This window comes from Triticum urartu, chromosome 1 (assembly GCF_003073215.2).
Source record: "Triticum urartu cultivar G1812 chromosome 1, Tu2.1, whole genome shotgun sequence".
Lineage (NCBI taxonomy): Eukaryota > Viridiplantae > Streptophyta > Magnoliopsida > Poales > Poaceae > Triticum > Triticum urartu.
The window spans coordinates 420,402,622-420,546,800 of NC_053022.1; positions in this window are offsets into that span (position 1 = coordinate 420,402,622).

The window sequence follows — 144,179 nt, forward strand, 5'->3', positions numbered from 1 at the left end:
TGCATACCGGGCATGCGTTCAGATCCTTGTATGCACCGCGGTAGAGGATGCAGTCATTAGGGCATGCATGTATCTTCTGCACCTCCAATCCTAGAGGGCATACGACCTTCTTTGTTGTGTATGTACTATCGGGCAATTCGTTATACTTTGGAAGCTTCTTCTTCAATATTTTCAGTAGCTTCTCAAATCCTTTGTCAGGAGCAACATTCTCTGCCTTCCACTGCCGCAATTCCAATATGGTACCGAGCTTTGTGTTGCCATCTTCGCAATTGGGGTACAACCCTTTTTTGTGATCCTCTAACATGCGATCGAACTTCAGCTTCTCCTGTTGACTTTCGCATTGCGTCCTTGCATCGACAATGACCCGGCGGAGATCATCATCATCGGGCACATCGTCTGGTTCCTCATGATCTTCAGCAGCTTCCCCTGTTGCCGCATCATTGGGCACATCATATGGTTCCTCTTGATCTTCAGCAGCTTCCCCCGTTGCAGCATCACTGTATTCAGGGGGCACATAGTTGTCATCGTCCTCTTCTTCTTCGCCGTCTTCCATCATAACCCCTATTTCTCCGTGCCTCGTCCAAACATTATAGTGTGGCATGAAACCATTGTAAAGCAGGTGGGTGTGAAGGATTTTCCGGTCAGAGTAAGACTTCGTATTCCCACATTTAGGGCATGGACAACACATAAAACCATTCTGCTTGTTTGCCTCAGCCACTTCGAGAAAATCATGCATGCCCTTAATGTACTCGGAGGTGTGTCTGTCACCGTACATCCATTGCCGGTTCATCTGCATGCATTATATATAATTAAGTGTGTCAAAAACCATTACAGAACATCATGAATAGGTAATTATGTGACCAAATTAATAGAAGTTCATCATCACATTAAAACCAAAGTATATACATAGTTCTAATCTAACAACATATAGCACTCCAGAGCATCTAATTAATTAAACCATACATTGAAACTATGTAAAACATTTCAATGCGAAAACAAATGTGATCATAATCGCAACCAAGGTAACAATTGATCCAACGGCATAATGATACCAAGCCTCGGTATGAATGGCATATTTTCTAATCTTTCTCATCTTCAACCGCATTGCATCCATCTTGATCTTGTGATCATAGATGACATCCGCAACATGCAACCCCAATATCATCTTCTCCTCCTCAATTTTTTTTATTTTTCCTTCAAGTAATTGTTTTCTTCCTCAACTAAATTTAACCTCTCGACAATAGGTCGGTTGGAATTTCCGGTTCAACTACCTCCTACATAAATAAAATCTATGTCACGTTGGTCGGCATAATGGTCATAAACAATAAAGGAACCAAATAGTTATAAAAAGCTAATATATACCACATCCAAATCATAGCCAGGACGAGGGCCGACGGGGGCGGATACCAAAACCATCGCACTATATAATAACAAGCAATAATAAAAGTAAGAAAATTAGACAAGTATCTATCTAAAGTAAGAATTTTTTCTTTCAGAAAGAAGATAAGAACAAGAGGCTCCCAACGGTGGTGTCGGCGACGAGATCGACGCGGGCGATCGACGGCGGTGAAGACGGGAATGGGACGTGACGGGCCGCTAAACCTAGACAAATCTCGAGGAAAATTGAGCTTTGAGGTCGAGCTTCGAGAGGAGAAAGCTTAACTAGTGTGGCTCAGGCATTTCATCGAACACCTCATGTGCATAGGAGGTGAGCTAGAGCACCACAAAGCCCTCCCCTCGCCGGCCAGAGAAAAACAGAGCACTGGAGTGCTCTGCCCGCAGGCGAGGGGTATATATAGGCACCTCATTGGTCCCGGTTCATGCCATGAACCGGGACTAAAGGGAAGCCTGTGGTCCCGGTTCAAGCCACCAACCGGGACCAATGGTGGTGGGCCAGGAGCGAGGCCCATTGGTCCCGGTTCGTCCCACCAACCGGGACCAAAGGGGCCTGACGAACCAGGACGAATGCCCCCACGAGGCCCGGCAGGCCCCTGGCCTCACGAACCAGGACCAATGCCCCCATGGGTCCCGGTTCTGGACTGAACCGGGACTAATGGGCTGACCCGGCCTGAACCAAAGCCCTCTTTTCTACTAGTGGACCCTATGTGTTTATTTTACTTCACATGTTAGATTTGTCTCGGTTCAATAAAAAGCAGAGTTGGTGATGATGGTGTGCCTGTCATCCTGCAATATAGGCCGTCTGATCTATATCTAATGGATAGGAAGGAAACTATGACAATTTACCCGCACTCCTCTCCACATTTGCAGATAAGGCTTTCCCTCGTCCATCTTTTTCTCCCACAAGATCTTGATCTTCCGTGCAACGCACGGGCATCTTGCTAGTACCCCTACAATATGTATATTATTGTGAAAGTTCATATACACCGGCCGAGATTAATGCAAACACGGAAGATTTTCATTACATTTCAAACTTTTATAGGATAGAAAAATAAAAGAAACCTGACCCTAAACCTATTCTATGGTGGCGAACGGCGTCCTCCATCTACAATCTCTATGTACGGGGGCGGGGTTCAAGACCCGTGAAGTGAAGGTGCGGTCTTAGGCGGGGAAGAGTAGAACATGGGATACGGACCGGCCAGTTGGCACACCATGCCCTGCCGCCTCCAATGCCCTACTCATCCTCGGAGGAGTCCCCGACCTCGGCGGTGCCGAACGTTGGACAGCTGCAAGTAGGACGCGTGGCTGACGGTGCTCCTGTCGTCGGCCGCCAACGTGGCCACCGCTTGTGCGGTCGCTTCCGCGTCCAGCTACGCCGCTATTGTGTCGCGAGAGGCGACTTGAGCGAGGGCGGCGAGCTCGAGCTTCATCCCCGAAGACAAGCTCTCCCGCAGAGCGTTCGCACTTGTGTTCATGGCGGATGTGGTGCCAGGTAGGTGGACGATGCGCTATAGTGTGGAGGTTAGCTGGGTGTTGCCACTTTAAGTAGCGCATTCCAGTGAGGCAAAGCGTCCAGGTGCGTCATTAAGTCGCCGGAGTTGGTTCCTCGGGCACCGAGCCTCTTAACGACGACATACGAATGGACGGGATGAATTCGGGCAGCTGGCGCCGGCTGGGAATGCACCGCGCGACGACGCGACAGACGAGGGTTTTGGTGTGCCAGGGTAGTCAGCCGCGGTCGTGGCAACGTTGGCGATGCCCTTTGCTCACATGTGATCCCCGCATGTCATTGAAAAAGCAAGACGACCCGGCATGGTCTCAGGTCCAGAGGATGCAGTTGGCCGTGCTACACCACTCCATGGATGCGTCGCGGCGCCCCGTGCATCCTCGACGAGCCGGGTGTTGGGGTGTGTTTGGATTGTGTCCAAAGTGGACCTTACCAAAAAGTTTGGTCATGACCGAAAGATTGGTCTTTGTTTGGATGGTTGCCATTTTTTTGGCATGCCAATAAACTCTAGCCAACTCTAGTTCATTTTTCTTGCCAATGTCGGCCAAATCATGGGCAACCAATACCTCAACCAAAATTTTGGTCATGACCCAAAGATTGGTCTTTGTTTGTATGGTTGCCATTTCTTTGGCATGCCAATGAACTCTAGCCAACTCTAGTTCATTTTTCTTGCCAATGTCGGCCAAATCATGGGCAACCAATACCTCAACCAAAATTTTGGCTACCCAATGCTTTGATGGGGCAACCTTGGGCACAAACCAAACATACTGTTGGTCATGCCACAGCACTAACGCCACCCTCGGCACACTGAAACCGACCGTGTCTAGCAACGATATGAGCGTGTCGCTCACCGCAGTCGCCGTGTCCAGAGGCGGTGCTGGAGCTGCGCCCCGTTGTTGGCCCCAACGACCCACATGAACGGTTGTCAGTGGCGAGGAGGTCATGGGCCAACTCCTCCATTGGACTAGTCTGCGCTACGTCGTCCTGACGGGTGTGCCCATATGTCGGTTTCCCAATTTTCCCGGCCATATTCGAGCGTCAGTGCTCCGCGTTGCGCATTAGGCCTTTCACTATGTAGGCCAAGCGAGACAACTTATTGTTTATTTGATCCGTTCAAGTATAATCATGTGGCGTTTGCTTATTTCTCATTCCTCTCCAACCCTCTTCTCCATCGATCATGTCGCCCTCCAGTCGAGTCCATCCTCCCGCATGCCTCATTTGAACATTCTGCCGAGTATCATTCGCATGTACCCACCCTAGTCCTCTTTCCATAGATCTCCGGACCCTGAGATGAAATCGAGAGGGAACGAGTTGGGGCATGTGATACCTAAGGCGGATTCAAAATTTTGAACCGGTGATCATAGCATCCGCAAATCATATATAAAGGGCATTCAATGTTTGTTTTGTTTTTGAACTTACAATATACTCCCTCCTATCCTTTCTAGTTTACATATAAGTTTTATGTGTAGTCAAAGTATCTCTACTTTGATCAAAAAGGTATAAACATTCAACAACGCCCAATCAATATTGGTAGATTCGTACATACTCCTAGATTTGTACTCAAGATGGTTTTCAATTTGACTATTTACAAGATTAATAGTACATGAGATGTATAATGTGAAAATTATATCATTGGAAACTCCTTTCACATACGAATTTGACCGTATGCTTTGTGTAAGTTGCATGCCATATATTATTACTCTAACATTTGGTCAAAGTTAGCCTCAAAAAATGCATTAGACCCTGTATGCTTTGTATAAGTTGCATGTCATATATTATTACTCTAACATTTGTGTAAGTTGCATTTCATATATTATTACTCTAACATTTGGTCAAAGTAGTATAGTGGAAGTGGATCCTCTGACATAGGTATCCTTGCCTTACCCTCCCTTTTGGCCACTTACTGGCGGACCCCATGCTTACTAGGCCCCGCATGTCAGTTACTCAATGGGTTTGGCCACGTCAGGGGATCCTCATCCGTAGTATACTCCCTCTGTATTTATTTACTCAGCATAAAATGGAGGGAGTGGTGGTATAATAAATGATGCGGGCGGGGGAGGGGGAGGGACGTAGGTTTGCTCACAACTGCGGTCCCACAAGCGAGCAAAAACGCAAGACAAAGCGCGTTCCATTCGGTGAGCGACATGGAGGGTCCAGCGTGCCAGGCTGCAACGCGAACATGACAAGAGCGATGCACAGTCAAAACCGATTGACCGGTTGTCACCGGAACCACTATTCACACCAGAACCTTAGCTGCTCGGCCTACTCCTGCCACTAACCTAAAACCACACCAAATCTCTAGCTCATTCCCCCACCTTTTGATCCCCTAGCCCGAATCAAGCATCCCCTAGTTCGCTGGAAAGCCATGGTGCGCCACAAGGTCACTTACTACAAGATGTTGACGCCGAAGCGCCGCGCAGAAATCGCAGCGGCGGTCCGCGCCACAGACCTCCGTTCCCAAGCTCGCTTTGCGGCGGGCCAATCCCCAAGTTCTCTGGAGCCAAGCTACGAGGAGGAGGAAGCCGATCCAATGTTCATGGCGGAGGTCGCGGCGCAGAAGGCCCCCGATGGGTATGAGACGATGGACGTCGACTTCGTGCCGGCGTCCGAGTCCCCCATGGTGCAGGCGGACCAGCGGTTCAACATGGCGATACTAAAGGAGGACCGGGAGGCAGAGGCTCAACTCGACGCGGAGCGTGCGCATGCCACTGCCATCGAGGCTCTCCTGCTGGCGGAACCGGATGTCGTGGATGTGAACCAGGCGGCGGAGGCTCAACTTGAGGCGGAGCGCATTGATGCCGCTGCCATCGAGGCCCTCCTGTAGGCGGAACCGGACGTCTTGGACTTGAACCGGGCGACAGAGGCTCGACTCGACGCAGAGTGCGCGGATGCCGCTCTCATCGACGCCCTCCTTCAGGAGGAACTGGACATCCTGGACTTGAACCGGGCGACGGAGGCCCGACTCGACGCGGAGCGCGCGGATGCCGCTGCCATCGAGGCCCTCCTACAGGCGGAACCGGATGTCCTCGACTTGAACCGGGCTGTGCTCTCGTCCATGCAGAGCACCCGCATGCTCTGCTTGAACGAGTAGCTGGAGGCCGAGGACAACCACGGTGCGGAGACACACGTCGGTAGCGACAGCTGGTTCGCGCCAGCAGCCAACCACGGTGCGGAGACACACGTCGGCAGTGATAGTTTTTCTTTATGTTGTTGTTTTTATGGATCTTTTGATGTGTAAAAACATATATTTGTTATGCAAGTTGCCTGACTTGGGTCAGTCTACCATTTCAGGCGGTTGGATGAATATCCTACGTCTACTAACCCTTCTTTCCTTCTTCCTCACCTCTTCTTCTTCCCCAACAGGCCACCGCACGGGCCGTACAGATACTCCCCAACATGCGGTTGGATAAACATACTCTACGAACGAAAATTATGTGTCAGTGATAGGATGGCTGAGTTTGGTTTGTTCACATGCGACAACACGTGTTAGTGAGGGTGCGTTCCCTTGGTTGGGTTTGCGGCGTGCAGGAGCGACTGTGTGAGGGTGCGGTGTGACCGCGGCATGCAGGAGCGATCGTCTGAGGGTGCGGTGCGACCGCGACAGCCGTGCGCAAGTGTACCTCCTTCTCATTTTGAAAACTTTAGGCAAGCTTGGCAAAAATGTGTGGCAAAGTTTGGCAATGCAAGGCCTAGACCCAAACAGGATAAGTACGTATGTACTAGGAGTACCAGTGTTAAAAAAGAAAGGCGGGGTTTTCCTTCGCGGGATTTAATCGATAAAAATCATCGTTTCACGTGTCAATTAATGCGAATTTTTTTCCCCAAAGACCAAATAGCTAACCATCTCACTCGTCATCGCTTGATTAATGCAGCGCCATGCAAACCAACCTTCTCACTTCCGCATGCATGCAGGGGATATTAATGTCCTTGGTTGCTAATCCCATCAATTTTGCCTCGATTAGTATTAGTTGCCCTTTGCGAATTGTAATTTTGATATACTGGCCTTGTGTACAAAAAAATGGAGGTAGTAACTATATTTGAATTCCTTCCCCATTGCGGTGATGTTGACGATATGTTTTTTTGGTGGTTTGGCGAAGTGCGTTCAACGAACACCATTGAGGGAGACCACGGTAAGTCGTTCGCAAGTGCCGCCTGCAAGCCGAGACAACCGCCTTATTTGCATCCAGGAAGTCCTTTACTAGTACTACTAGGAGTACTAGTGCGGTGAGATAGTTTCTCAAAGAAGACGATGGAGAAGTGGAGTCAGCGAAGAGTGAAATGATGGTTGCTTCGGCCGTGCTTTTGTGATTTGATGCCTCACTGCTTTGCGATTTGTGATAGAAGGGACGGGGGAGTAGACTCTGTGCTCTATACTGTACTACATGCGTCCAAGCATGGGAGAAAGAGGAGAGACATTGCATTTTTCTATTCCTTCAATCAATCAATCAGGGATCTTCGGTTCCATCTTTTTGGCTTTGGCAACACCGTCCACAATGGTTCCGACGATGCCAAAAGCTATTTTTCACATTTGGCTACACATTGTGGATGCCCTTAACCATACCACTTGGTTTTGCTTCTGTGTGCTATCTATACAAATCTCAATTATATTGATCTAAAAAATTATAGAATCAAGATTAGTAAAAAGGAGGTGATTTTGCCGCGCGGATGGCGGGGGAGGTTTCTTATTTGAGCAATGCTACATCCACGTAATGGTTTACGTAAAGTTACGAACTGATGTGATGTGGGACTATTTGATTGGATTAAAGGAGAGCATTAGGCCCACCCCACCTTAAAATCAGGGGGGTATATATAGATTAGATGGAAAGTATACGTAGCAGCTATGTAGCCCTTTGTAAGTCTAGGATTAGGCTTCTTATTTTCGGAGGACATTGTCCTGGCGGTTTGCTAACATGCGGTCCCACGTGTCAGTGCTTTACCAAGCCGATCCGCGTCCCACATGAAGCAGAACAACGGCAGAAGCAACACGTGGTTAAGTTGAAGAAGATGAGGGAGAAGCAGATTTAGCAACGAGTGAAATAATGGTTGCTTCGTCCCTCCAACTTAACTGCGGGAAAGGTGCAGCTTTGTGATTTGACGCCTCATTGCTCATTACTACGCTGGCGCCATGACTGGGGTGCTTCACCCCGGCTGCTCTGCATTGTATTCCGGTATGGCACGTGGACCCGGTAGCTTGATGTCCCACATGTCGGCGGAAGGGACTAGAAGATTTATGAAAGCGAGCGCTCCACTCTTACGACGGAGGAGTAGACGACACGACGACCCAGTGAACTGTCACTTGTACTGTATAGTACTATAGTTTTGCTGTTTCGCACGATCCATCGATCCAAACCCGATTAAATAGGAAAGGGCGGGATTTTTCTCGCGCGGTAGATGATACTGGTCATACATTTCAAAGTAAATTTTAATGTATGCAAACTGAATAATTATAAGTAACAATATGATATCTAGTAAAACTAAAAACACATATGATTTTTTGTTTTAGAGTGTAGTAGTAGTGATGTATTGCATAGTTGTTAGATGTAACATGCGAGAACGTGTAGAGATGTATTTTTGGAGGGCCTACAGAGAGAAAAGCGTAATACGGTCACCGAACTTCAGATTAAGCTGATTACGGTCACTATATACGTTTTGCGGTGATTATACGGTCACTTGCTCACAGTTCAGCATCGGATTGCACTCTGTTGACCGGCCAAATAGTCTGCGTGGGGCCATGTTGACTAGTTAAATTGACCATGTTCCTTGTGGGTCCCACCTGTCAGTTTGCAGAGGCAAAAGGTCAGATAAACACAAATTTACACAGGCACAATAAGGCTCCAACCCGTGCGCGAGAATCACCTGGTTGTGTATGTGTCTGTCAGGGCGTGATGTGTGCGCATGCACGTGTAGGTTGAGCACTTGAGCGTGAGAGTGTGTGTTGGTCGTGTGGTGTACTGGTGCATGCATGCATGCGTGCGTGTGTGCGTGTGAGTGTTGCATGCGTGCGTGTGAGTGTTGCGTGCGTGCATGGCTGCGTGTGTACGTGTGAGTGTTGCGTGCGTGCGTGGGTGCATGTGTTTGTGTGAGTGTTGCGTGGATGCAGTTCGTGTGCATGCGTGCGTGTGTGTATAATCACCACACCAGCTCCTGTGTGTTAAAACAGACGGCTCAGCATACCAATACAAGGCCACCTTGTCCGCTGTGCCCGCGGTCATGACTTCGAACCACCGTCCAAATATTTTTTTGTCGTTTGTTTTCATTCTTACTAGAAAGATGCCCGTGCGTTGCACGTAAAATCAAGATGCATTTGTATGACTTGTTTATCTTGCGAGAGAAAAGGATGAATGAGGGAAGGCCTTATTTGCAAATGTGGAGAGGTGTGTGGGTACCTTTTTGCAAAATTGCCATAGTTTCTTTCCTATCCGTCAGATATAAAACGGATGGCCTATACTGCGGGATGGCAGGCACACCATCATCACCAACTCTGTTTTTATAAGAGTGTATTTTATGTATTTTATAAGAGTGTAGATGTAGAGTAGATACAAGTCGACAAGTGGGCACGATGGTAGTGAGATAATGTGATGCAACACTAGAGGTGCCACGTGGAGCGTTTAACTGGTCAACTAGTCATGTCATGAGCAAATACAGAGTTGTACGGTGAGCCCGTGACTGTATAATAACCACTAAACATAAATGGTGACCGTAATGAGTGGATTCTGAAGTCCAATGTACGTATCGTGCTTTCGCTTCAAATACAATGATCGTCATTGCATATATCGCGAGAGAAAGATGAAACATGCGTGAATTTTCTGGGGGATTACTTTTAGAGGACCTGGAGATAGTTTTGTGTGCATACGTGAAAGGGGCGTACAGGGGGGTATGCGATGGAGAGAGAGATGCTCTTTGTTTCTCTTTATTATGACTAACTTTGTATATAGTATAAAAATATACAAATTCATAGTGCGGAATAAATATCATTGTGGGCAACATGCAATGCAAATTACCGTTCGTACTCCTCCATAAAACTTTGTAATGTTGTATATATGTATAAACTCTAAAATAATTTTTTGGCCACACTTTATTCAAAAGGAATGTTGTATGCGAAATAAACGTGAAGAGAGGGCTTTTTAGATCAATGGGGTACGTGATGTAACATGTGTGAATGTGTAGTTGATGTATTTGGCGGGGCCTAGAGAGGTATGTGTGTGTATTACGTATTCGAGAGAGGCATGGATAGAGGGGCCGATAGGGGTGGGCATGGGAGAGATAGCATGAGAAATGAGAGTGGTCTAGAGAGAGAGACGAATATGACGTCACGACAAGAGATTCCATTCCCTTGAGTGTGTATATGCAAGGGGGAGGGAATAGAGGCACCAAGAGAAATTTTTTGTGTGTGGTGTTTGTGTTGGTATGTGTGGGTGTGAGAAGATAATGAGACGTGGGGGCAGAGGGTGTGTCACCGCGTGAGGTCCAGTGGGTCGAGGTGAGGCCCTTCGTTCGGTTCCGTCCTGCGCCACATTGGTCGGCCCATGACGCATTTAGGAAGACCCATGGATGACTAGTCATACAAGACAAAGATAGAAGAATTGTGAAGGACTCTGTGTCCACTGAAAAAGCCGGCTACGATTTGTATCCGTAGGTTCTCGGACTAAGGTTACCCCTTTATCTCTGATATTACTATTCATCCAACCTAACTTTGAGGGGCATCCTACAGAATGCTCTGCTAGAATCATACTTGTCGATTAGGAAGAGAGGTGTGAGACAATGCGTGAGAGACATGCGTAAAGATAATGTGCATACATGAGACACTTAGGCAGGTCCATGTATATAGAAAGGGTCGATGAGGATTGTGCATGTGTAGGCTTGCGAGAGGAAGAGTGCTTGTGATAAAGGTTAGTGAAAAAAGTTGTAAATGGTTACGAGAGGGAGGGAGAGTTATATCTAGAGCATGTGTGCGAGAAAGACACCTCGGGAGAGAGTGTGTGAGCATGTGTGAGAGACCACCGATGGAGAGTGAAACTACACGTAAAAAACTACTCTACACATTGATTAAAGATATAAATTGTATCCAAATATTAGGACGGGATCATGATATTTGCTATTCGCGTAAGGAGCGGTCATTGATCCAAAGGTCTAAACTGGGGTAGGTTTGTAGCTTCATCTAGACGCCACGCAACCGCATCCGAAAAACATTCATACACAATGGCTGCCTAAGCACACATGCGCGCGACCGAAATCGCTCCCGCCCACTATTTGGGACACCTGGGATTACCATCCTACCCCCGACCTGCAGTAGGTCCGAAATTTAAGAGGGGGGCAAAGTTTGTACTTTCCCCAAATTTCAAACAAGCGCGTCCCATCTTCTGTGCAAAAAAGCCAAAAACAAGCGTGTCCCAGACCGAAACATGGTCCCCCCACCCGTCCGATTCCCCATTCGTACTCCGTGGGTGCCAAAACTACCTCTCCACCAGCCGCGAAACCCCGGCGTCCTCCGTCCACCACCCCATCCCACCCATCAACCGCCGCCCTCCTCCATCACGCCGGAGCTGATACCCCGACGTCGTCGTCCACCGCAACCTCAACCGCAATGCCCTCCACGGCTAGTAGTTGAAGCCGAGGCCGAGCCATCCGTACCCGAGCCAGTTCAACCACGCCGTCCTACGCCTCTTCGCTACCGCTCCAACTTCGCCACCCTCCACCGCACCGGAGCTGTTCCTGCTACGCCGTCCTTCGCCGCCTCGGATCTGCTTCCCCTCCGCCGACATACGGCCATGACAACATAGTCAACAATTTGGCCATGGTTTCGTCCAAGCCTGCACCCTCCAGAACATCGGTTTCCCTGGTAAAAAGAAGAAGATCAGCGCGACATGTGGAGGTGACCACACCGGCAATCGAAAAAGGTACTCATCTTCCCTTATTTGTGCAAATCTTACGTCTCTGCTTGCACGGTATTCATCCCACAGAAGACACTAGTTGACCGCTTCTTCTTGATACTAGATGTTCCTAGTAACTCGCGATGCAGAAGGTTTCTCCTCATATACTATTTCACCTCAGATAGAGGTCCGTCGCCCCCTGAATTTCAATTCCTGGCCAATTGATTCCCAATTAATGGAAGCATTCCCCGGCATAACAGGCGCTAGTACGCCTATTACGCTGGGGAAGCAGCGCCTAGGTGTTTATTGATACGTCTCCAACGTATCTATAATTTTTGATTGCTCCATGCTATATTATCTACTGTTTAGGACTATATTGGGCTTTATTTTCCACTTTTATATTATTTTTGGGACTAACCTATTAACCGAAGGCCCAGCCCAGAATTGATGTTTTTTTTGCCTATTTTAGTGTTTTGGATAAATGGAATATCAAACGGAGTCCAAACGGAATAAAATCTTCGGAAACGTGATTTTCTAACCGAACGTGATCCAGGAGACTTGGACCCTACTGCAAGGGATCAAAGAGGTGGTCACGAGGGTGGGGGGCGCCCCCCCTAGGGCGCGCCCCCCTGCCTCGTGGGCCCCTTGGTGCTCCACTGACGTACTCCTTCCTCCTATATATACACACGTACCCCCAAACGATCAGAACAGGAGCCAAAAACCTAATTCCACCACCGCAACTTTCTGTATCCACGAGATCCCATCTTGGGGCATGTTCCGGAGCTCCACCGGAAGAGGGCCGTCATCACGGGGGGCTTCTACATCATCCTAGCCCCTCCGATGAAGTGTGAGTAGTTTACCTCAGACCTTCGGGTCCATAGTTAGTAGCTAGATGGCTTCTTCTCTCTCTTTGAATCTCAATACAAAGTTCTCCCCCTCTCTGGTGGAGATCTATTCGATGTAATCTTCTTTTTGCGGTGTGTTTATTGAGACCGATGAATTGTGGGTTTATGATAAAGTCTATCTATGAATAATATTTGAATCTTCTCTCAATTCTTTTTTGCATGATTGGTTATCTTTGCAAGTCTCTTCGAATTATCCGTTTGGTTTGGCCAACTAGATTGGTAGTTCTTGCCATGGGAGAAGTGCTTAGCTTTGGGTTCGATCTTGCGGTGTCCTTACCCAGTGACAGAAGGGGCATCAAGGCACATATTGTATCGTTGCCATCAAGGATAACAAGATGGGCTTTATTTCATATTGCATGAATTTATCTCTCTACATCATGTCATCTTGCTTAAGGCGTTACTCTGTTTTTAACTTAATACTCTAGATGCATGTTGGATAGCGGTCGATGAGTGGAGTAATAGTAGTAGATGCAGAATCGTTTCAATCTGCTTGTCACGGACGTGATGCCTATATACATGATCATGCCTAGATATTCTCATAATTATGCTCAATTCTATCAATTGCTCAACAGTAATTTGTTCACCCACCGTATAATACTTATGCTCTTGAGAGATGCCACTAGTGAAACCAATGGCCCCCGGGTCTATTCTCATCATATCAATCTCCATCACTTTTATATTGTTTTGCTATTTACTTTGCTTTTACTTTTTACTTTGCATCTTTATATCAAAAATACCAAAAATATTCTATCTATCAGATCTCACTCTCGTAAGTGACCGTGAAGGGCTTGACAACCCCTAATCGCGTTGGTTGCGAGTAGCTATCGCTTTGTGTAGGTACGAGGGACTTGAGAGTGGGCTCCTACTGGATTGATACCTTGGTTCTCAAAAACTGAGGGAAATACTTATGCTACTCAACTGCATCATCCCTTCCTCTTCGGGGAAAACCAACGCAAACTCAAGACATAGCAAGAAGGATTTCTGGCGCCGTTGCCGGGGAGTCTACGCAAAAAGTCATATACCAGGTACCCATCACAATCCCTATCTCTCGCATTACATTATTTGCCATTTGCCTCTCGTTTTCCTCTCCCCCCAATTCACCCTTGCCGTTTTATTTGCCCTCTCTCTCTATCCTCCCTCTCTATTTGCCTCTTTTGTCCGCTTGCTTTTTGTTTGCTCGTGTGTTAGATTGCTTGTTTGTCACGATGGCTCAAGATACTACTAAATTGTGTGACTTCACCAATACCAATAATAATGATTTCCTTAGCACTCCGATTGCTCCTCTTACCGATGCTGAATCTTGTGAAATTAATACTGCTTTATTGAATCTTGTTATGAAAGATCAATTCGCCGGCCTTCCTAGTGAAGATGCCGCTACTCATCTGAATAGCTTCGTTGATTTATGTGATATGCAAAAGAAAAAAGATGTCAATAATGATGTCGTTAAATTGAAGCTATTTCCTTTTTCGCTTAGAGATCGTGCTAAAGCTTGGTTTTCGTCTTTGCCTAAGAATAGTATAGATTCATGGAACAAGTGCAAAGATGCTTTTATCTCTAAGTATTTTCCTCCCGCTAAGATCATCTCTCTTAGAAATGATATAATGAACATGTTGCACAAGCTTGGGAGAGAATTAAATTAATGATACGTAATTGCCCTACTCATGGTTTGAATTTGTGGATGATTATACAAAACTTTTATGCCGGATTGAATTTTGCTTCTAGAAATCTTTTAGATTCGGCCGCGGGAGGCACTTTTATGGAAATCACTTTAGGAGATTCTACTAAACTCCTAGATAATATTATGGTTAATTAGTCTCAATGGCATACTAAAAGAACTTCTAATAAAAAAGTGCATGCGATAGAAGAAATTAATGTGTTGAGTGGAAAGATGGATGAACTTATGAAATTATTTGCTACTAAGAGTGTTTCTTCTGATCCTAATGATATGCCTTTGTCTACTTTGATTGAGAATAATAATGAATCTATGGATGTGAATTTTGTTGGTAGGAATAATTTGGGTAACAACGCTTATAGAGGGAATTTTAATCCTAGGACATATCCTAGCAATCCTTCTAATAATTATGGGAATTCCTACAACAACTCTTATGTAAATTATAATAAGATGCCCTCTGATTTTGAATCTAATATTAAATAATTTATTTCTTCACAAAAGAAATTTAATGCTATGATTGAAGAAAAATTGCTTCAGATTGATGATTTGGCTAGAAACGTTGCTAGAATTGCTCTTGATGTTGATGCTTTGAAACTTAGATCTATTCCACCTAAGCATGATATTAATGAGTCTCTAAAAGCCATGAGAATTTCAATTGATGAGTGTAAGGAAAGAATCGCTAGGATGCGTGCTTCCAAAGATGCCTTTGTTAAAGCGTGTTCTTCCAATTCCTATGAAAATCAAGATGAAGATCTAAAAGTTATTGATGTGTCTCCAATTAAATCTTTATTTTGCAGTATGAATCTTGATGAAACTGAATATGATCTTCCTTTACCTAGAAGGTGTTCTAAAAATTCGGAGTATTTAGATTTTAATGATGAAATTGATGAAAGTGTGATTGAAAGAAATAAAAATCTAGATGTTGCTAAACCCACTATATTGGATTTCAAGGAATTTAATTATGAAATTTGCTCTTTGATTGATTGTATTTCCTTGTTGCAATCCGTGCTAAATTCTCCACATGCTTATAATCGAAATAAAGCCTTCACCGAACATATTGTTGATGCCTTGATGCAATCTTATGAAGAAAAACTTGAATTGAAAGTTTCTATGACTAGAAAACTCTATGATGAGTGGGAACCAACTATTAAAATTAAAATTAAAGATCATGAGTTTTATGCTTTGTGTGATTTGGGTGCTAGTGTCTCTACTATTCCCAAGACTTTGTGTGATTTACTAGATTTTCGTAACTTTGATGATTGCTCTGTAAACTTGCATCTTGCGGATTCCACTATTAAGAAACCTGTGGGAAGGATTAATGATGTTCTTATTGTTGCAAATAGGAACTATGTGCCCGTAGATTTCATTATTCTTGATATAGATTGCAATCCTTCTTGCCCTATTATTCTTGGTAGACCTTTCCTTAGAACGGTTGGTGCGATTATTGATATGAAGGAAGGGAATATTAGATTTAAATTTCCATTAAAAAAGGGCATGAACACTTTCCAAGAAATAAAATAAAATTACCATATGAAACTATCATGATAGCCACTTATGGATTGCCTACCAAAGATGGCAATAGCTAGATCTATTCTTGCTCGTTATGCCTAGCTAGGGGCGTTAAACGATAGCGCTTGTTGGGAGGCAACCCAATTTTATTTTTATTCCTTGCTTTTTTCTCCTTATTAGTAATAAATAAATTATTTATCCTCTGTTTTGGTTGTGTTTTTTGTGTTTAATTAGTGTTTGTGCCAAGTAGAACCGTTGGGAAGACTTGGGGAAAGTCTTGTTGAACTTGCTGTAAAAAACAGAAAATTTAGCACTCACGAGAACTGCTGTAATTTTTATTTGAAGAGTGCTATTTAGTTAATTATTTTTCAAGATAATTAATAGATAAATTCCTCACGTCCAGCAATTTATTTTAGAATATTTGGGGTTCCAGATCTTGCGCTAGCTACAGATTACTACAGACTGTTCTGTTTTTGACAGATTCAGTTTTTCGTGTGTTGTTTGCTTATTTTGATGAATCTATGGCTAGTAAAATAGTTTATAATCCATAGATAAGTTGGAATACAGTAGGTTTAACACCAATATAACTAAAGAATGAGTTTATTACAGTACCTTGAAGTGGTCTTTTGTTTTCCTTCGCTAACGGAGCTCACGAGTTTTCTATTTTGAGTTTTGTGTTGTGAAGTTTTCAAGTTTTGGGTGAATTCTTTTGATGGATCATGGAACAAGGAGTGGCAAGAGCCTAAGCTTAGGGATGCCCATGGAACCCCCAAGATAATCCAAGGACACCAAAAAGTCAAAGCTTGGGGATGCCCCCGGAAGGCATCCCCTCTTTCGTCCACTTCCATCGGTAATTTACTTGGAGCTATATTTTTATTCACCAACATGATATGTGTTTTGCTTGGAGCGTCTTGTATTATTTGTGTCTTTGTTTGTTATTATGCCACAATCATCCTTGCTTTACACACCTTTTGAGAGAGCCATACATGAATTAAAATTTGATAGAATACTCTATGTGCTTCACTTATATCCTTTGTGCTAAGTAGTTTTGCTCTATGTGCTTCACTTATATCCTTTGAGCTAGATAATTTTGCTCTATGTGCTTCACATATATCTTTTGAGTGTTATAATTTTGCTCTATGTTCTTCACTTAGATCTTTTAGAGCACGGTGGTGGATATGTTTTAAAGAAACTATTGATCTCTCATGCTTCACTTAAATTAATTTGAGAGTTTCTTAATAGCATGGTAATTTGCCTAATAATAATATGCTTGGTATTAAAGATTTGTGAAACTCTCTTTTGAGTGTGTTGAATACTAAGAAAAGATTGAAGCATGATAATTTTTTTGAGTTATGGAGGTGATAATATTAAAGTCATGCTAGTTGAGTAGTTGTGAATTTAAAGAATACTTGTGTTAAAGTTTGTGATTCCCGTAGCATGCACGTATGGTGAACCGTTATGTGATGAAGTTGGAGCATGATTTATTTATTGATTGTCTTCCTTATGAGTGGCGGTCAGGGATGAGCGATGGTCTTTTCCTACCAATCTATCCCCCTAGGAGCATGCGCGTAATACTTTGCTTTGATAACTTCTAGATTTTTGCAATAAGTATATGAGTTCTTTATGACTAATGTTGAGTCCATGGATTATACGCACTCTCACCCTTCCACCTTTACTAGCCTCTCTAATACCGCGCAACTTTCGCCGGTATCATACACCTACCATATACCTTCCTCAAAACAGCCACCATACCTACCTATTATGGCATTTCCATAGCCATTCCGAGATATATTGCCATGCAACTTTCCACCATCTAGTTCATCATGACACACTTCATCATTGTCATATTGCATATCCCGGCACACCGCTGGATGCATTCACATAGAGTCATATTTTGTTCTAAGTATCGAGTTGTAATTGTTGAGTTATAAGAAAAATAAAAGTGTGTTGATCATCATTATTAGAGCATTGTCCCAGTGAGGAAAGAATGATGGAGACTATGATTCCCCCATAAGTTGGGATGAGACTCCGGACGAAAAAAAGAGGCCATAAAAAAAAGAGAAAAGGCCCAAACAAAAAAATGATGATGAGAGAAAAAGAGAGAAGGGACAATGTTACTATCCTTTTACCACACTTGTGCTTCAAAGTAGCACCATGATCTTCATAGTAGAGAGTCTCTCATGTTATCACTTTCATATACTAGTGGGAATTTTTCATTATAGAACTTGGCTTGTATATTCCAATGATGGGCTTCCTCAAATTCCCCTAGGTCTTCATGAGCAAGCAAGTTGGATGCACACCCACTTAGTTTCTTTTTGAGATTTCATATACTTATAGCTCTAGTGCATCTGTTGCGTGGCAATCCCTACTCACTCACATTGATATCTATTGATGGGCATCTCCATAGCCCGTTGATACGCCTAGTTGATGTGAGACTATCTTCTCCTTTTTTTCTTCTCCACAACCACCATTCTATTCCACCTATAGTGCTATATCCATGGCTCACGCTCATGTATTGCGTGAAGATTGAAAAAGTTTTGAAAAAGTTAGAGTATGAAACAATTGCTTGGCTTGTCATCGGGGTTGTACATGATTTAAATACTTTGTGTGGGGAAGATGGAGCATAGCCAGACTATATGATTTTGTAGGGATAACTTTCTTTGGCCATGTTATTTTGAGAAGACATAATTGCTTTGTTAGTATGCTTGAAGTATTATTATTTTCTATGTCAATATGAACTTTTATCTTGAATCTTTCTAATCTGAATATTCATACCACAATTAAGAAGATTTGCATTGAAATTATGCCAAGTAGCACTCCGCATCAAAAATTCTCTTTTTGTCATTTACCTACTCGAGGACGAGAAGGACTTAAGCTTGGGGATGCCTGATACGTCTCCAACGTATCTATAATTTTTGATTCCTCCATGCTATATTATCTACTGTTTTGGACTATATTGGGCTTTATTTTCCACTTCTATATTATTTTTGGGACTAACCTATTTCAGTGTTTCGGATAAACGGAATCTGAAACGGAGTCCAAACGGAATAAAATCTTCGGAAACGTGATTTTCTCACCGAACGTGATCCAGGAGAGTTGGACCCTACTGCAAAGGATCAAAGAGGTGGTCACGAGGGTGGGGGCACGCCCCCTCCCCCTAAGGCGCGCCCCCTGCGTCGTGGGCCCCTCGATGCTCCACCGACATACTCCTTCCTCCTATATATACACACTTACCCCCAAACAATCAGAACAGGAGCCAAAAACCTAATTCCACTGCCGCAACTTTCTGTATCCACGAGATCCCATCTTGGGGCCTGTTCCGGAGCTCCGCCGAAAGAGGGTCGTCATCCCGGGGGGCTTCTACATCACCCTAGCCCCTCCGATGAAGTGTGAGTAGTTTACCTCAGACCTTCGGGTCCATAGTTAGTAGCTAGATGGCTTCTTCTCTCTCTTTGAATCTCAATACAAAGTTCTCCCCCTCTCTCGTGGAGATCTATTCGACGTAATCTTCTTTTTGCGGTGTGTTTGTTGAGACCGATGAATTGTGGGTTTATGATCAAGTCTATCTATGAATAATATTTGAATCTTCTCTCAATTCTTTTATGCATGATTGGTTATCTTTGCAAGTCTCTTCGAATTATCCGTTTGGTTTGGCCAACTAGATTGGTAGTTCTTGCCTTGGGAGAAGTGCTTAGCTTTGGGTTCGATCTTGCGGTGTCCTTACCCAGTGACAGAAGGGGCAGCAAGGCACGTATTGTATCGTTGCCATCGAGGATAACAAGATGGGCTTTATTTCATATTGCATGAATTTATCTCTCTACATCATGTCATCTTTCTTAAGGCGTTACTCTGTTTTTAACTTAATACTCTAGATGCATGCTGCATAGCGGTCAATGAGTGGAGTAATAGTAGTAGATGCAGAATCGTTTCGATCTACTTGTCACGGACGTGATGCCTATATACATGATCATGCCTAGATATTCTCATAATTATGCTTAGTTCTATCAATTGCTCAACAGTAATTTGTTCACCCACCATAGAATACTTATGCTCTTGAGAGAAGCCACTCGTGAAACCTATGGCCCCCGGGTCTATTCTCATCATATCAATCTCCATCACTTTTATATTGTTTTTCTATTTACTTTGCTTTTAATTTTTATTTTGCATCTTTATATCAAAAATACCAAAAATATTCTATGTATCAGATCTCACTCTCATAAGTGACCGTGAAGGGCTTGACAACCCCTAATCGCGTTGGTTGCGAGTAGCTATCACTTTGTGCATGTACGAGGGACTTGAGCGTGGGCTCCTACTGGATTGATACCTCGGTTCTCAAAAAACTGAGGGAAATACTTATGCTACTCTACTGCATCGTCCCTTCCTCTTCGGGGAAAACCAACGCAAGCTCAATATGTAGGATTTATCTTAGGGGCGTGTGCGGCCTAGAGCTACTAGCGCCCGATCTGGAGGTCGGCTGGGACTAAAGGGATGGCTTGGAGGCGCTGCCAAGCACGGCGGTGGTGTGAGGTCTATGGGAGGGAGGGGAGGCAGAGTCAGGGGTCTAGGCTGGTGGTTGCTGGCGGTTCAAGAAAGATCGTCAACAGTGACTGGCGGGAGGTAGACGAAGGCCATCTACTCGTTCCTTATAGATCGGACGGTTCATTAAAAAAATCGACTGACCTATTTATTTTTAGTCGACTGTTATCTTAGATATGACCACATGTGGTGGTGTGCTGGAGGAGTACCTGCATTTCTTGTGCTCATATATTACAAAATCATACGGAGTAGAATCTAATTTTGTTTGCCATGCAATGTTGTAGAGCTACCGTATGTCTCCTGTCATTTATTTTTCAGCTATCTGCCACTTTTACAGTGCACTAGTTCTGCACACACTTCACCCTTACTCTCACTATTGTGTTTTTATGCAAGGGTATTTCAGACTCTGCTGCCATGAGAGAAGCCAAAAAGAAAAGAGAGAAGTCTCTCCAGCTTCGTATGCGGGTAGGCAAGACCCGTTACAGTGCTATAAAGGGTGCAGTGTCAGCAGATGGAGACGGTAAACATATCTCTGGAGTTGATGACCTCGCTCGCAATGAACCACCATCCCAGGTGCTTACTTTAACTTGGCGGTGTCATATGTGGTTGCATGTTCCATATGGTGTCTAGCTTGTATTCGAAAGGCCGAAGTCGGTAAGATAAGGAAAGATATTTTATTTACATGAACCACCATCTCGTGAGCACTAGAAGACAAATAGCTAGTCAGGGCACTGGCCGAGCCAGTGACAAGCCCAGCAAAGATAGGCATCACCTAGAAGCCAACTAAAAAGCTGCGATGGTAGCAAAGCAGCCCGCCTCCCACCAGGCTCTCAGGTCCTAGATGATCATGCTCACCACTCCAGCCGGATATCTAGCTTGTATTGCTTCCAATTTGGTTAAATTGCATCTGCCTAGCTTACACATTATATGTATGAATATGACATGCCTTTCTGTTTGGTACATACTAGTACATCTGTGTATTAACCATGTTCTTATATCAAACTAATGTTCTTGTGTATCCCTCATCAATCACTTATGACGAGGCAGGCAGGCAAGGGGACTACTCCTCATTTAAAGAATGCAACGTCAGCCTCCTGACATGATTCTCAAGAAACAGAAATGCTAGATGAAGATAGTGAACGTAGCTCTATAGTTGATTACAACATTTCCCCTACACTAGCATCGCAGGTGCTTGCTCTAACTTGGCAGCGTGATATGTGGTTGCATGTTGCATATGGTGTCTAGATTCTAATTCTTCCAATCTGGTTAAACTGCATGCTAGTCTGCTTAGCTTATACATTATAGCTGTTAATGTGACATGCCTTCCTGTATTTAGTACATAGTACATCTGCCTATTAAGCATGTCCTTACATACCACTATTGTTTTTTTGTATCCCGCGTCAATCAACATGACGAGACACCTTTAGTATATGCAGTGCGATATTAGTTGCATCTTTCATATGATTTATAGCATGCACTGCTTCTAATTTGTTAAAATTCCATTTATGATGGGACGCTTTTAACTTGGCAGAGTCATATTGGTTGCATCTTTCATGTGGTGTCCAGCTTGCATTGCTTCTTATTTGCTGGAATGGTTTCTGCTTAGTTTACACAAACAGTTGTGAACATGCCATGCCGTCCTGTTTTTCGTACATATTCCATCCTGGTATCATGTGTTTGCCTTACATCAAAGCAGTGATTGTCAGTATCATGCATGAATGAGTTCTGGAGAGAGAATTTTATTGCTTTTTCTTGTCGGTTTTACTTGACAATTCAAAATCAATAAAGCGGAAGGAAGTTAGCAAGGCAGTGGATAAAGGTGCTCCTTCTGAACGGAGGGCATCTACAGTTTCTACTCCTCCACACCCCCAAGATGATTTCCAAGACAACACATGCATAGACACTCAACAAAGTTGTGTTTATGTTGAGCACGTCTCCCCTAGTGCAGCATCACTGGTGCTCCCTCTAACTTGGCACTGTTATATGTGGTTGCATGTTATGTGTGATGTCTAGGATGTATTGCTTCTAATTTTGTTGAATTCCATCTGCTTACTTTACACATTATACTTGAATAAGACACGCGTTCCTGTTTCTAGAACATACAATATCTGTCTATCACACCATGTTCTTACATCAAATTACTACTATTGTGTAACCTGCAACAATCACTTATCATAAGACACGTTTGACTTCGGAGTGTGATATAGGTTACATCTCACATTCTTTTCTAGCTTGTACTACTAATTTGTTGAAATGGCACTTATGACGAGACAGTTTTAACTTGGTAGATTGATATTCGTTGCATCTTTCATATGATGTCTAGCTTTCATTGCTTCTAATTTGTTGAAATGCCTTCTCCTTAGTTTACACATCATAAGTGGTGAATATGCAATGTTGTGAATATGCAATGGCACTAATGACAAGAGACCTCTAACATGGTAGTGTGATGTTGTTTGCATCTTGCATATCATTTATTTCTTGTACTGCTTCACATTTGTTTAAACGCCATTTATGATGAGACACTGTTAACTTGGCAGAGCGATATTTGTAGCATCTTTCATATGGTGTCTACCTTCCATTGCATTGCTTCTAATTTGGTAAAATGTCTTCTTCTTAGTTTACACATCATAGTTCTGGTTATCTCTTCCGTCCTGTTTTTCATACATATTACATCCTCCTATCATGTGGTTGTCTAACATCAAAGTTCAGTTCGTCTGCATCACACATCAATTTGTTCTTAAGAACTAAATTGTTATTCGTTTTTCTTGTCGGCTTGACTTAACATGGCACAGAGAAAGAGGAAGAAACACTGAATGGCGGGGAAGGAGAAGCGGATGAATCCTGCAGATTCTTCTGGTACAGATGGTGCAATAGAAGGTCAAAGTCCAGCAGAAAATTCTACAAACACGACATCCCATGCTACACGAGTTGCAGAAAAAGCCAAACAGAAACAAATAGCTGTCACCAAACAAGCAGAGACAACCCTAGTTCTTGCAACACCTACCACAGTACTACCAGCTGCACGACTTACTCGTGCGTCAACTGAGCTAGCAGCACATTCCCAAGCTCCCTTGCCACCTGACACTACTTCCCAAGCACTCTTGACACAAGACGAGTTGGCAATATCAGATGAACCTTGTGAGCTTCAACAGTAAGAAGGTAGTTCAGGAGTCAAGTTATAGTTGCATGCTTCTTTATATGTAGTCTCACAGTTTGATGTACACTAACACTTCCTATGTTCGTTGTTGGACTAGCACCTAGGCGCAAGAGGAAACAAACATCAGGGATAATGCTCGATAGGTTAACTGAATCTAGAGGAGGAAGAATGGAGATCCGTTTTGAGGCAGGTTTAAAATGGCCATGTGATGCTACAGAATCAGCCAAGTTAGTATCAGAGGCAGCGGTTGCCGTTAGGTGTCATGTACGTATCTTCGAACATGGATTCAGTACAGGAATGACAAATACGAAACCCAGTTCAACACCTTCCTCGACCATTTATCTGTAAGTATGGTTATGTATGGAAACTAGTAATATCGTCTTGCTCTGTCCCATACTTTGTAGGTTGCTGATAATGAGACTCCCATAATTTTCAACAGATGAGGTTCAAGTTGGATAGCCAAGATGATGCAACCAGACAAGCTTACACCCATGTTTTCAAGTCTGCTCTGCGACAGTATCAGTATAACTTGAGGAAAACTCACTTTGAAGGCAAGGCTAACAGTGAACTTTCCCAAACATCTCCCGTGGAAAATATATCGGATGAAGACTGGAGGTGCCTTCTTAAACACTGATCTGATCCGAAGTATCAGGTACATTATATATATGTGATCAGATCACATGTTGAAGTCCTATTTACGCATGTGCCACACAAATCTATCTTCTTGTAGGTGAAATGTTCAAAGAACAAGGCCAACCGCATGAAAGTGAAATTCCAACAGACGACAGGATCTCATAGCTATATTGCACACTGCGAGGCTCTTGTAATTAGCTGTCGTTTCACTCTTTTCGCTGTACCATATTATCAGATCTATATTGACTTGTTCGAAATGCAGAGGAAAGCCCGCAAGGACCAAAAAGTACCTGAACCAAATGTTGTGGAAATCTTCAAGGACTGTCACACAAGCAAGAAGAAGGGCATGACTACACCAGTCAAAGCCGCTGTTGTAATGTGACGCCCCGAGACCGATGTGCCAGGTGTCCGCCAGTTATTCGCTATTGTTTCCTTGTCATTTGCTTGCGTGTTGCATCTTATCATGTCATCATGTGCATTGCATCATCATGTTTTAAAACTTGCATTCGTCCGGGTTCTCCGAGTTCTCTCTGTTGTTCGTTCTGAGTCCAACCACACTTGCACGCGCCCGCGGCATGTCTGAAATATTATTTTATAAGTGGCCGGAAAATGTTCTCGGAATGGGATGAAAGTTGGCATGCGGTGTTTTTATGTTGTAGGTAGGCCACCTGCCAAGTTTCATCGCGTTCGGAGTCCGTTTGACGCCCCAACGGATAACTATAGCGGCAGTATAGCCGGTCTAACGTAGGACGTTTTCGGTCTCCGGAAATCGTGCCGGGCTGCTTCTCTCCCCTCTTCTGTCAGACCAACCCGCTCTACACAATCCACCTAGGCCCATGCCTACCCCTCTTTGCTCAGTGCATTGACCCCTCGCCTCGCTGTCCAAAACTATCTCGGACCCGACCCGAGCAGTCGTGACCGATGGGTCCAGAACATCCCCAAACATCTACCAAACATCACCCTTTTCTTATTTGGACTCCCTACCTATTTTATTCTCGTGCGTCGGATTTCGATCCAATGATCCAAATCCCTCTCCTTTAATACTTTTGCTATATATATCAGACAAACCTTAAAAACTAGGTCGCTTGTCCCCCTCAGCCGCCACCCACTCCAAATTCCCCTCGGGATCCATCCCCTCAGTAGCCGCCGCATCTTCCTCGTATCTGCAGCGAACCAACCAGAAACCCCCACCTCTCCCTCTCAGATCGACCCCGCGCTCGATCCCAATTGGGTCGAGGCCTCTCCTCCTCCCTCGTCTCAGCAGGTGCCCACGGCCTACCTTGCCCGCACTGGCCCTCCTCGACCAGCAGCAACCAGGAGCTCGAGCTCCTTCTCCCACGCCCGATGGCCTCCGCCCGTGCCGGTGCTTGCTGTCGGTGACAGCAGCAGCAACACCTGATCCCCTGCCTCTCTTTCTCCTGTTTTCTCTCCTTCCTCCGCGTGCTCCTCGCTAATACCCCGGTCTCTCTCGCAGGAACACCCGTGCCTCCAGATGATGCTCCCGAGCTCCGCCGGCCCTCAAGCTCGTTGCTTCCCCGCGCCACCATTCGGGTACTGCCGGAGACCGCCGCGCCCGTTCCCTACCTCCACGAACATCTCCAGCCTCCTCTGCATCCGCATTGCGCCCGAGCCACTCGAAGCTCCAAGCTCCCTTGCCGGTGCATCCCGCATCCATTCCAGCGCCGAGAATGGAACCCCCACCGTCGGATCCGCACCCGCGCCCTGTTCCTGGTCGCCTCCACCTGGATCAGCCCCATCCTCGTCGCCGGGAGATGCCAACGCCAGGTCCTCCGCTGCCTGCGTCCTCTGCTTCCAGGGCGAGAGCAGCGCGCCTCGTCCCGCCCGCGTTGACCTTTCCCCGAGCGCCAAGGCCCAGCGTGCCCTGCCAGGCCGGCCTGCTTCCCCTCCGAATTGGGCCCGACCCATGAGTGAGGCCGCCCCCCGAGCGCCCTCCTTTTTTTTCTTTGTCTGTTTGGCCAGCCAATTTTGGCCCAGATCATTTTTTTTCCTACCTGTGATTTTAGCCTTTATTCCAGAGACGACTATTTTACAGAAACCCCCCTGTTGTTCATCCATATTTTATCTCTCAAACGGTGCATCATATTAAAACAATTTATATATGAAACTTGCTTAGAATTTTGTCTAGATTCATAATTTCCAACTTTCATCTATGTTTGAAATGTTTAATACGTTGTTTGACTAAATTTGCTTAAATAACTTGCTAAAATGCTTTATTTCATAACTTAATAACCGTAGCTCCAAACCTAACAAACTTTATATGTAAATGGGGTAGAATTTTGCATAGTTTAACTTGGTGGCAATAACTTTGCATGTTTAACAACTACAAAATATGGTTTAGGGCAAAACAGTACCAAACCAAATATATGCATGAGGGTTTTCCGGACTTGTTGTTTGTTGTTCCGGCCTCATTTAAACTTGCCTAGATAGGTAGTTTTCATTTACTTCACCCTCTTGCCATTTTTAACAACATTTAATATTGTTGGGTACATAAACAAGATCGAACTAAATAAACGAATGTGGTGCTTCGTCAATATGCAACTCGTTGCATATTGAGCTCCACTTAATCTGTAGGACTTCTTGTGTACTTTGCCATGCCATGCCTCATTAAACCGGACATGCATCATACTTGTTTTGCGCATCATGCCATGTTTATGTGTTGGTTGTTTACTATGTTGTGTGCTTCTTTCCGGTGTTGCTTCTTCGGGTTGGGTCCGATAACGTTGCGTTTGTGAGGATCCGTTCGACTACGTCCATTTGTCTTCTTCATGGACTCGTTCTTCTTCCTTGCGGGATTTCAGGCAAGATGACCATACCCTCGAAATCACTTCTATCTTTGCTTGCTAGATGCTCGCTCTTTTGCTATGCCTATGCCGCGACACCTACCACTTGTTTATCATGCCTCCCATATTGTTGAACCAAGCCTCTAACCCACCTTGTCCTAGCAAACCGTTGATTGGCTATGTTACCGCTTTGATCATCCCCTCTTATAGCGTTGTTAGTTGTAGGTGAAGATTGAAGTTTGTTCCTTATTGGAACATGGAGATGTTGTTCCTTGTTGGAACATGTTTACTTGTTGGGATATCACAATATATCTTATTTAATTAATGCATCTATATACTTGGTAAAGGGTGGAAGGCTCGGCCTTATGCCTGGTGTTTTGTTCCACTCTTGCCGCCGTAGTTTCCGTCATATCGGTGTTATGTTCCCAGATTTTGCGTTCCTGACGCGGTTGGATTATAATAGGAACCCCTTGACAGTTCGCTTTGAATAAAACTCCTCCAGCAAGGCCCAACATTGGTTTTACCATTTGCCACCTAGCCTTTTCTTTCCCTTGGGTCGGCCAGCCCAAGGGTCATCTTTATTAAAAACCCCGGGCCAGTGCTTGTCTAAGTGTTGGTCCAACCCAGATCACCGTGCGGGGCCGTCCCTTGGCAACTTGGGTTATGTTGGCTCCTGTACGCTTAGCTTATCCGGTGTGCCCTGAGAACGAGATATGTGCAGCTCCTATCGGGATTGTCGGCACAGCGGGTGGTCTTGCTGGACTTGTTTTACCATTGTCGAGGATGTCTTGTAACTGGGATTTCGAGTCTGATCGGGTCTTCCCGCTAGAAGGAATATCCTTCGTTGACCGTGAGAACTTGTGATGGGCTAAGTTGGGACACCCCTGCAGGATTTTGAACTTTCGAAAGCCGTGCCCACGGTTATGGGCAGATGGGAATTTGTTAATGTCCGATTGTAGAAAACTTGAAGTTGACCTTAATTAAAATACATCAACCGCGTGCGTAACCGTGATGGTCTCTTCTCGGCGGAGTCCGGGAAGTGAACACGGTGTTGGAGTAATGCTTGACGTAGGTTGTTCTAGGATCACTTCTTGATCATAGTTGTTCGATCGTGCTTTTGCCTTCTCTTCTCGCACTCATTTGCATATGTTTAGCCACCATATATGCTAGTCGCTTGCTACAGCTCCACCTCATACCTTTACCTTACCTATAAGCTTAAATAGTCTTGATCGCGAGGGTGTGAGATTGCTGAGTCCCCGTGACTCATAGATACTTTCAAAACCAGCTTGCAGGTGCCGTTGAATCGTGCAGATGACGCAACCAAGCTCAAGGAGGAGCTCGATGAAGATCTTTTCCTTTGTGTTGTTTCGTTCTAGTTGATCAGTAGTGGAGCCCAGTTGGGGTCGATCGGGGATCTGTGTAGCATTTGGGGTAATCTTCTTTTATTTTGGGTTCCGTAGTCGGACCTTGATTGTATATGATTGATGTAATGCTTTATTCATGTAATTGTGTGGAGTGGCGATTGTAAGCCAACTATGTATCTATTTCCCTTATGTATTACATGGGTTGTGTGAAGATTACCTCACTTGTGACATTGCTTTCAATGCGGTTATGCCTCTAATTCGTGCTTCGACACGTGGGAGATATAGCCGCATCGAGGGCGTTACAAGTTGGTAATCAGAGCCTTCCCTGACCTTAGGAGCCCCCTGCTTGATCGAATAGCTGACGTTGTTGAGTCTAGAAAAATGTTTTGAGTCCTTTAGGATTATATATATCAGAGAGCTAGGAATTCTTTTTACTCCTCAGTCCCTTCGTCGCTCTAGTGAGGCATCCTGACGTAGAGTGTTGACTCTTCTCTTCTCAAATTTCACTAAAAATATTTTTAGGATCACGCGAGTATCTTGGAATCGTTCCGATGGTTTTGTGACGAGAACTTTGTTCTTAGTGCCTCCTGACATTTAGTGGTTGTGGCAGTGTCCCGGGGAGTTGAGCTCCGAGGTGTTGTCGTCACAATTTTATCGTTGCAGTTCTGGAATACCTGAGTTTAGTTTCGCCGACATCGAAAATCTCTTTTATGCAGTTGTTGGTGAGATAACCTCGATGCCACCAAGTACTGGGGCGGGAGTTCGGGAGTATTGCCATAACTTGTATAACGGATGCTTTTCAAAGGTTGAGGTAGACGATTTCCGAAGGTTTCTTGGTTATGTGTTGAAGGATGGATACAGCTGGATGTAGGATTTGCTAGTTTTGGGCGAGATATTATGCTTCCCCTGTATCCCCAACACCTGATTGCATAACCGGAAAATTTTGGGCGTTTATAAGTGGGAATTCAAGTAGCTCTTAGGATATCTTTCCGACGAATGTATGATATGAAATTGGGGTTCGACGTCTAGTGGTCCGCCTATCCACGGTTGGTTTTACAGTGGTCTCGTTGTGTCTTAAAGAGTCCTTGGCTATGCCGACTCGGGGACGCTTCGTATGTCATGTGCACTGACTTGTACATGATGGTGTTGTACGATCAAGCCCGTGTAGGCCCCACCACGAAAACTTCAGACAAAATCTCTATCATATGTTTGTTCCGGCTTATTTTGCAAGCCAATCCTTGTTTTATTTTGAGTTGTGGTATTCGAGTTGCTTCAATGTCAAGTGTTGATTCCATACCTTTCTTAAACAGTGTTCTCATATTCCTATGTGAATACCAAACCCCTTCATATTAATCGAGATTGTCATGCCAATCCTTTTCACCAGTGTGTTTCTCTTCAAGTGGATCCGATCACTTCAACATTCGCAAGATCAATTATCAGTTCTTCTCAACGGTGTTTGTTTCATCCGTCTCCAAGTTACCTTTGTTTTTCCGCCCACCCACCCTTTTTCCTCAAGGACTCAAATTCTTAATCAAGTATCCATCTTTTGGTTATGAAGTCTCTCCATTCTTTTCCATCAATATTCTTATCCGGTGATTCTCATGAAGATTCTAACGGAGATTCAAGTTCATCATTCTTCGTGCTTTTTCTTCTCCGGTGGATTTCAATTCAAGCCATGTTGATCATATCCTTTTTCCTTGTTTCAAATACCTTCTCATGCCGGTACACCTCTTCATCATCCACTTCTCGCTATTCAATTGTTCCGGAGTGTTCAAGATATCTCGAAGATTCGTGTTTCCACTCTGCTTTCGTTCCAGCTCTTTCGAGGATGTTATCTCATTCTAGCCATTTAATTCAACCGGTGCTTTCTCTCTTTTGAATCGTTCGACGGTGTATCTTTTCAGTGGGCCCTAACCCACAGGTCTTTTTCCAGGATCTTACCTGACTCTTCTTATTCTCCCGGAGTTATTCTCAAATCTTCTAAAGTTGACGTAAGAATGGATTGTCATCAGTCAAATGTCTTTCTCCAAGATCTTTCATTTCTTTTCATCGTCGGTGCAACCTTTCTATTTGTCATTCCAGAGTGCCTCAACAATTCATGGTGGTGTTTCTCATCGTCATTCTCGGATTTTGAAGACCGAAAAAGAGTTTCTCTTAAATCTTGCTCCATTCTTGTTGTCACCCTCTCATAATTGTTTTCGGTTGTGGGAATTCTTTTCACCCATCCGGAGCAATTCAGGAGTCTTTTTAGTTTGATTCTCCGGAACACATCATCTCAGAATTATTCATTGCCAGCTTTCAGCTCTCTTTCTCTAAATCTTACCGGTGCATCATTCAATATTCTCTAATCAGTTCGTGATCTCTTCGTTCTATTTTATCTAAATTCCCCTCAAGCATCTTCATTTGTTCTCTAATTCTTCCCGGTGCTTTTTTATTTTTCTTCTTCATTCATTTTCAATTCTTACGGTGGTTCATTCAAGATTCTTCTTACCTTGTTATCATATCAATTCATTTGTTGTTTTCAATCCTACCGGTGGATTCGTCGAAGACCTTCCCAAGTTTGCGATATATCTCGCTTAATCCTTTCTACAAGAGTAAGTAATATGTATAATCCGTTGCTTGTCATCAATCTAAATTGGTGAAGGATACGCATAACGTAATTCTTATTCTTGTTCATCCAAGTGATTAATTCCTTATTCCGGAGCCTCATCAAATTCTCGGTTTCAATTGTTTCATCTTTCTTTTCCCGGAGTTCCATGTTTTTTCTCAATTATTTCATCGCGAAGATCCATCTAATCATTACAAGGATTCACCTTGTGTTTTCAACGTCTTTTTCCTTTCGTTTGATCATTCTTTTGTCACCGAAGTCTTCATGGAGGTTCTACATGATGGTTCATCAAGGATTTAATTCTTTCTCCAAGTTTTTCATCGAGATTCTCTTCTAAGAAGCTCAAGCTTTCTTCTTCTTGCAATCTGGAGTGCATTTGTTCTCTCTTATCTTCTTGAGATGGTATTATGTCATTCTTGATAAGTTGAGTTCATGTTTCATGATTCACAGGTTGTTAAGAAAGGGGTACTTTAAATCCATCAACCTCTTCGTTGGAGCTATCTTGGGTTATATTTCACCTAAAGCTTTCCCTAAGGATTGTTGCTATTTACGATTCTTATCAATGATCCAAGTTCTTCATTTATCCTCCCGGTGAGATAGCTTCTCGTCTATTTGTTCTTATCAATCCAATTCTTTTTCCCGTGAGTGGCAGGTTGTCACCTCATAATTTTGAGATGTATTCCTTAAGACCATATCAAGCTTATTCTTTTCGTTGTTGGTGTTCCAACAACTCCGGTCGACCCTTCTCCTAAGAATGCCTTCTCAAACTCTTTTGTGACATAAGTTGCCATTTTCTTCTCCATTCTTTTATTTAAATTATCTGTATTCTATTCTTTTCTTCCAGAACCTTTGTGATGTTGCTCTCTTCACCCATCGTCTCGGATTGTGAAGATCATGTTTTTTCCTTGCTTATCCCATTTAACTGGAGTGTCGTGCCCTCTTTTCAAGTTCTTCCCATTCTGTCAAATTTTGGGCTCCCTTCTCCACCGGAGTGCCGTCTGAAATCGTTCTTACCCTTTGTGCCATTCTTTCAATAATTCCGGAGGTAGTGTGTTGTTGATTTCATCAAGTATCCTCTCATCTTGTCAAGTTCTTGTTAATTCCTTCCATTTTCAGTCGGAGTGCAGTCCAAATTATATCATTCTTAATCCTTCTCTATCTTGACTTAACCGGAGTGGTTTCAATATATATCTTGCCCTTCATCCTCAAGGTTTTTCGCAATGTTCTTTGTCCCTCTTTTCTAACGGAGTGTTTTTGACTTTGTTCACCTTCGTTGTATTCTTTTCTCGAATTTGTTCAACCTCGCAAGGTTCTTTGGTTTCACTAGTTTGTCAAAGAAGCAACTTAGTTTTACCTCTTCTCTTTCTGTTCCGTTTTCTCTATGGTACCATTCTAGATCTCGGGACGAGATCCTCTTGTAGTGGTGGAGAGTTGTGATGCCCCGAGACCGATGTGCCAGGTGTCCGCCAGTAATTCGCTGTTGTTGCCTTGTCATTTGCTTGCGTGTTGCATCTTATCATGTCATCATGTGCATTGCATCATCATGTTTTAAAACTTGCATTTGTCCGGGTTCTCCGAGTTCTCTCCGTTCTCTGTTCTGAGTCCAACCACACTTGCACGCGCCCGCGGCATGTCCAAAATATTATTTTATAAGTGGCTGGAAAATGTTCTCGGAATGGGATGAAAGTTGGCATGCGGTGTTTTTATGTTGTAGGTAGGTCGCCTGCCAAGTTTCATCGCGTTCGGAGTCCGTTTGACGCCCCAACGGAAAACTGTAGCGGCGGTATAGCCGGTCTAACGTAGGACGTTTTCGGTCTCCGGAAATCGTGCTGGGTTGCTTCTCTCCCCTCTTCTCTCAGACCAACCCGCTCTACACAATCCACCTAGGCCCATGCCTACCCCTATTTGCTCAGTGCATTGACCCCTCGCCTCGCTGTCCGAAACTGTCCCGGACCCGACCCGAGCAATCGTGACCGATGGGTCCGGAACATCCCCAAACATCTACAAAACATCACAGTTTTCTTATTTGGACTCCCTACCTATTTTATTCTTGTCCGTCGGATTTCGATCCAATGATCCAAATCCCTCTCCTTTAATCCTTTTGCTATATATATCAGACAAACCCTAAAAACTAGGTCGCTTGTCCCCCTCAGCCGCCACCTACTCCAAATTCCCCTCGGGATCCCTCCCCTCGGTAGCCGCCGCATCTTCCTCGTATCTGCAGCGATCCAACCAGCAACCCCCACCTCTCCCTCTCAGATCGACCCCGCGCTCGATCCCGATTGGGTCGAGGCCTCTCCTCCTCCCTTGTCTCAGCAGGTGCCCAAGGCCTACCCTGCCCGCGCCGGCCCTCCTCGACTAGCAGCAACCAGGAGCTCGAGCTCCTTCTCCCACACCCGATGGCCTCCGCCCGTGCCGGTGTTTGCTGCCGGTGACAGCAGCAGCAGCACCTGATCCCCTGCCTCTCTTTCTCCTGTTTTTCTCCTTCCTCCGCGTGCTCCTCTCTAAGACCCCGGTCTCTCTCGCAGGAACACCCGCGCCTCCAGATGATGCTCTAGAGCTCCGCCGGCCCTCAAGCTCGCTGCTTCCCCGCGCCACCATTCGGGTACTGCCAGAGATCGCCGCGCCCGTTCCCGACCTCCACGAACATCTCCAGCCTCCTCTGCATCCGCATCGCGCCCGAGCCACTCGAAGCTCCAAGCTCCCCTGCCGGTGCATCCCTCCTCCATTCCAGCGCCGAGAATGGAACCACCATCGTCGGATCCGCGCCCGCGCCCTGTTCCTGGTCGCCTCCACCTGGATCCGCCCCATCCTCGTCGTCGGGAGACGCCAGCGCCAGGTCCTCCGCCGCCTGCGCCCTCTGCTTCCAGGACAAGAGCAGCGCGCCTCGTCCCGCCCGCGTTGACCTTTCCCCGAGCACCAAGGCCCCGCATGCCCTGCCAGGCCGGCCTGCTTCCCCTCCGAACTGGGCCTGGCCCATGAGTGAGGCCGCCCCCCGAGTGCCCTCCTTTTTTTTATTTCTCTTTTGGGCCAGCCAGTTTTGGCCCAGCTCATTTTTTCCTGCCTGCGATTTTAGCCTTTATTCCAGAGACAACTATTTTACAGAAATCCCCCTGTTGTTCATGCATATTTTATCTCTCAAACGGTGCATCATATTAAAACAAGTTATATATGAAACTTGCTTAGAATTTTGTCTAGATTCATAATTTCCAACTTTCATCTATGTTTGAAATGTTTAATATGCTGTTTGATTAAATTTGCTTAAATAACTTGCTAAAATGCTTTATTTCATAACTTAATAACTGTAGCTCCAAATCTAACAAACTTTATATGTAAATGGGGTAGAATTTTGCACAGTTTAACTTGGTGGCATCACTTTGCATGTTTAACAACTACAAAATATGGTTTAGGGCAGAACAGTACCAAACCAAATATATGCATATGAGGGTTTTCCGGACTTGTTGTTTGTTGTTTCACCCTCTTGCCATGTTTAACAACATTTAATATTGTTGGGTACATAAACAAGATCGAACTAAATAAACGAATGTGGTGCTTCGTCAATATGCAACTCGTTGCATATTGAGCTCCACTTAATCTGTTCGACTGCTTGTGCACTTTGCCATGCCATGCCTCATTAAACCGGACATGCATCATACTTGTTTTGCGCATCATGCCATGTTTATGTGTTGGTTTTTACTATGTTGTGTGCTTCTTTCTGGTGTTGCTTCTTCAGGTTGGGTCCGATAACGTTGCGTTTGTGAGGATCCGTTCGACTATGTCCGTTTGTCTTCTTCATGGACTCGTTCTTCTTCCTTGTGGGATTTCAGGCAAGATGACCATACCCTCGAAATCACTTCTATCTTTGCTTGCTAGATGCTCGCTCTTTTGCTATGCCTATGTCGCGATACCTACCACTTGATTATCATGCCTCCCATATTGTTGAACCAAGCCTCTAACCCACCTTGTCCTAGCAAACCGTTGATTGGCTATGTTACCGCTTTGATCATCCCCTCTTATAGCGTTGTTAGTTGTAGGTGAAGATTGAAGTTTGTTCCTTATTGGAACATGGAGATGTTGTTCCTTGTTGGAACATGTTTACTAGTTGGGATATCACAATATATCTTATTTAATTAATGCATCTATATACTTGGTAAAGGGTGGAAGGCTCGGGCTTATGCCTGGTGTTTTGTTCCACTCTTGCCGCCCTAGTTTCCGTCATATCGGTGTTATGTTCCCGGATTTTGCGTTCCTTACGCGGTTGGGTTATAATGGGAACCCCTTGACAGTTTGCTTTGAATATAACTCCTCCAGCAAGGCCCAACATTGGTTTTACCATTTGCCACCTAGCCTTTTCTTTCCCTTGGGTCGGCCAGCCCAAGGGTCATCTTTATTAAAACCCCCGGGCTAGTGCTTGTCTAAGTGTTGGTCCAACCCAGAGCACCGTGCGGGGCCGTCCCTTGGCAACTTGGGTTACGTTGGCTCCCGTACGCTTAGCTTATCCGGTGTGCCCTGAGAACGAGATATGTGCAGCTCCTATCGGGATTGTCGGCACAGTGGGTGGTCTTGCTGGACTTGTTTTACCATTGTCGAGGATGTCTTGTAACTGGGATTTCGAGTCTGATCGGGTCTTCCCGCTAGAAGGAATATCCTTCATTGACCGTGAGAACTTGTGATGGGCTAAGTTGGGACACCCCTGTAGGATTTTGAACTTTCGAAAGCCGTGCCCACGGTTATGGGCAGATGGGAATTTGTTAATGTCTGGTTGTAGAAAACCTGAAGTTGACCTTAATTAAAATACATCAACCGCGTGCGTAACCGTGATGGTCTCTTCTCGGTGGAGTCCGGGAAGTGAACACGGTGTTGGAGTAATGCTTGACGTAGGTTGTTCTAGGATCACTTCTTGATCATAGTTGTTCGACCATGCTTTTGCCTTCTCTTCTCGCTCTCATTTGCGTATGTTTAGCCACCATATATGCTAGTCGCTTGCTGCAGCTCCACCTCATACCTTTACCTTACCTATAAGATTAAATAGTCTTGATCGCGAGAGTGTGAGATTGCTGAGTCCCCGTGACTCATAGATACTTTCAAAACCAGCTTGCAGGTGCCGTTGAATCGTGCAGATGACGCAACCAAGCTCAAGTAGGAGCTCGATGAAGATCTTTTCCTTTGTGTTGTTTCGTTCTAGTTGATCAGTAGTGGAGCCCAGTTGGGGTCGATCAGGGATCTGTGTAGCATTTGGGGTAATCTTATTTTATTTTGGGTTCCATAGTCGGACCTTGATTGTATCTGATTGATGTAATTCTTTATTCATGTAATTGTGTGAAGTGGCAATTGTAAGCCAACTATGTATCTCTTTCCCTTATGTATTACATGGGTTGTGAGAAGATTACCTCACTTGCGACATCGCTTTCAATGCGGTTATGCCTCTAAGTCGTGCTTCGACACGTGGGAGATATAGCCGCATCGAGGGCGTTACATGTAAGTCCTTAATCCTCATGCATTTTAACTACTACTTACTCTGACTTGTGCCTTGAACTGCATGGTTTGCAGCCAATGTCTATTACTCTTTTCAATTTTATACACAATTGTTTTAGCGTATCATTTCACCTTACAAGGTTTAAAAGAGAGGAGTGATGTTCCTTTGATCTTGACCCGTAATCTAGTTCCGTGCTGGACTTGCCCACACAACGTTACAATTGCCTGTTTGTCTGTTCTCAGTTGTTTTGTGATATGAATGATGTCATACTATTCTTACCATATTATAAACTTCGTCTCTTTATCCTTAGCCCTCAGTACAATGTGAAGAAATAGACAATACATTAGCGATGGTACATGGTCATATGTTTGGAACCTGGTTTTATTATGTACTTTGCAATAAAATACAACTAATATTTTACATGGGTTCACCAGAATAAGTTCTGTATATAGACCAAAGCTATTTTGTTTGGTTTTGCTGCCTCCTTAATATCTTCTGTTCTGGTACTACTTATGTAAAACCTCAACTTTTCAGCGAGCTATGGAAAAAATCGTGGAACCGCCACCTTTTGAAGGTGGCGAGGAAACTATAACCACAATGTCAGCTCTTGCTGCAGTGGGTCAGTACCTGTCCACTAACAGTGCCAAAAGCACGTTCCTGCATAATACTGGGTTGGTTGTTAAGGCAATATCGTCCAAACTGCCTCATGATCAACATATGCAAGCTCAAAGCAATGTTGTATCTGCGCTCCAGACACAAGTCCATTCCCTAATAGAGACCCTTTCTGAAACAAGGAGAAACATTGCTCAATGTCGTCAAGATATGCATGGTTTTGAAACCAGACTATCAGACATTTTCTATGTTGGTCAGGAGCCTAGGGGAAATGAAGGCGAGGGTTATGGTGCTCCTTTGGACAATACAACATGAAAACGTAACAGTCAGGTCAAATGAACTGAGCTTCTGAACTTCTGGTGGTGCATTTATCTGCTAGACTGTTAAGTTTTCTGCCAACCTTCCTTTTGTTATATAGTTGTAATTTGTTTTGGTGCGATACAAAATTTATTCTTAACGTGCAGCCACCGGCTGAAGAAAACAGCAAGCCATTTTTGTATAGTGTAGGGTGTTCCCTATATTTGCACTGGTGGCGATCTTTGATGCCGAGTGGATGTAATATGTGCAATCGCCTTAATAGCCTAGCGTTAGTTTCAGCCTTATCTATTTCCTAGTCTTCTTTTTCCCTGGTTTGCTAGTGGCCGCAACTACCATGGGCCATATACGGGCCGTAGGATCCATGGGTTTCCTATGGGCCGTCGATAAATGGGCCTCTAATCGGTGGGCCTCGGGCCGTCGGATAAATGGGTCTACATGGGCCTTAATCGGGCGTCATTGGTATCGGCCCAGCACGGTAACAGGTCGTTAACAGGCCGTAGGACAACAAAGGCTTAATTATGTCACAGGCATAACGGGTCGTTAATGGGCCAGAATATAGGACGGGCTAGAAACGGCGCAACGGGTTAACAGGCCAGAAACGGGCCGACTCTTGCCATGGGCCGAATTTGGCCCATTACGGTAACAGGCCAGTAACGGTCCAACTCTTGCCATGGGCCGAATTTGGCCCATTAGGGGAATAGGCCAGTAACGGGCCGACTCTTGCCATGGGCCGAATTTGGCCCATTAGGGGAACAGGCCAGTAACGGGCCGAAAGTAATCGAGGGCCGAAAAGGAGCCGAAGAATGTATGGGCCGTCAATAGGCCGAAAGCTAACATGGGCTGGAAACGGCCCATGTAAATCACAGGCCGTTAGCGGGTATAAAGAAAATTACTGTTCATTATGGGCTAGAGTCACTGTGGGCCTGTAAAGGGCCGAAAGATACGAAGGCCTCATATGGCCCGAAAGACGTCGTGGGCCATACATGGGCCGAAAGTGAAATGGGTTGGTGTTATATTCAACGGCCCACATGACGTTGTTGGGCCGATTTCCTTTAGGTCCTAATGGGACGTGAGTTAACGGGCCGTAAAATGGGATATTTGCGAAGAGGTCGTTAATAGGCTTTTCATGGGCCAGCCCGTTAACTTTTGACCAAGTCAAACGGGCCGGCTTTGTAAGCTAAATGGGCCAGTGGTGGGCCGTGGCACGTGTCGACATATCATATGCGCCTATCTGACCCACTAACGAGCTGACACATGTTTCAAGTGGCCAATAAGAATTTTACATGTGGAAATTTCCCATTGGTCGGGACTGTTAACGGGTTATCGGATCCAAAACCCGACCCGATAGCTTAACGGCATTCCGTTACGGTGGATGTCATGTGTCGGACACCCTTGACGAAAGCACTTCTGTGACACACGATTTATCGTCATGGAAGTGGACACTTCCGTGATGATAATTTTGGTAATGTCATGGAACACTTCTACGACAGCACAGGTATGACTATCTTGATTCTGTCATAAAATCGTCATGGATGTACATGCATGACAAAAAACGTGACCTACTGTGACAAACATGTATCATCACGGAAGTGTATTTTTTTTGTAGTGTCAACGTTGATCTCCTCGTCCTCGGGGCCCACCTCGATTCCCTCCACACAACCGCCGCCGCTTCCTTCGACCTCGTCATCGGAGGAGAGCGTGATAACCTTGCCGCCCTCCACGCCGCCCTCCACGCCCCCTTCGACCTCGTCATCGGTGGAGAGTGTGATAACCCCGCCACCCTTCGCGCCGGCAAAGATCGCCCTCTCCGCCTCCATGAGCTCCGGGTGCTGCCGGCGGAGCTCTTGCATGTAGGCCTCGTCGGTGGCCTCGGCCTCGAGGCGCTCCCACGCCTCGCGGTCCTCGCGCACCATAGCCGAGCTCACCACCCTGGCTCCGGTGGAACGAGGTCGACTGGACGTGTGCTGAAGGGGAAATTGAGCCTAGCCGCCACTTCATGGTAGCGGACCTGCCAACGGTCGTACTCCATGGCCGCGAGCTCGGCCGTGTGGAAGCTACCGAGCCACCGGCGGGTGTGGGTCTCTCGATCTGTAATCTTGGCGACCCACGTCCCCCACCGCCACTGCCGGGACCCGAGGTAGGACCTTGTCGGCTGCCGGGTCCGAGGGAGGACGGGGAAGTCCTCGAACCGGCGTAGGGGCATGGCGGTTGGCGGATTGGGGGACCGATGACAGTGGATCGGGCCCGCGGAGGACGGCGGGGAAACCTCGGCGGCACCTCGCCAGCGTCAGGCGAAAAGGCAGCGATAAACCTCTCTTTGGCCATTGGCTCGTTGAGCTCCCCGACACATAGGCAGAGGTTGAGGATGGAGGCGCCGGCGATGGTGGCGACCTAGCAATGGTTTTGTGGGTTGTGTGTGTCTGTGTGAGCAGAGGTTTTGGGGTGTGTGTGTGTGGAGGGGGGCGGGGGGGGGGGCAAGGTTGTGTTTGAGGAAATACTGCGGCAACTAAAAATTTTACTAGGCGGGAGTAACAAGGCCGGGCTACTGAAAATTTGGATCAAGGGCGAGCCGATATTTTTGAGATTGCGATGGATGCAGAGGCGGGAGTAAAATGCCGGGGCTACTAAAAAATTGAATCAAGGGACTAAAGCAGAGCGGGAGTAACAGACATCGCACACGGTCCACACATACTAATCGTGTGATATCAAACATTAAAACCTTCCAGGCAGTAGATATTTTCAAGATAACGAGGCAATAATATTTTCGAGATTGCGAGGGATGCAGAGGCGGGAGTATTTGGGAGCGAGCTAGTGTGCTTGACACACTGGCTGTGGACTGTAGCCGACACACCTTCTCGCGTAAGCCATAGGCATACAATACACCGACGGTTCTCCCAAGATATTTTGTACTACATCTCACACGGTTGGTGATAATAAATGGTGTGGGATCTACTTGATTTGAATTACATAATGGGGTCACAGCAGCAATGGATGTTGTCTGAATTGCTAGACCTTTTATCTGAAGTGAACATGCAACTATATGTGTGTCGTAAAAGAATTGGAATTATTCAGGGTTCATTTGGACATTTTATACATTAAAATGGTTTTCTAGCCATTTCAGGTGCACAATTCAAAATTAAACTACATGCACATGCTCTGGCGCATATAAATTGGTTGAAAGATCAAATCTGTGTCCTTGGGTGCATGCTTAGGTCCCATGCAAGAAATGGGAATGAATCTCAAACACTAGGGCACTATTGATTGCCGGCAAAATGTTGAGATGCCTGGTTTATAAATTATACTAAATCCAAAACTTGTCTGAAATTCATGAAACTTGGCATGGTATCATGGAGCGGCATCAACATGTTGTGGTAAAAAAATTGTCCCATTTGAGGACATGTTTGGGTATAAGCTTCTCACAAACCAGAGCTTCTCACAACAAGCGTGATGGTTTCGGTATGGACCGTGCCACCTTTGGGGATGGAACGATATTCATTGCCTCTTATTGCTTTCCAAAAAATTCTAGTTTCAACATAGAACAATAGGGGTGTTGTGTTTAATCTTGGAATTTTTGGGGTTCGTTTGGCCTTTTTATACATTAACTGGGTTTTCTAGGCATTTATGTGCATAATTCAAATTTGAACTACAAGAACGTGCTCCTGTGCACCAAAGTTGGTTGCAAAATCACACGTGTCTCCTTGGGTGAATTTGAGGTCCCATGCAAGAGATGGGAATGAAATTCAAACACCAGGGCACTATTGATTGCCGGCAAAACGTTGAGATGTCTTGTTTTTAAGTTCTAGTAAATCCAAAACTCGTCTAAAATTCATGAAACTTGGCATGCTATCACGGAGCGGCATCAACATGCCGTGCTAAAAAATTTGTCCCATTCGGGACAGGTTTTGGTATAAGCTTCTCACAAACCTGAGCTTCTCACAACAAGCATGATGGTTTCGATAGGGAATGTCTCACCTTTGGGGACGAAACGATATCCATTGCCTCTTATTCCTTTCAAAAATTTTCTCGTGTCAACATAGAACAACAGGAGTGTTGTGTCATTTTTGTGATATGTCGGGGTTCGTTTGGACATTTTTATGCATTAACTGAGTTTTCAATGCATTTATGTGCATAATTATAATTTGAACTACATGCACATGCTCCAGTGCATATAAATTGGTTGAAAAATCGAATATGTGTCCTTGGGTGCATGCTTAGGTCCCATGCAAGAAATGGGAATGAATTTCAAACACCAGGGCACCATTGATTGCCGGCAAAACGTTGAGATACATGGTTATTAAATTCTAGTAAATCCAAAACTCGTCTGAAATTCATGAAACTTGGCATGGTATCCTGGAGCAGCATCAACATGTCGTGGTAAAAACAAATTGTCCCATTTGGGGCAGGTTTTGGTATAAGCTTCTCACAAATCAGAGCTTCTCACAACAAGCATGATGGTTCCGATAGGGAACGTCCCACCTTTGGGGACGAAACGATATCCATTGCCTCTTATTGCTTTCAAATTTTTTCTCGTGTCAACATAGAAAAACATGAGTGTTGTGTCAATTTTTGTGATTTTTCGGGAATCATTTGGACATTTTTATGCATTAACCGAGTTTTCAATGCATTTATGTGCATAATTCAAATTTGAACTATATGCACATGCTCCAGTGCATATAAATTGGTTGTAAAATCAAATTTGTGTCCTTGGGTGCATGCTTAGGTCCCATGCAAGAAATGGGAATGGATTTCAAACACCAGGGCACCCTTGATTGCTGGCAAAACATTGAGATACTTGTTTTTAAATTCTAGTAAATCTAAAACACGTTTGAAATTCATGAAACTTGGCATGCTATCAAGGAATGACACCCGACATACTGTGGTACTTTTTGTGTCCATTTTGAGAGAAGGCGCACTCGAATAATGGCAACCAACAAAGGCATTTTGAAAAATAGCTGCCACTTTAATATCTCAAACGTTTGTATAATTCAAACTGTGTGCGTTCTGTTAGCCATTCACATGAAACCACGTGTCTTGGTTTGAATGGCTATAGGAGGTGCCGTGTGGACAACTGCTTGACTGAACGGTAGGCGTGCGAGCGCAGTTCGGTGCGTAGGCTCACCGGGAAGCATACAAGCTGTTCAACGCAGGATCTGTGCATCTCTTCAATGCAAACGGTTCAGATTACGGTATGCAAATTAAAGCCAGACTTCGGCGCTAAGCCAAGAGACACTACGATTTGTCAAAATATGCAGCTAAAAATCAATAGCACTATCTATTTTTTGCAACTAAAATTTAGTAATTAAGCATAGATTTCATTCATAGAGATTAGCAGTCATTCTCACCGGGAAGCGAGACAGCCTTGGACAGCCGCCCGCCTCGCTACCACTGGTCTATATTAATGGCGCCGTCGAGCGGCCGCACCCCCCATCCCCACCACACACACAATCCTATCTATCCGCCCGCATCCTTGACGCCGCTTTGAGTCCTAAAAGCCGTCAGTGTATGAGGATGCCGCCGAAGCGCCCCACCGAAGGGAGTGGCGACGCCAGGGCTGCTGAAGCACCGGAGCACGACATGAATATGGAGACATAGGTTTCTGTCGGACTAATGGGCCACGGGTAGACTAACCCGAGCCCCAGAACCTTTCAAGACATCGGGGCAGGCCGTGCCCCTCAAGACCCCAGGACGAAGAGCTGCCTTCTGAGAAGTCGGCGGCAAGGCGACCGACTGCCCACTCGCGGCCGAGTCCCGGGGATGACTTCAGGATAAGGTGACTCCTGACTAGCGACTTCCAGAGAAGCCGGCCTTGGGGACTCGGCCCACGACTCCAGCAAAACCCCATGTCCTCATCAAGAGGGACAGGACAGGGGAGTGGCTACAGTGAAGACTGCTCCCGCCCCTTTCCGAAGGCAAGCATGGTCAAAGTACGCCGTACCCGCGGAGATCTCGGTGCGGCGTGGCACTGTCGCCATGCTGGCCCTGACATCAGCACAGGTGGACCAAATCCTGCACCAATGATGGCTTGTCTATACGACCTTTGGGCGGCGGGTCCCACCGGCCAGCGGGATCCCAGAAGACGGCAAGTGCACCACAAGTCGGACCCGTCGGGAGTCGGCCCCCGAGAGTCGGCCAGCTCCTCCCCCGGGGCCCACGCGCCTTTAACCAGATGTGATGGAGAGTGGCAATAGTGATTGCCCGCCAGGCGGCGGGGCTGTTGCCACGACTCCATGATGAAGCTCGCATCATTAGAAGCACGGCTACAGTAATCAGCAGCCGGCAAGACCCGCCCGCGGCGGACGCGGCCTGTCGGCTCCGTACCTAGCCAGTCGGCGGGCCCCAGCAGTCGGCGGAGAAGGAGGCCGGAAGCACTGACGGCTGGGACCGCGTCCAACCGGATTACCATTGTACCCTAGGGGGTAGGCCTATATAAACCCCAAGGGCACCCATGCAAAGGGTTGGAATACATTAGCTCTAGACCAGATCATATAGGTGGGAGATAGCTAGCCTTGCCCTCTCCTACCTCCAGGAAACAGCTCAAGGAGCAATCGTGTAAACGTTTTGCCATAGTGATCATGCGGAGACCCCATAGAGCAGCAGTAGGGGTATTATATCCCCGGAGAGCCCTGAAGCTGGGTAAGATTCGCTGGGGTGCATGTCTACGCCTCATCCCATTTCCAGGCACCGGCGACGTTCTACTCGCCCCACCATGATAAGCCATCCTTTGGCATATGTCGCACCCAACCCCCGACATTTGGCGCCCACCGTGGGGCTTGGTGCACCGCCGTCCGGAGACCTGCTCTGGATGGGAACCCTTTTTCTCCCTGGCGAGCGCTGCTAGCCAGGCACGCCAGATGGAGTCAGTGCTGACGCGCTGCGCGACGTTGAGATCGCCTGCGCAGCCAGCTGCCTGGCCGAACTTGTCGGCGAGGTTCGCCTCTCCGACGAACCTGCATCCAACGCAGGCACGGGCGGCTCCGAGAGCCTCCTCGCGGGCCTCCTTTATCAACTCCACGTCGCAGGCGAGCGAGCCTGCCGTGGACTTGGAGTCCGTAGGTTCCACCGACCCGATGCTGGTCGACTCCGACACCGCGTTGCTCAACGCGTTCCCCACTAATGTGGTGGTCTACGACGAGCCTCTCCCTCATGCGGAGAGCGGCGGAAGCACCGTCACCGAGGTGCTCGTCATTAGTCATGACGAGCTCCCTGGCGGAGGAGCGCATGATCCGCTTGGCGCGGCTCTACAAGACCTGACTGCGCCCATTCCGGAAGACGCTGACACGGAGACGTTGGAGGCGCGCCGCCTTCAGCTCGTCGAAGGCGCGAAGAAGCTGGCTAGCATGAGACGCTTGTCAGAAGCCTACCAGCGAGAGATGGATCGCGCTGTTGGCGGCTCGCCGGCCCTAGCGGGGCCCAGCCGCCTTGGCGCGGTCCAGCAGCGCGGCGTAGCCATCGCCAACCTGTTCGGGGCAAGCCGCCCTGTGTACGCTACCCCTGCGGAGAACATTCGAGCCGCCCAGGCGGCGGCGGACGAGCTGGACAATTTCGAGGGCGAAGAGCGCCGCCTGATGATGGAGCGAGTCCAGCGGCTCCTCGACGCGGCTGCCGCGCAAAACGAGGCCGGCTGCCGCGCAGAACGAGGCCGGCTGCCGCACGGAGGCGCCGCAGCGGCAAAACGACGACCTTCGCTGAGACCAAGGCGCGATGTCTCGGACGTCGACTGACGGCGCCCGAGGAAGAAGAGACAAGGATCCGGCTGTCAGCCACAGTCGGACTCAAATTACCATAGAGCGCGACCGAGACGGCCGCCCGAGAGCAGTGGAACGACGGGACGACTGTCTGCCTCCTCCTCCTCGCAAGGAGAGGCGAGTCTCCCCGCCGCCTGTTGATCATCTGACTCTTGGCAACCGCCTTGGCCGCCGAGAGGGAGTCGGGGAAAACAACGCCCGCCACCGGATCGACTGGCTTCACCGATCCCTGGCATTGGAAGAAGAAGAGGAGTTGGGTCCGCCTTGTTTCGGGCCCCGCATTCAAGACGAGCCCTTTGCCAAAGGGTTCACGCTCCCAAGAGACACGCCTAAGTACACCGGCTCCGTGAAGCCGGAAGACTGGCTAGTCGACTACTCCACGGCTGTCAGTATAGCGAACGGCAACAAGCGTGTCGCCGTAAAATACGTTCCGCTCATGCTCCAGGGCACGGCCCGGACATGGCTGAATAGCCTGATGCCCCGCAGCATCAACAGCTGGGTCGACTTCACCGAAGCATTCGTCAACAACTTCACCAGCACGTACAAGCGTCCTCCCAAGCCTCATCAGCTCTCCTTTTGCTTGCAAGGTCCCGACGAGTCGACTCGCGACTACCTCACGCGTTGGGCCAAGCTTCGGAACTCCTGCGAGGGCGTGCACGAGGTGCAGGCTATCGAGTACTTCACCGCCGGGTGCAGAGAAGGCACCCTCCTCAAGCACAAGCTCCTCTGCGATGAGCCAGAAACCCTCGACGAGCTGCTGATCATAGCAGACAAGTACGCCACGGCCGACTCCTCCATGAAGGCGGAGATTCAAGTTAACGCAACTGGCAAAGTTGCCCCTCAAGCTCCAAGAACTCCGGCAGGAGATGCCAGTCGGCGGCAACAGCAGAGCGACCACAAGCGCAAGGCCCCGCAGCCAGCTTCAAGCAGCCGGCAGGTCGCGATAGTTGAAGCCGAGCAGCCGGATGGGCAGCCTCCGTCCAAACGACAGAAAGGCGGCAAGCCCAACTGGTTGCCGGCCTTCTCCTACGAGCATACTCTGGATGGACCTTGCAAGTTCCATAGCGGCGCAAAGCCGTTGAATCACACCACTCGGAAGTGCCACTGGCTCACCAGGATCGCCAAGCGAGACGGCCTCCTACCTCCCTCGCCTGCTGGGCAGCCGCCTCTGCCTCCGCCCCAGCAGCCAGCTGTCAGACCAGTCGGCGCACTACAAGACGAATACCCCGAAGATCACGGAGCCTACGTGGTGTTTACCAGTATGGCTGACGATCGACGCAGCAGGCGGCTGCAGTGACAAGAGGTGAATGCAGTAGCATCAGAGACGCCAGAGTTCATGCATTGGTCCGAGAAGCCAATCAACTGGAGCAGGGCTGAACACCCAGAGGTGATGCCGAGTCCGGGCTCCTATGCCTTGGTCTTGGATGCCACCTTTGCCATGGATAGACGAGCCGCGCGTTTCTCGCGAGTTCTGATAAATGGAGGCAGCAACATCAACATCCTATACAAAGACACCATGGAGAAATTAGGAATCAAGCAAAGACAACTTCAGAACACCCGGACTGTGTTCCACGGCACTGTTCCCGGGCTTTCCTGCTCACCAATCGGCAAGATCCTGATAGACATCCTCTTTGGAGACAGGGAGCACTTCCGCCGAGAGTCAGTTTGGTTTGAGGTGGTGGACCTCGAGAGCCCATACCATGCACTACTTGGCCGACCCGCCCTAGCCAAGTTCATGGCGGTCCCCCACTACGCCTACCTCAAAATGAAGATGCCTAGTTCTAGGGGAATTCTGACCGTAGCCGGCGACTATCGGAAGTCGTCTGCCTATGCGACTGAGAGCAGTCGGCTAGCCGAGTCCCTGGTGATCGCAGCCGAGAAGCGGCTTGTAACACCCTCGAGGCGACTATATCTCCCACGTGTCGAGGCACGACTTAGAGGCATAATCGCATTGAAGGCATATGTCGCAAGTTAGGCAATCTTCACAACATCCCATGTAATATGAATAATAAAGGGGAGATAACATAGTTGGCTTACACTCGCCACGTCAATCAAGTACATAAATAACATTACATCATCCAAACACTCATGGCCCGACTACGGCGCCAAAATAAAAGAGAACCCAACATGCGACAACGGTCCCAAACACCCCCAACTGGGCACCACTACTGATCATCGGGAAAGGGAACGTAGTAACGTTGAGAGTCTTCGTCGAACTCCCACTTGAGCTCATACGCGTCTGCTGAAGCGGAATCATCAGGCCCTGCATCTGGTGTAATAGTAATATGTGAGCCACAGGGACTCAGCAATCTCGCACCCTCGCGATCAAGACTATTTAAGCTTATAGGTAATGCAAAGTAAAATATATGTGGAGCTGCAGCAAGCGACTAGCATATATGGTGGCTAACTTATTCGCAAAAGAGAGCGAGAAGAGGAGGCAAAGCGCGAGCGAGAAACTAGAGAACAGCCTGCGGAAACATAACTCCAACACCGTGTCCACTTCCCGGACTCCACCGAGAAGAGGCCATCAGGGTAACACACTCACTTGATTCATTTTAATTAATTAAGGTTCAAGTTATCTACAACCGGGCATTAACAAATTCCCATCTGCCCATAACCGCGGGCACGACTTTCGAAAGTTCAATCCCTGCAGGGGAGTCCCAACTTAGCCCATGACAAGCTCTCACGGTCAACAAAGGAATAGACCTCCTCCCAAGACGTTCCGATCAGACTCGGTATCTCGGTAATTCAAGACACTTCGACAGGTTAAAACAAGACCAGCAACACCGCCCGAATGTGCCAACAAATCCCGATAGGAGCTGCACATATCTCGTTCTCAGGGCACACTCAGATGAGCCAGACGTCGGGTAGGCCAGCCCAGAGTTGCCCCTGGTAGCCCCGGACATCGCTCGATTGGACCAACACTCAGAGGAGCACTGGCCCGGGGGGGTTAAAATAAGATGACCCTTGAGTCTGCAGAACCCAAGGGAAAGAAAAGGCTAGGTGGCGAATGGTAAAACCAATGTTGGGCATTGCTGGAAAAGCTTTAATCAAGGCGAACTATCAAGGGTTCCCATTATAACCCAACCGCGTAAGGAACGCAAAATCCCGGAACATAACACCGAGATGACGAAAACTAGGGCGGCAAGAGTGGAACAAAACACTAGGCGAGAGGCCGAGCCTTCCACCCTTTACCAAGTATATTGATGCATTAAGATAACAAGATAATATAAGGTATCCCAACAAGTAAATAAATGTTCCAACAAGGAACGGCCTCCAATCTTCACCTGCAACTAGCAACGCTATAAGAGGGGCTGAGCAAAGCGGTAACATAGCCAAACAATGGTTTGCTAGGACAATGGTGGGTTAGAGGTTTGACATGGCAATTTGGGAGGCTTGAAAGCAAGTGGTAGGCATCGTAGCATTGGCATAGCAAAAGAGCGAGAAACTTGTGACACTCCAAAATTTTTATTTGGTTTTCAGCAAAAACTTTGTTGGTTTTTGAAAAGAGGCCATTTAAATTTTTTCCAGAAAAACCTTCCTCTTAAAAACTTCTTTGGCAAGGATTTTTATTTTTGTATCTTCTTCAAACTATGGTGTTTGATCATTTAAAACTCCTTCTCTGATGGTTCCCTTCTCAAAGTATATTTTTGGAAATTATTCTTTTTCTTATAAAAAAAAGAACTCTGTGAATTTTGAGGTTTTTCTTATCTTGAAAACCACCCATGGTTTTACCATGTCTCTTACAGTAAATCTTCTCAAAATCCCTCCCTCCACCTTTGAACAATCTAAATTCTCTGTCTCAACAAGTCCAAACAAGTTTTGGATTTTATTTCAATTATTTTTATCTCTCGAATCATTTCTGCCAATTATTTTGAGCCTGAGTGATTTTCAAAGCAAGTACCTCATTGCCTTTGACTTTTTATCCCAAACCAACTCCCCTGGATAGTCCTTAGTACCTACAACCTAGAACCATCTTGATCCACTCTTCTTCTTTTCAAAAATTACAAATTTCACTCACTGCAAGTTTGGACCAGATTTGCCAAATTTGGTGAAATTCATATCTCCTATTCTCCAAAAATTCTACCAAAATTCAGGCAGCCTCCTGGTGCAATGAGAGGCCACCCCACCAAGTTTCAGCTCAAGGAAAAATCCCTAGATGCCTAGATCATTCTGTCGAACACTTTGCATGCACTGCTTCTGTTCATCTTCAGTTAAGTTCAGAGTTCAGTGTTGTTTTTCCTTCGTCAGACTTCGGTCACGCGGCCACAGTGCGCCCTGGCACGATGCTCACGGCCTCTTCCCCTAGGCCAGCATCCCGCACGCATGCTTGGCCGATTCCTGGCGTCAGTGGCGACGAGCCTCGCCGGCGTTGGAGGTTTCTGCGGTGGCTGCGCCACCCGTGGCGGCCAGCGAGGGACCGAGCCCGCTCGCCACGCCACCCAGCACCGCCCAACGCCCCCTGGCTCTCCGCGTGTCCCTGCCATGCCAGCGCATGCCAGTGGCACCGTCGTCGTGGCCCGGCAAGCACAGAACGTGCTCCCTGCCGCCGACGGGCACGCGCCGCCCCGTTCCGTCGAGCTCGCCCAAAGCACCCAATCCTGGCTCGTTTAGCACCTAAACGGAGCCAGTGAACCCCCACGACGGCGCTCAACCCCTAAACCTCCCCGACCAATGCCCTGCGCCGCCGTAAACTTCGCCGGAGAACCCCGTTCTCGGCCACCGCCTCGGACCGCCTATAAAAAGGGCTCCCGAGCTCACCCTCGAGCACGCACCACCACTGCACCTCACCAAAGCCCCGCCAGGCCACTAGGAGGACCTCGAGGAGGTCTCCTCCCCCGACTCCGGCCGCCCCGTTCCGCCTCGGCCTCCGTCTCGATTCGCTCCGGTGAGGCCGTCCAAGGTGCCCAAACTATGTCAGTACCCTCCTCGAGCAACCAGAGAGCTAATCCCCACTCCAATTTGGCCTTCGCAGCTCTCCCCGACGAGATCCATCTCCACCCGAGCCACCGTCCGCCGGAGCAAGGGCCGCCGTCGACGTGATACTCGCCGGCGACCACCACCACCACCCACAGACGCGGAAGGGTGCACTGATCACGAAGGTAATCCCCGATCTCCCTGCCTCGCCGTGGATCGCCGCTGGCGACCACCGCGGCTCTCGGGCACCGTCGAGCTTTGCCGCCTCTTTTAAAAATTCAAACCTGACGGGCGGGACCCTCCTGTCAGCCTCTCCGTCCTTTCTAAGAGAACTGTTTTCTGAAAACGTCTTCTGCCAAATGCGTTTTCCCGCTGGGCCGGCCCATTCTTATTCGAATCGTTTTCTGTTTTTATAAGTTAGCCCCTGGGAACTTTCTGTTTCATTACAGATGAGTCCCTGGACTAAAACCCTTATAACTTTTTAACAGAAAAGTATTTTTGATTGATTCTTTTTCTGTTCTCCTTAGAATTTTGTCTAGTTTTTTATCAGATTTATTTGAAAAATATTTGGAGAAATTTTTGTGCACCTCACGGTATTCACAATAGCGCGTATATTTTCTTTATGCCGTAGATATCGAAGGAGGTGATGGGACCGCGAACTTCACCGAGCTAGGCTCCGACTACTCTGAACCAGGCAAGCATGTTTGAACTTTTGATATGATGATTGTTTTGGCATGTTTGCATTAAGTAGTTTTATGGCATGTTGATGAGCATACCGACGAATGTCATGTTACATGCAACGATGAGGCAAGTGAGTTTCGAAAGTCCACAAGTTGATGGATGTGAGTATGCATGGCCATGTGTTGGCATGAGGATGGGTAAGATGGCACTGTTGCAGCATGCCAGTCTTATGCCAGACTATGTGACTTCAGTGTCAACCCGTATCGATCCAGTTCCTTCCACTTTTCCTTCCCTGTACTACCACATGTTTTCCGCAAGGAATATGGCTTAGTAAGTTGCAAACCACTTTCCTGGTACACACCAAAAGGAGAGGCCGTGATGATGGTTCCATGGCCCTAGATTAAAGCCAATCATCCGGTCAGGGGGCATGGGTGTTTCCGGTTGGGACCGAGAGGGGGGCACCCCTTAGAGCGCGCGTATATAAATTTGATCCCATGCTATTCGAGATTGTGGTATCCCCGTCTCAAAAGTTTTTCTTGGACGATGTCTAGGGTGATTCCTGGCATCGAGAGGTAGGATGGGTGTGTACTGGTTAGCTGTGTTTTCTTCCAAAATACCATAAACGGAACTAGTCCTTCATGACTACGGAAATCCGTTGGCTGTGGGAAAATTTTTCGTACAAACTCTGCAGAGTCATATATTCCTTTGAATCATCTATTCCATGTCCAAGTTCGGTATTATCTTATCCTGACAAATGTCAGTTTTGATGATAGAGACTCCGGTGAATCACATGAGTACTAAGTCCGGTTAAATGTTTATTCCTGTGGATGGACTAACCCGTTTATTCTCATGAATTGAATATTTATTATGAGTATTATTTACTTGTGAATAAAAGCCCTTTCTATGATGTCGCTCAGACATCCGACTGTGGTATTGTTATTATTTACTTTCAATAAAAGCCCTTTCTGTGATGTCGCTCAGACGTCCGACTGTGGCATTGTTATATTTTACTTTCAATGAAAGCCCTTTCTGCAACGTCGCTCAGAGGCCCGACTGTGGCATTTGTTTTAAAGCCCTTTATGTGGCGTCGCTCAGACGCCCGACTGTGGTATTTCTTTTAAAGCCCTTTATGTGGCGTCACTCAGACGCCCGACTGTGGCATTTCTTTTAAAGCCCTTTATGTGGCGTCGCTCAGACGCCCGACTGTGGCATTTCTTTTAAACCCCTTTATGTGGTGTCGCCTAGACGCCCGACTGCGGCGTGCTTTAATTATTTATCTTCCTATCGAGGTGTCGCTTCAGACACCCGATTGGGTTTACAGTTAATTTGTTGGGGTTTTCGAGTGGACTACCGCCGACCCCTTTTTACCTGTCTTGCTTTTACGAATTAATGTGCCACTGTTAAAATACTCGTGACGTATCCATGCATGCATTTGTTATATCTTACGTCCGAACTGTCTTGCGAGTACTTTCAAAGTACTCACCTGGCTTGTTGATTTGGCCAGATGCTGACGAAGGAGATCTCATGGATGAAGAATTTGATAGCGGGTCCGACGCCTAGAGGAATCCCAGTCAGTCTCGTGCGACCCTGAATTTGGTCACTGTATTATATCCGCTTCCGCTACCAAATAAATTCATCGAGCCTCACCTCGACGCTCGATGAGATGCCAGTTTCAGAGTCTTGTATCTCACTCCCCGCTGTGTTTTTTCCACCACCACCCTATCCTCGAGTCAGTAGTATGCCTCCACACCACTGTGTCATGTCCGCCATTATGTATAATTATTGGAGTGCTTGTAATAATTTGGTTGAGCAACCGTAGCTCGACCCTGTAATATATTTTATGCTACTGGCTTATTGTATCAAGAATTTGTCTACCGGTAAGGAGGATTTTTCTCATACTGGACTCAAAAGATTGGTTTCTCAATAAACATTTTTATTGGAAAACCGGTCGTGACAAGCTTGGTACCAGAGCCAGGCTGACTGTAGGAATCCACTAGGTGCGATCGCTAATTGGTTATTAGCATGATAGAGCCAATGTATTTTTTTTGCAATTGTAGTCATTTTCTGACAGTCAGCATAATTTTATGATCTGACCATTCAGAATTTTTGCCTACTTTTGTAGATGGCCGACAACAGCTACGAGTCTCAGACCTTCGCCAACGTGCCCGATGGGTTCGTCAAGCTTCTCTCCTTCATCGTTCAGGTCGCGATGGGGCCATCTGTGCGCCCAGTCTTCACACTCTGCCAGCACCGAGTCAACGACAGTCTGACCATGCACCAGGCCGCGGTACAGTTCAAGGGAGGGCGTGGTGAGTTACGCCGCTTCCGGTTCTTGGGAAGAGCCATGCCTACGGAGAGGCATGCTATGCAGATGGCAGCCTGCGAGGCGATAGCTCGTCTCAGGGATGTCCTCCCCGTGATGAAGACTCGTCGTTACCGTTATCTTTCATGCCATGTGCCTTACACCTGTCACTACGCATTCTCCTGCCCTAGAGGAGAACGAGACGAGGCTTTTGAGATGCTTATTGAGTATCTCCGGGCCCTGGAGGCAGCCTTCGACAACCTGGTGGACGACTTCGTGGATGCCCGCATGGACTCAGTCCATGGCTGTGCCGCCAACAGGAGGGAGCTCCTACCCACCGCACCGCCACTGATTTTTGTCTCGTCCTCAGCATCTTATGCACCTACTCGTCGCCTGCCTTCTACCGAAGAGTTCAACCAAGTTATTGCGCCCACTCTAGCGCACACTGCACCACCCTTCGCGCCCACTCCTGTTCGTGTTGTTCCGCCCCTGGCACCCGCTCCATCTACTCGGCGCAACACTACATGTATGGAGCCTATTAGCGAGGAGGAAGTCGAGTCCCCAGCCTCGCTACGCCTCACCCTTGGCAGGGCAAAGGAGATTGTCAACATCTCCGCCTAAGTACGCTTAGCCGCCATGCAATGTACCGCTTTGTACGATATGTTTATATGTACATAGGTTGTGAGAAGTAGCCTGTTTGCGCATCATGTAGGATCTGGAGGAGTGCACTAGCCTAAATAACATGTCAGGATGATGTACGCATATCCTGAGTGATGTATTGTATAATTACCGCCCGCGTGTAAGATATGTAATGAGCAGTCCTTCTCCGCGTGCAAATCAATTTGTTTTTCTTAAGTAAGCTTGGTTATTTAATTTATTTGCCAGCTTTGTGCATTTATGGAATAGTTTTTGCGACTCTTTTCGCTTTTCTTATGGGTTTTACAAAATATATCCCCAGAGAGAAAAATGTCTCGTCCTTGGACTCGCTCCATGCCAACTCCACCAGAGGAAAATTATGATACACAACCCAGCAACAAGTTCACACAGGGACAGTCAAGCCAACAGGGCAGTGAATCGGCACTTTCACAAATGTGTCGCCTTTATGAGCAGAGTCAGCAACAACATCGGGAAATGATGAACCAAGTCATCAACATGGGAAATCACCATGGACAGTATCAGCAGCATTCCAAGTTATTTGAGCTACAGAAGACACGCCCCCAAACATTTTCTCATACTGACAAGCCTCTTGAAGCCGAGGATTGGCTTCGAGATATGCAGAGAAAATTAGTTATTGCAAAATGTTCAGACCCCAAGAAGGTACTATATGCCCCGCACTATCTCACAGGAGCAGCTGCATCATGGTGGGAGAATTTTCTGCACATGCGCCCCAACGAAAGTGATATAACCTGGGATGATTTCAAGGAAGGTTTCCGTGGTGCACACATTCCTAAGAGTATTATGAAAATCAAGAAGAGAGAGTTCGATGACCTCAAACAAAGGAACATGACAGTGTCAGAATACAATGGTCAATTTACTCTATTGTCTCGCTACGCCAATGAAGAACGTATGACTGAAAGCAAGAAGATGGAGAAATTCCTTGACAGTCTGGTGCCCGCGCTTAAATGCCAACTGGTCGTGCACACTTTTCCAAATTTTAAGACACTAGTGGACAAAGCCATTACTCTGGAAAATGAGAGACGTAGCTTGGAGGATTTCTGCAAGCGAAAAAGAGACCAGACTACTCTTGCGCGCAACCACCGAAGCAAGACATATTTTCAGAAAGGTGGGACACACAAACCTACGACAAACGTCCCACACCCAACCAAGAATTTCCATGCAAGGGACAAGGAGTTCACATATCGCCCAGGCGTTACTTGCTACGCTTGTGGAGAAGAAGGGCACTATGCCAAACAGTGCCCCAAGCCAAGGAACTCGACCCTGAAGCCAAACAATGGTGGGAATAATTCAGCGCCCAAGCGCAACAATTTCAACCCCAACAACAACCACAGGAAGGGTCATCTAAACCACGTGACCAAAGAAGAAGCACAAAACGCTCCGGATATCGTACTCGGTACGTTTCCTGTCAACACAATACCTGCAATGGTTTTGTTTGATTCTGGAGCTGCTCACTCATTCATTTCGAAAAGTTTTGCTTTGCAAAATAATGTTTCGATGTTTCCCTTGGAAAAATCCATGATCATCAAGTCCCCTGGGATTCAGCAAGTTACTCAGAGTTACTGTCAGAATGTGGTTATTGAGTTCGAAGGATTGAAATTTCACGCCAATCTTATTGTGTCGCAAAATAAAGGACTGGATGTCATCCTAGGGATGGACTGGTTAACCACCAACAAAGGTTTTATTGACTGTTTCAACCGGACCGTAATTCTCACACACCACCACGGGAAGACAATAAAAGTATCAACCAAAGAATGAAAAATACCCCGGCATCCGAGATTGAATAAGGTGGACGTTTCTGAGCTAAACAAGGTTCCAGTAGTATGTGAATTTCCAGACGTATTTCCCGAAGAACTACCAGGCATGCCACCAGACCGAGAGATAGAATTCAGCATTGAGCTTGCACCAGGAACCACCCTCATATACAAGAAACCATACAGAATGGCACCATCCGAGTTGATTGAGTTGAAGAAACAAATAAAGGAGTTGCTGGACAAGGGATACATTCGAGCCAGCTCCTCACCTTGGGGGATCACCAATTTTATTTGCCAAAAATAAGGATGGAACACTGAGATTGTGCATAGACTACCGAGCACTTAACATGGTCACAGTCAAGAACAAATACCCGATGCCACGGATAAAAGATTTATTTGATCAGCTCGCTCAGGTCAAGGTATTCTCAAAGATTGACTTAAGGTCAGGATACCATCAATTAAAAGTGCGAACAGAAGATATCCCCAAAACAGCCTTCCCCTCCAGATATGGACTATATGAGTTCACAGTTATGCCTTTTGGATTAACGAACGCCCCCGCATATTTTGTTCACCTCATGAACAAAGTATTTATGAAGTTTATGGACAAGTTCGTTGTGGTATTTATCGACAATTTTCTGATATACTCCAAGACACTAGAAGAGCACGCGGAACATCTCAGGATTGTGCTAGGAGAACTCAGGAAACACCAATTGTAAACCAAGTTCAGCAAGTGCGAATTTTGGCTAAGACAAGTAGGCTTTCTAGGCCACGTGCTGACCCAAGACGGTATCGCAGTGGACCCGGAGAAAGTCAGGGCCATACTTGGCTGGAAGTCACCAGCCAGCGTAACGGACATACGAAGTTTCATGGGAATGGCAGGATACTACCGCAGATTTATTGAAGGATTCTCCACCATAGCCAAGCCAATGATGCAGTTACTCAAGAAGGACAAGAAGTTTGAATGGACAGAAGCCTGCGAGAAAAGTTTCCAAGAGCTAAAACGGAAATTAACGACAGCACCGGTATTAATTGTGCCAGACATACACAAGAATTTTGAAGTGTATTGTGATGCATCCCGAAAAGGCCTCGGGTGCGTGTTAATGCAAGAAGGCAAGGTTGTCGCATACGCTTCAAGGCAACTTCGCAAGCATGAGGAAAATTATCCCACTCATGACTTAGAAATGGCAGCAGTCATTCATGCACTCAAGGAATGGAGGCATTTCTTACTTGGAAATCGATGTGAAATATACACAGACCATAAAAGTCTCAAATATATTTTCACACAGCCAGAACTAAACTTACGGCAACGACGCTGGTTGGAATTGGTAAAGGATTATGATGTTGGTATCCACTATCATCCAGGAAAAGCAAATGTAGTGGCCGATGCTCTTAGTCGGAACCCCAGCTCCGACGAAAACAGTCTGCAAAGCTTGAGACCTGAATTCCAACAAGAATTTGCCAAACTCAACTTGTTAATGATCGCGGAAGGCACCATATCAAACTTGGAAGTACAGCCCGACCTTGTGGAGAGAATTAAAGAAGCTCAGCCTGGTCACCCCAGCATTGAAGGAATTAAAAGAAAGGTGAGTATGGGCAAGGCCTCGGAGTTCGTCATAGACGATGGAGGAATATTCTGGTACAGAGACAGACTCTGCGTGCCAAACATAGAGGATCTCAAACAGCAAATTCTAGCTGAAGCCCACACCGCCCCATATTCGATCCACCCTGGAGGAACCAAAATGTCTAAGGATATTTAGGATAGATTTTGGTGGCACGGTATGAAGAGGGACATAGCCACATACATTGCATGTTGCGATTCTTGTCAACGCATAAAAGTTGAGCATCAAAGACCAGCCGGACTACTACAACCAAACAAAATACCAGAGTGGAAATGGGATGAAATAGGGATGGATTTCATTGTCGGACTACCTCGGTCACGACACGGGAATGATGCCATATGGGTCATCACCGATAGATTAACCAAGGTGGCACATTTCATTCCAGTGAAGACAACCTACAACACTCAGAGGCTTGCCAGGATTTATCTCTCCAGTATAGTTTGTCTGCATGGAGTCCCGAAGACTATAATATCCGACAGAGGCACTCAGTTCGTCTCGAGATTCTGGGATCATTTACAACAGGCTCTGGGAACTCAACTGGCCTTCAGTACAGCCTACCATCCCCAGACTGATTGACAGACTGAACGCGTAAACCAAATTTTAGAAGACATGCTGAGAGCATGTGTCCTCACCTATGGAACCAGTTGGGAAGAAAGCCTGCCATATGCCGAGTTCGCATACAACAATAGTTACCAGGCCAGCCTGCAAATGGCACCATTTGAAGCTCTGTACGGACGGAGATGTCGTACCCCGCTAAATTGGTCAGAGACCGGAGACAGCCGTATCTTCGGCCCAGACATGCTCAAAGAAGCCGAGGAAAAGGTCAAGCTAATCAGGGACCGACTCAAGACCGCTCAAAGCCGACAGAAGAGTTATTACGATCAGAAACATCGTGGGGTCAATTTTGCACCCGGTGAATTTGTGTACCTACGAGTATCACCTATGAGGGGACTGCAACGGTTTAAGATTAAGGGGAAGTTAGCACCAAGATTCATTGGACCATTCTGCATAGTGGCACGAAGAGGCACTATAGCCTACCAGCTAGACTTACCCGAAGAATTGTCCGACATCCACGACGTGTTCCACGTCTCTCAATTAAGGAAGTGCGTAAGCAAACCAGAGAAGCAAGTATCCCATGAGAACATTGACGTGCAGCCAGACCTCACCTATCGAGAACGCCCAGTAAAAATATTAGAGGAGTCTGAAAGGAGGACCCGACAAAAAACCATCAAGTTTTTCAGAGTTCAGTGGAGCAATCACACCGAAAGTGAAGCAACCTGGGAAAGGGAGGATTTCCTTCGGACATAGCATCCACACTTATTTAAGGATCAGCTGAAATCTCGGGGACGAGATTTTTCCTAAGGGGGTAGGTGTTGTGACACTCCAAAAATTTTATTTGGTTTTCAGCAAAAACTTTGTTGGTTTTTGAAAAGAGGCCATTTAAATTTTTTCCAGAAAAACCTTCCTCTTAAAAACTTCTTTGGCAAGGATTTTTATTTTTGTATCTTCTTCAAACTATGGTGTTTGATCATTTAAAACTTCTTCTCTGATGGTTCCCTTCTCAAAGTATATTTTTGGAAATTATTCTTTTTCTTATAAAAAAAGAACTCTGTGAATGTTGAGGTTTTTCTTATCTTGAAAACCACCCATGGTTTTACCATGTCTCTTATAGTAAATCTTCTCAAAATCCCTCCCTCCACCTTTGAACAATCTAAATTCTCTGTCTCAACAAGTCCAAACAAGTTTTGGATTTTATTTCAATTATTTTTATCTCTCAAATCATTTTTGCCAATTATTTTGAGCTTGAGTGATTTTCAAAGCAAGTACCTCATTGCCATTGACTTTTTATCCCAAACCAACTCCCCTGGATAGTCCTTAGTACCCACAACCTAGAACCATCTTGATCCACTCTTCTTCTTTTCAAAAATTTCAAATTTCACTCACTGCAAGTTTGGACCAGATTTGCCAAATTTGGTGAAATTCATATCTCCTATTCTCCAAAAATAGTACCAAAATTCAGGCAGCCTCCTGGTGCAATGAGAGGCCACCCCACCAAGTTTCAGCTCAAGGAAAAATCCCTAGATGCCTAGATCATTCTGTCGAACACCTTGCATGCACTACTTCTGTTCATCTTCAGTTAAGTTCAGAGTTCAGTGTCGTTTTTCCTTCGTCAGACTTCGGTCACGCGGCCACAGTGCGCCCTGGCACGATTCTCACGGCCTCTTCCCCTTGGCCAGCACCCCGCACGCATGCTTGGCCGATTCCTGGCGTCGGTGGCGACGAGCCTCGCCGGCGTTGGAGGTTTCTGCGGTGGCTGCGCCACCCGTGGCGGCCAGCGAGGGCCCGAGCCCGCTCGCCACGCCACCCGGCGCCGCCCAACGCCCCTGGCTCTCCGCGTGTCCCTGCCATGCCAGCACACGCCCGTGGCACCGTCGCCGTGGCCCGGCAAGCACAGAACGTGCTCCCTGCCGCTGACAGGCCCGCGCCGCCCCGTTCCGTCGAGCTCGCCCAAAGCACCCAATCCTGGCTCGTTTAGCACCTAAACGGACCCAGTGAACCCCCACGACGGCGCTCAACCCCTAAACCTCCCCGACCAATGCCCTGCGCCGCCGTAAACTTCGCCGGAGAACCCCGTTCTCGGCCACCGCCTCGGACCCCTATAAAAAGGGCTCCCGAGCTCACCCTCGAGCACGCACCACCACTGCACGTCACCAAAGCCCCGCGAGGCCACTAGGAGGACCTCGAGGAGGTCTCCTCCCCGACTCCGGCCGCCCCGTTCCGCCTCGGCCTCCGTCTCGATTCGCTCCGGTGAGGCCGTCCCCGGCGCCCAAACTTCGTCAGTACCCTCCTCGAGGAACCAGAGAGCTAACCCCCACTCCAATTTGGCCTTCGCAGCTCTCGCCGACGAGATCCATCTCCACCCGAGCCACCGTCCGCCGGAGCAAGGGCCGCCGTCGACGTGGTACTCGCCGGCGACCACCACCACCACCCACAGACGCGGAAGGGTGCACTGATCACGAAGGTAACCCCCGATCTCCCTGCCTCGTCGTGGATCGCCGCCGGCGACCACCGCGGCTCTCGGGCACCGTCGAGCTTTGCCGCCTCTTTTAAAAATTGAAACCTGACAGGCGGGACCCGCCTGTCAGCCTCTCTGTCCTTTCTAAGCGAACCGTTTTCTGAAAACGTCTTCTGCCAAATGCGTTTTCCCGCTGGGCCGGCGCATTCTTATTTGAATCGTTTTCTGTTTTTATAAGTTAGCCCCTGGGAACTTTCTGTTTCATTACAGATGAGTCCCTAGACTAAAACCCTTATAACTTTTTAACAGAAAAGTATTTTTGATTGATTCTTTTTCTGTTCTCCTTAAAATTTTGTCTAGTTTTTTATCAGATTTATTTGAAAAATATTTGGAGAAATTTTTGTGCACCTCACGGTATTCACGATAGCGTGTATATTTTCTTTATGCCGTAGATACCGAAGGAGGTGACGGGACCGCGAACTTCACCGAGCTAGGCTCCGACTACTCTGAACCAGGCAAGCATGTTTGAACTTTTGATATGATGATTGTTTTGGCATGTTTGCATTAAGTAGTTTTATGGCATGTTGATGAGCATACCGATGAATGTCATGTTACATGCAACGATGAGGCAAGTGAGTTTCGAAAGTCCACAAGTTGATGGATGTGAGTATGCATGGCCATGTGTTGGCATGAGGGTGGGTAAGATGGCAGTGTTGCAACATGCCAGTCTTATGCCAGACTATGTGACTTCAGTGTCAACCCGTATCGATCCAGTTCCTTCCACTTTTCCTTCCCTATACTACCACATGATTTCCGCAAGGAATATGGCTTAGTAAGTTGCAAACCGCTTTCCTGGTACACACAAAAAGGAGAGGCCGTGATGATGGTTCCATGGCCCTGGATTAAAGCCAGTCATCCGGTCAGGGGGCATGGGTGTTTCCGGTTGGGACCGAGAGGGGGGCACCCCTTAGAGTGCGCGTATATAAATTGGATCCCATGCTATTCGAGATTGTGGTCTCCCCGTCTCAAAAGTTTTTCTTGGACGATGTCTAGGGTGATTCCTGGCATCGAGAGGTAGGATGGATGTATACTGGTTAGCTGTGTTTTCTTCCGAAATACCATAACCGGAACTAGTCCTTCGTGACTATGGAAATCCGTTGGCTGTGGGAAAAAATTTCGTACAAACTCTTCAGAGTCATATATTCCTTTGAATCATCTATTCGATGTCCAAGTTCGGTATTATCTTATCCTGACAAATGTCAGTTTTGATGACAGAGACTCCGGTGAATCACATGAGTACTAAGTCCGGTTAAATGTTTATTCCTGTGGATGGACTAACCCGTTTATTCTCATGAATTGAATATTTATTATGAGTATTATTTACTTGTGAATAAAAGCCCTTTCTGTGATGTCGCTCAGATGTCCGACTGTGGTATTGTTATTATTTACTTTCAATGAAAGCCCTTTCTGTGATGTCGCTCAGACGTCCGACTGTGGCATTGTTATATTTTACTTTCAATGTAAGCCCTTTCTGCGACATCGCTCAGACGCCCGACTGTGACATTTCTTTTAAAGCCCTTTATGTGGCGTCGCTCAGACGCCCAACTATGGCATTTCTTTTAAAGACCTTTATGTGGCGTCACCCAGACGCCCGACTGTGGCATTTCTTTTAAAGCCCTTTATGTGGCGTCGCTCAGACGCCCGACTATGGCATTTCTTTTAAAGCCCTTTATGTGGTGTCGCCTAGACGCCCGACTGCGGCATGCTTTAATTATTTATCTTCCTATCGAGGCGTCGCTTCAGACACCCGATTGGGTTTATAGTTAATTTGTTGGGGTTTTCGAGCGGACTACCGCCGACCCCTTTTTACCTATCTTGCTTTTACGAATTAATGTGCCACTGTTAAAATACTCATGACGTATCCATGCATGCGTTTGTTATATCTTACGTCCGAACTGTCTTGCGAGTACTTTCAAAGTACTCACCAGGCTTGTTGATTTGGCCAGATGCTGACGAAGGCGATCTCATGGATGAAGAATTTGATAGCGAGTCCGACGCCTAGAGGAATCCCAGTCAATTTCGTGCGACCCTGAATTTGGTCACTGTATTATATCCGCTTCCGCTACCAAATAAATTCATCGAGCCTCACCTCGACGCTCGATGAGATGCCAGTTTTAGAGTCTTGTATCTCACTCCCCGCTGTGTTTTTTCCACCACCACCCTATCCTCGAGTCAGTAGTATGCCTCCACACCACTGTGTCATGTCCGCCATGGCTCGACCCTGTATAATTATTGGCGTGCTTGTAATAATTTGGTTGAGCAACCGTAGCTCGACCCTGTAATATATTTTATGCTACTGGCTTATTGTATCAAGAATTTGTCTACCGGCAAGGAGGATTTTTCTCATACTGGACTCAAAAGATTGGTTTCTCAATAAACGTTTTTATTGGAAAACCGGTCGTGACAAAACTAGCATAGGAAAGATAGTAGTGATTTCGAGGGTATGATCATCTTGCCTACACATGTGTCAGAGTTGACTGGATCCTCGAAAGCAAACTCAATGGGCTCCTCGTTAGCAAACTCGTCTCCTGGCTCTACCCAAACAAGACAAACAAGCAACAAGGATACAATCAACCACGTGCAAACTCAAACAACGCAATGCAAAGATGATATGCTATGCGGGATGCGATGCGGGATGCAAAATGCAAGATATGACAGGAAATGCATGAACCTGGCCTCAACTTGGAAAACCAAGTATGCCACTAGAAAGATGAGATGAAATCGCTTGAAAACGATATAAAGAACGCCGGAATCGGAGTTACGGTTTGGAAATGGCAAGCGATTCAAAAATGGCACCGGTCTGCGATTTACAGCAAGTTGGCATCTAAAAGAAATGAGATGAACATGCTACAGCAACCAAACATGACAACAAAATACATGTCAGGGATGCATACAAGATGCTTAACAAAAGTCTAACACTTAGATACGGCCAATTCATCCATTAACAGGTTCAAACAAGCAGGCAAAAATGCATATGGCAAACAGATCTCAGACTTAGTGATATTAACACTTGTCTGGAATTTCAGATCAGGTAGCCCTCTTCGGAGCAACAAAACTACATGCTACAGGATCTGATCATGGCAAAGTAAAGCATGGCATGGAGCTCCTCAAGGAGCTTAACAAAAGTCCCTTAGTGACCTTGAGCCAAAAGGGATCAGAAAATACAGTTGCAAGCATGTGAACATAGCAAAAACATAAACAGTTTTCAGACAGTGAAAACTGACACATGCTGAAATATAAATCAAGTAGGCATGTTCACGAGCTCGATGCACTCACTATGGTGCAAGTCACGGCAAGACAAGCATACCCCCATCAAGAAGGCACAAAATTCAAGCTATACATGGCAATAACAATAGCATAGCATGCACGGATCAACTACAACATCATCGGCAAAATTGCAAACAAGTTGACAATCTGCCCAGATTCACAAAGTAGCAAAAGTAGAGCTCGATTGACTCAAGCTAGCGTGCTCCATGATTGCAAACAAAGACATGGATGGATAGAGCACTACAATATTAACAAAACACCCTTACTGATCATCCTCAAAAGAGGCACGGATCACTAGGAAACAACAAGAACATATGGCATCATGAGATAAACAGCTCCATGACTTAGTGAAATTACTAAGTCCCTGAAAACAGAATTAGCAAGTGCACCACTTTGCAAGCTTGCACTAGTCACCACACACATCACAAAAATACATGGGTTGCACCTCTGGGAAGATGACAAAACCCTTAACAAAACACATGTAGAGCATCAGCGCATATCATGCACACATTAATCATGGCAAAAATGAGAAAAAACTAAACGGAGTAGCAGATCTGACAATTAACTCAAGTAGCCATCTTCTAACAGCATTTCGGTCATCAAGATGAACTCAAATGAAAATGATGCAATGGAATGAAATGATGTACTCTCTGAGATGAACAGTTTGATATGCTATATGCATGAATCGGAGCTACGGATGCAAAGTTACGGAGCCGTGAACATGGGCACTTGAGCTAGGGTTAGGAGGGAAAAAGTCAACCGAAAATATCTTCAGATCCAGATCTGGCTCCCGTGGTACTGTTCACGCACGTCTCCCGAGGACTCTGGCAAGGTAGCAAGGCTCCGGCGAGAAGGTTGGATCCGGCCGGCGTGAGAACGGAGGGGTCGCCGGCGAGGGGGATCGGCGCGGTGGTGCGCCGTGGACCGGGCGGCGGCTCGGCGGAGACGAGCGGGCGCGGTGGGGCGGCGCCTTGACGGCGGCGGCCGGCGACTGGGAGGTGGGGAAGGTGCGGCGGCGTCGAGGCGGAGGCGGCCGGCGACTGGGGCCGCGGAGGAAGAGGACGGCGGCGGCTTGGGTGCCCCGGGCGGCGCGGAGCTGGGCCTGGCGGGGGCCCTGCGTGGGCCGGGCGGGCCGGTGCGGCGGGGAAGCGGCCGGGCCAGTGGGGTTGCGCCACGTGGCGGCGGCGGGACAGGTCGGACACGTCTGACCCGAATCGGACGTGTCCGGCGGCGAGAGGTGGCAGACGACTAGGATTTCGGGGAGGGGGATCCCAGATATTTCGAGGGGGGCCTATTTATAGGCATAGAGGGAGCTAGGAGAGTCTAAATGAGGTGCGGTTTTCGGCCACGCGATCGTGATCGAACGCTCTAGATGATGGAGCAGAGTTAGGTGGGTTTTGGGCCAAATTGGAGGGGTGTTGGGCTGCAACACACACGAGGCCTTTTCGGTGCCTCGGTTAACCGTTGGAGTATCAAACGAAGTCCAAATGGTACGAAACTTGACAGGCGGTCTACCGGTAGTAAACCAAGGCCGCTTGGCAAGTCTTGGTCCAATCCGGAAATGTTTAATCCCCACACACGAAAGAAAGGTAGAAATGACCACCGGAGGAGAACGAAGCGCCGAAAGTCAAAACGGACAACGTGGAAAATGCTCGAATGCATGAGATGAACACGTATGCGAATGCAATGCACATGATGACATGATATGAGATGCATGACAACGAAAACAACACACGGATACAAAAACCCGAACCCGAGAAAATAAATATAACTTAATGCCGGAAACGGCAAGAGTTGGAGTACAAATTGGGAAAGTTACATCCGGGGTGTTACAACACTCCACCACTACGAAAAGATCTCGTCCCGAGATCTAGGACTAAAAGAACGCCGGGTACTCAGAACGGAGGTGATCCTCGCGTTCCCAGGTAGCTTCACGGTCGGAATGGTGTGACCACTTGACTTTGAGAAATTTGATTGACTTGTTGCGAGTCTTGCATTCAGTCTCTTCAAGAATAGCAACTGGGTGCTCACAATAAGAGAGATCTTCTTGGATCTCAATGTCCTCGAAGTTGACGGTGCGGTCAGGAGTCTTGAAGCACTTTCGAAGCTGAGAGACATGGAACACGTCATGAACATTTGCAAAGTTTGAAGGAAGCTCGAGTTGATAGGCGAGGTCGCCTCTCTTGCTGACAATCTTGGAAGGTCCCACGTATCTAGGGGAAAGCTTCCCTTTGATACTGTAGCGACGAGTACCTTTCATAGGAGAGACGCGGAGGTAAACATGATCTCCGATCTCGAAAGCCAAATCACGGTGCTTACTATCATAGTATCTCTTCTGGCGGGATTGGGCTGCTTCGAGGTTATCACGAATGACTTTGCACATTTCCTCTGCCTCTGTGATTAAGTCATTACCCAAAAGCTGACGTTCACCGGTTTCAGACCAGTTGAGAAGGGTACGGCACTTCCTGCCATACAGAATTTCAAATGGGGCCTTGCCCGAACTTGCTTGAAAACTATTGTTGTAGGAGAATTCAGCATAAGGAAGAAAATCCTCCCACTTCATGCCGAAGGAGATCACACAAGCCCTGAGCATATCTTCAAGAATCTGGTTGACATGCTCGACTTGACCGCTTGTTTGAGGATGGAAAGCTGTGCTGAAGCGGATGTTCGTGCCCATGGCCTTCTGAAAAGAATCCCAAAACTTGGAGGTAAAGATGCTGCCACGGTCTGAAGAGATCACTTGTGGAATACCGTGCAGAGAAACAATACGAGAGGTATAGAGTTCCGCCAATTGAGCTACAGTGATCGACTCTTTGATAGGCAGAAAGTGAACCACTTTGGTGAGTTTGTCGATGACAACGAATATATCATCATTGCCACGTTTGGACTTTGGAAACCCAGTCACGAAATCCATTTCAATGTGGTCAAACTTCCATTCTGGAATGGCAAGAGGTTGGAGGAGACCTGCTGGCCTTTGGTGTTCTGCCTTCACTCTTCTGCAGACATCACATTCATTCACGAATTGAGTGATCTCGCGCTTCATTCGAGTCCACCAATAAGCTTGCTTAAGGTCCTGATACATCTTCGTGCTCCCAGGGTGGATGGAGAGGAGAGAATTGTGAGCCTTGTTCATGATCACTTTACGGAGGTCACCTTTGGGTACCACAATACGATCCTCGAAGAAGAGAGTATCCTTATCATCAAGGCGGTAGCACTTGTACTTGGGTTGACTCTTGGCAATCCCAATCTTCACCTTTTTCACCATAGCATCAAGAAGCTGGGCTTGGCGAATCTGGTCTTCTAAGGTAGGAGATACTTGAAGGTTGGCAAGGAAACCTTGAGGAACAACTTGCAGATTAAGTTTGCGGAAAGCTTCACAAAGCTCGGGTTGATAAGGCTTGAGAATCAGACTGTTGCAGTAGGCCTTCCTGCTCAATGCGTTAGCAATCACATTGGCCTTGCCTGGAGTATAATCGATACTCGGATTATACTCTTGAATCAGTACGACCCATCGAGTTTGCCTGAGGTTGAGATTAGGCTGAGTGAAGATGTACTTGAGACTCTTGTGATCAGTGAAAATGTCCACTTTTCTTCCCAATAGAAGATGTCTCCAAGTCAAAATAGCATGCACGACTGCCGCCAACTCGAGATCATGAGTGGGGTAGTTATTCTCATTAGGCTTCAACTGTCAAGAGGTATAAGCAACAACTTTCTTCTCTTGCATCAATACCGCGCCAAGACCTTGGAGAGAGGCATCACAAAAGACCTCGTACGGCTTGGATTCATCAGGCGGAGTCAGAACTGGAGCAGTGATCAATTTCTCTTTCAAAGTGTTGAAAGCAATGTCACACTCCAGAGACCAAACGTACTTGACGTTCTTCTGGAGAAGATTAGAGAGAGGCTTCGCGATCTTAGAAAAGTTTTCAACGAATCTTCGGCAATAGCTTGCGAGACCGAGGAAGCTACGGAGTTGCTTCACGTTCTGAGGAGGTTCCCAATTCACAATTGCAGACACCTTCTTAGGATTCACGGCATGCCCTTGGCAGAGATGATATGACCAAGATAAAGAACCTCATCGAGCCAAAATTCACACTTGGAGAACTTGGCGTAGAACTGATGTTCCCTGAGCATATCAAGAACCAAACGCAAGTGTTTGGCATGATCTTCCTTATTCTTGGAGAAAACCAGAATGTCATCGAGATAGACCAAAACGAAGTCATTGGTGTAGGCGTTGAAGATGAAGTTCATCATGCGAGAAAACGTCGGAGGGGCATTGACGAGGCCAAAAGACATGACAGTGTATTCATATGAACCAAAGCTTGTCCTGAAAGCCGTCTTGGGAATATCTTGCTCACGGATTCGAATCTGATGATAACCCATACGGAGGTCAATCTTGGAGAATACTTGGGCACCTTTGAGTTGTTCGAACAGCTCATTGATGTTGGGAAGTGGGTATTTGTTCTTGATGGTCTTCTTGTTCACTGGACGGTAATCAACACAAAGTCAGTCCATTCCATCCTTCTTCTTCGCAAAAAGAACACAACAACCCCACGGAGAAGAACTAGGCCGGATGAGACCCATTTTCTCTTGAATATCGAGTTGCTTCTTCAGCTCCTTCAACTCTTCAGGTCCGAGCTTGTAGGGACGTTTGCACACAGGTTCCGTACCAGGCTCAAGATCAATAACGAATTCAACTGGCCGATGCGGAGGCATTCCTAGAAGCTCTTCTGAAAAGACGTCTTGATATTCGCAAACGACTGGAATTTGCGAGATAGCGTCCAATTCACCCTTCTCACTGAGAGAAAATAGACAGATGGTATCATCACGAGCGGCAAAGAAAATTACATCCTCAGACGAATGAGTTAATTGAATCTGCCTGGCAGCACAATCAAGATGTGCCTTGTGCTTAGAAAGCCAATCCATTCCGAGAATAAGATCAATATCCGAGTTACCAAGAACCACCGGAGAAGAGAGAAACTTGTAATCGCCCAATGTGATAGAAACATCTGGGGCAATAGCGCTTGCATTCATGAATTTACCCGGAGAAACAACAGATAACTGTCTAGGAAAATCTTGTAAAGGCAACTCATGCTTAGAAACAAATGGCCTCGAGATGAAACAATGCGATGCACCCGTGTCAAAAAGAACTTTTGCAGGAATATCATTAACAGGAAGGTTACCCATGATCACATCTGACGAGTCCTCTACCTGAGCTGCAGTCATCAAATTGACCTTGGCGGACTTGGGGTTATGTTTGACCACAACTGTACTTGCCGATCTCACAGGAGGAGGAGGTGGAAGACGCCTCTGGTTGAAACACTTGTTGGCATAGTGACCCTTCTGTTGGCACTTGTTGCACGTGACCTCTGAAAGCGGACGGTGATACGGAGCACTCGATCTTGGAGCTTGAGAGGAAGTCTTGTTCTGAAAGCCAGGGTTGGGTGGGTGGGAAGAATCACTGCCACCTTTGCTCTTCTGCTGATACGGCTGACGGAACGGAGGAGGAGGAAGCCAAAACTTCTGCTGCTTGGCCACTTGAGTAGAGTAAGAAGGAGTAACATCTCTGGCTCGCTTCTTGGAAGCATCACACCTCAACTGAGCAGCCTCTTGCTTTAGTGCCATGTTGTAGAACTCATCGTATCTCAAGGGCTCAAAGAGAACAAGAGCTAGCTGAATTTCTTCTCTGAGACCACCCCTGAACTGGTATATCATGCTCTTCTCATCAGGGACGTCCTGCTTGGCAAAGCGGGCAAGCTTTTGGAACAACTTGTTGTAGTCATAGACAGACAAAGAGCCTTGCTTCAGGTTGCGGAATTCCTCACGCTTGCTTTCAACCACGCTCTGAGGAATATGATGAGCTCGGAAATCTCGATGGAAATCATCCCAAGTAATAACACGTCCACCTCTGGAGTCCTTGTACTGCTGGAACCATTCTGCAGCTTGATATTTGAGTTGGAAGGAAGCGAACTTGATAAAGTCCTCAGGCCTGACGTTACTGCACTCAAAATGCTTGCACAGATCCACAAGCCAATCGTCAGCATCGGTTGCCTCAACACAATTGCTGAAAGTCTTTGGCCCGTTAGCACGGAACTGGTTGAGTGTAGCAAAGTGACTCTGATTGCTGCCTTGATTCCCTTGGTTGCCTTGATTGCGCTCTTGAAGAATTTGCATGATCAACTGTGTGTTTGCATTGGTTTCGGCCATCACAGCTTGCCATGCCTCCGGAGGAGGTGGAGGTGGTGGCAGATCAGGATTCGGAGTCGTGCGCGTTGGAGGAGCCATCCTGAAGAGGTTGACGTCCATTAGCACATTGATAGATAAATATTGAAGCTGAATCCAACGGAATGAAAATTGCAACATATAGTCTTCACATCCGAACAAAATGAACGAATGCATTTCTCTTGAAATGGTCACATAACCATAAATTGAGAAGCCACGTAGAATTAAGGTAGAGAAATAAATCAACAAGATACGGATCAAGAACGAATAATCGGTAAGAAATCCCAATCTCAAACCAACATCCGTGGAAGAAGAACTAGAGCTACAAGAATTCCCACCTATGAAACTCCCGAACCTTTCCGGTTATGCAATCAGGTGTTGGGGATACAGGGGAAGCATAATATCTCACCCAAACTAGCAAATCCTACATCCAACTGTATCCATCCTTCAACAGATAACCAAGAAACCTTCGGAAACCATCTACCTCAACCTTCGAAAAGCATCCGTTATACAAGTTATGGCGATACTCCCGAACTCCCGCCCCAGTACTGGGTGGCGTCGAGGTTATCTCACCAACGAACTGCATAAAAGAGATTTTCGATGTCGGCGTACTAAACTCAGGTATTCCAGAACTGCAACGATAAAATTATGATGACAACACCTCAGAGCTCAACACCCCGGGACACTTCAACTAAACCCCTGACAGGAGGCACCAAGACAATGTTCTCATCATAAAACCATCGGAACGATTCCAAGATACCTGCGTGATCCTAAAATTTTTTTTGAGTGAAATTTGAGAAGAGAAGAGTCAAAACTCTACGTCAGGATGCCTTACCAGAGCAATGAGGAGACTGGGAAGTAAAAAGAATTCCTAATCTCTCCGATATATAATTCCTAAATGACTCAAAACATTTTTCTAGACACAACTCGGCCACTAATAACGATCAAGCCATGGGGCTCCTAAGGTCGGGGAAGGCTCTGATACCAACTTGTAACACCCTCGATGCGACTATATCTCCCACGTGTTGAGGCACGACTTAGAGGCATAACCGCATTGAAGGCATATGTCGCAAGTTAGGCAATCTTCACAACATCCCATGTAATATGAATAATAAAGGGGAGATAACATAGTTGGCTTACACTCGCCACGTCAATCAAGTACATAAATAACATTACATCATCCAAACACTCATGGCCCGACTACGGCGCCAAAATAAAAGAGAACCCAACATGCGACAACGGTCCCAAACACCCCCAACTGGGCACCACTACTGACGATCGGGAAAGGAAACGTAGTAACGTTGAGAGTCTTCGTCGAACTCCCCCTTGAGCTCATACGCGTCTGCTAAAGCAGAATCATCAGGCCCTGCATCTGGTGTAATAGTAATCTGTGAGCCACAGGGACTCAGCAATCTCGCACCCTCACGATCAAGACTATTTAAGCTTATAGGTAATGCAAGGTAAAATATATGTGGAGCTGCAGCAAGCGACTAGCATATATGGTAGCTAACTTATTCGCAAAAGAGAGCGAGAAGAGGAGGCAAAGCGCGAGCGAGAAACTAGAGAACAGCCTGCGGAAACATAACTCCAACACCGTGTCCACTTCCCGGACTCCGCCAAGAAGAGGCCATCACGGTAACACACTCAGTTGATTCATTTTAATTAATTAAGGTTCAAGTTATCTAAAATCGGACATTGACAAATTCCCATCTTCCCATAACCGCGGGCACGGCTTTCGAAAGTTCAATCCCTGCAGGGGAGTCCCAACTTAGCCCATGACAAGCTCTCACGGTCAACGAAGGAATAGACCTCCTCCCAAGACGTTCCGATCAGACTCGGTATCTCGGTAATTCAAGACACTTCGACAGGTTAAAACAAGACCAGCAACACCGGCCGAATGTGCCAACAAATCCCGATAGGAGCTGCACAAATCTCATTCTCAAGGCACACTCAGATGAGCCAGACGTCGGGTAGGCCAGCCAGAGTTGCCCCTAGTAGCCCCGGACATCGCTTGATTCGACCAACACTCAGAGGAGCACTGGCCCGGGGGGGTTAAAATAAGATGACCCTTGAGTCTGCAGAACCCAAGGGAAAGAAAAGGCTAGGTGGCGAATGGTAAAACCAATGTTGGGCATTGCTGGAAAAGCTTTAATCAAGGTGAACTTTCAAGGGGTTCCCATTATAACCCAACCGCGTAAGGAACGCAAAATCCGGGAACATAACACCGAGATGATGGAAACTAGGGCGGCAAGAGTGGAACAAAACACTAGGCGAGAGGCCGAGCCTTCCACCCTTTACCAAGTATATAGATGCATTAAGATAACATGATAATATAATGGTATCCCAACAAGTAAATAAATGTTCCAACAAGGAACGGCCTCCAATCTTCACCTGCAACTAGCAATGCTATAAGAGGGGCTGAGCAAAGCGGTAACATAGCCAAACGACGGTTTGCTAGGACAATGGTGGGTTAGAGGTTTGACATGGCAATTTGGGAGGCTTGAAAGCAATTGGTAGGCATCGTAGCATTGGCATAGCAAAAGAGCGAGCAAACTAGCAAAGCAAAGATAGTAGTGATTTCAAGGGTATGATCATCTTGCCTGCACAGGTGCCAGAGTCGACTGGATCCTCGAAAGCAAACTCAACGGGCTCCTCGTTAGAAAACTCGTCTCCCGGCTCTACCCAAAAAAGACAAACAAGCAACAAGGATACAATCAACCACGTGCAAACTCAAACAACGCAATGCAAAGATGGTGTGCTATGCGGGATGCGATGCGGGATGCAAAATGCAAGATATGACAGGAAGTGCATGAACCTGGCCTCAACTTGGAAAACCAAGTGTGCCCTTGGAAAGATGAGATGAAATCGGTTGAAAACGATATAAAGAACGCCGGAATCGGAGTTACGGTTTGGAAATGGCAAGCAATTCAAAAATGGCACCGGTCTGCGATTTACAGCAAGTAGGCATCTAAAAGCAATGAGATGAACATGCTACAACAACCAAATATGACAACAAAATACATGGCAGGGATGCATACAAGGTGCTTAACAAAAGTCTAGCACTGAGCTACGGCCAATTCATCCATTAACAGGTTCAAACAAGCATGGCAAAAATGCATATGGCAAACAGATCTCAGACTTGGTGATATTAACACTTGTCTGGAATTTCAGATCAGGTAGCCCTCTTCGGAGCAACAAAACTAAATGCTACAGGATCTGATCATGGCAAAGTAAAGCATGGCATGGAGCTCCTCAAAGAGATTAACAAAAGTCCCTTAGTGACCTTGGGCCAAACGGGATCAAAAAATACAGTTGCAAGCATGTGAACATAGCAAAAACATAATCAGTTTTCAGACTTAGTGAAAAACTGACACATGCTGAAATATAACTCAAGTTGGCATGTTCACGAGCTCGATGCACTCACTATGGTGCAAGTCATGGCAAGACAAGCATACCCCCATCAAGAAGGCACAAAAATTCAATCTAGACATGGCAAGAACAATAGCATAGCATGCACGGATCAACTACAACATCATCGGCAAAATTGCAAACAAGTTGACAATCTGCCCAGATTCACAAAGTAGCAAAAGTAGAGCTCGATTGACTCAAGCTAGCGTGCTCCATGATTGCAAACAAAGACATGGATGGATAGAGCACTACAATATTAACAAACACCCTTACTGATCATCCTCAAAAGAGGCACGGATCACTAGGAAACAACAAGAACATATGGCATCATGAGATAAACAGCTCCATGACTTAGTGAAATTACTAAGTCCCTGAAAACAGAATTAGCAAGTGCACCACTTTGCAAGCTTGCACTAGTCACCACACATATCACAAAAATACATGGGTTGCACCTCTGGGAAGATGACAAAACCCTTAACAAAACACATGTAGAGCATCAGCGCATATCATGCACACATTAATCATGGCAAAAATTAGAAAAACCTAAACGGAGTAGCAGATCTGACAATTAACTCAAGTAGCCATCTTCTAACAGCATTTCGGTCATCAAGATGAACTCAAATGAAAATGATTCAATGGAATGAAATGATGTACTCTCTGAGATGAACAGTTTGATATGCTATATGCATGAATCGGAGCTACGGATGCAAAGTTACGGAGTCGTGAACATGGGCACTTGAGCTAGGGTTAGGAGGGAAAAAGTCAACCGAAAATATCTTCAGATCCAGATCTGGCTCCCGTGGTACTGTTCACGCACGTCTCCCGAGGACTCTGGCAAGGTAGCAAGGCTCCGGCGAGAAGGTTGGATCCGGCCGGCGTGAGAACGGAGGGGTCGCCGGCGAGGGGGATCGGCGCGGTGGTGCGCCGTGGACCGGGCGGCGGCTCGGCGGAGACGAGCGGGCGCGGTGGGGCGGCGCCTTGACGGCGGCGGCCGGCGACTGGGAGGTGGGGAAGGTGCGGCGGCGTCGAGGCGGAGGCGGCCGGCGACTGGGGCCGCGGAGGAAGAGGACGGCGGCGGCTTGGGTGCCCCGGGCGGCGCGGAGCTGGGCCTGGCGGGGGCCCTGCGTGGGCCGGGCGGGCCGGTGCGGCGGGGAAGCGGCCGGGCCAGTGGGGTTGCGCCACGTGGCGGCGGCGGGACAGGTCGGACACGTCTGACCCGAATCGGACGTGTCCGGCGGCGAGAGGTGGCAGACGACTAGGATTTCGGGGAGGGGGATCCCAGATATTTCGAGGGGGGCCTATTTATAGGCATAGAGGGAGCTAGGAGAGTCTAAATGAGGTGCGGTTTTCGGCCACGCGATCGTGATCGAACGCTCTAGATGATGGAGCAGAGTTAGGTGGGTTTTGGGCCAAATTGGAGGGGTGTTGGGCTGCAACACACACGAGGCCTTTTCGGTGCCTTGGTTAACCATTGGAGTATCAAACGAAGTCCAAATGGTACGAAACTTGACAGGCGGTCTACCGGTAGTAAACCAAGGCCGCTTGGCAAGTCTCGGTCCAATCCGGAAATGTTTAATCCCCACACACGAAAGAAAGGTAGAAATGACCACCGGAGGAGAACGAAGCGCCAGAATGCAAAACGGACAACGGGGAAAATGCTCGAATGCATGAGATGAACACGTATGCGAATGCAATGCACATGATGACATGATGTGAGATGCATGAAAACGACAACAACACACGGAGACAAAAACCCAAACCCAAGAAAATAAATATAACTTAACGCCAGAAACGGCAAGAATTGGAGTACAAATTGGGAAAGTTACATCCGGGGTGTTACACGGCTCCTGGAACGGGTTGTGGCGATGGTCGGCAGACAGCCAGAGGTGTCGCCCAACCCAAAGGAGTCGGAGGCTAAGGGTTCGTTCAAGCCGGCCAAGGAGACAAAGAAGATACCCTTGGATCCGGAGCACCCGGAGAGGTACGCTGTCGTAGACGCAAACCTCGACAGCAAATAGGAAGGCGAGCTCGTTGATTTCCTCTGTGAGAATCGGGACATCTTCGCATGGTCCCCCAAAGACATGCCATGGGTACCGACGGAATTCGCCGAGCACAAGTTACATGTCCGATCTGATGCAAAGCCGGTCAGGCAGCCCCTGCGCCGCCTATCAGAAGAGAAGAGAAGAGTTGTCGGAGAAGAAATAGCCCGGCTCCTAGCGGCCGGCTTCATTATGGAAGTATTCTTTCCAGAGTGGCTAGCCAATCCGGTCCTGGTACTGAAGAATAACAAGCAGTGGCGAATGTGTATTGACTACACGAGCCTCAACAAGGCCTACCCCAAGGACCCGTTTGCTCTGCCAAGAATTGATCAGGTGATAGACTCCACCGCCGGATGCGAGCTGTTGAGCTTTTTGGATGCATACTCAGGATATCACCAGATCAAGCTAAACCCAGCTGACGGACTGAAGACCGCCTTCATCACGCCGTTTGGAGCCTTCTACTACCTCACCATGACATTCGGCTTGAGGAATGCTGGCGCCACCTTCCAACATTGCATGCAGAAGTGCCTCCTCAAGCAGCTCGGCAGGAACGCCCACGTCTACGTGGATGATGTGGTGGTGAAGACGGAAAAGCGTGGAACACTGCTGGAAGACCTCAAGGAGACCTTTGAGAACCTGCGCCGATTCCAGATCAAGCTCAACCCCGAGAAGTGCATCTTCGGAGTACCAGCCGGCCAACTCCTTGGATTTCTGGTCTCCGAACGTGGCATAGAATGCAACCCTATAAAGATCAAGGCCATTGAGAGGATGGAGGTACCCAGACGACTGCTGGATGTGCAAAAGTTCACCGGCTGCTTGGCATCCATCAGCCGATTCATCAGTCGGCTGGGCGAGAAAGCTCTCCCCTTATACCAACTCATGAAGAAGACCACTTTTTTCGAGTGGAACCACAAGGCGTATGAAGCTTTTCTCCAACTTAAAAAGATGCTGACTACTCCACCTGTTCTGGCGGCTCCGACTCCTAAGGAACCTAAGCTCCTGTACATCGCCGCCACCAACTGGGTAGTCAGCACGGTCATTGTAGTGGAACGCAAGGAGGAAGGCAAGGCACTACCTGTCCAGAGACCGGTATATTACCTAAGCGAAGTACTGTCAGCCTCCAAGCAAAACTACCCTCACTACCAGAAGATGTGCTATGGCGTGCACTTTATCGCCAAGAAATTGAAGCCTTACTTTCAAGAGCATCCAATCACTGTGGTCTGCACGGCCCCACTTGCCGAGATCATCGAAGCCGAGATGCTTCTGGCCGAGTGGCCAAGTGGGCCATAGAGCTGGCTCCCTACACCATCCACTACCAGCCCCGCACCGCCATCAAGTCACAAGCACTGGCCGACTTTCTCGTCGACTGGGCCAAGACCCAGTACCTACCTCCAGCGCCCGATTCCACCCATTGGCGGATGCATTTCGACGGCTCCAAGATGCGCACCGGCTTGGGAGCCGGCGTCGTCCTCACTTCCCCTAAAGGTGATAAGCTCAAATATGCACTGCAAATCCATTTTGCCGCCTCCAACAACGTCGCCGAGTACGAGGCGCTCATTCACGGGCTCCGGCTTGCCAAAGAACTTGGCATTCGCCAGATCCTGTGTTATGGCGACTCGGACTTAGTGGTCCAACATTCATCTGGTGACTGGGATGCCAAAGATGCAAACATGGCAAGTTACCGTTTCCTCGTGCAGCAACTCAGTGGGTATTTCGAGGGGTGCGAGTTCCTTCATGTGCCAAGAAACGACAACGACCAAGCAGACGCCTTGGCACGAATCGGCTCTACCCGCCAAGCAATACCATCCGGCGTCACCCTTCAACGCCTCCTCAAGCCGTCTGTCAAGCCTTCACCAGAATCAGACTCCATCTTCGTGGCGGCTCCTCCCGAAGAAGTCGAATCCCACTCAAGAGCCCTGGCAGACAGTACGAGAATTTTGGCAGATGGCTCCAAAGCCGCCACAGTCGAGGCCAGCCCAGGGACTGCAGTACCTGGCCCAAGGACTACGGCGGCGGGCTCGAAGACACTAGAACTTGGCCCAAGAGCCACGCCAGTCGGCCTGGGGACTTCATTAACCCAGCAAGCAGTTGTTGACTCCAACCCGCCGCCTCCCAGCCCAGCCGCCCTCGTCCAAGTTGCAGTTCTGGCAGTCGAAGAAATAGCAGCACCCTCATGGGCCCAGCCCATCCTCAAATTCCTGGTGAGCAAAGAGCTGCCGACTGATGAGACCTCAGCTCGGCAAGTACAACGCCGAGCGGCAGCCTACACCATAGTCAACAGAGAGTTGGTCAGGCGCAGCGTCACTGGTGTCTACCAGCGCTGCGTAGAGCCAGAGCAAGGCCAAGCAATTCTCAAAGAGATCCATCAAGGCGAGTGCGGCCACCATGCGGCTTCAAGAGCACTCGCACCAGCCGGCTTCTGCACTCTAGACCATCCCCATTGCCTGGCCTTTCGCAGTTTGGGGTGTAGACATGGTGGGACCATTCAAGACGGCACGAGGTAGCTTAACTCACTTACTTGTCGAAGTGGACAAGTTCACCAAGTGGATAGAAGCGAAGCCAATCAAGAAACTGAACGGTCCAACTGCCGTGACTTTCATCTCCGATCTCACAATTCGGTATGGCATACCACACAGCATCATCACCGACAACGGCACAAATTTTGCCAAAGGCGCCTTGGCCCGTTTCTGCGCAACACAGGGCATCCGACTGGACCTAGCGCCCGTCGCCCATCCACAGTCAAACGGCCTGGTGGAGCGAGCAAACGGCCTCATCCTGTCCGGCATCAAGCCCCGACTGGTCGAGCCTCTGGAGCGGTCGGCTGGCTACTGGCTCGACGAGTTGCTAGCCATCCTATGGAGTCTGCGCACGACTCCAAACAAGTCAACCGGCTTCACGCCTTTCTTCCTCATCTATGGTGCCGAAGCCGTCATCCCAACGGACATAGAGTTCGACTCCCCGCGACTCACCATGTACACCGAGGAGGAAGCAGAAGAAGCACGTCAAGATGGCGTCGATCTGCTGGAAGAGGGCCGGCTGTTGGCACTCAGCCGGTCCAGCATCTACCCGCAGAGCCTGCGCCGATACTATAATAGGAAGGTCAAGCAAAGATCTTTCCAAGAAGGCGACCTTGTGCTCTGGCTGATCCAGCGAACAGCCGGCCAGCACAAGCTGTCGGCACCTTGGGAAGGCCCTTTCACAATCATCAAAGTGTTGGGCAACAACTCCTACTACCTGATTGACGCTCAGAAGCCCCGAGCACGCAAGAGGGACGACTCCGGCAAAGAGACAAAGCGGCCATGGAATGCAAATCTTCTCCGAAGATTTTACAGTTAATGCAGTATGTACCACTCTACCTTTTGTATTAAAGTACCAAGACTTCGGGCCCCCGAGACGAGCTCGAGGACTGCCCTCTTTTGTCTATATGATAAAAGTTATTACTACGAGTATGTTACTCATTGATTGCCGCTGGGCACCGGGCTCGACAGGTCGGCCCTATGAAATGCTTCCTGCAGCCGGACAAGTAGTGTGTGGCGCTTAAGCCATCTCCTGTCAGAAGCCGCAGCTCGCAGAGCGACTATTCGGTGGGCAGGAGTAAGGTAGAATGGGCGTTCGCATGAAAAATGGCTAAGGACTCAAAGCATAGAACATAGCTTAAAGCCGGCTTCCAGCCTTCCTTTTTTCTTTTCGCAAACCGACTATTAAGCAGTCGGCTCACCGCCTTCTATTCAACTTGCTAAAAAACTCTAAAATAGCTAAGTACTTGTCTTCCCAAAGTAGCCAAGCATTTGATCCAACGGCAGTCCGCAGAGCGGCTGTCTGACTGGCAAGACAGGCAACTAAGGGAAAGCGGTAAAGGAAAAAAGCCAAAAGAGCAATAAGCAAGAAAAGATAGAATTCGGATAAATATTTACATAGCATAGGCCCTTGGCCGGATCTTCGAGCAGAAGTTCAAAATACACCCCGGGGGTGGAATTGTGCAAATTAACAAGTTCTTCAAAAGACTACTAAAGCAGATAAAATAGGCGGCAGCCTAAGATGCAGTCGAGCTAAGGATGGCCGTCTGCCCTGTCTTCTGGTGCCTCCGTCTCGCCTCTGTCCTCCAACTCACCTTCCTCCTCGACGCTGGAGCCGATCACCTCTGCCGAGTCCTCGTCGTAGTCTGGGTTCATCCCAAACCACTCCGGCGGTACCCCCTCGCCGTCTTCAGACCGCTCGGGGACGAATATGCTGGTGTCGGTGTACTCGGCGATCGCCGCACCACGCTTGACGAGGGCGTCTTCCGCGGCTGCCAGCTCCTGCTGGGCCTCTGGCCGGAGTATGGCCAGCCGGTCTAGATCCAGCCCCGGATACCATGCCTTGACAAACTCCAAAGCCCGGCGCGCTCCAGCTTGGGCCGAGGAACCCTTCCAGGCCTCAAGACGACCAGTCGCGACCTCTAGCCAGTCGGCAGTCAGGCTAGGGGTGCGCGGAGCCTGCATGTCCGGCCACAGGGCGGCAATCGCTTGGGCACCGACATGTTGAAGCCGGCGCAGCATCCGGTGAGTCGGCCGAAGGTGAGCCTCGATGCTCATGATATGCTCATCAAGGGTTCGGGGGGCGTCGCCGGCGATCTCTGCACCTTCCGCCCTCCGACCTTCACGGTCAGCCTCGATGGCTTGGATGGCGGCCTGCGAGTGCCCAGGGAAAAAGTCTGCCAAGACGGAAGAAACGAAGAAACAAGTCAAAAATCAGGAGTCGACACGATTTATAATCGGCAGCTCGAAGAAAGAAAGTAAAGAAACTCACCATCAACAATGTCTTCAATCTCATGGAAGCCGGAGGCCAGCATTGCCTCTCTGTCAGTCCAGGAGGAGCGCTCGCTCGCGAACTCGGCTAGGAGGGTGGTTTCTGCCTCTTCCGCCTCCTTCTGCGTCTTCGCAAGTACCTCCCTCTGCTCTGCCAATTGAGTGGCCAGCAGATCACGCTCTGTGGCGAGCTTGCTGCACTCCTCCCCCTTGGCGCGCTACGCTGAATTGGCTTTGCTCAGCTGCTGTTGAAGAACAGCGTTAGATTCTGAAGAGAAGGAAGAAAGAAGGTGTTAAGTCATCAGTAAAGAAGGTCACCGGGGAGATCCGGCCCGACTGCTCAGCAGTCGGCCCGAATCTCAGGGACTATAGCCCACGGGTGCACAAGCGCGTCCCCGCAAAGAAGAGAAAGGACTCACTCCGACTCTCCGACAGGTCAGTGGTCTGCTTGCCCAGCTCTTCAACGTTGCGGTTGAAGGCGGTGACTCGGAGGTTGTGGTAGTCCCGCGACAAGCATTTCAGACAAAAATTAGTACCCGGAACTCACCAATTGGAGTACCGGGCCGCCTGCTCAGCAGCCGGCCCGAAACTCGAGGACTACACCCAGTGGGTGCGCTGGCGTGCCCCCACAGAGAGGAACAAGAAAACAAGGACCAAAGAGAAAACATACCCGGACGGCTACCCGCGATGCCATGTACGCCTTGGTGCAGTTCTGGATGGCGTCGCCCTCAGCTTGAAGCTTCATTTGGACATCCAGAAGCACCTGGTTCAGCGGCCCTGTGCCGCCTCCCCGCACCCACCCAATGGGCGCGGTGCTCGTCGCTTCGGCATCCGGGATCGCCGAGCTGGCGGTGCCGGTCTCCAGGGGGCGTGGCGCCGAGGTCACTTTCTCAAGACGGCAGCGCGTTGGCGAGCCGACTTGAAGGAGTAGCCTCGCCACGGCCTCGTCTTCAGTCGGCGGCACCGGAGGGTCCGCTGGCTGTTCGCCTTTCGCGCTCCCAGACGGCGGCGGAGGCAGCGGCGGAACGATCACGTCCGGCGTGGAGGAGTCGCCGCCTTCCTTCTCCACGACGGGATTCTCGCAGCCGGCTTCCCCAGTCTGCCCCGTGAATTCCGGAGGCGGCGGCGCAGAGTTCAGCGGGGTGACGAACACCGCCAATTGGCGGTGCGCGGCCTCCTCAGCCTGCCGCTTCGTCGCGGCGACGGCTTCGGCCTCCTCCAGTTTCTTCTTGGCGGAGGCCTCCGCCTTATCGGCCTCCACCTTCTCCAGGTGGGCGGCCTCTTCCTCGTTGCGCTTCTCCTGTGTGTTCCGCTCCGTCGCCTCCCGGAGGTCAGCAGCGGGGTCAATCCGCCGAGTGGTGGCGGATGTCTCCGCTGACCCCATGACGGAGGAGGCGACAACCCTCTCAAGGGTGAGGGGAGCCCTAAAGCAAGGGAAGCAAGTAAAATACTCAGACAAAGCTACAAAGAAAGAATAAAGCGTCAAGACAGAATACTCACGCGGAGACCAGCGGCGGCTTCTTCACTTCCTTGCGGAAGCGGATGGCCTTCGCGGCCGCCTCGTCCCGTTTGGTCGCCGCAGCCGAACTCTTGGGCTTCTTCGGCCGACTGTCGAACAAAGTCGGCACGGCCCTGCGCTTCTTCCCGCCGCCTGGAGCACCCGGCGCGGCAGATGAGCCCGCACCAGGATGGCTGGCTCCTAGCCGGGGGCGGGGGCGACCTCCTCATCATCGTTAGGCCAGTCCTCTAGACTAGCCCCGAGCCGTGGGCCGCCTCCTCCCCCGGTGTCGTCTTCCAAAGCCGCCGCCCCCAGATCGGGGTCGTCGACGTCGCTCTCCGCCCGGTAGGCAAGGAACTCGCAGGCCGGCCCCGAGGTGCCGGCTGGTGGATGGAGGAGGGGATTCTGACCAAAGCCGACTGGTCAGGTCGCACAAAACAGACTCGGCAAGAAAGAAGACAACTCGAAGAAAGAAAGGAAGGGCAAGTTACTGTAGGTGGGGGTTGGCGCGGGAGTACGGCTCCTTGCCGAACTACCAGTCCTCTAGCAGCTTGCTGTCCGAGAGGTAGTTCACCATTTAGGCTACCTCCTCGTGAGGCATGTCCTTGGTGCACATCCGACTAGGGTCACGGCGCCCGCTCATTTGGCATATCATGTGGGGGCGGCCTTGGAGCGGGAGAACTCGGTGCGCCACGAAGGCGGCCAGCAGGTCCGGACCAGTCAGGCCCTCCGACTGTGTCAGCACTCGGAGTCGTGTGACGGCGTGGGCTCCCGCAAGCGTCAGCGACTTGGCCCGGTACGACCAGTTGGGCAGTCTCCCAGCCGGCGGGCCAGCTTCGAAAGCCCGCACGTTGACCCAATCGCCCCCCGCGAAGAAGCTCTTCATGTAGAAGTATGATCGCTGCCACATCTTCACCGACTTTATCAGCTTGATGGTGGGGAAGGGATTGTCGGCTCCCGATCTCCGCCCAGCGATGAACGCGCCGCATTGAGCCGGCACGCCTGCAGCCTGGGTGCCGATCTTGCAGTAGAAGAACTCCCCCCCTAGAGCTCGAGGGTGGGGAGGACTCCGAGGAAGCCTTCGCACAAGGCCACGAAGGCGGACAGCAGCACCACCGTGTTGGGCGTGAGGTGGTGCGGCTGGAGGCCGTAGAACTCCAGAAAAGAGCGAAAGAAGCTGCTCGCTGGCAGCCCCAATCCGCGCAGGCAATGCGAGCGGAAGATGACCCGCTCGCCCTCCTCCGGCGCTGGGGAAATCTCCTCCCTCGGCGCAAGACGCACCCGCACGTAGTCTTCGCCGAGGAGCCGACGAGTCTTGCGAAGGAACTCGATGTGGTCGTCGTGAAGTTCTGAGCCGTCCCAGGTGCCGGAACGCACCGAGGGAGGTGCGGTGGCAGAAGAAGAACTCATCGTGAGCTAATCGCCGCGGCGTTCGTTAGAGCTTGGGCGCACGGCGGGGCGAGGAAGAAGAAGAAGGAGAAGAGCAAGGAGTAGTGGGAAGGAGGGGCGCGCGTGTTCTGCCGTGCCCCCCTCCTCCCCCTACTTATAGCCTCATGTGCTGCGAAGCCGAGGGGGCGGTCGTGGGATTTACTGCGCGCACGGCACCACGACCCCCACATTTCCACGACAAAGTTACTACGCGCAGTAACTCCTCGGGAATCCCAACCGTCCGCCTGGGCCACAGCAGATCCGCTCGGGCGCCGAGGCACGTTAGTGGCGGGCCCCGCCTACGGGCCTGTCCCGTCACGCGCGTAGACTGGCAGACTGGCCCGACCGCGTGTCATCACGTGACAGGTCCGGAACGGGCGGCGGCCTGGAGGTTTAGCCAGCACGCTACTTGGATCCCGCCATGACGTTCCAAATACTGTGCAAGTCAGAGTTGGGCGGGTCCGACTCCTTCTAGTCGGCCCGGCGGAAATCAAGCAAGAACCATGTGTCGAGCACTCGGAAAGAGAAACTGCTGAGCCTTCTCGGCCGATCGACCACGGCGCCTCACCAACTTCGGGGACTACTGTCGGAGTAATGGGCCACGGGTAGGCTAACCCGAGCCCCAGAACCTTTCAAGACATCGGGGCAGGCTGTGCCCCTCAAGACCCCAGGACGAAGAGCTGCCTTCTGAGAAGTCGGCGGCAAGGCGACCGACTGCCCACTCGCGGCCGAGTCCCGGGGATGACTTCAGGATAAGCCGACTCCTGACTGGCGACTTCCAGAGAAGCCGGCCTTGGGGAGTCGGCCCACGACTCCAGCAAAACCCCATGTCCTCATCAAGAGGGACAGGACAGGGGAGTGGCTATAGTGAAGACTGCTCCCGCCCCTTTCCGAAGGCAAGCATGGTCACAGTACGCCGTACCCGCGGAGATCTCCGTGCGGCGTGGCACTGTCGCCATGCTGGCCCTGACATCAGCACCGGTGGACCGAATCCTGTGCCCACGACGGCTTGTCTATACGACCTTTGGGTGGCGGGTCCCACCGGCCAGCGGGATCCCGGAAGACGGCAAGTGCACCACAAGTCGGACCCGTCGGGAGTCGGCCCCCGAGAGTCGGCCGGCTCCTCCCCCGGGGCCCACGCGCCTTTAAGCAGATGTGATGGAGAGTGGCAATAGTGATCGCCCGCCAGGCGGCGGGGCTATTGCCACGACTCCATGACGAAGCTCGCGTCATTCGAAGCACAGCTACAGTAATCAGCAGCCGGCAAGACCCGCCCACGGCGGACGCGGCCTGTCGGCTCCGTACCTAGCCAGTCGGCGGGCCCCAGCAGTCGGCGGAGAAGACGGAGGCCGGAGGCACTGACGGCTGGGACTGCGTCCAGCCGGATTACCATTGTACCCCTAGGGGTAGGCCTATATAAACCCCCAGGGCACCCATGCAAAGGGTTGGAATCCATTAGCTCTAGACCAGATCATATAGGAGGGAGAGAGCTAGCCTTGCCCTCTCCTACCTCCAGGAAACAGCTCAAGGAGCAATCGTGTAAATGCTTTGCCATAGTGATCATGCGGAGACCCCGTATAGCAGCAGTAGGGGTATTATCTCCCCGGAGAGCCCTGAAGCTGGGTAAGATTCACCGGCGTGCATGTCTATGCCTCATCCTGTTTCCAAGCACCGGGGACGTTCTACTTGTCCCCACCATGAAAAGCCATCTTTTGGCATATGTCGCACCCAACCCCCGACAGTTTCCATCGCCACCGATGAGGTGGAGAATGAGGCTGCCAACAAGCGGAGATGGGTCGAGAAGGAACTGCAAGCGACTCCAGTAGGCCTAGACTTCATCAACAACCTCCTCGATGATATGTTGAAAGTCATCATATCCCTCCACCCAATCAAATATCAGGCGAGGACATCCGCCCTTTCCCGACGGTGGCGCCCCCTTGGGCTGCTCACCCATGTTGACGTCCTCGACGCCCACCAGCTCCGCCATGGTGTAGCGACCTGACCTCAAACGGTCAAGTCTTTGTGCTTAAGTGTCATCCCTGGATCGGTAATGCTGACACACACAGTACTCAAAGGATTTATAACAGAGTAGCAATCACACACTTATTACAACAAATGTCTCAGAAGAGACTTAATACAATAAATATGACTTAAGGCCATCTAATACGATAACAGCGAAAGGCTTGGAAGATAAAGTGAGTCCATCAACTCCAATGGCATAGCTGAGCTGCACGGCACCGACCTAACGAACCTTACTCCTCGTCTAAAAAGTCTGCAACATAATATGTTGCAGCCCGAAAACGTGTCAGCACATGGAATATGCTGGCAAACTAACACAGTAGAGCAAGAACAGAATAATGCTGTCACTTCATGCATATTTGGCTGGTGGAAATCTCTATGGTTATAGTTTTTGTGAAAAGCCAATTTTTCCCTACAACAAAGGAATAAATTTTATTTAACTATCATGGTAGTTGAAACATCATTGAGAATGTTCCTCCAACTCAATCCCAATTAAAGTAATTAACAACCTAACAATATTGTTTAATAGTGATGAGATACTTAGGATACTCCAAGTACTAGATACTCAAGATGTCCATAACCGGGGACATGGCTAACCATGATTAGTTTATACACTCTGCAGAGATTTGCGCACTTTTCCCCACAAGACTCGATCTCCTCCGTTGGATTTCTCGCACTACATGCTGTTTGAGAAACGGATGACCGAGACACAGTCTTTCAGAAGCATTAACTCCTTACTCAGGGTAGACCATACCAACCTACATCCCTCTACCTGCTGATCCACCTCTTCGGGAGCTTCACACAACTTACTCAACTATGCTACAGCCCATAATAGCTTGTGGCTGCACATGGAAGTTTCTATCATGAAGATATCTAAGTTCCCTTTGAGCCTGGGTGGCGGACCATAAGATTATCACACAGGTACTCCGGGATATTCTAGTACAACACTGGATACCCCAGGTGCCCAACAAACAATCCACCTAGATGTGTATTCAAGTTACCAACTTAAGTTGAACCATTAATGAAAAATATCACATCTGTCATGGATTTCACTCACCCAAACCACGTCTACGAGCATAGCATAGCAATATAAGCAATAAGTAGAAGTAACTCCCAAGGTTTGAATATAACAGGGTAATAGGTTCTACCTCATCAACTACATCCCAACCCACATGTTAATCACATCCTAATCATGCAATGTTTGAGGATTGGAACTAATGCATAAAAATTGGGTATGAGAGGGATATGATCAAAGTGTTACTTGCCTTGCTGATGATCCGCAAAACCTAGGGACTCGTAGTAGCACGCTTCGCACTCCGGGTGTTCTATCGCAAACAAACAATAGCATACATAAGCAATCAAGCAAAGAAGCACGGGTAAATCTCAAGTAAGAAGATCTAACCAGAAGGTTCAACTTAAGAACTCCGGTTTGCGAAAAGAATCAAATCAAACGGAGCAATGAAACTCAAACTACGAAAGAGACAAGATCCGTTTACTAATCTGGACTAAGGTCAAATTTTACAGTACCAAAATCTTGTTCAAGTTGATTAAATAGAAAGAGGGTTTCGAGACGAAGATCTAGGCGCTTGAATCGCCTGATGCCGATAAATGAGCCAAAAGATAAACTTAAATGAAAATCAGATGAGAAATCGCGATTGAAAATAATCGTGGAAAATCCGAGAAAAAGAAAACTAACGAACAGGCTGGAACTTAAATAAATCCTAGAAAATAAAATAAAAAACTAAAAATTACAAAACAAATTTTTGCCGTCTAAATAAAATACTTAGAACAAGATGAACATTTTCTTGGCCCTAAAATGCAACTTTGAAAAACGTGCAATTTTTCTAATTCAAATAAAATAGCAATAAACTCCGGATAAAATCAAATATTTGATTTTAATATTTTTCCTCTAATATTTCATTTATTTTGGAGAAGTCATATTATCTCCTCTCATATACTTTTAATACGAAATATTTTTGGGGAGAAAAATAATTAAAACCAAAATCCTCGTTTCAATATTTGTAAAACTCAAATATGAAAAAAAAGAAATCCCCAACTCTCTCCGAGGGTCCTTGAGTTGCTTAGGTATTCGAGGATCGAGAAACGAAATGCAATAAAATATGATATGCATGAATGATCTATGTATAACATTCCAAATTGAAAATTTGGGATGTTACAAACCTACCCCCCTTAAGATGAATCTCGCCCTCGAGATTCGGGTTGGTTAGAAAATAGGTGTGGGTGGTCTTTGCGAAGATCATCCTCTCGTTCCCAGGTGGCTTCATCCTCGGTATGGTGGCTCCACTAAACTTTGCAAAACTTGATAACCTTGCTGCGGGTGACTCGGCTGGCAAATTCAAGAATCCCAACTGGCTTTTCCTCATAGGTCAAATCACTATCCAACTGAATCACCTCCAAGGGTACTATATCTCTTAACGGTATATCGGCCATCTCAGCATGACACTTCTTCAGCTGTGAAACATGAAATACATCATGGACTCCTGACAGTCCTTCAGGTAACTCCAAGTTGTAGGCAACTTCTCGCATACGTTCCAAAATTCGATACTGTCCTACAAATCTCGGGGCTAACTTTCCCTTAACTCCAAAATGTTTCACTCCTCGCAGGGGTGACACTCGCAGATATGCTCTATCTCCAATTTCATAGGTTATTTCCTTGCATTTCAAATCTGCATAACTCTTCTGCCTGGACTGAGCTACCTTCAGTCTATCTGGGATCAACTTAACTTTCTCTTCAGACTCCTTGATCAAATTTGATCCAAACAACTGTCGGTCTCCAACTTCATCCCACATCAACGGTGTTCTGCACCTTCGTCCATACAGGGCTTCGAACGATGCCATCTTCAAACTGGCTTGGTAGCTATTATTATATGAGAACTCCTCATAGGGCAAATTTTCATCCCAACTAGATCCATAATCTAGCACACAGGCCCTCAACATATCCCCCAGAATCTGGTTGACTCTCTCGGTCTGTCCATCTATCTGCGGGTGGAATGTCATACTGAACTCCATCCGTGTCCCCAACGTTTGGTGCAGCTGATGCCAAAACTTTGAAGTAAACTGTGTTCCTCTATCTGATATGATTGTCCTCAGAACTCCATGCAGACATACGATCCTGGTCATGTATATCTTGGCCAACTTTGCACTTGTATAGGTGGTTTTCACTGGGATAAACTGAGCTACTTTGGTCAAGCGATCAACTACTACCCATATAGAATCATAACCTGATTTGGTCCTGGGCAATCCAGTGATGAAATCCATGCCAAGTTTATCCCACTTCCATTCGGGTATCGGCATAGGCTGTAACAATCCTGCTGGCTTTTGATGCTCAGCCTTCACTCTCTGACATACATCACATATGGCTACATACTTGGCAATATCCTTCTTCATACCAGTCCAACAGAAATGTTCCTTCAAATCCAAATACATCTTGGTGTTTCCGGGGTGTATCGAGTATGGTGAGTCATGAGCCTCCTGAAGTATTAACTTCCTGATCTCTGTGTTATTGGGCACATAAACACGGTCCTCAAACCATAAGGTGTCGTGCTCATCCTCACGAAAACCTTTGGCCTTTCCTTCGCTCATTCTCTCTTTTATCTCGGCAATCTCTTTGTCCTCCTTCTGAGGTTCTCGAATCTTTCCTAACAATGTAGATTGAACCTCCATTGTTGCAACGAAACCTCTAGGAACAATCTCCAATCTAAGTTCCCTGAGATCCTCTGCTAACTCCTTTGGCAATCCCGTGCTTACTAGGGTGTTAGCATAACTCTTCCGACTCAAAGCGTCTGCTACGACATTGGCCTTGCCTAGATGATAGTGAAACTTCATGTCATAATCCTTTATAAGCTCCAACCATCTTCTCTGCCTAAGGTTCAGCTCCTTTCTGTGTGAAAATGTACTACAAACTCTTATGATCCGTGCACACATCACAACGACTTCCAATAAGGTAATGTCTCTAGGTCATCAACGCATGTACTATAGCAGCCAACTCCAAATCATGCGTGGCATAATTCAACTCGTGCGGTTTTAGTTGTCGCGAGGCATACGAAATAACTCTTCCGTCCTGCATAAGCACACTTCCAAGTCCTAGGCGAGAGGCATCGCAATACACTTGAAACTCCTTACGTATATCCGGCAGAATCAGTACTGGGGCTGTAGTCAAACGTTTCTTTAACTCCTGAAAACTCGCCTCACATTTTTCTGTCCATTTAAATTTTGTATCCTTCTTCAATAACTCCGTCATTGCCTTCGCAGTCTTGGAAAAATTCTCAATGAATCTCCGATAGTATCCCGCGAGTCCAAGAAAACTGTGGATCTCACTAACTGAAGTGGGTGCCAACCACTTAGTGACTGACTGAACCTTGGTGGGATCTACTGCTACACCTTCTCCTGATATAACATGTCCAAGGAATCCAACTTCCTTCAACCAAAACTCACATTTGCTGAACTTGGCATACAACTGGTGTTCCCTGAGTTTCTTGAGAACTAAACGCAACTGCTCTTCGTGCTCATCCTCATTCTTCGAGTATACCATTATATCATCAATAAACACCACAACAAACTTGTCCAAATATTCCATGAACACCTTGTTCATCATTCTCATGAAATAGGCAGGGGCGTTAGTCAGTCTAAACGACATGACCGTATATTCATACAACCCATACCGTGTGGTGAAGTTGTCTTTGGTATGTCCTTCTCTCGTATCGTCGGCTGGTGATATCCAGATTGCAGATCGATCTTTGAAAACACCTTGGCTCCTTGAAACTAGTCAAACAAATCATTGATCATCGGCAGTGGGTATTTGTTCTTGATCGTCACCTCATTTAACGCACGATAATCAACAACCATTCTTAGAGACTTATCCTTATTCTTGACCAAAAGCACTGGGGCTCCCCATGGTGAGGAACTCCGCCGAATGTAACCTTTCTCCAATAACTCCTTGATCTATTTCTTAATCTCCTCTAGATCATTTGTGGGCATTCGGTATGGTCTCTTTGATATTGGCTCGGTGCCTGGCAACAATTCTATCAAAAACTCAATGTCTCGATCCGGTGGCATGCCTGGTAATTCCTCTAGAAAAACATCCGGGTAATTCTTCACTACAGGCACTTCGTCCTAAACAACTCCCATGAGGGTATTCACTTGGCCACTCCTAGGCGCATGCCTAGATACATACTTAATCCTTTTTCCCTCAGGGGTGGTGAGAAAAAATGACTTAGTAACACAGTCAATGCTTCCTCCATACTTTGGCATCCAGTCCATGCCTAATATCACATCCAATCCTTGTGACTCCAAGATTATTAGGTCGGACAGAAAATCATGGCTACCAATGGTTAAGGGTATCTGGTCGCACCATCGACTAGCCATATAGTCTGCTCTAGGTGAACTCACTAACAGAGGGGTCCTAAGGGTTTGGGTTGGTAGTTTAAACTTATCCACGAATTCCCTTGATATGTATGAATGCGATGCACTAGTATCAAAAAGAACAAGGGCGGTAAAAGACTTAACCAAAAACTTACCAATAACTGCGTCTAGCTGCTCTTCAACCTCCTCCATGTTAACGTGGTTCACTTGTCCTTTGTTGAATGGATTGGGCTTCTTTCCAGCGCTCCCATTGCCGTTTCCATTCTTCGCTTCAGGGCACTCCATGGCATAGTGTCCAGTCTTCCCGCACTTGAAACAAGTAACGTGACTTAGGTCTGTCTTGGCGGGTGTGGCTGGATTGGAACAGTTCTGATTGTTGCTTGTTCCATTCCCATTCCCATTCCTTGTGCCAGTATGATTATAGTTACTTCCTCCATTGTGGGTGTGGCCTCCATGGTTATGAATAAGTCCTCCCGAGTTTGGGGTTAGACGAGGCTTCTGCTGAGCTCCTGAATTATACCTTCCTTGTCCATACTTCCTCTTACGGCTCTCAATCTGCTGCTGCTTCCCTTCAATCATAAGAGCTTTATCTACCAACTCCTGGTAGTTGTTAAATGTTTCCACCATCAACTGCATGCTCATCTCATCATTCAGCCCTTCCATAAACTTCTCCTGCTTTGCGGCATCTGTGGCCACATCGTCAGGGGCATAGTGAGATAACTTGCTAAACTCATCCGCATACTGAGCCACAGTACGGTTCCCCTGGCGTAAGTTGCGAAACTCACGCTTCTTCATACTCATAGCTCCAGTTGAGACATGGGCTGTACGAAAAGCTTGCTGAAACTGGTCCCATGTAACAGTGGATATAGGGTAGGTGACAGTGTAATTCTCCTACCATGAGGTTGCTGGTCCATCCAACTGATGTGCGGCAAAACGCACCTTCTCAGCATCTGTACATCCTGCAGTGGTTAACTCCCTTCCAATCCTGCGGAGCCAATCATCTACCACAATCGGCTTGGTGCTACTGGAAAACACCGGCGGTTGCAACCTCAGAAAGCGGGCTAAGTTGTCAAAAGGTGGTGGTGGTGGGTTGTTGTTGTTCCCTTGATTCTGAACTAACAACTGCATCAGGGTATTCTGCTGCTGGATCAACTGAGTGAGCTCCGGTGGGAAAGTAAATTCGGGGTCACGTATCGGAGGCATCTGATGGGTTTAGAGGGGAGAGATTAGAATAGAATGGGGTCTAATGAGAAAAACACTACCCAAATGCACATGAGACAAACACAATCATTTCACTCAATCAATCAAACAAGGGCATAAAATCAATCTAACTATCGTTACAAAAGTGCTCGAACTATACTATATACATGGTGGAATACTACTACTGATATGGTGGTCTACTAGAAGTATTGATCGGTCGAAGACTCCATGATGTCTGCTCCAGCTTCGTCTTCATAGTCATCATCGCTATCGTCGGGGTCCGAGTCGGTGTCATCGATGATGATGTAGTCCTCCGGGCGAATCTCCTTGGGTTCTTTGTCTTCTCCTCCTGTCGTGGGGTCTCCCATGAATACTCCCAGCTTCCTTTCCAGATCGTCATTCTTCTCCACTAGTACGATGATTTCCTCCTCATAATCTTCATGTGTAGCCTTAAGTTCTTCCTCCAGTTCCATGATCCTAGTCATCGCCTTCTTCAGATCTATCATTCCTGCACACATATGGTTCTCCTGGCGACGAATGTGCTGGTATAACTCCTGGATGAAAGCGGCGATTGATCTATCCTTCCTGGTGCTGATCATCTCCCATTGCTTGTCTCGGCGCCCACAAATCTGATAGATAGTATCCTTATGCTCCTTATGATAAACTTCTCCAATGTGTCCCATGGTGATGTGAGCCGCCATACTCTTTCCTAAACTCCAGGTTGGTGCATCGATGGAAAACTCTATGGGCTTAGTAACTGGCGTGAATGTCCTTCCTGGAACTTGAACTTGAATCATCCATCGCTCCTCTTCTGGTAAAGTGGCATTGTAAGTCCTGATGAAGCTTGGTATTCCAATGTTCAGGTACATAGTGACTTCCTTCAAGTGTTGTCCAAAAGGTGCTTCTTCATCCGGATGTGCAAACTTGTTCCTTGTGTCCGCCATCCTAAACAGTAGAAAATGGAGAGGAGTCAGAAATGAGAAGAGAATAGTGATCTAGGGATTTAGCTTAGTGGTCGTATCCTACACTCGGTGTGTGCTCTGATACCATCTTGTAGCGACCCGACCTCAAACGGTCAAGTCTCTGTGCTTCAGTCTCATCCCTGGATCGGTAATGCTGACACACATAGTACTCAAAGGATTTATAACAGAGTAGGAATCACACACTTATTACATTGAATGTCTCAGAAGAGAACTTAATATAATAAATATGGCTTAAGGACATCTAATACGATAACAGCGGAAGGCTTGGAGGATAAAGTGAGTCCATCAACTCCAACGGCATAGCTGAGCTGCACGGCAATGACCTAACGAACCTTACTCCTCGTCTGAAAAGTATGCAAGATAATACGTTGCAGCCCAAAAACAGGTCTGCACATGGAATATGCTGGCAAAGTAACACAGTAGAGCAAGAACAGAATAATGCTATCACTACGTGCATATTTGGTTCGTGGAAAGCTCTATGGTTATAGTTTTCGTGAAAAGCCAATTTTTCCCTAAAACAAAGGAATAAATTTTATTTAACTATCATGGTAGTTGAAACATCATTGATAAGGTTCCTCCAACTCAATCCCAATTAAAGTAATTAACAACCCAACAATAGTATTTAATAGTGATGAGATACTTAGGATACTCCAAGTACTAGATACTCAAGATGTCCATAACCGGGGACACGGCTAACCATGATTAGTTTATACACTCTGCAGAGGTTTGCGCACTTTTCCCCACAAGACTCGATCTCCTCCATTGGATTTCTCGCACTACATGGTGTTTGAGAAACGGATGACTGAGACACAGTTTTTCAGAAGCATTAACTCCTTACTCCGGGCAGACCATACCAACCTACATCCCTCTACCTGCTGATCCACCTCTTCGGGAGCTTCACGCAACTTACTCAACTATGCTAGAGCCCATAATAGCTTGTGGCTGCACAGGGAAGTTTCTAGCATGAAAATATCTCAGTTCCCTTTGAGCCTGGGTGGCGGACCATAGGATTATCACACGGGTACTCCGGGATATCCTAGGATAACACTGGATTCCCCAGGTGCCCAACAAACAATCCACCCAGATGTGTATTCAAGTTGCCACCTTAAGTTGAACCATTAATTAAAAATCTCACATCTGTCATGGATTTCACTCACCCAAACCACATCTACGAGCATAGCATAGCAATATCAACAATATGTAGAAGTAACTCCCAGGGTTTGAATATAACAGGGCAATAGGTTCTACCTCATCAACTATATCCCAACCGACATGTTAATCACATCTTAATCATGCAATGTTTGAGGACAGGAACTAATGCATAAAAACTGGGTATGAGAGGGATATGATCAAAGTGTTACTTGCCTTGCTGATGATCCGCAAAACCTAGGGACTCGTAGTAGCACGCTTCGCACTCCGGGTGTTATATCACAAACAAACAATATCATACATAAGCAATCAAGCAAAGAAGCACGGGTAAATCTCAAGTAAGAAGATCTAACCAGAAGGTTCAACTTAAGAACTCCGGTTTGCGAAAAGAATCAAATCAAACGGAGCAATGAAACTCAAACTACGAAAGAGACAAGATCCGTTTACTAATCTGGACTAAGGTCAAATTTTACAGTACCAAAATCTTGTTCAAGTTGATTAAACAGAAAGAGGGTTTCGAGACGAAGATCTAGGCGCTTGAATCGCCTGATTCCGATAAACGAGCGAAAAGATAAACTGAAATGAAAATCGGTTCAGAAATCGCGATTGAGAATAATCGTGGAAAATCCGAGAAAAAGAAAACTGACGAACAGGCTAACAAACAAACGTTCATTGTCTGTAACTAACGAGCGAAAGCCGTTCGTTAAAACGAACGTACGAACGAACGTCCGCAAAGTAACTAAACCGAGAAAAACCGGCAAACTGATCTGAAAAAACGAACTAGGGTTTCAAAAAAACCGGAACCGGTTTTAAATTAAAACCGAACGAATGGCGGCGGCGACGTATACCTCTGGTGGCTTGCGCGGCGGCGCAGCGAGGCGGGGCAGCGTGGGGCGGCGGGGTGCGGCGTGCAGCGACAGCAGCGAGCGGCGGCGTGCGACAGCAGCGGCGGCGGAGGCGGGGCGGGCGACTCGCGGCGGCGGCGGCGTGGCTTCGGGGCTCCAGGGGGCCCGGGTCGGTTTATAAGAGGGGGGTGGTGGCGTAGCTGACTCGACCACGGCGAGCGGCAGCAGCGGTCGCGGTCTCCGGGTGGGAGACGGCGGCGCGGGGAGGCGGGCCGGCGGCCTGGCTCGGCTAGGCCTCGGCCCAGTCGGGCACTGCGATTTTTTTTTAAATAATTTCGCTGGAACTTAAATAAATCCTATAAAATAAAATAAAAATCTAAAAATGCCAAAACAATTTTTCACTATCTAAATAAAATATTTAGAACAAGATGAGCATTTTCTTGGCCGTAAAATGCAATTTTGAAAAACATGCAATTTTTCTAATTCAAATAAAATAGCAGTGAACTCTGGATAAAATCAAATATTTGATTTTAATAATTTTCCTCCAATATTTCATTTATTTTGGAGAAGTCATATTATCTCCTCTCATATACTTTTAACATGAAATATTTTCGGAGAGTAAAATAATTAAAACCAAAATCATCGTTTCAATATTTGATAAAACTCAAATATGAAAACAAAGAAATCCCCAACTCTCTCTGAGGGTCCTTGACTTGCTTAGGTTTTCGAGGATCGAGAAACGAAATGCAATAAAATATGATATGCATGAATGATCTATGTATAACATTCCAAATTGAAAATTTGGGCTGTTACACATGGCTATCGCCAAAGCTTGGATGCATTCTCCCAGATCCTCGGCAGTCAGCATGGCCCAATCAAAGGCCTTATCACGGGAAAATTCTGTTCCAATGACAAGGACCGAGCCAAGCTTGACGAGTGGTTCTGATCCCCCGCCATAGATCAGCTCGAGAAGCTCAGTTTTAATGATGGGCATATGCGCTTGCTGCCAACGTCCGCGCTCTCCTTCGTGCCCACGCTGCGCCTCGCCAAGTTCATGAACTGCCATCCCCCCTTAATGACGCGCCCGCTCTTTTTCTACCATGACTGAAGCACCTCGAGCTCGTCACAGTCCACATCCCAAAGGATGACATGGAGCGCCTGCTCCATGGCTGTACTGCACTCGAGTTCCTTCGTCTTCAGGCACTGAATTGGTAGAGTACCTTGCACATCACCTCCAGGACTCTCCGGACTATTTATGTGTGTTGCTGGTGCTGCAATGAGAGATCACAAAAGGTGGACCACAATATGGTCATCCAGGACACACCTTCACTTCAGAGATTACTTGTAGTTGATCAACAAGGTCCAACAAGAATCAATGTCATTTCTGTGCCGAAATTGAAAGTGGTGGACTACTCGTCTGTCAAAACTTTCAAGTAGAACAATCTCCTTATACCTCTTCGTCTTGATATCAACGTTATTTCTAGTTTTGAAGATGTATGTTCGTCTGTCATCCAGCGAAGCTTCACCCAGACTCTAGGCACAGTGGAGGTCTTGGCACTAGAATCTGGCGGCCCCAACCTGGACCAAGTTGTCAATTGCCTGAGATGCTTTCCGTGCCTGAAGAAGTTGTATATCAAGGTGATGTTCCTTTCCTGTTAAATGTTAACCATAAGGGAGTTCAATTTTTTGCACCTTTCCCAAGTTTACAATGACAATGTACTACGATTTCTGGAGGAATTTTGTACATACATCCCACCCCATATTGGTTGCTTCATTCATATGGTTACAATCGTCCATAAGCATTTCTCCTTTGGATACATCTTTACTAGTTTTCTTAGGGAATGTTTCATCCAATCCAACCTCTAGTGAAGAAGCCTACATGTTTCTAGATTGTAATCAAATGCCCATGTTAATCATGCCAGATCGAAGATGGCACATTGGTGCATTTTACAAATCCTACAAACCAAATGAGCGTGTAGCAGTGTTCAAAACTGCATGTAGGCACTAACACGTTCTCTTCTTTTGCAGATAATAATAGGCCTAGAGGTGGATAGTTTTTATAATGACAATCACATCGAATGCCTAGATCTGCATCTCTCAAATATTACTTTGAACTCCTACCGACGGACCTTACCGGAGATTACACTCGCCAGGTTCTTTCTTGCCGGAGCAAAGGTATCGAGGGTACTGAGGTTGAACACGCATTTAATTAGGAAAGATGAATGGTATGATTATAAGAGCTGGTAGGTACTACGGAATGGCAGAGCCTCCAAAAATGCCAAACTTCATATTGGAAGAGCATATGGCAAAGCAATTGGAAGTCGTTGTGTCAAACCCATACATGACTTGTTAGCGGTTGATCCCTTTCCAGAAATGATGCAGCCTGCAATGTTTGAATTTGGGCATTGTAATCTTTGAATTTGAACTTGCAATATTTATGGTATTTGTTATATTGAACCATTTCTGTTCTCTTGTCTCAACGCAAATAGTTCATCCGAGTGAACTGCATGTCGTGTATCGCACACACCTTGATCTATCTGACCTTTTCTTTTGTGTTGCCTAATCACAAACAGTTCATCTGAGTGAACTGTATGTTGTACATTGCACACACCATGATATGGATGACCATTTCTTTTGTGTTGCCTAATCACAAACAGTTCATCCAAGTGAACCGTATGCTGTACATCGCACACACCTTCATCTGGTTGCCCATTTCTTTTGTTCCTCCTCATCGAAAACGGTTAATTGAACTGAACTATATGCCCTGCATCGCACACGCAACTAAAGTCTGAACCGTGTTTGATGCATCCTCCATCAGAAATGTTTTGCACCTTTTTTGATGGTTTTTTACACCATCATTTGTGATTATTGCATCGCACACAGTTTCGTCGAAGGGTCTCTGATTGTAGTGTCGCGTTAGCAGCATCCCGTAGTAGTGCCTATTCATGTTGGTAGATTCATATTTTATCTTGTCTGTCTCATGAAAGGTTAGTACAGGCCTTCATCCACATGATTGTGCAATATGCTTTGAGATGTTGTGCTACTTGTATTGGTATTATTTTAAATAAATGTTGAATTGAAGCTATTGTATTGCTGTCTTTTCCCATTAAGTAGTGAACAAAAATGGGACCAACCCAGACGTGATGCTTGTTGCTTTGTTACAACAAACTCTGCATCACCCCCTTTATAAGTAGATGGAAGCACATGTTGTTGTTGTGCCCACTCTCCCTGGAACTGTTTATGCTTTTTGTTAATCTAATGCTGCTGGCAAAAATTATGGAATGCCACTCTCAGAATTAACTACTGAGTCTTAGTTCAAAACTGCAACACTTGTTAGGGATTGGCGGGATTACCATTTTTGTGGCCGCATGTTTCATCCTCCTTTATTGGCCAGTAATTGATTCCTTTTTTGCCTCTGTTAAAACAGTGATATCTATTCAACTTGTTGCTATTGCGACATTTTGCTTCGCTACGTGAAACACTTATGTTTTAAGAGTGTTTTGTGCGGTTCAACTTGAATGTCACACTGGCGACTTTGCTTAATTTTGGTGGAACTGCACAAAAGGAGATCAAATTTTCATATATGTGTTGGGATATGTTTCCAGTCCTCCTCGCGAGTTGTTTCAAATCTTGGTCAAGAAAGGTCAGTACCAACTTTCATCCACATGATGCTGCAGTGTGCTTTGAGATGTTGTGCCACTTGTATTTGTACTATTTTGTATAAATGTTGAATTGAAGCTATTGAACTGCTGTCTTTTACCATTAAGTGAGCAAAAATTGTTCCAACCCAGACATGATGCCTGTTTCCTTGTTACAACAAAACTCTACATCGGCCCTTTATAAGTAGATGGAAGCACATGCTGTTGTTGCGCCCACTCTCCCTGGAACTATTTATGCTTTTTGTTAATCTAATGCCGCTAGTAAAATTAAGCAATGCCACTCTCAGAATTAACTACTGAATCTTAGTTCAAAAATGCAACACATGTTAGGGATTGGCAGGTTTACCATTTTTGTGGCCGCATGTTTCATCTTCCTTTATTGGCCAGTAATTGATTCCTTTTTTGCCTCTATTAAAACAGGGATATCTATTCAACTTGTTGTTATTGCGACATTTTTGCTTCACTTAATTTTGGTGGAACTTCACAAAAGGAGACCGGATTTCCATATATGTGTTGAGATCTCTGTCAGGTCTTCCTCACGAGTTGTTTAAAATCTTTGTCTTGAAAGGTTAGTACCGACTTTCCTCAGAATTAACTACTGAATCTTAGTTCAAAACTGCAATAGTTGTCAGGGATCGGCGGGAGTACCATTTCTGTTAGGGATTGGCCGGAGTGCATGTTTAAGAAATGTATTGTTCAGATAATGTCTCCGTTATTATATATCAGTTACAGTGTTTTGCAAATGGTACTATCCTAATTTGCAGTTGTTTCTACATGTTTAACCAAGGTATTTGTTAAGATAATGTCTCTGTTAAAATGTATCAGTCGCATTGTTTTAGGAATGGTACTTTTCTTCTTTGTCATTCTTTATACATGTTGAAACAAGGCATTGTTAAGGTAATGTCTAAGTGAATATGAATGAATCACACTGATTGAGAATTGCTACTCTCTTGCTTTGTTTCCCATTAAGATAAGGTAGACCATTAGATGTTTTTCTTCTAGGAGTACAAGTCATCAATCATTATTTTTGAGTAATTGTTTCCCTTATACCTATTTTTGCTTACAGGGATATCAAAATTAATGCTCGGTTTTATTCCAACTTTGATTTTAGTTGAACTGCAGAAAAGGAGCCAATGTGTCTAAGGCAAACTGCGACATTAGTGGGTCCAGTTGGTCTTACCACTTTGCAGAAAGAGGCATTCACTATTTGCGCTACATTACAGAAGGAATGATCGAGAAGATTTACAGAGTGTTAGTAGACGCTGGTGACATGATTAGTCTGTAGAGAGCATAGGCAACTCTACAACACGTGGAGTGCACTGGGGAAAAAGTGCCCAAACAAGTACAAGAAGCCAGGACATGACTCCAAGTCTGTCAATGTCATTCTAAGGAACAATGATGGGGCATCTGGGTATGGTAATCTGTTTACTATACTTTCAGTTTGTTAGTCCACCGATTGGTGGGTTTAAATTGGGGCTAATATTCATGTGTGTGTTGATGTGTCTTTGTTTTCTTGCATCATATAAATACGAAATCCACAGGGATGCTCAGCTTGATTTTAGGGGAACTGCACAAAGTGTTCAGATGGTTCGTGTTGTCCATAATACTTCATCATGCACAATACATTGAATGGCTCTCTAATCATTCGTTGTCACCTTGAGCCACCGGACTATCAGGTGACAAACTGATGACAAACCCTGCATGTTCCACAATCATAGCATTACATATTTTGAATGGGAAAAGCTTTTCAAAGTTTAATCGTTGATGTTAGCAAGAAGACATTAGTTTAATATATTGGAACTGGAAAACCTTGTCAAATTTTGCTCATTGATGTTAGCCAGAAGACATGCATTTGATATTTTTGAGTGGGATGCCCTTTGCTGTGAGAAACATCGATTGTTTTTTCCTATTCCTGTCTTCAGTTCAGAAGTAAATATTTACTCTGCTGAGATGCACAGTCATATTAATGTTGACTTATGTAAGGTATTTTACGAGTTTGTTGTGAATGTTGTCTATGTAATTTCAGGCCTTGTGAGTTTGATTGCAAAGTTGAGCTTGGAATGTTGTGGCATGCGGTATAATGAGCTGTTCACCATGCCTCCCGAGAATAATGCTTCATATTGTTTTGCATGTTGAGCTAATGCCTATGATTTGCATGTTAAGAAGATCATCCTCTTCTGTTGTTTATGTGCTGAAGAAGTTCAGTGTCATATGTTCCATTCATAGCCTATACGACAACTCGGGTAGGTTAGAGGTGAAACCATATGATCTTCTGACCAACTCATCATCTTAGGCCGTGATTGGATCGTCATTTTCGAACCAAAACCGCTTATAAAACTGACGCCTGTAAATAAAAGCAGATGGTATTTGGCGAAGTGCTTGGTTGGTCGATTTCTACTAGTAAAATATACACTGGTCTCTCAAATTACACGCATAACACGCCGGTTTTCGTTACAGACCTCAGGCCCTCGGTTTCATTACGCCTGTATTTTACGCGTTGTTTCTGATGACGAGTAAATTACACTTGTATCTTAATATAGGTGTGAAATAAATCAGAGCTCCCAAGCGCGGCCTTACTGTTTCATGTCGTCTCGGTCTCTCGAAGGTGCTCATAGGTGTCCAATGATCCTGGCTTCCTGAATGAGGAGCCAGTGCTATATCAGACCATCCGTAGGGCCCATGAGGCCCTCTCTGTCACCCTTCGAGTTGTTGCGGTTGCCGTGGCACCGAGCATTGTCGACATGGTCAACGAACAAGAGAATTCGGGAGATGACTTTATTTTGACTGAATGACAGTAGGGACCCACTAGGGCCATAGCCGTACGTACGCAAGTTCCTCCTTACTATATACAACTATATATTTTTTTTGCTTCCTCCTGGTTTCCTGACATCATGGTCCCACACCATCGTCAACATATATAGTCAATAAACGAGAGAATTGCACAAGGAGCGGCCGACAGTTGGGACCCAGCAGCTCCAACAGTATTTGTTTTTTAGGTGTAAGAAGAGTTTTTCATGAGGAATGTTTTTGTTGTTGTTCAGAGGACCAGGGTATCAACTATTCGGGCTGTGGCTTCTCTAGCCCAGGCTATTATTTTATGTCGACCAAATATCCACCCCAGATATTATTTTTTCAAGGTGAAATGGCTAGCCCAGCTATAATTTTTTTGCGGAATACCCAACCCAGGTCAACTTTTTATTATCCGCCCCACTGGGCTCTAAATCTTTCCTTAGGCCTAACAAGAAAATGGGTTTTAAGAAATAAGAAATGGGATGTAATTATAAAAACTGGGATGTAAATATACAAAAATGCACCAAGCAGGTAATTAGTTACAAAAATATTATTGTTTGAATTTGGAAATTATCATTTCATTACTTATTGCGCATAGTATTTTTTTAGATTTTTACCTAATACAATTCATTTTGAAATTATATTTAATCTGACTCAAAATTTCGGGATAATTTTTTTCCGGATCCCATCAAAACGTGGGATTTTTGGTTGAATTCTGTTTTGAGAGGTTGGTTTAAATTATTAATCATTGTCCTGGCTAGAAAATGGGTTGTAATTTTAACAAACTGTAAATGGGTTGTAGTAAATTCCATTAGAATTCAAAAATGGGCTATACACTATTACAAATCGCAAATGGGCTATATGTTCTCTACTGCAGATGTGATGCTCACCTGTGGGCCTACTATTTTTTCGAGAATTATAGTCAGTGACGCGTACGGAAGGCTTGTGGGCCTACTAAGGCATACAGAAGGTTTTGTAAACTTAAAGTCAAGACACGATTCTAGCAGAAGTGGCCGTTGGTTGTCCATCCAACGGTTGTAGTGCCTCTTCAATCTCGGATATTCTTCCTTCAGCCGCCCAAACCACCGCCGGCGCTTTTGCTTGCTACCGCCTCCCATGGCCGGCTATGCTGCCGCGCAGGCTTCACCGGCCCACTATAGTCCCAAACGCCGTCCAGGCCATTCCTCTACTCACCAACACCTCCCGTTCTTCACTGGCGGCGGCAGCCTCACACCACAGCCGAACCAGTGAACCCACGTACTCCCCTCCGTGTGGGCATCCACTATTGTGTCTTCGCCGGCTCCGGGTCGTTCCCTTCGTAATACTCTCCATCGTTCACTGTGCTGGTTCTCTTGGCACGGCGTGGTCAACTTTGTCAACAAACGACAACCATGGGGACAAAGATCCAGTGCCTTGCCCGTAGCAAGGCATGACGTAACTAGCGGCCAGCCATCCGCTGGATTAGGGGGGCTCAGATGAGGCATGTATGTGGATTGGCTGACAGTAGGGAGGCACATGGCCCATGGTCGCATGCAGCAAGTGCCCCCGTATTATGCCAAAACAAATAATTTCTCCCCCTGACAGGTTTGACCCACCAGCTACATCTTCACACGCAAGGAAGTGCTTCCTTTATTATGCGGAAATAAAAAGTTTCCTCTCCATGACAGCTGGGGCCACCAGCTTTATTATGATCCTTTTCGTGAAAATATAGATTGTACCGAAGATCCTAAATTGTTTTCTTTTAATTCTAACTCTAAAAAGAAGAAATAAAAAACTAGAAAACATCTTCGCACACAAGGAAGTGCCACCTTATTACGCAAAAAAATTGATTCCCCCTGCTAGCTGGAACCCACCAGATTTGTAGGCTGACTTGTGGGCCTACTAAGTTAACGCGTACGCAGGGCTTTGTCAACTTAGTCAATAAACGATTCTAGCTGCACTGACCATTCGATCTTAATCCAATGGCCAAGCTGCGTCTTCAACCTCTGGCCTTGTCGCTCCAGCCGCCCAAACCTGCGCCTCCTATATCGCCTGCTCCAGCCTTTTGCGGCCGGCTGTGCTACCGTGCAGGCCTCACCGCACCACCTTACTCCCATCCCTGGCCTGGCCATCCCTCTACACACCCACACCTACTGTTATTCTTCGGGGACGGCAGACGAACCAGTAAACCCTCGTACTCCCCTCCACGTGGGAAACAACTGTCGTGTCTTCCTCGGCTCCGTGTTGTTCCCTTCGTAGGCCTCACTGTCGTTCACCGCCCTGGTGCTATCGGCGTGGCGTGGTCAACGTGGACAACGAACGACATCCATCAGAAGTGGACAGTACGTGGAGAGGCTGACAGCTGGGTCCACGGTTGCACACAAGCAAATGCCTCCTTATTACGCGCAAAATAATGATTCCTCCACCTGACAGCTGGGACCCACCAGAAGGGCCTCTGTATTTTGCGAAAAAATGTTCCCCCCTCTGACAGGTCGGACCCACCAGCTATATCGTCGCACGCAAGGAAGTGCCTCCTTATTACACACAAAAACCGAATACCCCCTGCTAGCTGGGACCCAGCATAGTGGGAGGCTGACTTGTGGGCCTACTAAGTTGACGAGGATGGAGGGCTTTGTCAACTTAGTCAATATGAACGATTCTAGATCCAGTGACCGTACGATGTCCATCCAATGGCTGTACTGCTTCTTCAACCTCTGGTCTCCTTGCTCCAGCCGCCCAAACCAGCGCCGGTCGTCCGCGTGCTCCTGCCTCCCGTGGCCGGCTGTGATGTCGCGGAGGCCTCACCGCCCCCTACTACTCCCACCGCTGGCCAGGCCATCCCTCTACTCACCCACACCTCCTGTTATTCTGTGGAGATGGTAGCCTCACACCACAGCCAAACCAATGAACCCTCATACTCCTCTCCGCGTTGGGATCCACTGTCGCGTCTTCCCCGGCTTCGCGTCGTCCCCTTCCCAGGCCTCGCCATCGTCCACCGCCCTGGTGCTCTCTGCGCGGCATGGTCAACGTGGTCAAGGAACGAGTTCCGTCGGAAGAGTACTACGTGGAGAGGCTAACAGCTGGGTCCACGGCTGCAGCAAGGAAGTGCCTCCTTATTACGCCGAAAATAATGATTCCTCCACCTGACAGCAGGGACCCACCGAACGGGCCATCGTATTTCGTGAAAAAACATTTCCCCCCTGACTTCTAGGACCCACGAGCTACATCTTTGCACGCAAGGAAGTGCCTAACAGTTGGGACCCACCTGGTCGAAGCGTACGTAGCACTACCATTCTGGTCACGAACGTGTATGTACATACTGGTCGATCGGTCTGTCTGCAGGCCGCAGCGATGAACCGTGGCCGTGTAAGGAAGGGCCCGTATCATAGTAGACGCGCACATGTGTCGTAGTAGAGGCGCGCACGTAGCATGTACACGTACGTTCAGCGTCCAGGGTGCAAGAAAGTAAATATGGTCACGTACGTACATATGGGTGGGGTCTCGAATGCCTACTCGCGCATACGTACGGCCAGGGCTCGTGTACATGGCTAGGTCGGAATGGAGAAACTGCGTCTTCGTCGTGTTCAAGGGGAGGCAACGGAATGCGTCGTGTTCATCGGGAGGCAACGGAATATGTGGTGTTCATCGGGAGCCAACCGGCTTGGACGGAACAGCCTATCGAAACGAGGCCTTTCATACCGCAGAACGGAGGAAACAACTTTCTGTTCGACCAGCCACGGTCGAAACGGGATCCTGTCCATCGGGAGGGGTCTGGCGTACCACAAAACGGAGGAAACAAACTTCTCTTGGACCTCCTACGGTCAAAACGGGGTCCTGTTGATCGAGTGGGGTGTGGCGTACCGCAAAACGAAGGAAACGGACTTGTGTTGGAGCGCTATGGTCGAAACAGGGGTCCTGTTCATCGGGAGGGGTGTGGTGTACAGCAAAACGGGACTCCACGGGATACTGTTCATCTCCACCGTCGACCTCCTCTAGCCTCCACGGGCTACTATTCATCCACCGTCGACCTCCTCCGGCATCCACCTGTGACTGTTCATCCACGGGTTCCTGTTCATCTAGCCTCCACCGCTCCTCCACCGACTACTATTCAACCAGCCCTCTCCACGGGGTCCTGTTCAACCACCCCTCCACAGGCTACTGTTAATCCAGCCCTCCACTGGCTTGTGGCACCCCGTCTCAGAGAAACTGGAACGCATCGTATTCCAGCCCAGAGATCGAGGAGAAGTCTTCTGGAATACGACACTACTAAGCATAGAACAAATCAGCTCTTTATTACAATCTATAATGGGTACAAGGGGTTACATCAGCACGGCGACACTATGCTTGCCACTATTGCTCTATGCAAGCAGCAGAACCACTCGAAGCAGCGGAATAACTCTAGGAGCAGAACAACGAAGACGGTGGTGAACTCCAGTCCGCAGGGACTCTAGCTGGAACACTTATCCTAGCTCGCAAACAAGGGATCCATGACAAATAAGCAATCAACTCCGGCATGACCTGCAAACTGGCATGACACGCCAGGTCAGTACATTGAATGTACTTGCAAGCTCACAGCAACCAAGTGCAATCAAGACAAACATCAACATGGCAATTACAGGTTAAACAGTGATGAACATGATACCATCAGATCAACATGGCATATACAACATGATACAACTAGAATAGTACGAGCATGGCATGAACATGTAAACATGATAACACTAGCATATAACATGATGACACTATCATGCACCAACTTACTCTGATCGGGTTACCTCGTAACCAATACATGCATGAACTTACCATCGCGGACATCACACAATAATCTCAGGATCCAATCAAGCTTGGTATTACAATACCGTAGTAATCATACATGACCACAAGGATCTTGACCTTCACCCGTGATTCTCGCATAACACCACAAATATCCATCAACACAGTATCCTCGATACCACAGTGATCCTCGTACGATCACATAAAGTTCAACCAACTTCTTTCATCATTGATCCGGGGTTGTTATTAATCCAGTTTTCATTATTATTATTACTGTTGACCCGTAGTGTGATCGACTACGAACTGGGCCCTTATCCGCGGGCGCGGCTATCGATAGATTAAACACGCACTCTGTAGAGGTTAGCACACTGTACCCACACCACGGAACCCATGGCCTCGCACTCCCATTCGGGTGTACCAACGGCGTTCCGACAAAACCGATCTATTGCCATGACACTCTCCCGGCCACTCCAACCAACTCCCCTTTGGGCTAAGTCATGGGTGGCCCCGTGCCTACCAAAGGCACCAACGGCCACCGTCATGGCAAAATGATCCCAAACAGGGACAAGGATCCATACTCAACAACGGGCACACAAGGCTTATGTCGTCCTACCTGATCAGGGTAACGCTCGCGCATAACCTTCCCTCGTTGGAGGCACCAGCGAGAGGCATGACAATAGACCCAGCTAGGACCTTCCCACAAAGGTAAGCATGGTTGCACTAGTCAGCTCGATATGGTGGCACCATGACCCAGCCAACAGTTGTTCAAGTTCAATTTAATCCGGTTAAACTTGAATGCAATATGCTGAGTCATGATAAAATAACATGATGCAATTACGATGCATGAGCATGATATCAACATAATCATGGGGGTGCAACATAACTACCAACCATATCAATGAATCATATCCAACTGAGCATGGCATAATGACAAGCATGAATATCACAAGTATAGCACTACTCATAGCATAACATGACCACTTGCATCAACAATAAATACCATGCAATAACATAACGATGAAACTGCCATGCAAGCATTTAACCAACTGGGTGCAACAGAACATGAATAACAACGACACTCGGAACAGACAATAGTCACGCACCGAAGACCATCACCAATATGTACTACTACCAAGCATGAACAATATTAAAGTAATACTAGCATGAAGAACATAATAACAAAGCGCAAGAAAACATGGCATGACGGTAACCACCGGTCCATAAGCATAACTGAAATAATGACAGCAGCAGCAAAACAAACAGACAGTTATTAAAGATTTAAGTTGAAAACCAATGCTTCTTCATGGCTATCATGCAAATGGTGGTTGTGGCTTGCCTGGGCTGAAGAAGGCTCTGGGAAGAGGTGCGGAAAGATCGCAAAAAGAATCATCGAAAAGGGTTCTCTCTCGGAGGGGGCTGATTCGGGGCCAGGGCAAAATGGTCATTTCTAGTATGGAAAACCATATTGAAAATGATATGAACAGAACGGGCTCGACGAGATGAAGAAGTGAGCGTTGGTTTCACCTCAATTGGAGTTATGGTTGCGAAGTTACGAGGTGAAGAAGATCAGGGACTTTGTCGTAAAAATAATATTCGTAGCCGGGTCCCTGAGTGGATAAGATAGATGCGCAAAATTAGAATTAGGCTTTCTGACTAAGAAAATGTATGGGCTGAAACAGAGAGGATTACACTTTCAATAAAAGAAAACGTACTCTGGCTGAAGGACATGGAAAATACGCTTTCCGAAAACGAAAACGTATTCACGGGTTTACGCCTCCACTTAATCCAGTCAGCAGGGTGCGGGGCCGACCTCGTCTCGCTGACATGCGGGGCCCGCGGCCAGCTGGTAGGGAGGGCATCGTCTCCTTCTTGCTCGCGCGCCTGCCCACGCTAGGCTGAGGGAGGAGCCGCCCCGACGAGGTTCGCCGGTGACTCCGGCCATCATAGGCGGCGCCCGGCCTACCAAAATGCTTAGCAAGATGAGCCGCATCGACTGGTAGGTGGCACGGTCGTCAGAGATGATGGAGCAGAGTGGGGCTATGGCCACGGCGGACGGCCGGCGTCGGTGAAGATGGAACCGAGGCCATGGTGCTCCGGCGGATGAGGTGAAGGGCTGAGAGGCTTTGCGGTGGTGGTGGTGGTCTACTAGTGGTGGAAGAAAGGAATGGGAGGGCTCGTCTTGAGTCAATCTAGGCCGAGGCCGAGGATGGGCACGGCGGCTATGGAGGGCAGAGAGGGACTCCGGAGCTCATTTGAGTAGCTAGGCGGGGTTCTGGGAGTGAGGGGGAGGCGATGGAGTGCTCGGGAGCCACGGGGAGGGGCTATATATAGCCGAGCGGCGAGGGGGTGAGGTGGCATGCACGCGGCTACGTGTCCGTCCTTCGGCGACGGGCACGCGCGGCCAAGGGTCACGGAGAGGGGTAGCAAAGAGATGAGGGAGGACGCGGACGAGGCACAAAGGTCACGGAGACGAGGCAGAGCTCGGGGACAAGGGAAGGAAGAATACACGGAGGTGGAAGACGATGCGGTCACGGGCGCTCTATGTTTCTCGATGGGGACGGGTCGCCGAGGACGCAAACGGAGGGGTAAATGGCTCCAAGAAGACGACGATGTCGTTTGCTACCTGTTAGATACGCTCACGCGAAGACGACGAGGGGGGAGGGGCCCTAAGCAAACGACGCTCAGCTCGCGTCCTCGGCGTGCCAGGGCGGTGGTCACTGCATGAGTTGGCGCAGGAGGTTGCACCCGGGTCAGCCGACCATGTCTGCACGATAGGTCACAGCAAGGAGAAATCCAAGAGGGAGAGAAACAAGCATAGTGATCCCTGGTGTGATCACAGATAGCAAGAATACAAAGGAACAACAAGGTGTTTGGAACTTGCCGTGTTTCACATAAGTGGTGATCAAGGATGAGATTTGACTGGCGTTGATCAATCACTAAGGTGATTAAGATGGCAAGGTTTCAGATCAAGAAGAGGGGTTTAGGTAGCACTTGCTGTAGAAAGTGCCATACTAAGCAGATTTGGCAAATAAGAAGGGGCACTCCCATGAAGAAGTCACTTGAGCTGAAAATGAACATGTGAGGATGATTTGGGCATATAGGAGTGTCATAAAAATTTCATGCCATTTGGGCAAGCCAAAATGGTACTTCCTTCATAGCTATCCTCTCTGGACAGAAACTTGGGAAAAATCCTGAGGGAAAATGGCTAGATGAAATGATCCCAAACCTTGTGGAGATAGGTTATATAGGTAGGAGAAGGCCTAGGAAAATTTTCAGACATAATGGAGCAAGATAAATTATACTTGCTTCATTAACTGAAAATTTGGATAAAACCAAAGAATTGATACTCAACTCACATGGATGCATTGCATGAGCTCAAATCTTGAGGAGGGCTTTTATTTGATAAAATGAAATACCATGCAAAAATTCAACTCAACTGGATTAATCTAACTAGTACGTCATTCACAAGCAATTCCCTTAGTCATGAACTTTATAAAATTTCTCAGGAATATTTACTAGGCAAATTAAGTTGAATTTTGGCATGAGGCAATTATTTGGACATGAAAAGGTGTCCAAGAAGTTTGGGGTCAATTGGGCAAAGATAAATGGCACTTGCTTCACAATCTACCATTCAGGACAGAATAGGAAAGTAATTAATTGAGCATGATGGGAAACATGGCCAATGAAATATTTGCCATATTTGAGGAAGATATGACCCAAAAAAATTTATGAGAATTATTTGGGAATTTTAGGAGTGACAGAAATATAGGTTGCTTCACAACCTAGGGCAGACATGGTTATTCCTTTATTAGAAAAAGGAATATTCCCAAGGAAAAGAATATTGGGGTTGGTCCAAGATGGAAATGGCAAAGTCTTGGGATGGACATGGGCATGACAAGCCACTCTGGAAAGAAAGAAGAGGGCATCTTCTTCACTTTCCAGACCACAAAGCCACGAAAAAACAAAACTCAAGCCAAAATCTCAGAAAAACAAAAGAAAAAGAAAGGGCCAAAAATCAGGCTGTGACACGGCTACTGTTCAACCAGCCCTCCACGGGGTCCTGTTCATCCAGCCCTCCACGGGGTCCTGTCCATCCACCCCCAACTAGCTCTATCGGGGTCCTGTTCATCTAGCGGCAACGGCCTCTACTACCACTGGGTCCTATTCATCCAACCCCCCACCGGGAACTCCTCATCCAGACCCCCCAACAACGCTCACTATTCGTCAAGGGAAGGAGGCAGCATGGTTCGATTGGCTTCAATTAGCAGCAGTAGCGAAGGAATCAATCGGGTTCAGTTAACAACAAAGGATCGATCGCTCGGGTTCAGTAACGTAGCTAGTGCAATCGCTCGGGATCAGTTAGAGCCCAATGCCTCGCTCGGGTTCAGTTAGTGTGCAACGCCTCACACACACGCGTGTACGTACGAGAGAAATGTGTATCGCTCGGCCCCCGACCACCCACCGTAACCGGCAATTCCCCTGATATTTTCCTCACCCTCACTTCTACCATGGTTTTTCCGTCATGGACGGCCCAAAGAATGTCATGCAACTGCATCTCCGGCCCGCCCAGGATGAAAAGCCCATTTTCTATCATGATTTTTTGTCATAGAACTAGGAGCCCACCACATCTATGATGATACCGGGTTTTGTCACAATTATCGTCATAGAAGTGTCATAAGCATGATATAAACAATTTTCGTTCGGCCCGAAATGTCACGGATGTGTCATTTTTTGTAGTGCAGGGAGGTCTTGGTGTCGTCCGCCTCATGAGGGTCTTGTATTGTTGTTGCCGAACTGGGTCGGGCCGCTAATGGAGCCACGCTGCAGGCCGAAGGCAGGTAAGTCTGGGCACCCCCGGTCCCAGAACGCCGATAGTAGCCCCCGGGTCCAAGGCGCGCTCGAGCTTGGCTTCGAGGTGAAGCCAAGGGGCAAGTGCGAAGCGCCGTGGGCCCCAACCGCATGGGGCCTCGGTCGACGCGTGGCGATTGATGGGACGTGGGCTTCTCTTCTTCCCACGCTGCCTCAACAACCGTCCTTGCCAGACAAAAAGGGTTGGCGCCCACCACAGGGCTTTCATTGCTCTCCCTTCGTCTTGCTCCAGATCCCCTTCTCCTTCTCGCCCAAAGAGATTCCAGATCCACCGAAATTTTCCCCGAGGTTGCAGCTGATGGCCACCGACAAGGCTAAGGCCATGCGCTTGAACTCCTGGTTCGAGCCCGCCCTAAGCGCGTCCACAGTCTCGGAGAAGAACCTCGTCGACGCGCTCCTGATGGCGGCGGGGCACAGCAATGAGGGGGGAGAGACAGCGCTTCGGGGCAGCTCCGCCGAACCGAAGGCCTCGGGTAGTACGTTCTACCCCTTCTTTATGCATAGTGTCTTCGCGGGGCTGGTCCCCACTTTCTCTGCATTTCTCAATGCCGTCCTCCGCCAGTACAAGCTCCACACCCTCCATCTTCATCCCAACTCCGTCCTCCTCCTGTTGATCTTCTCCTTCTACTATGAAGTAATCGTGGGGTTGATGCCGTCCGTGGAGCTGCTTCGCCATTTCTTCTACCTCCGGAACAAGGAGGGCCAGTGCTCGGGGTGCGCCAACTTCGTCACGGCCAACGGACGCAATGCAATTTCAAGAGTCGGGAAGAAGGAGGAGGGCATCCGGAACAAGTGGGTCCTCATGGATGCCAAGAGCCCCTACCCTTGGCTAGTGCTGCCGATGGGGATGCCAGCGCCTCACGAGGGGTGGAATAGCGCGAAGCTCACTGACCCGTGGGTGGAGAAGATGTTGGGGAGGATGGTGGCCGACCTGAAGCCTGACGACCCGAAGGCAGAGAAGCTGACGGGGGCCATGATCGTCAAGGAGTTCCTGGCGCAGCGCTTGGCTCTGCTCCAGACACGCTCGCGCCCATTGTGGAAGCTCATGGACGAGGGAGGTGACCTCCCCTGCGCCTGGATGCCTTGTCCGACGAGGAGCTGGACAAGGCCCTTCGCCTCCTGGTCGGGGAGGACCAGGGGTACCCGCCTGATACCCATCTCCCGCTGTACCGCCCCCTAGATGGGGCGAAGATCGCTGCCGCCATGCCCGTCTTCAATGAGCGCGGGCTCATGTTGTTGGCGCCCACTAGAGCCCCAGTGGTGGTGTCCTCCGGCGAGTCCGGCCAGGAGGAGTGGTCGGACTTCGAGGAGACCCGAGAGGGGGTGAGGGAGACTTCTCCTCCATGCCTGCCAGATCTCCTCCGCACCCTCCCTGATGACGACGAGGCCGGCGAGCATCCCGTGAGGGAGTCGCCAAACCCCAAAGAAGCTGCGGGCCGGTGTCCTGAAGAAGAGAATATCGGCGTTGATCTCCTGAGGCAATGCCTCCACTTCGTCACCGACCAGCGCTGCTGTGGGTCCGGCCGCCATACCCTTGTCTGCCCCTGGGGCTCGCATGCCGCTGCCCCAACCCACGAAACCTTCTGGCTTGGTGCTCCAGAAGAGGGTGAGGGAGTACGCCGCCGTGGACCAGTAAGCGCTCCACTCTGATCCTTCCTTCCTGTCCTTGCCGTTGTTTCTTGACGCCTTCCCTTTACATTGTTAGGCCAACGTTAGTGCTAAAGAAGAAGGGGGCACCGCAACCCCCGAAGTCCAGCAGCCTGCCGCGGCCGCGCCTCCTCCGGCGTGGAAGGATGGCGATGGCTCTCGAGCCTCAGCAGCCGGGTCGTCCTTGCGAGATCCATAAGCCCGTCCTCAGGAGAAGGCGATCTCCGTAGCCAAGTTGGATCCTGAGGCTCCCGCCCCAGCTCACCTGTTGAGGTCGCAAAGGCTCAGGAGCCCCCGGCCCCTTCTAGTGCCGCTAACCTACAGGCCTTAGTGCCGACCTTTGGGTTGCTGACCGTTGGCTAGCGGCGGGGCAGCTGGAGTTGGTCTTGGGGTGGCTACAATCCGATGCGTCCGTGAGGGCGGCATGGGGCCAGGTCGTGGCAGCTTCTGAGGAGGGTAAGCAGGCTGCCGACCTGGCCGCAGCCGCCCGTGAGGTGGCGTTGAAGGATGCCGAGACCGCCAAGGAGCGCTGCCGGGCAGTGGAGGCCGGGCTAGAGACCCCGCGCAATGAGGAGAAGCTGAAGGCTCGAGATGACGCGATCGCTGGCCGTGACACCGAGCTGGACCAGTCAGCTCAGGCGTAGGCTGCCGAGCACGATCACCTAGAGAAGCTGAAGAAGGAGGTGGAGAGGGAGAAGGCCTTGCTGGAGGCCAAGGCTAACATCCTTGCCAATGATCGTGCCACCTTCGATTCCCTTGAGAAGAGGTCCCGCAAGGCATTGTGGGAAATCTACGGAAGGGGGTTGAAGGAGCCGTTGGTTACTGGTGAGGAAGGCCTCGCCGAGCTGCTCGCCCAGCTTGTCGAGGCGCTCGAGGGCTTTGCAAATGGGTTCGGCACCATGGTGGAAGGGGAGGCCCGGGCGCTCTCCTCCTCGGCTGTGACGCGCATCTTCAGCAACCTCCATCTTCGCGACCCGAACACCGACCTTGGAGCTCTGCTTGAGCCCATGGACGAGGAGCGCTGCATAGCCGCCACCAAAGCTGTGAAGGACCTGGTGGAGGCCCTGCTGGAGTAGTTCCTCGCCATCGCCCCTGCGGCTCCGGCTGATGGTACCGCCGATCCTATGGCCGCAGTCAACGACACGGGCGACGGCGACGTTATCGACGAAGGGGCACTCCCTGACAGCAGCGCCCGAGGCTGAAGAGAAGGCCTGCTGGCGGTGCTCCTCTCCACTTTTATTTCCCTGCAACATGCACCGTACCTCGTGGAGGCGTTAAAACTTCTGTTTGGTATTTGAAGAAACAATATGTCTTGTAATAATTTGTTAGGAATCCGTGATTTCCTTCCTGTTGCTTTAGTGCTCTACATCGGCAGAGCCCGGCCCCGCGCATGCCTCAGCCACCGTTGGGTCGTCCGGATCACCAGGACAAGAACAAGGGGTGAGGGGTTACGTGACCAGTTAGGCTCCTGAGTCGTGATACTCTGGAGTCCCCCTTGACGTACAAACAACCCTCGTTAAGCGAATGCGGAAGTAGGCCTTAGCGTTCTGCGTCAGCAGGGCCCGGCCCCGCGCATGCCTCAGCTGTCGTTGGGTCGTCTGGATCACCAGGACGAGACCAAGGGGTGAGGGTCTACGTGACCAGTTAGGCCCCTGAGTCGTGATGCTCAGGAGTCCTGCTACCTCTTGAGCACTGCGTTGGTTTTCCCTTGAAGAGGAAAGGGTGATGCAGCAAAGTAGCGGAAGTATTTCCCTCAGTTTTTGAGAACCAAGGTATCAATCCAGTAGGAGGCCACACGCAAGTCCCTCGTACCTACACAAACAAATAAGAACCTCGCAACCAACGTGATAAAGGGGTTGTCAATCCCTTCACGGTCACTTACGAGAGTGAGATCTAATAGAGATAATAATGATAAGACAAATATTTATGGTATTTTTATGATACAGATTGACAGTAAAGATTGCAAAATAAAATAGATTGGAAACTTATATGATGGAGAATAGACCCGGGGGCCATAGGTTTCACTAGTGGCTTCTCTCAAGATAGCATAAGTATTACGGTGGGCGAACGAATTACTGTCGAGCAATTGATAGAAAAGAGAATAATTACGAGAATATCTAGGCATGATCATGTATATAGGCATCACGTCCGTGACAAGTAGACTGACTCCTGCCTGCATCTACTACTATTACTCCACACATCGACCGCTATCCAGCATGCATCTAGAGTATTAAGTTCATAAGAACAGAGTAACACCTTAGGTAAGATGACATTATGTAGAGGGATAAACTCAAGCAATATAATATAAAACCCATGTTTTTATCCTCGATGGCAACAATACAATACGTTTCGTTTCCCTTTCTGTCACTGGGATCGAGCACCGCAAGATTGAACCCAAAGCTAAGCACTTCTCCCATTGCAAGAAAGATCAATCTAGTAGGCCAAACCAAACTGATAATTCGAAGAGACTTGCAAAGATAACCAATCATGCATAAAAGATTTCAGAGAAGAATCAAATATTGTTCATAGATAGACTTGATCATAAACCCACAATTCATTGGATCTCGACAAACACACCGCAAAAAGAGTTACATCAAATAGATCTCCAAGAAGATCGAGGAGAACTTTGTATTGGGATCCAAAAAGAGAGAAGAAGACATCTAGCTACTAGCTATGGACCCAAAGGTCTGAAGTAAACTACTCACGCATCATCGGAGGGGCCATGGAGTTGATGTAGAGGCCCTCCATGATCAATGCCTCCTCTGGCGGAGCTTCGGAAAAGGCCCCAAGATGGGATCTCTTGGGTACAGAAGGTTGCGGTGGTGGAAATAGGGTTTTGTGGTGCTCCTGGATGTTTTCGGGGTATGTGAACATATATAGGTGGAAGAAGTACGTCGGTTGAGCCATAAGGGGCCCACGAGGTGGGAGGGTGCGCCCAGGGGGTTAGGCGCGCCCCCTGCCTCGTGGACTCCTCGTCCGTTTCTTGACGTCCACTCCAAGTCCTCTAGATCACGTTTGTTCCAAAAATCACGCTCCCAAAGGTTTCCTTCCGTTTGGACTCCGTTTGATATTCCTTTTCTGCGAAACACTGAAATAGGCAAAAAAAACAACAATTTGCACTGGGCCTTGGGTTAATAGGTTAGTCCCAAAAATAATATAAAAGTGTAAAATAAAGCCCATTAACATCCAAAACAAATAATATAATAGCATGGAACAATAAAAAATTATAGATACGTTGTAGACATATCAGCATCCCCAAGCTTAATTCTTGCTCGTCCTCAAGTACGTAAATGATAAAAACAAAATTTTTGATGTGGAATGCTTTCTAGCTTGTTCTTCAATGTATTTTTCCCTATTGTGGCATGAATGTTCAGATCTGAAAGATTCAAGATAAAATTTTAATATTGACATAAAAATAGTATTACTCCAAGTATGCTAATCAAACAATTATTTCATATCAAAATACCATAGCCAAAGAAAACTTATCCCTACAAATCGTATAGTTTGGCTATGCTTCATTTTTGTCACACAAAATGCTCCCATCATGCACAACCCCAATGACAAGCCAAGCAATTGTTTCATACTTAGCCATTTCAAACTCTTCCAATTTTTACGCAATATATGAGCGGGAGGCATGGACATAGCACTATGGGTGGAATAGAATATGATGATAGAGGTGGTGTGAGAAGAAAAAAAGGGAGAAACTCTCACATTGACAGGGCTAATCAATGGGCTATGGAGATGCCCACCGATTGATGTCAATGCAAGGAATAGGGATTGCCATGCAACGGATGCACTAGAGCTATAAATATATGAAAGCTCATCAGAGAAACTAAGTGGGTGTGCATCCAACTTGCTTGCTCACGAAGACCTAATAAGGCATTTGAGGAAGCCCATCATTGGAATATACAAGCCAAGTTCTATATAAAAAAATTCCCACTAGTAAATGAAAGTGACAAAATAAGAGACTCTCTATCATGAAGATCATGGTGCCACTTTGAAGCACAAGTGTTGAAGAAGGATAGTAGCATTGTCCCTTCTCTCTTTTTCTCTCATTTTTTTTGTTTCGGACTTCTTTTCCTTTTTTTATGGCCTCTTTTTTTGTCCGGAGTCTCATCCCAACTTGTGGGGGATCATAGTCTCCATCATCCTTTCCTCACATGGGACAATGCTCTAATGATGATCATCACACTTTTATTTACTTACAACTCAAGAATTACAAATCGATACTTAGAACAAAATATGACTCTATGTGAATGCCTCCGGTGGTGTACCGGGATTGCGATGAATCAAGAGTGACATGTATGAAAAATTAAGCATGGTGGATTTGCCACAAATACGATGTCAACTACATGATCATGCAAAGCAAAATGACAATGATGATGCGTGTCATAATAAATGGAACGGTGGAAAGTTGCATGGCAATATATCTTGGAATGGCTATGGAAATGCCATAATTGGTAGGTATGGTGGCTGTTTTGAGGAAGATATAAGGAGTCTTATGTGTGATAGAGCGTATCATATCATGGGGTTTGGATGCACCGGCGAAGTTTGCACCAACTCTCAGGGTGAGAAAGGGCAATGCACGGTACCGAAGAGGCTAGCAATGATGGGAGGGTGAGAGCGCGTATAATCCATGGACTCACATTAGTCATAAAGAACTCATATACTTATTGCAAAAGTTTATTAGCCCTCGAAGCAAAGTACTACTACGCATGCCCCTAGGGGGATAGATTGGTCGGAAAAGACCATCGCTCATCCCCGACCGCCACTCATAAGGAAGACAATCAATAAGGGTGAGAGTGCGTATAATCCATGGATTCAACATTAGTCATAAAGAACTCACATACTTATTGCAAAAAACTACTAGTCATTAAACCCAAGCACTACGCGCATGCTCCTAAGGGGATAGATTGTCTCTAATATTTGCCCCTTTTCCAGCCCAGAATCCCAGCTGCCGGCATTCTCCCTCTTTATGTAAACCTTGTAAAATAAGAGAGAATAGGCATAAGTATTGTGACATAATGTGTAATAACAGCCATAAGGCAATAAATATCGATATAAAAGCATGATGCAAAATGGATGTATCAGTATAATGCAAAAATATAATATGAATTGGTTTGCAACAGTACTTAGAGTAGTGATTTGCTTTGTTATACTAACGGATCCCATGAAGGTTTTGTTGAGTTTTTTGTGATGGAAGTTTTCAAGTTTTGGGTGACATCACAATGGATGATGGAATAAGGAGAAAGAAGAGCCTAAGCTTTGGGATTCCCCATGGCACCCCAAGTTATTACCCAAAGAGAAATAAGCAACTAAGCTTGGGATGCCCCCGAGTGGCATCCCCTCTTTCTTCTAGCGACCATTGGTATTTTACTTGGAGCTATATTCTTATTCATCACATATCATGAGTTTTGCTTGGAGCGTCTTGTCTTATATGAGTCTTTGCTTATTTTTCTTTTTAGTTTGTGTCATCTATCCTTGCTGGACACACCTATTTGAGAGAGCCAAAATTATGCTATGATTTGTTATAATTGCTCTTTATGCTTCAATTATAATCTTTTTAGCTATGGAATTGCTCTAGTGCTTCACTTATTTATTTTTTAGCACGGTCTGCTTTAGTATTTTTGAAGAAATGCTCTCATGCCTCGCTTAGATTTATTTGAGAGTTAGTAAATTTTTGAAGAAATTATCTCATGCTTCACTTATATTATTTTGAGAGAAGAAAATTTTTATGCTCATGTTCTTCACTTAGATTTGTTTGAGCTATCAAAAGCAACATATGAAACAAGTCCCAAAGTGATAGATATTCAAGAGGGTTATAATAAAAACTTTCATGAAGATCATTGGACAAAATAGAGTTGTTTCTTTGTAATAGTTTTGCGATATGATGATAGTGATATGTGAGTCATGTTGGTGAGCAATTGTGCTTTAGTAAGAACATTGGTGTTAAGGTTTGTGATTCCTTATGCAAGCACAAAAGTCAATAGTTATGCAATGAAATTACATCCGACTTGTGGTGGATTATTTGGTGTTAGTTATGCTTAGTGCTTGCCTATGTGATTTTTCATTTCTTGGTTGGATGCTTCTCAATCTTTTTGCTAGCCTTCCCTTGCACTAAGTGGGAATACTACCTGTGCATCCAAAATCCTTAAACCCAGTTTTTCCATATGAGTCCACCATACCTACCTATATGCGGTATTCTCTTGCCGTTCTAAGCAAATTTGTATGTGATCTCTAATTTTCAAAATAAATTTCCTTTTTGTGTGCTCATATCGCTCATGAAATGGTAGGGGGTGGCTAATATTTTTCCATGCTAGATGTGTTATTCTCAAGATGAGTGTTTATTCGCTTGTCATTGCACGAGAGTACGACAAAGGTATTAGGGATGCCCAGTCCAGAAATGATAAATGAATTTACTTTACGTTGTCAAATAATAAATTCCTTGGAAATTGTTAGTATGCACGGCACCCGTGGATACGGTTAGCCGTGGAATGTGAAAGTATGGTGGAAAAAGGATAAACTTTATTTTCTGTTTGGGAACAACCTATGATATATCTAGCATGGAAAGTATTGGGAACTACTCGATCATTTTCATTGACAAGAAAAGCATGCCACCCAAAAATTTTTATCTCGATCTTATCGCTTTGAGCTCTGGCACCTCTACAAATCCCTAATTCCCTCTACGAAGGGCCTTTCTATTTACTTTATGCAATTTTTTTATTTTAGTCTCCATGTTCTCTTATAAAGCACCAACTAAGGTGCACTATGATCGTACTTGAGCATTGGATGTAGCTAATATGCGAGTGTGTTTCATGAATGGATCAATGATAGAGCATGATGGGCTAGAGATAACTTGCTTTAGTGTTGATATTTTGAAAGACATGGTTGCTTGTTGATATGCTTGAGTATTGAAATCTCCATGTCAAAACTAGACTATTGCTTTGAATCATATAAAGTCCATATGTCCATGCTACAAAAGAAAATAATATGTGATGAACATGTTCGACATCATTCCACATCAAAAATTCTATTTTTAGTATTTACCTACTCAAGGACGAGTAGGAATTAAGCTTGAGATGCTGATATGTCTCCAACATATCTATAATTTTTGCTCGTTCCATGCTATTACATTATCATTCTTGGATGTTGTACAATCATTTTATAGCAACTTTATCTCGTTTTTTGGGACTAGCCTATTAACATAGTGCCCAGTACCAGTTGTTATGTTTTGCTTGTTTTTTACTTCACAGATAATCAATACCAAACGGAGTCCAAACACAGCGAAACTTTTGGGAGAATTTTTCTGAAATAGAAGGAACAACTTGGACCAAAGAAGTACCAGAGGAGTGCATCGAGGGGGCACAACCCACCTGGCGCGCCTAGGGGCCCTGGCGCGCCATGGTGGGTTGTCACTGGTGCACGTCGGTGCTAAACAAATGGTTTTTAATCCCTTTCCGCGACGGCATTTGGAACCATTGCCAAGTGAGTGTGGGCGATAGGGGGGGTTCCTTCCCACACGACCTAGAAACCGTCGGGGATATGCCCTCCTGGCACACACGCTTGGCAAAATGAGGTCGGGTGCGATCGGCGAGCGCTCAAATACGGAAATACGTATAGTAGAGCTAAAAAATACAATTATAAAGGAGAAATTGTTTCTGTTCGCAAGTACATCCCACAGAGTCAGTCCCCGCTAAACGTTTCCGTTCGTATGTACATCCCACACAGTCGCTCCAAGGAAAACATTTCCGTTCACAGGTACATCACACACAATTTTTCCCGTTAAGTCGTTTGTGATAGCATTGCCATTGCACACGATATTAATAATTTTATTGTTTGTGTTATTGAATGCATAACAGACGGTGCGCAGAAGAAACTGTGTAGCAAAGGCTATCCATCACACACACTTTTTATGTGGTAAACGTTTGCACAAGGTGGCCTAACGCAAAAAGTTTTCAAGAGAAAGTCGTGTGTGCAGTGGAGATTGATCGCACACATAGTGGATCCTAGAAACGTTTCTGATCTCCACGTATATTGCAGACATTTCCCTTTTGTAAACTGTGTGCGGTGTAATCCCTAATTAATCCCTAATTTAAAAATCACATGTTTTGAATTTGAAAGTAGGCAATCACTTATTTCATATCCAACCATGTTTATTACAAATATAGGTTCATACACGAATCCATAATTTGATGCACAGGTACATATACTGAAGAACTACAGAAGCACCAAGTAAAGAATGATGAACCATAGTTGTACTAAAGACTGTAAAGAGAGAGGCGAAGGACATTCTGGTTGTTGGAGAAGGTGAAACCGAATGCCCATATTGTGCCCTCCTTGTGATGGCTGCCCGTCCATCCTTCAATGTCTTCATTAGGACTTCTCGATGCTCATTGTAGTGTGGATGAAATACTTTAACCTTCATTGTGTGTCCACCAATCATGTACTTTGCGACCTAATCTTGAGTGAACTGCTTCGGGAACCACTGGGAACAAAAAAGATTCAGACATTGCTGTCTAACAACTCATTATGGGCAGTAAAAAGAGAAGGTTCCAAAGTTTGTAGTTACCATCCTATAGCTCACTGTTGTGTTGGATAGAGCATAAACAAATAATTTGCTTGCCACCATTTGTATCTTTTTGCTAATAATCCTTATCAGTTTCCTCACTTGATGCTTGTTCATCAATATCTCATTGCCCCATACGTAAAAAGGGTCGATTCGTGGATCCTTGCCAAGGGCATATGTACCTACAAGCAACAAGTGAATATTAGAAGCTAACTAGTGTCCAGGCCTGGATCTATATGCACTACATTATGGAACAATAGGGGGAGTACAAGCCGAGGGATGAAGCTAACCTCGGCGGAAAATGGTGGCCACTCCCGTTGTCCTACATAAGTAGTGGAAAGGCATGATAAGTACAACAATCTTAACATCAAACAAATATAGAAAAGGTAAACAACATCATCTCCAAATGTGTGGCACCCCAGCTCAGAGAAACCTGAACGCCCCATATTCCAGCCCAAAGATCGAGGAGAAGTCTTATGGAATACGACACTGCTTAGCATAGAACAAACCAGCTCTTTATTGCAAGCTATATTGGGTACAAGGGGATTACATCGGCATGGTGAGACTACGCCTGCCACGGTTTCTCTATGCAAGCAGCAGAACAACTCGACGCAACAGAACAACGATGGTGGTGATGAACTCCACTCCGCAGGGACTTTGGTTGGAACGCTTATCCTAGCGCGCAAACAAGGAATCCACGGCAAACAAGCAATCAAATCCGGCATGACCTGCAAACTGGCATGACATGCCAGGTCAGTACATTGAATGTACTTGCAAGCTCACAGCAACCAAAGCAATCATGACAAACAATAGCATGGCAATTACAGGTTAACCAGGTTTAACATGATACTATCAGATCAATCATAGAATGTACAACATGATACAGCTAGAACAATACGAGCATGGCATAAACATATGAACATGATGAGACTAGCATGCAACATGATGAAACTATCATGCACCAACTTACTCTGCTCGGGTTATCTCGTAACCATCACATGCATCACTTACCATCACGGACATCACACGATCATCTCAGGATCCAATCAAGCTTGGTATTAACAATACTGTAGTAATCATTCATGACCACAAGGAGCTTGACCTTTACCCTTGACTCTCGCATAACACCACAAGTATCCAGCAAGTCGGTATTCACGATACCATAGTGATCCTCTCGTGATCACAATAAAGATCAACCAACTTCTTTCATCATTGAATCAGGGTTGTTATTAAGCACATTATTGTTATTACCGTTGACCCATAGTGTGACCAACTATGAACTGGGCCCATATCCGTGGGCGCGGCTATCGATAGATTTAACACACACACACACACACTCTGTAGAGGTTAGCACACTGTACCCACACCACGGAACCCTGGCCTCGCACTCCCATTCGGGTGGACCAAAGCGTTCTGACAAAACCATCCTACTGCCATGACACTCTCCCAGCAACTCCGACCAACTCCCCTTTGGGCTAAGTCCTGGGTGGCCCCATGCCTACCAAAGGCACCAACGGCCACTGATAACCCACAAGTATAGGGGATCGCAACAGCTTTCGAGGGTAGAGTATTCAACCCAAATTTATTGATTCGACACAAGGGGAGCCAAAGAATATTCTCAAGTATTAGCAGCTGAGTTGTCAATTCAACCACACCTGGAAACTTAGTATCTGCAGCAAAGTGTTTAGTAGCAAAGTAATATGACAGTGGTGGTAGCAGCAACAAAAGTAAAGACAACAAAAGTAATGTTTTTGGTATTTTGTAGTGATTGTAACAGTAGCAGCGGGAAAGTAAATAAGCAAGAACCAGTATATGGAAAACTCGTAGGCACTGGATCAGTGATGGATAATTATGCCGGATGCGGTTCATCATGTAACAGTCATAACCTAGGGTGACACAGAACTAGCTCCAATTCATCAATGTAATGTAGGCATGTATTCCATATATAGTCATACGTGCTTATGGTAAAGAACTTGCATGACATCTTTTGTCCTACCCTCCCGTGGCAGCGGGGTCCTATTGGAAACTAAGGGATATTAAGGCCTCCTTTTAATAGAGAACCGGAACAAAGCATTAGCACATAGTGAATACATGAACTCCTCAAACTATGGTCATCACTGGGAGTGGTCCCGATTATTGTCACTTCGGGGTTGCCGGATCATAACACATAGTAGGTAACTATAGACTTGCAAGATAGGATCAAGAACTCACATATATTCATGAAAACATAATAGGTTCAGATCTGAAATCATGGCACTCGGGCCCTAGTGACAAGCATTAAGCATAGCAAAGTCATAGCAACATCAATCTGAGAACATAGTGGATACTAGGGATCAAACCCTAACAAAACTAACTCGATTACATGATAAATCTCATCCAACCCATCATCGTCCAGCAAGCCTACGATGGAATTACTCACGCACGGCGGTGAGCATCATGAAATTGGTGATGGAGGATGGTTGATGATGACGACGGCGACGAATCCCCCTCTCCGGAGACCCGAACGGACTCCAGATCAGCCCTCCCGAGAGGTTTTAGGGCTTGGCGGCGGCTCCGTATCGTAAAACGCGATGATTTCTTCTCTCTGATTTTTTTCTCTCTGAAAACAAATATATAGAGTTGGAGTTGGCGTCGGAGGGCATCCAGGGGGCCCACGAGGTAGGGGGGCGCGCCCTAGGGGGGCCCCACCCTCGTGAGAAGGGTGTGGGCCCCCTGGTCTTCATCTTTGGCGAGGATTTTTTATTATTTTTTCTAAGATGTTCCGTGGAGTTTCAGGTCATTCCGAGAATATTTGTTTTCTGCACATAAAACAACACCATGGCAATTCTGCTGAAAACAGCGTCAGTCCGGGTTAGTTCCATTCAAATCATACAAGTTACAGTCCAAAATAGGGGCAAAAGTGTTTGGAAAAGTAGATACGATGGAGACGTATCAGCTACCGTCGTAGCAAAACGGTCCCAAACTGGGACAAGGATCCATACTCAACAACGGGCACACAAGGCTTATGCCGTCCTACCTGATCAGGGTAGCGCCCGCGCATAACCTTCCCTCACGGGAGGCACCGGTGAGAGGCATGACAATAGACCCAGTTAGGACCCCCCCATAGGGTAAGCATGGTTGCACTGGTCAGAGCGATATGGTGTCACCATGACTCAGCCAATAGTTGTTCAAGTTCAATTTAATCCGGTTAAACTTGAATGCAATATGCTGATTCATGACAAAAATAACAGGATGCAACTACAATGCATGAACATGATATCAAACATAAGCATGGGGGTGCATCATAATCAACGAGCATAGCAACAACATGTAACCATTTATCCAGATGAGCATGGCATACTGACGAGCATGAATATCACATTAGCACACTACCCATAGCATGACATGACCACAAGCATCAATAATAAATACCATGCAATAACATAATGATAAAACTACCATGCAAGTATTTAATCAACTAGATGCAATAGAAACATGTATACGGTGGTACTCGGAACAGACGATAGTCATGCACCGAAGACCATCACAAACATGTACTACTACCAAACATTGCCAATATTAAAGTAATACTAGCATGAAGAACATAATAACATAGTGCAAGAAAACATAGCATGACGGTAAACACTGATCCATAAGCATAACCGAAATACCGACAGCAGTAGCAAAACAATCAAACAGTTATTAAAGATTCAAGTTGGAAACCAATGCTTGTGTGTTTATTTTGATGAATCTATGGCTAGTAAAAGAGTTTATAAACCATAGAGAAGTTGGAATGCAGTAGGTTTAACACCAATATAAATAAAGAATGAGTTCATTACAGTACCTTGAAGTGGTGTTTTGTTTTCTTTCGCTAACGGAGCTCACGAGATTTTCTTTTTTCTTTTTTGAGTTTTGTGTTGTGAAGTTTTCAAGTTTTGGGTAAAGATTTGATGGATTATGGAACAAAGAGGGGCAAGAGCCTAAGCTTGGGGATTCCCATGGCACCCCAAGGTAAAATTCAAGGTCACCAAGAAGCCTAAGCTTCGGGATGCCCCGGAAGGCATCCCCTCTTTCGTCTTCGTCTATCGGTAACTTACTTGGAGCTAAATTTTTATTCACCACATGATATGTATTTTGCTTGGAGCGTCTTGTATGATTTGAGTCTTTGCTTTTTAATTTACCACAATCATCCTTGCTGTACACACCTTTTGAGAGAGACTCACGTGATTTGAAATTTATTAGAATACTCTATGTGCTTCACTTATATCTTTTGAGCTATATAGTTTTTGCTCTAGTTCTTTACTTATATCTTTTAGAGCACGGTGGTGGATTTGTTTTATAGAAACTATTGTTCTCTCATGCTTCACTTATATTATTTTGAGAGTCCTTTAGAACAACATGGCAATAATAAAAACTTTCATATAAGTGCATTGAATACTATGAGAAGTTTGATACTTGATAATTGTTTTGAGATATGGAGATGGTGATATTAGAGTCATGCTAGTTGAGTAGTTGTGAATTTTAGAAATACTTGTGTTGAATTTGTGATTCACGTAGCATGCACGTATGGTGAACCGTTATGTGATGAAGTTGGAGCATGATTTATTTATTGATTGTCTTCCTTATGAGTGGCGGTCGGGGACGAGCGATGGTCTTTTCCTACCAATCTATCCCCCTAGGAGCATGCGCATAATATTTGTTTCGATAACTAATAGATTTTTGCAATAAGTATGTGAGTTCTTTATGACTAATGTTGAGTCCATGGATTATACGCACTCTCACCCTTCCACCATTGCTAGTCTCTCTAGTATCCCGCAACTTTCGCCGGTACCATAAACCCACCATATACCTTCCTCAAAATAGCCACCATACCTACCTATTATGGCATTTCCATAGCCATTCCGAGGTATATTGCCATGCAACATTCCACCATTCCGTTATGATGAAACGCTTCATCATTGTCATATTGCTTCCATGATCATGTAGTTGACATCGTATTTGTGGCAAAGCCACCATTCATAATTCTTCATAGATGTCACTCATGCATCATTGCACATCCTGGTACACCACCGGAGGCATTCACATAGATTCATATTTTGTTGTAAGTATTGAGTTGTAATTCTTGAGTTGTAAGTAAATAAAGTGTGATGATCATCATTATTAGAGCATTGTCCCAAGTGAGGAAAGTATGATGGAGACTATGATTCCCCCACAAGTCGGGATGAGACTCTAGACGAAAAAAAAGAAAAAAGAAAAAAAGAAAGGCCATAAAAAAGGGAGGCCCAAAAAATGAGAGAAAAAGAGAGAAGGGACAATGTTACGATGCCTTTTCCACACTTGTGCTTCAAAGTAGCACCATGTTCTTCATATAGAGAGTCTCCTATGATATCACTTTCATATACTAGTGGGAATTTTTCATTATAGAACTTGGCTTGTATATTCCAATGATGGGCTTCCTCAAAATGCCCTAGGTCTTCGTGAGCAAGCAAGTTGGATGCACACCCACTTAGTTTCTTTTGTTGAGCTTTCATATACTTATATCTCTAGTGCATCTGTTGCATGGCAATCCTTGCTCACTCACATTGATATCTATTAATGGGCATCTCCATAGCCCGTTGATACGCCTAGTCGATGTGAGACTATCTTCTCCTTTTTGTCTTCCACAACCACCATTCTATTCCACCATAGTGCTATATCCATGGCTCACGCTCATATATTGCGTGGAGATAGAAAAGGTTTGAGAACATCAAAACTATGAAACAATTTCTTGGCTTGTCATCGGGGTTGTGCATGTTTAAATATTTTGTGTGGTGAAGATAGAGCATAGCCAGACTATGTGATATTGTAGGGATAACTTTCTTTGGCCATGTTATTTTGAGAAGACATAATTTCTTAGTTAGTGTGCTTGAAGTATTATTATTTTTATCTCAATATTAAAATTTTATCTTGAATCTTTCGTATCTAAACATTCATGCCACAATAAAGAAAAATTATATTGAGAAATATGTTAGAAAGCATTCCACATCAAAAATTCTTCTTTTATCATTTACCTACTCGAGGACGAGCAGGAATTAAGCTTGGGGATGCTTGATACGTCTCCAACGTATCTATAATTTTTTATTGCTCCATGCTATTATATTATATATTTGGGATGTTAATGGGCTTTATTTTACACTTTTATATCATTTTTGGGACTAACCTACTAACCGGAGGCCCATCCCAAATTGCTGTTTTTTGCCTATTTTAGGGTTTCGAAGAAAAGAAATATCAAACGGAGTCCAAACGGAATGAAACCTTCGGGAATGTGATTTTCTCAACAAACGTGATCCAGGAGACTTGGAGTGGCCATCAAGATACAAGGGAGGAAGGCACGGGGCAGGGGGCGCGCCTACCCCCCTGGGCGCGCCCTCCACCCTCGTGGGCCCTCCGTTGCTCCAGTGACGTACTTCTTCCTCCTATATATATCCACGTACCCCCCAACCATCTAGGAGCACCACGAAAACCTAATTCCACCGCCGCAACCTTCTGTACTCGAGAGATCCCATCTCGGGGCCTTTTCTGGAGCTCCGCCGGAGGGGGCATTGATCATGGAGGGCCTCTACATCAACTCCATGGCCTCTTCGGTGATGTGTGAGTAGTTTACTTCAGACCTATGGGTCCATAGTTATTAGCTAGATGGATTCTTCTCTCTCTTTGGATCTCAATACAAAGTTCTCCATGATTCTCTTGGAGATCTATTCGATGTAATCTTCTTTTGTGGTGTGTTTGTCGAGATCCGATGAATTTTGGGTTTATGATCAGATTATCTATGAATAATATTTGATTCTCCTCTGAATTCTTTTATGTATGATTGGTTTATCTTTGCAAGTATCTTTGAATTATCAGTTTGGTTTGGCCTACTAGATTGATCTTTCTTGCAATGGGAGAAGTGCTTAGCTTTGGATTCAATCTTGCGTTGCTCGATCCCAGTGACAGAAAGGGAACCGACACATATTGTATTGTTGCCATCGAGGATAAAAATATGGGGTTTATATCATATTGCATTAGTAATATCCCTCTACATCATGTCATCTTCCTTAAAGCATTACTCTGTTCTTATGAACTTAATACTCTAGAATGATGCTGGATAGCGGTTGATGTGTGGAGTAATAGTAGTAGATGCAGAATCATTTCGGTCTACTTGTCTCGGACATGATGCCTATATACATGATTATACCTAGATATTCTCATAACTATGCTCAATTCTATCAATTGCTCGACAGTAATTAGTTTACCCACCGTAATACTTATGCTCTTGAGAGAAGCCACTAGTGAAACCTATGGCCCTCGGGTCTATCTTCTATCGTATTAATCTTCTAATACTTAGTTATTCCCTTTGCCGTTTATTTTACTTTGCATCTTTATTTCTCTTTATCATAAAAATACCAAAAATATTATCTTATCATATCTATCAGATCTCACTCTCGTAAGTGACCGAGAAGGGCTTGACAACCCCTTTATCGCGTTGGTTGCGAGGTTCTTATTTGTTTGTGTAGGTGCGTGGGACTTGAGCGTGATCTCCTACTGGATTGATACCTTGGTTCTCAAAAACTGAGGGAAATACTTACGCTACTTTGCTGCATCACCCTTTCCTCTTCAAAGGAAAACCAACGCATCGCTCAAGAGGTAGCATGGTGGAAGACGTATTCATAGGAATACGTCTTCACTTATCCACCTTATCAGAGGCGGGGCCGGGCTTCTGGCTCGCTTACAGGTGGGTCCTGCGCCTTAACCTGTCTCCTCCCATGCCTCCTTCTTCTTCCCTCGACGCGGCGCAGAACAGAGGGAGAGGTCACCGGCGTCGGCAGGATTCCGGCCAACTCCGGCCACCATTTGGGATGCCACGGCCACTAAAGAACTCAGGAGGCTGCCGCGCGTCCGTTCCAGGGTCGCACGAACTGAGGAGGACCGGAGCGACGAGGGCCTAGACTCCGGTGGAGATGGCTTCAACTTCGGGTTGGGCATCACGGCCAGGGGCTGCCAGAGGATGAGGAAAATGACGGGAAGGCTCTAGGGTGCGGTGGAGGGCTCTGGTGGCGGCTAGGAGGAGGGGAATGGCTCAGGTCGGCCGAATTTAGCCGAGGTCGTGCGGCGGCCATGGCGGCCTACTGTGGCGAGGAGGGGCTCTGGTGTCGAACGGATGGGTCGGGAAGGTTGCTGGGAGGGTGAGGAAGAGGTTGGTGAACTCGGGGCACCTCGGGGTGGGCTTATATAGCCGGGGTAGCGAGGGGGTGAGGTGGCACGCGCGCGGCTACGTGTCCGCGCTCCGGCGACGGACACGCGCGGCCAAAGGTCACAGGGAGGGGTGGCAAGGCGATGAGGGGGGGAACGGACGAGGGGTAGAGCTCACGGAGACGAGGCAGCGCTCGAGGACAAGGGAGGAAGAAGCCACGGCGCCATTAATGCCTTGTCGGCACTGTGCTTGCATGGACGTGCTTTCTTTCTCGATGGGGACGGGTCGTCGGGGAGGCAAATGGATGGGGAAAGCGCTCCATAGGGACGGTGACAACACGTGCTAGCTGTTAGACATGCTCACGCGCGCGAAGACGACGGGAGGAGGAGGGGCCCGAAGCAAAACGACGGTCTGGACATGACCATTGCTGCCAGAGCGCGTGCAAACGACGCAGTCACCACTGTGACCGGCAAGGAGGGGACGCGAGAGGTTGCAGCGAGATTTCTATTGATGAGTCCTTGCATCACTAAGGCTGGGGGAAGTGATGGATCAAATGAATGAGCTCTGGATCAATGGGATTACTCCTCTAAAGATTGTTGTATCAAACTGAATCAGGTTACAGTGATCAACGGCGAAGGGCTTGGAGCCAAATGAGTTGTCTGGTGTGTTTAGGATAGGAAGGACAAGAATCCTGTGAAGTTTGGAGGGATTTGGAGCACTAATTAATATAGTTGCTTTACAACTAAGTAATCGGGTCTGGAATGAAGATCATGATGATGCACACAAATGGAGAAGCCATTTGAGCTGAAATTTGGCAAGGCAGGGTGATTTGGGCATATGAGAGTGTTCTAAAAATTTCATGCCATTTGGCAAAACCAAAATGGTACTTCCTTCATACAGCACCTCTCTGGATAGAATTTTAGGAAAATTCCTAAGGGAAAATGGCTAAACAAAATATGCCCACATTTGTTGGAGATAGGTTTTATGAATAATAGAAGGCCTAGGAAAATTTTCAGGCATAATGGAGCAAGATAAAATATACTTTCTTCATTAACTGAAAATTTGGATAGAACCAAAGAATTGATGCTCATCTCACATGGTTACATTGCATGAGCTCAAATCTTGTGGAGAGCTTTTATTGGATGAAATGAAAGACCATGAAAAAATTCAACTCAATTGGATTAACCTAGCTAGTACTTCCTTCACAACCAATTCCCTCGGACAGGAACTTTGAAAAATTGCTCAGGAATATTTACTGGCAAATTAAGTTGAAATTTGTCATGAGGCAATTATTTGGACATTAAAAGATTTCCAAGAAGTTTGGAGTCAATTGGGAAAAGATATATGGCACTTCCTTCACAATCTGCCATTCAGGATAGATACATGGCAAATGAAACATTTTGCCACATTTGAGGAAGGTATGACCCAAACAAGTTATGAGAATTATTTGGGAATTTTAGGAGTGACAGGAATATCGGTTGCTTCACAACCTAGGGCAATTAGGGTCATTCCTTTGATAAAAAGGAATATTCCCAATAAAAGAGTATTAGGATTTGGGCTAGGATGAAAATGGAAAGGTCTAGGGAAGGATTTGAGGTTGACAAGCCACTCTGGAAGCAAAGAAGAGGTCATCTTGTTCCGTTTCCAGACCACAAAGCCGCGGAAAAAGAAAACTCAAGCAAAAATCTCAGAAAAACAAAAGAAAAAGAAAGGGCCAAAAATCAGGCTGGGACAAACCTTCCCCCCTTAAAGAAATTTCGTCCTCGAGACTTGGTTGCTCAGGGAACAAGTATGCATATACTGACTTAAGGAAACCGTTTCCATCTCAGGTATCCTTTTTCCTTTACTGATTGTTCCCATTAAATCCTTCATCTGACTTACTTGACTGGCTCTGGGTGGTTGGCTTCGCTGTATCCATATCCTGACAGAGCTTATCTCACATTTTCATGCTTATACTGGCTCCAATTCTTTTCATACCTGCTGACTTATCTGAGATTACCATGACTGAAATATATGTCTGTCTCACAAATCCGAGAGTGATTTCCAATTGATGTGTCTGTACTAGCAACTGTCCATGAATTGGTGATCAGATTTTCTTCATGAACACCCAAGCTCTGGCTCCTTGCATTGGGTTTCTCCGCTAAATGCAGGTTCTTCGGGTTCCAAACAGAGCGGTGAGACATAACCGTTTTCCTGACAGATTCTGGCTTATCATAGGAATTTCTGAATCCAGCTGACTAGCTCCACTGTCTTGAGTCTCAGATTCCTACCAAATATTTGATTGTAGCCTGTCGTGGCCAGCATAAGGGGTATGACCTTAACTGATAATATCCTCACCCATGACTGACTGTGGTTAAAAATTGAGTAGACCCCTTAGGTAAATATCCACGGCGGTCGATACTGACTCAGACTGTCCGGGGTATCTGCACCACTAGTCTTGCTCCTTCATTATTGTTTTCTTGATCTGGATCCTTGGTTGAAAAAGCAGGGTCATATTACTTCTTCGGGTGACCATAGGTTCTATCGGGTGCAACATTCTGACCGGGGGAAAATGATCATCTGAACCCTTGCAAGAAGTTGGCAAATAAATCAGTAGCCACCAGAACGGTCTTTGCAACTCAGTCTGGGACATCACTGAAATAGCTCAACCACGGCTCAAGACAACCGAAAAGCAGCTCGGAGCATGAGACCGTGTTGATAAGAAGAAAGTGGGAGCTCCATAAGATAGCCTAAAAGTAGCTAAAAGCATAGGGCCACTGTCACAAAAAGAAACTCAATAGTTGTACGAGACGGCCGAAAAGCAACTCAGAACTCGTGACAGTTGTTGAATAGAGAAATATAAAGTCGGCATCGACCCTGGACGACCAAAAACGGCTCAGAACACAGGCGTACTGTCGTTACCAGAGAAAAGAAGACAAGGGCTCATCAGTATCATATTCCAGGTTCACCGGTACTTGTATAGAGCTCAGTGTTGTCGTCAATATTCATAGTCCTTTGTCACACTGAGGTGTATATCTGGCTCCCGTCACATATATCTAAGAATCTGATTCCGGAGGCAGACTTGTATTCTGACTGATTCTTGCTTCTGACCAAATTTTGCGGATCTGATTCTGACATCTGCTGTCAATTCACAATGTACTATCTTGCACCAGTGTTGTACTGAGGACGATTGGATGGCTTATGCTGAAAACCATCGAGAGTATCTTGCTGAGGAAGACTTGGTTTTGTGCTGAAACAGGAATTGTTGTACCATCCTCCTTTCTTAGTATGTGTCAATTCATGATTTCTTCCAAGCCAATCATGTTCCCCAATCATCCTTCACGAAGAATCAAACCTTGTATCTGAACCATACCTTTGACTGAAATTGCACAGTTGGTCTTGCACATAGCTTATCTTCTTGCTGATCTGATCATTTCTGTCATAAAGAGTGCACCCTGAGGCAAACTTGATTATCCGTATTGTTGTAAGGAGTGCACGATGATGCAAACATGATACTAACTGTCCATCCAGGATTCCTTTTGCATTCAGACGGGATATTCCAAATTTCATTACAGTCTGCTGATAACTTCACTCCGTTTATCTGAGCTTCCAAATATTTGAATTCCTTGCTGATTCTTCAGGTCCGGTTTTGGTTGATGAGCAACTTTAATGAGGGTAAAATAATGCCACACTGAAGGCCCAAAGAAAGAAGCAAAAGAAATGACGAAAACAACAAAACAAACACACAAGCATACAATTACTATAAATAATCAAGCAACATCACATATTATTGCTACTCACACAATAATATGCAAGCACACCTAAGCACACAAATCTCACGGAAACTCCAGTATTGCGATCTAATATGTTGTGGCAGTGTGCACGAAAGAGAATTCACGTGTGGAAGGGGTTGGCGTAACCAAGGCTACAACAAGCGCTGGCTGAACACCGGTTGGATCCGGATAGATATGGAGGCAAGGACGGAATTGGTGATCATGCAGCGAGACACGGAGGTCACGACCACGTCATCATCAAGCGTACGAAAGGGAAACGTACACGTCCAAAGAATGGGATGACAGGGCAAGATAGGGGAGGAAAAGTAAGGCTTGATGGAATTGCCCTCTTCTGATAACAAAGATCAGTCAGGGTTGCCAAAGGGACGAGATGGATGGCACGATTCGGGATAGAGGCATGGCTATCACCTAAATAATACGGTTGGGTGGCGGAAAGGTATCAATGCGATACCTGAGCATAACTCCTGCAAATGGTGTCTGGAACACTTGGTACCAGGGCATCACTCTGCTGGGACAGAGATAACGCCGAACACCGAAGAGCAGGCTTGCAAAGAAAGAGGGTGCAGGTAGTGGATCGAAACCGATACCACCTACACTCACAAGATTAATCGTTAGCGACAAGATAATAATCTATATGCATGCTATGAAACAAACAAATGAAGCAATCAAGTGCAACAAACCAACGGGGCTCTATACTACCACATTCTAACGTTCGCGCGGGCTAGGGCATCCTACAGCCAGACCTGCTTTGATACCAAGCTTGTGGCACCCCGGCTCAGAGAAACCGGAACACCCCGTATTCCAGCCCAGAGATCATGGAGAAGTCTTCTGGAATACGACACTACTTAGCTGTAACGCCCACGATGCGGCTATATCTTCCATGTGTCGAAGCACGACTTAGAGGCATAACCGCATTGTAAGCAATGTCGCAAGTGAGGTAATCTTCAGAACAACCCATGTAATGAATAAGGAAAAGAAGTACATAGTTGGCTTACAATCGCCATGTCACACAATAGCATAAATAACATTACATTCATCTAGATACACTCAAGGTCCGACTACGGAACCAAAATAAAGAACAACCCCAAATGTGACAAAGTCCCCGATCGCCCCAACTGGGCACCACTACTGATCGTCTGGAAAAGAAACGTAGTATCGTCCTGAGTCCTCATCGAACTCCCACTTGAGCTCAGTCGAATCACCTGGGGCAGTATCATCGGTCCCTGCATCTGGTTTTGGAAGTAATTTGTGAGTCACGGGGACTCAGCAATCTCACACCCTCGCGATCAAGACTATTTAAGATTATAGGAAGGGTAAAAGTATGAGGTGGAGCTGTAGCAAGCGACTAGCATATATAGTGGCTAACATACGCAAAAGGGAGCGAGAAGAGAAGGCGAAGGCACGGTCGATAAACTATGATCAAGAAGTGATCCTAGAACAACCTACGATCAAGCATAACACGAGACCGTGTTCTCTTCCCGGACTCCGCCGAAAAGAGACCATCACGGCCACACACTCTGTTGATTCATTTTAATTAAGTTAAGTTTAAGGTTATCTACAACTGGACATTAACAAATTCCCATCGGCCCATAACCACGGGCACGGCTTTCGAAAGATCAAATCCCTGCAGGGGTGTCCCAACTTAGCCCATCACAAGCTCTCACGGTCAACGAAGGATATTCCTTCTCCCAAGACAATCCGATCAGACTCGGAATCCCGGTTACAAGACATCTCGACAATGGTAAAACTAAATCAGCAAAGCCACCCGAATGTGCCGACGAATCCCGATAGGAGCTGCACATATCTCGTTCTCAGGGCACATCGGATGAGCCAGACGTCGGGTAGGCCAGCCCAGAGTTGCCCCTGGTAGCCCCAGACATCGCTCAGGTTGGACCAACACTTAGAGAAGCACTGGCCCGGGGGGGGGTTAAAATAAAGATGACCCTTGAGTCCGTGAAACCCAAGGGAAAAAGGGTAGGTGGCGAATGGTAAAACCAAGGTTGGGCATTGTTGGAAGAGTTTTATTCAAGGCGAACTGTCAAGGGGTTCCCATTATAACCCCTCCGTGTAAGGAACGCAGAAATCAAGGAACATAACACTGGTATGACGGAAACTAGGGCGGCAAGAGTGAAACAAAACACCTGCATAAGGCCAAGACTTCCACCCTTTACCATGTATATATGTGCATTTAAGTAAACAAGATAATATAATGATATCCCAACAAAGAACATGTTCCAACAAGGAACAAACTCCAATCTTCACCTGCAACTAGCAACGCTATAAGAGGGGCTGAGCAAGTGGTAACATAGCCAAACAACGGTTTGCTAGGACAAGGTGGGTTAGAGGTTTGACATGGCAATATGGGAGGCATGATAAGAAAGTGGTAGGTATTGTAGCATAGGCATAGCAAAATAGCGAGCATCTATCAAGCAAAGATAGAAGTGATTTCGAGGGTATGGTCATCTTGCCTGCAAAGTTCTCTGAGTTGACGTTAGCTTGATCCTCGTAAACGTACTCAACGGGCTCCTCAATCACATACTCGTCTCCCGGCTCTACCCAAGCAAAAACACAAGCAAAGGGAGACACAATCAACCACATGCAATGCATAAACAACATGATGCAAAACATGGAATGATATGCGGGATGTGATATGCGATGCATATGCATGTTTCGGAAAGGAATGATTGAACCTGGCCTCAACTTGGAAAACCAAGAGTGGCACTGGAAAGAGGAGTTGATTTTGGTCGAAATCAATATAGAGACCACCGGAATCGGATGCACGGATTGGAAATGGCAAGCAAAACCAATATGGCACAAAGCTGCGATTAACAACACGAGGCCATCTAAATGCATCAAGAACAACATGCTACAGCACTCTAACATGACAACAAAATACATGGCAGGGATCCACTCAAGATTCTTGACAAAAGATGAACACTGAGCTACGGCTAATTCACTCAATAGCAGGTTCAAACAAGCATGGCAAAAGTGCAAAAGATATCAGGTTACAGACTTAGTGAAAATAACAACATGCCAGGAATTTAACATCAGGAAGCAATGTTTAGAGCAACGTAACAACATGCTACAGAAACATATCATGGCAAAGAAAGGCATGGCATGAAGATACTCAAAGCATACAACAAAAGTCCCTTACTGACCATAAGCCAAAAGGGATCAGAAAATACAATGGCAACCATGTGAACATAGCAATTAACGTTAACAGATTTAGACTTAGCAGAAAAACTGAAGCATGGCAAAACAGATATTGAGTAGGCATGTTTACGAGCTTGATGCACTCACCAAAAATCATGGCATGACAAACTAAGCATACCCCCAGCAAGTAGACATGGCATAGAAGCTAAACATGGCAAGAAAAACAACATAGCATCCATGGATCAACTACAACAAGCTCGGCAAAAATGCTTAACATGTAAACATTCTGCCAGGAACATTTTATAGCAAAAGTAGAGCTCGATTGACTCAAGCTAGGGTGCTCAATAATTGCAAACAAAGACATGGATGGATAGAGCACCACAATATCTACAAAACATCCTTACTGATCATGCTCAAAAGAGGCACGGATCACTCGGTAGCAACATGGACACATGGCATAAAAATATAGACAGGACAAAGACTTAGAATATTTCGAAGTCCCTGAAATCAGCAACATTAAGAGGTCTACTTTGCATGCTTGTGCTAGTCACCACAGAGATCACAAAAATACATGGCATACACCCCTGTAAAGATGGCATGACATACTTCAAAACTCATGTAGAGCTCAACACCATAGGAGGCACACATCAATCATGGCAAAAATGACAAATGTCCAATTACTAATATGAATCTGAAACTAACAGAAACTAGCACTCTTCCAACAACATTTAGGGCATCAAGATGAGCTCAAATAAACATGATGCTATGAGATGAAACGAAGTACTCGTCGAGACGAACAATTTGATATGCTACACGCCCAAAACGGAGCCACGGATGATGAGTTATGATGCAATGAAAAATGCACAAAATTACTGGAAATTAGGGCAAAAGTCAACCGAGGTCTCTAGATCCAGATCTGCATGCTTCCTGAGGCGCTCGCCGGAGCACTGTTCGCCGGAGTTGGAGTCGCCGGCCGAAGTCACCGAGCTCGCTGGAGAGAGAGAGAGATGCGGCTTGCCGGAGTCAGGGACGGAGCGGAGGGCGGCTACCGGAGTCGGAGGAGGCGAGGTGCGGCGTCGGCGAGCCGGTGCGGCAAGGCGGCGGCGGGCCGGCGTCGAGGCGGAGTGGCAAGCCGGCGCGCGGGTGGCGGGGCAGCGCGGGAGGCGCGGGCGGCGATGGATCTGGGCTGCGGCGAGGCGCGATGGGCTCGGGGGGCCCGATCCGGGCTCGCCCGGGCCGGCGGCGGAGAGAGCTGCCGTTCCATGTGGCGGCGTATGATTGGCGGCGGTGGGGATGTCCAGCGGCAGGTGGACGTTGTCTGGTGCACGGAGAGGAAGGGGGCTAGGTTAGGGGTGGAATGGACCCGGAATTTCGGGAGAGAGGCTATATTTATGGGTAGAGGGAGCTAGGAGGCTCCAAATTGAGCACGATTTTGGGCCACGCGATCATGATCGAACGATCTAGATGATGGAGGAGGTTTAGGTGGGTTTTGGGCCACTTTGGAGAGGTGTTGGGCTGCAACACACATGAGGCCTTATCAGTCCCTCGGTTAACCGTTGGAGTATCAAACAAAGTCCAAATGGCACGAAACTTGACAGGCGGTCTACTAGTAGTAAACCAAGGCCGCATGACAAGTCTCAGTCCAATCCGAAAACGTTTAACACCCACACATGAAAAGAGGTAGAAAGGGACACCGGAGGACATAGGAGCGCCGGAATGCAAAACAGACAACGGGGAAAATGCTCGGATGCATGAGACGAGCACGTATGCAAATGTGATGCACATGATGACATGATATGAGATGCATGACAAAGAAAAAACAACATGAAGACAAAAACCCGAAAACGAGGAAATAACATAACTTAGTGCCGGAAACGGCAAGAGTTGGAATACAAATATGGCAGGTTACATACAGGGTGTTACATTAGCATAGAACAAACCAGCTCCTTATTGCAAGCTATATTGGGTACAAGGGGATTACATCAGCACGGATACACTGCGTCTGCCACGGTTGCTCTATGTAAGAAGCAATACAACTCGACGCAGTGGAATGACTACTAGCAGCGGAACAACGACGACGGTGATGAAGTTCACTCCACAGGTACTCTGGCTGGAACGCTTATCCTAGCGCGCAAACAAGGAATCCACGACAAACAAGCAATCAAATCCAGCATGACCTGCAAACTGGCATGACACGCTAGGTCAGTACATTGAATGTACTTGCTAGCTCACAGCAATCAAGACAAATAATAGCATGGCAATTATAGGTTAACCAGGTTTAACATGATACTATCAGATCAATCATAGCATGTACAACATGATATAGCTAGAACAATACGAGCATGGCATAAACATATGAACATGATGAGACTAGCATGCAACATGATGAAACTATCATGCACCAACTAGCTCTGCTCGGGTTATCTCGTAACCATCACATGCATCACTTACCATCATGGACATCACACGATCATCTCAGGATCCAATCAAGCTTGGTATTAACAATACCGTAGTAATCATTCATGACCACAAGGAGCTTGACCTTTACCCTTGACTCTCGCATAACACCACAAGTATCCAGCAAGTCGGTATTCATGATACCATAGTGATCCTCTCGTGATCACAATAAAGATCAACCAACTTGTTTCATCATCGAACCAGGGTTGTTATTAAGCACATTATTGTTATTATAGTTGACCCATAGTCTGACCAACTACGAACTGGCCCATATCCGCGGGCGCGGATATCGATAGATTTAACACACACACTATGCAGAGGTTAGCACACTATACCCACACCATGGAACCCTGGTCTCGCACTTCCATTCGGGTGGACCAAAGCGTTTCGACAAAACCGTCCTACTGCCATGACACTCTCCCGGCCACTCCAACCAACTCCCCTTTGGGCTAAGTCCTGGGTGGCCCCGTGCCTACCAAAGGCACCAACGGCCATCGTCGTGGCAAAACGATCCCGAACGGGGACAAGGATCCATACTCAACAATGGGCACACAAGGCTTATGCCATCCTACCTGATTAGGGTAGCGCCGACGCATAACCTTCCCTCGCAGGAGGCACGGTGAGAGGCATGATAGTAGACCCAGTTAGGACCCCCCCCCATAGGGTAAGCCTGGTTGCACTGGTCAGACCAATATGGTGTCACCATGACTCAGCCAATAGTTGTTCAAGTTCAATTTAATCCGATTAAACTTGAATGCAATATGCAGATTCATGACAAAAATAACAGGATGCAACGACAATGCATGAACATGATATCAAACATAAGCATGGGGGTGCATCATAATCAACGAGCATAGCAACAACATGTAACCATTTATCCAGATGAGCATGGCATACTGACGAGGATGAATATCACAACTAGCACACTACCCATAGCATGACATGACCACAAGCATCAATAATAAATACCATGCAATAACATAATGATAAAACTACCATGCAAGTATTTAATCAATTGGATGCAAAAGAAACATGCATACGGTGGTACTCGGAACAAACGATAGTCATGCATCAAAGACCATCACAAACATGTACTACTACCAAACATTGCCAATATTAAAGTAATACTAGCATGAAGAACATAATAACATAGTGCAAGAAAACATATCATGACGGTAAACACAGATCCATAAGCATAACCGAAATACCGACATCAGTAGCAAAACAATCAAACAGTTGTTAAAGACTCAAGTTGGAAAGGAATGCTTCTGCATGGCTATCATGCAAATGGTGGTTGTGTCTTGCCTGGGGATGAAGAAGGCTCCGGGGAGAAGTGCGGAAAGATCACAGAAGGAGTCGCCGGAAAGGGTTCGCTCTCAGAGGGGGCTGATTAGTGGCAAGGGAAAAATGGTCATAATCAGAATGTCAAACCATATTGAAAATGATACCAACCGAACGGGCTCGACAAGACTAAGAAGTGGGCGTTGGATTCACCTCATTTGGAGTCTCGGTTGAAAAGATATAGCCCGACGAAGTTGAGGGACCAATCTGTAAAAATAACTCTACAAACAGGCCCCTGGAGGATAAGACAGAAAACGTATTTTAGAGGAATACGCTTTTAGAACTATTGAAACTCATTCTCAGCCGAAGTAAGACAAAAATGCGCTTTCAGACTGAAGGAAGCGCACTTACGGCCGAAGAAGACCTGGAAGGCGCTTTCGGTGGTGGGAGACGTATTCATAGGAATACATCTTCACTTATCCACCTCAGTAGAGGCGGAGCCGGGCTCCTGGATCGCTTACAAGTGGGTCCCGCGCCTTGAGCTGTCTCCTCCTGCGCCTCCTTCTTCTTCCCACGACGCGGCGCAGAACAGAGGGAGAGGTCACCGGCACCGGCAGGATTCCGGCCAACTCCGGCCACCATTTGGGATGCCACGGCCACTGAAGAACTCAGGAGGCTGTCGTGCATCCGTTCTAGGGTCGCACGAATGCCGAGGAGGACCGGAGCGACGAGGGCCTGGACTCCGGCAGAGATGGCTTCGGGTGGGGTTGGGCATCACGCCCAGGGGCTACCAGAGGACGAGGAAAACGGCGGGGAGGCTCTAGGGGTGCGGTGGAGGGTTCTGGTAGGGGCCAGGACGAGGGGAAGGGCTCGTGTCGGCCGAATTTAGCCGAGGCCGTGTGGAGGCCATGGCAGCCTACTGCAGCGAGGAGGGGCTCTGGAGTCGAATGGATCGGTCTGGAAGGTTGCTTGGAGGGTGAGGAAGAGGCTGGTGAGCTCGCGGCACCTCGGGGTGGGCTTATATTGCCGGGGTAGCGAAGGGATGAGGTGGCACACGCGCAGCTACGTGTCCGCGCTTCGGTGACAAACACGCGCGGCCAAAGGTCATGGGAAGGGGTGGCAAGGCAACAAGGGAGGGAACGGACGAGGCGCAGAGCTCACGGAGACGAGGCAGCGCTTCAGGACAAGGGAGGAAGAAGACATAGCGCCATTAATGCCTTGTCGGCACTGTGCGCCCGTGGACGCGCTCTGTTTCTCGACGGGGACGGGTCACCGGGGAAGCAAACGGAGGGGGAAAGCGCTCCAGAGGGACGGCGAAAACGCGTGCTAGCTGTTAGACACGCTCACACGCGCGAAGACAACGAGAGGAGGAGGGGCCCGAAGCAAAACAATGCTCTGGACATGACCATTGCTACCAGAGCACGTGCAAACGACGCAGTCACCACTGTGACCAGCAAGGTGGGGACTAGCACTACAAAAAAAAGACACATCCGTGACATTTTAGGTAGAACGAAAAAAAATTCTGTCATACATATGACACTTCTATGACGATAATTGTGACAAAACCCGGTATCATCATAGATGTGGTGGGCTCCTACTTCTATGACAAAAAATCATGACAGAAAATGGGCTTTTCGTCCTGGGCGGGGCGGAGACGTAGCTGCATGACATTCTTTGGGCCGTCCATGACAGAAAAAACCGTGGTAGAAGCGAGGGGGTGGAAAACTTCGGGGAGTTCCCGGTTACGGTGGGAGGTCGGGGGCCGAGCGATGCGCGTTTCTCTCATACATGTACGCGCGTGTGTGCGAGGCGTTGGCTCTAACTGAACCCGAGTGAGGCGTTGGCTCTAACTGAACCCGAGCGAGGCGTTGGGCTCTAAGTGAACCCGAGCGATTGCATTGCAGGCTACACGTTACTGAACCCGAGCGATCGATCGATGGCTGTTAACTGAACCCGATCGAGCGATTCCTTGGCTACTGCTACTAACTGAAGCCGATCGATGGGATGAATAGTGAGCGTTGTGGGGGGGTGGATGAACAGTGAGCGGTGGCGTTGCCTCTGGATGAACAGGACCCCGTGGTGTGGTGGAGGGCAGGATGAACAGTAGACGGTGGAGGGGTGGATGAACAGGACCCCGTGGTGTGGAGGGCAGGATGAATAGTAGACGGTGGAGGGGTGCCCGTGGAGGGGTGGTTGAACAGGACCCCGTGGTGTGGAGGGCTGGATGAACAGTAGATGGTGGAGGGGTGGTTGAACAGTAGCCGGTGGAGTAGCGCGCGGTGGAGGCTGGATGAACAGGAGCCCGTGGAGGCTGGAGGAGGTCGACGGTGGATGAACAGTAGCTCGTGGAGGCTGGAGGGGGTCGACGGTGGAGATGAACAGTATCCCATGGAGTCCCGTTTTGCGGTACGCCACACCCCTCCCGATGAACAGGACTCCCGTTTCGACTGTAGCGCTCCAACACAAGTCTGTTTCCTCCGTTTTGCGGTACGCCACACCCCTCCCTATCAACAGGACCTCCGTTTCGACCGTAGGAGGTCTGTTTCCTCCGTTTTGCGGTACGCCACACCCCTCCCGATCAACAGGACCCCCGTTTCGACCGTAGGAGGTCCGTTTCCTCCGTTGTGTGGTACGCCAGGCCTCGTTTCCATCGCCTCTTCCGTCCAAGCCCTCCTGATGAACACGACCACGCATTCCGTTTCGACCCGTGAACACGACGACGATGATGTTTCTCCGTTCCGACCCAGCCATGTACACGAGCCCTCACCGTACGTATGCGCGAGTAGGCGTTTGAGACCCCGCCCGTATGTACACATATGTGGCTGTATTTTCTTTCTTGCACCCTGGCAGCTATACATACGTGTACATGCTACGTTCGCGCCTCTACTACGACACGTGCACGCCTCTACATTGACCAGTATGTACGTACATGTTCACGACCAGAATGTCAAAGCTATGTACGCTTCGACCAGGTGGGTCCCGACTGTCAGGCACTTCCTTGCCTGCGAATATGTAGCTGGTGGGTCCCAGCAGTCATTGGGCGAATCATTTTTTTTGCCAGGACGCACTTCCTTGCGTGCAAAGATGTAGCTGGTGGGTCCCAGCAGTCGGGGGGCTGGTGGGTCCCAGCAGTCATGGGGGCGAATCGTTTTGGTTTTTTTGCCCGAACGCACTTCCTTGCGTGCGAAGATGTAGCTGGTGGGTCCCAGCATTCAGGGGGCGAATCGTTTTTTTGTTGCCGGGACGCACTTCCTTGCGTGCGAAGGTGTAGCTGGTGGGTCCCAGTAGTCAGGGGGGAAACATTTTTTTCGGGAAATATGGTGGCCCGTCCGGTGGGTCCCTGCTGTCAAGTGGAGGAATCATTATTTTCCGCGTAATAAGGAGGCACTTCCTTGCTGCCGCCGTGGACCCAGCTGTCAGCCTGTCCACGTACAGTCCACGTCTGATGGAAGTTGTTCCTTGACCACGTTGACCACGCCGCGCCGAGAGCACCAGGGCGGTGGACGACGGCGAGGCCTAGGAAGGGGACGACGGGGAGCCAGGGAAGACGCGGCAGTGGAAGCCCGCATGCGCGGAGAGGAGTACGAGGGTTCACTGGTTCGGCTGCGGTGTGAGGCTGCCGTCACCGCAGGGCCTGGCCAGCGATGGGAATAGTAGGGGGCGGTGAGGCCTCTGCGGCAGCACAGCCGGCCACGGGAGGCAGGAGCATGCGGCACGACCGGCGCTGCTTTGGGCGGCTGGAGCAAGAAGACCAGAGGTTGAAGAAGCACTACGGCCGTTGCATGGACATCGTACGGTCAATGGAGCTAGAATCGTTCATATTGACTAGGTTGACAAAGCCCTTCGTCCCCGTCAACTTAGTAGGCCCACAAGTCAGCCTCCCACCAAGGTGGGTCCCAGCTAGCCGGGGGAGTATTCATTTTTTTGTGCGTAATAAGGAGGCACTTCCAGTGGGTCCGAGCTGACAGCGGGGGGAACGTTTTTTCACGAAAGATGGTGGCCCATCTGGTGGGTCCCAACAGTCAGGGGGAAACGATTTTTTTCGCAAAATACCGGTGGCCCGTCCAGTGGGTCCCTGCTGTCAGGTGGAGGAATAATTATTTTGCATGTAATAAGGAGGCACTTCCTTGCTACGGCCGTGGACCCAGCTGTCAGCCTCTCCACGTAGAGTCCACGTCCGATGGAAGCCATTCCTTGACCATGTTGACCACACCACGCCGAGCGCACCAGGGCTATATATAATGATTTATATATAGCTCATGGAAACTTCTTATGCAATTTATTGCAGTCGTTTTTTTGGTTGGCCAGGGCCAATTTCGCATATTTCTATGGGTTCCAAACTATTTTTAATACCGAAATGTCCAGCCAAATTTAAAGTACTTTGAAGATATATTTAAATTAGGTTAATGCCTAGTGAAATAGGAATCTGAAAATGTGATAAAATTCAGAAATTATAAAGTAATTGCCAATTTGTCATCTGTTTTTATATTTACAACCCATTTCATATTACTTTCCAGATTTGCAGGCGTCTTGAAAGAGTTTCAGCCCATCAGGGCGTAGAAAAAATAAGTAGGCCTGGATTGGGTATTCTTCAGAAAAAATAAACTGGGCTCATTTTCACAAAGAAAAAATAGCTGGGCTGGTCACATGGTGAACATAAAATATAAGCCTGGGCTAGATGG